A 129,024-nucleotide genomic window follows, 5' to 3' on the forward strand; every position below is an offset into this window, starting at 1 on the left:
GCTTGCTCATGGTGGTACTGTTGGGTCTCTGTAAATAATGTTATAAGGAGTTTGGTCAAGACCTGCTCTATTTGAAAAGTGTCCTGAAATAACTTCTGTTATGAATTGGCGCTATACAAATAAAATTTAATTGAATTGAATTATGCTCAGTCTATATGAAATGGCAAAGGAATCAGCAATGATCTTATCACAATAATTAATTGTATTTTGATGCAGCATGTTTGAAGGTGTTGTTTTTTCAAACAGTCCAACAGGTTGCACAGAGTAAACAGGTATGAGTTCTCTACATGGGACTTATTCCTGCAGAACTGTCTACAAATTTCCACTTTGGCATTGCAGCCATTTAAAACCCAATATCTATTTACTATCTAATTAAACACACATTAAATGGGAGCTTTACTCATTAAAATGAAAATCCAATATTGTTATTTGCTTGTTTATACATGCTGAAATGCCAACTTGTTGTGGAAAAGATGCACTTAACATTATGGAGGAGAAAAAGAAAAAAAAACTGTCACGAATGCCAGAATCTGAAAGTTTGCTTTCCAAAATGTGTTTTGCCATTAAGAGTGAACTAAGTGTGCAGGCGGAACTGGCAACAACAGTTTTGAGACTATTGCCGTTTTTGTTAGAGTACTAATTAGAATGCAAATCAGAGAATGTACTGCCAGCAAAATGTTCTGTCACCACATCCCGCGGACAAAGAATACACTTTTCTGTCATTACGGCTCCAATCAGTCGTACAGCTGACAAGGAATAAAAAATGATTATAATGCATAATAGAAGTAAGTGTTTCTTTATCACACAATGTGGGCTAAACGATGAAATGAAGAGTTAGACTTTAGCTCCAAGGTATGAGTGTGTACCAATGTACTCTACTAATGTTTAATTTAATTATCAGTCTAATTTAATAACATGACACATGAACATCACATACACCTGTCTTTATGTTCTTATAAGTTATTCTTTGGTGTATGTTGTCTTAAGTTTGATTAGCTTATTACTCTATAATAATGAGTATGTATTCTGTATACGTACATGTTAGTAATATAAAGTCCTCAAATAAGTATATAACAGAAAGAAAATGCCCCATAGTTTCTGAATAGCTGTGCAGACATATCTAAGGCTCTGCAGGTCTTCAAAGAGCATCAGACTGGATTCAGTCTATTGATTTGACTGATCTGAAAGAATTACGGTGATTCTGCCAAGTATTGATTGTTAAACCCCTCTCCTTAGTTGTTTTTCAGATTTTTTAAAAATCAATTTAAACTTCAAAATTTGCATTTTTGCCTTTATTGGGGGATGTGTAATTTGACAATTTGTCACTGGCTGTAATTAAAACCCAATCAGCTGATTTGAAATTAAATTAAAAAAGAAAAATTCCAAGGCTGAAGATACAGTAGCACTTTCTCCCTACTGTAAGCCGGCATGGCCTCTCCACAGGCCTCTGTTGTAAATATAAATGTGTTCTTAGTCAATGTTCCTTAAAAGCTAAACAAGCAAAGGCTGAGGGCAAAGGGAAGCACAGCTTTCAATCATCATGTCTCAAGAGTTTTTGTGCTATTTACTGAGGACTGAAGGTTAAAGGGATATTGATGTTGGACAATCAAGACTTGGAAGTATTTATAAAAGAAGGCGGAGGTAGCAAGGAAAGACGTTTTGGGATTGAAAATGCACTCAGGACTGAGGATAGATTCATGAGATGAGAATGACGTGAATGTTTATAAATAATCTTCTTAATTTTTTAATTGTAAGGTTTGCATTCTTGGAGGAATTTGCATCTGTCAAATATAACTTCAACTCATTAAAACAAAATAAATTGGCAATACTGAAATGTAATCTAATGTACAGTAATGTAATGAAATGTAATCTAATTGTTCATTTGGATTACATGAGTCTTCCTGTTATTGCCATAACGACAGGGCTGTAATCGCTGTGAAGCATTTAATCTCATCTCATTTTGTCTTATTATAGGATCACATGACGTCAAACTTTGTGCCATAGATAGATTCTTTATTGTCTTTTCCAGAGAAATGTGTATTCATGTGAGACTCACATGAATACATAGGCACTTACATACATTACACCACAACAACTACATAAAAAAAAAATACATCAAATACCTCAACATTTGTACACATGTCATACACATGACAGTTACCGGTGTGTGCTGTTGAAGCTCTGGCAGAGGGAACAAACCTCCTGCCGTGGCGTGCCCGTTTTCAGGCCAGGGATCTGTATCTAGGACCAGATGGAAGCAGTGTGAAGAATGGTTTGAGGGGGTGTCTGGGGGTCATGTGCTATGGTGTGTGCTCGGCGTGTAATGGCTTTGCTGCTGAGGTCTGAGAGGTTGGTTGACATGATAACAGAGCTGTGCTCGAGTTGGATGCTGTAACTTGAATGTGAAGGTTGAAATTAATTATCTAGCAATTATTATGTTTAGGTTAAGCTATAACTGATTTTAGGATTTAAACATGTTTTAAAAAGTACTTTAAAAACACGTCACTCATCGTTTGTGGCTCTAAATAAATGTGCCAAATATCAAGCAGGCTTACCAGGAATACAAGAGATGGGACCCAAATGCAGACTCGAATTTAATGGCAAGCGTCAATATCCAAAAAAAGGCTTAAAGGGAAAGTCCAAAAGGCAGTCGAATCTAAAGGGGGCAGGCAGGGAATTCAGTGAGTCCAATGATTAAGGCAGAAAGTCCACAGCATTGGGAGAAAGAGAGGGCGGGACAGACAATTAAAACTGGCGGGAAACACACTAAAAAGGGAGGAAGTGAAGTTAAAGACACAAGAAGAGAGGTATTACAAAATACAACAGGAAACACTGACTGAATAAGATGAAACAAAGAAAAACATGAACTAGGGAGCAGAGCAGGATGTGACAGCAAAAGGTTTTATTTTCTCTATAGGCAATAATTTCAGATTTTTACCTTTGATGGTGTGTTTATGTGTTCAGTCATCAGAATCTGACAGGCTTGTATTTTAATCTCTAATTATAGTAATTCATTTAATTTACTGATTTTACACTGTTGCACTGTAATTTTAACCTTTTCACAATTTGGTAGAATCATTCCATCACATATTTCCACCTGTCTGTATAATTTGTCTTAAGCGAAAAAGTAGTTTAGATTGACCTTTTTAAGGTGAAAAGAACACTCTAGAGGAAGTTGTAGTGGGATGTGATTCCAGCTCAGCATGGCAAAGAGAGACAAAAGACAAGTTATCCACCCGATATCTCCCTAACTGAAGTGAAACAAAGCAGTTATTTTATTTTCTGTCTTAAAAGTCTTGATGTCAAGATCTACTGTGATCGTGAGCCTCTGGAACAACCTCTCATCTGACCTCAGAAAAACTGCTAACTGAATTTCCCACACAGTTTTCCTTTAACTCTGAGGTCCCAGATTTATTCCCCACAAGCAGCCAGTGTGTGTGTTTACATGAATGGATAGTAGCTGAGCTCGGGTTTAGCTTGAACCTTTGATACCTTGCAGTTGACTCTTCTTGTTGCTGTGAATAAACCATTTAGCAGAATGTTCCTGTTCACAGCAAAAACATCTGCCAGCAAAAAGGTTGTGTTTCCAGCCCCCAGTACAGGCAACAGATTACATGTAACTGAGTTACGTAATCATGATTAAAAAATCTGTAATCTATTACAGTTACACAGAACAAGACAATCAGATTACAGTTAAAATAAGTAAAAATGGGAATTATTAGCAGAATTAAATACTAACATAATATAATACACAACACATATTATATTTTAAAATACATCAGTTTTTATTTAAAAATACACTGAGCAGAGGACACATGTGTGATGCTTCTTTTCAACGGTCACATTGTTGTCTTATAGAAACCACTTACATCAAAGCTTCTTATTTACATTTCTTTTCTCTATTGTTTATTTGCATATTTGGTGTTGAGGTAATCCAAATGTAATGGAAAGTAATTAAGATATGTTACATTCATTTTTTGATACTTGGATTAGGATACTGACTACATTTTAAGGGGAGGGGGATTTTCCAGGGAATTAGAAACTGTATCGGATTACATTTTTAAATTAACCATCCCAACCCTGGTTAGCAGTATCTTTGGTACACTTGCTCATTCTAACACAATCCAACAAGACCCAGAAGAGAGTTTTATTCAACTTACTATAACCTTCCACCATCAAATTGACCCAAGAGTGGACACAATATTTAAATCACTTTTTAAATGTGGTGTAATTCAAACCCATGTGGCCTTGAAAAGTACAATAGTATTGGTTAAACACCTCTGTGACAGAGTATAAAGAAAGTGACGCATTAAAGGACCAGTGTGTAGTATTTAGTGGCATCTAGCAGTGAAGTTGCAGATTGCAACTTACTCATTCAACTCCCTCTTTCAATGCGCAAGGAAGAAACTACGGCAGCAGAGAAATGCGTGAAAAACACAAAAGACCCTATCTAGAGTTAGTGTTTGGTTTGTCCCTTCTGGGCTACTGTAGAAACATGATAGCTGAACATGGTGGCCTCCACAGAAGGTGACCTGCAGTGCCTGTAGATAAAAACAGCTTATTTTAGATAAATTGTTTGTATGTACACGCTACCCTTGAGTATATATTTAAATTCTAATTTTAATATATTTTGTTTTTCTTGTAGTGATTTATTATGGAATTTATACATTAAGGAAAGCTATGTACACTAACTGCTATATCTCGCAATATATAAATAAATCTGCAATACTGTTTAGTATATTTGAAGAATATGAGTTTGAATTAGTACTGTATGGTCGATATTAGAAAATGTATTAAAATATATTATAATATCCCCAAATAAAGTAACCAGTTCAATATGGGTGTAAGACTGGTATCTTAACCATGTTAAACCAGGTTTAATTGGATTATGAGCCTACCTGTGTTGCTTTGCTGTTGTTGATATGCTTTAAAACATGAGGTTATTTTTCTGTGTGTGTACGAAAACAGGCCATTTTTCTATTATCATTAAACAAGAATTGTCCATTAGCAAAGCGCATAATAACGACCGCTGACTCAATTAGCGCTCTGCAGGTGATTTTTAATATTCTAACTGTGCTTTAGCTCCCACGGAGCCCAGGGTTGTTTAAGCTATTTACAACCCAGTTTTAGTAAATACATTTCAATGTTAAATTGCTCAGTGGGGCTGCTTTATCTGTGCCCTGAAGGACCCACATATAAATGGAAATAAATAAAGCTACAGATTGGAATAGCCGTTATAAACCGAAATTTGGGAATTCTGTTGTTTCAGTTTCGACAAAAGAACAAACGTTTTTCTAAATGCAGTGTGACTTTTGTATGCAATCAAGCAGATAATGGTAGTAGGGTTTGAATCGGAAAAACGAAGAAGCATCATGCCTGGAATAAAAAAAGTCAACAGGTTAAAGTGAAATTTACTTAAGTGATAGAGAGAATGAAGCCTTCCAGGTCTTCACATAGTGCAGTTTGACATCCCTTTCACTTCAGTGATTGAATGTCATCAACGACTCTCAAAGCCAAGCGAGAGATCGGGGTGTGTGAGGAGTGTTGGACTTGCCTGTGGCACTGAGAGTTCAGGGTGCCTCCTCCGACACTCCACTCAAAGACACTCTGAATCCTTGAACTGACAGCACACAGCAAGTGACTTGAGTTTGCTGCCTGCCGACATTACGGGAATACTCGTTTCCAACATGCAACAGACTGGATGTTGGAATAAACCAGCTAATGAGAAAAAGACTACAACGATGTATTAATACCAGTAACAACTAATATTTTTTAACTATTTAACAATAGCAACATCCATTTTAGGGTGAACTATGGCCATTTTAAGTGTCTCACATCCAGATAAAATCCACAAGCAGTTTAAAATATTTTACATCACAGATATAATCTCTGTTTGCCAAATAATAAATCTGATTGCAATCCATCTTGGTTTTCCCAGTCTACATGCAAATCAGGCCCATGCACAACACCAGAAACTATCTGGTAACTGTCAAAAAGGAGATGAATAAATTAACACTTACAATATAACAACTATTATACATTCATACAAACACATGGATCTATTGAATTGATAGACAACAAGCTATAGACAAACACATAACAGGGGACAGACCTCATATACTGATGTAGTTCCACTGAAGAGTTGTCTACAAATGTGTGTTACGGTCGGATGCATTTGTGCATTTGTAACATGGCTAGAATGCATCTAACAACCGAATCCGATTGCATCAGATTTCGAATCAATCTCAGATTCTCATTGGTCGCATCTCGTGTAAACTTTACATTTCAGTTAAAAATCCCTTCAACATCTGCATAGGGAAGCAAATAGGCGGCTAAAACCACTCGTTTCAGGTTAATGAAAGAGATTATGGTGTCTGCTGGTTACAGTATGAGACTGGATTGTAAACCAAGATGACAGTGTTGAAGGCAAACGTGTTACAGGTCTATCCACCCCATCTTCTCACCTTGAATTTTCTCTGCAGTATACAATCACAAATCTAGATCAGGAAAGACACTTAAGACCGTGTCTCAGTGTCATGCATTTATTTAACATTCATACAGTGCTGAAGAACGAGGCAGCCTAAATACAGTTTGGTGTTGGCTCTGCTGCCTACTTCTGCTATCAGCCAGAAGGGCTCTGGAGGAACACCCCCTGGACCAGAGCTGGGGCTAGTAAATGGGGCCAGGTAAAGCATTAAATATGCAAGGCAGAGATGGGTAGGAAATCCCACAATAACACAGAGGAATGACTAATATTAGAACAGTAGCAAATAGTGGGCAGGTGTGCTGGATAGGGTAGGTAAGACACTGTTTTTCCTCTTGAACTTGTTCTCTAAGAGCTTTTGTGAAATTGCAGATTGCAACCAACTGAACACAGCTCACATTCCAAGCTCGTGGGAAACTACAGTGGCAATGACATAGAGCCAGTGTTTGGTGTGTCCGTTCTGGGCTACTGTAGAAAGAGACATAGACCAATCCCCATGTAGATAAAAACATATAATTCTAATGTAAAGGAAACTCAAGGATTCTTAGTTTCAGGTGGTTAAACAATAAAAACATACCTATGAATATTATATTCCATTTCTGACAATAGATCCTCCTCAATGTTACACACAAACCTTTGAGTTTGTGAAGACCTTACCTAATGAATGTCAGAAAGATCCCTATCTATACCTACTAACTAAGCATTTCATAGCTCAGCCCTGTATGCTGGAAATAGAATTCTGCACTTCAAGATTTAAATTTAATGCCAAAGTACAGTGCCAGTACAGGAAGTAGTATAAAACAGGTGACTTGCCACCAGTCACAGCAAAAGAAGAAAGAGTGAAACCTCTTTTCTTTTTTGGTTTCTTTTAAAGCATTACATGGCGAGATTGGTGAACATGAATGTGCTGTGTGGAGCTTTCTGTTTATCTGACAGGGTGCATGGGCATTGAAGAACATTCAAAGAGTTTCTTTGCCATTTGGAATAACCAGGTTTTAACATTGCCAAAGCAGCTTATTAAAACCTAAATGAAATGGGCAAACAGACTTTCATGTTCTCTGCGCCTGTGAACTGGAACCACTTTTTTTCACAGTTTTGCAGCTAGATTGGCTCATCCCAATTAAAGCATTTAAAATGTAGTTAAGGGTTTGGAGGCTAATTCAGATGGAGTTTGTAAGTTCCTTAGCTAGACCCCTTTCCTCCTGTCTGTTTTCCAAGGCATATGATTCTGTTATCTGATACTGTGCGTTTTCTTTCATGTGTTAACGTTTATGTTGTTGTACTGTACTTGTACTGTATTGGTGCTGTCTTGGCCAGGGCTCCCCTGGAAAAGATATTTAGTAATTTCAGTTGGATTTACCTGGTTAAATAAAGCTATAATAGTAATAAAATGAAAAAAATAATAATAGATTTTGTCAAGGACTTCAGCAATTATTCAAACACACAAAATAACATTTTTCAAACATTTTGGAGTGAATTTTTGAATTCTTATTGAAATTCATAACGGATTGCTGCACAGTCCAGGAGCGACTTCCAAACTGCTGTAAGATAGCAGGGTAATGACACTTTTTATTGTGGGGATTTATTGTACTGGTGTAATATTCCTCAAAACGATTTGTTCTGAAATGAACAAGCTCGCTCATCGCAAAAACCAGAGGCCACTGAGAAAGAAATGCCCATCAATACACACATAGCTACTGGCTTTTTGTCTCATTCGCTATGCAAACCACACAGCCTGCAAAGAAAAATAACTGCATTAGGGAGAGAAATAGAACGAGAGGGAGAGCCACTACTGCTTTTTTCCCTCTCTTTGCAGCCTCTGTCATTTCCCATGACATGAGCTTTTTAATGGATTTTCTCATCTTTGTGTGTGAGGTAATATGATATGTATTCATCTGACTGTGACTGGCACCACATGGGGCAGGGGACTGATGGAGAGGTTGCTCGTGTGCAAACATAACATGATTTCACCCGCAACAATCACAATACTCCAATCCTTCCTGCTCCTTGTTTCATTCATGTCACAGTGTCAGACCTCAGGTAGCATCTTCTGTCCCAGCTACTGTATATCCTGCTGTTATGGTTCTTCTTTGCCACAATAAGCATTTTTATATATTATTATATGTTTTGTCCTAGAATTTATATGAGAGGGTCTCTTCCAGAATGTCATGATTGTCCCCACCTGAAATACTAGCAAAATCTTGAAAGGATTGAGGAAATTAAAAGATACAGATACCAAATGGTTAATAGTTGACTTTGTAGGTTTAACGGTTTTTACTTCAACAAATGAGATTTTGAACCAATGTTAATGCTAAACATGTACATATAACCTGGTAAAAGTATAAAAAAGGGTTTTACCCAGTGGAAGACTCTGGATGTTTCAGGGGCAAGGGCGAAAAAAAACAAAACAAGTGCTAAACTTTGAGTTTCAAGTCCTAAACAAGTCATATGGAACTCTTCACCAATAGCTGTAATCTTCTAAAAATCTTTGGTATAATTTTTTGTCCAACTGGTGCTCAATAACTTGACATTAGTTCTTCATGGTCCTCATGAATGCTTGCTGTCGGATTGGTTTAAACAAAGTGGATCTGGGGAATGAAGTGTGAATGAAACACTTTGTATTTATTTATTGATCCCCCAAGTCCAGTGGGGGGAGGTATCAAGTATTTTCAAGTCAAAAGTGAAGTCACAGGTCATTGGTGTTAAAGTCTAAGGTTGAGTTGCCAGTCTATTTGATCTTGTCAAGTCTGAAGTCATGACATTTGTGACACCTCTGCTGTGGCCTAGGTTGCAGTCTCGCTGGTGTGTGTGATCAATTATGTACCAGTTTACAATGACCACCTGACGCCTGGTAAATACAGTACATACATGTGATAATATTTAGACTGTGTGGACCCACATACCAGATCTTGAAATGTGAGTTCAAAAGAATTCATGAAAGTTCAAATGCAAGTTCAGAAGACTTCAAAAGAAACTGCAAACTGCTTTCTGTTTCTTTAGATTAAAGTCAAGTTCTTCTCGTAAAGGGAATATGGCAATGCTGATGAGAGTAGCACTCCACAAACCCAGACACAGAAACCCCGTCAGTAGGTAGGAAGAGAGTGAGAATTTAAATATTCTTCTTCATCACCTGGTCTCTTTTTTGTTTGTTTTTTATCTTTGCTGAAGTAATTGATTTAGAGGCAAGACTGAAAGATGTATATTTACGTGGAGAAAATGTCTTATTTGCTGTCCATTGTAGAGGATGAATGCTCACAGCACACATGTAATATTTAGTGATCTTTGCAGATTTCTTTCTCTGCTGAGAACTAAGAGCCTATTCAAATGAGCAGTTGCTGACACTTACTAGCTGAATATATATATATATATATATATATATATATATATATATATATATAAAACATTTAATATGAAGCTAAACATATCTTCAAACCATCAGATTTGTATGAAGCAAGAGCCAGCCACCATTAACTTTTCTTGTTCCATCATTTGGCTGGAGGCTGGTATTAATTTCCAAACTCTGGCCATACTACTGCAACTGGCCTGTATGGATCTAATTCTTTTTGGGAGCTGCGTTTGGAGACTTTCATGTGTGTTTCTTGGGGGGAGAATGAAGCTCGGGGGAAAGGGAGATAAGGGAAATACATTCTGATTCACTCATTCTGATGAGAGCATAATTGAGTCCATTCCAGGCTTTTAGAGGGCTCAGATATAACCACGATGCCCGCAGACGTCTGTGTAATATTACATTAGCCTGAGTGCTGGGAGTGCAGCCACTGCTGCTCGTGCCTCAGCTGGGTGAATTAGTATTTGCATAATAATAACGCTTAGCTTTTGTTGACCTGCGCTGAGGACTAAATATGTGGGGTTTAGCACATCAACACAACTCAGTGTTGTGCAAATTGTCAATTGCGTTCCTAAGTGTTTCCTGTGGTTATTTAAAAGAATCGAATAGAGAACATTTTAATCCAATCAGTGCTGGATATGAGTCTTTGGTATCATCCCACCAGACCAGCATCATGAAAATCATCAAGATACAAGAATGCAAACAACAACATAACAAACAACACATGTAGAAATACATACAAACACACGTATGGCACAGATGCTCTGCATACAGAAATAACTGCACAAACTTAATTGGCTGAGATCATTTACCTATATCATAAAACTGAATCTTTTTTGGGTAAATAACTTTACAGGGAAACACAGGTTAAAAAGGAAGGGGGGTGGGCACAAACTGAATTTAAAATCCCAAAATCAGGTTTAACTTTAGGCTGACAAGCAGATTTACTGTTTGCAACTAAATTTCAATCCAAAACATAGGCCTAGAAACAAATCCAAGAGGGCTAGGCAGAGGCAAAAGACTAAGAACAAGCCACAGTCGTGGGAAAAATGCTGGAGCCCTCAGCATAGGGCAACAAAGTGTACTTGGCAAGGGAATTTACATGCATTCTGTGGGGCTTATGGGTAATGAGAGGCTTGTGTACTGACTATGCCAGATGGTTTGTTGCACTGAACCATCTGGGAAGTCACCGTTGAAGACTGTTTGGAAAAGGGCAGGCACGTTCCAGAAATACTTGGCAGGTGATTGGATGAACCATCTGTCTATTTCCAGCTATCACAGGCGAACTTCAACCAATCAGGTCAATGAACCATATAACATAGTCAGTCGAGAGAAGAGTGAGATAAGCCTTCAGTGCAGTTCTTTGCTTTTCTTTCAATGAAATAATACTCTACTATTCTGATAGAACTGACCACCCCTGTAACTGCTAGTGCTTCCTCAAAGGATGCTGGGCTGGATTGGGCCGGTACCACTGTACCAGCCACAAAGAGGGATTATTCCATGATCTTTTGATTTCCTGATTGCAGGAACAGCTGCCTCACAGGGTTAAGGCATGTGTGCAGACTAGGGCTGTCACTCAAAAAGTGAACTAACATGTAATTTGTTTGAATTAATTAGAACACAATCTACATAGCGCAATATCATTATTATGTACAATGTATAAGGTGGGTTCCAAATCAGTTCTTAAACATTTCACTCTTATGTAAAACATTTTTGTGTGTGTTTTAAACCACCCTTACTTTGTTCAGAAACATGTAATATTAATACAAATAATTTGGATCATAATCATAATAATAAATCACATTAAAAAAATTCAAAGGGGAAATGAAGGGGGCATGCTAAACACTTTATTGAAATGCACTGTAAGGATAAATATATTTTAAAAAAGTAAGAAGATCTTGGCAAGTATTTAACATTATTAAAAATGTTAATGAGTTGACCAACAACACCCTTAGGTATCTCTTTCCTTTGTTACATCTATAGTATATTACTATAAATAGTACATATTTATGTTAAGTTAGATATTGCTTACACGTAATTTGACGATTCTAAATCTCAAACAGTGCATGGTAGGAAAGAGACTGACACATCTGCAAAACCTCTAAAAGAATAAAGGAAGTAACATACAGGCTATAAATATTCATCATATTTAGAAGATATAATGGAATTCATCTCCATGGGAACCTCCTCATATAGTACCACTTTCTAGTAGAGGCAATGGGGAAAACATTGAAAATCCTTCCTACAAATATGTGTCACTCCCCTTGTGATGAAATTGGATGCTTGCCTTTGCTTGCTTAAAGCAGCCCTCTATAAAGTGTTACTATGAGTGCATGAAAAAGCTTTTCAATGCATGCACGGACTTAATGAAAGATGGCGTCTATATCAGCACAAGTGATTTTACTCAGGAGCAATTGGATATGTGTGCACAAAATCTCACTGTTTTAAATCTGTATTATTATTTTAGACGAAGAAAGAGCTGCCATGTATGAAGACGAAAGTGGTGAAATCAGTATCGGTAACACAGCTGAATTTCTGCCCTGTTAGGACCTCCATCGCATTTATCTCACACAGATCACTTTATTACACTGACAGAGTCGTAGGGACCATGATTATACATTCTCAGACTGTAACCCACACAGCAAAATTACCTCCCTCCAGTCACAGCAATAAATTATGGTCCACATGTGGTCCAGATCTGGTAGCCACATACGGCCCTTGACATAGCCATATCTCAGCAACTGTATGACCACAGCAGACCCTGTTCTGGCCCTATATTGGACCAGACAAGTTTCAGCACTGGTTTCAGATGTCAGCTTCGACTAATCCTTAATCAAGCCACTACACTGATGTACACACTTTCTATATTTAGCCCACATGTAAAGTGCCTCAACATCAACGGTATTATGAATACATTTTTTATTTCTCTCTCCTCTCCTTCTTCCAGTCCCCTCTTCTCCTCCCCTGTCAGCACTGCACTAGGCTTGAATACTGAACAAAAAAAAGTCCAGAAATGTTTGTACAGTCTCAGTTGGCTGAGATATGGTTAGGTCCCAGGTCATTCATATGGTGATTGCTGTTTTTGGGTCGAGTGTATGGACCAGACCAATTTTGCTGTGTGAGAAGAAGTATAACGCACATTTTATCTTCTAAATATCTAATTCAGAAGCTACAAGATGACACCCAAAGACCTTGCACTGTAGATGACATAGAATAACAAGCCTGCAGTGCAGTCTCAAATATCAAACAGGCTCAACCAGGCAGGAACAACAGATTGATGCAGCTCATTAGTGTACCTGTCCTACGGTATACAGGAACCACATAAGGGTTAAAGGTTTACAAAGTGAGACTGCTGGATACAGATGTTTGGATATGGCTGACAGAAGGTAATATACTAACCAACAAGGGTAAGCTAAAATCTGTAGCTTTTTTCCTTTAAAATATTATTTCACGGAATATATCGGCTTTTCAAAATACATTCACAAAAGCACAATACAATACAGACATGCATATAAGATGATTTTAGACAGACAAAGGTGAAGTTGTTATAAGCAGTTGTCTATAAACTAATATAATTCACTGATTGTTTCATTGTATTGTAATATGGTGTATAGACATAAATTAGACATTCTTCTGATATATAATTTAAACCTTATTTTAACCAAATTTGCAAAGTAACCAAATTTGAAGGACAATATCTCTTTGGTTGGTCTTAATTTTAGATTGCTGATTTACATAATGAATTACTTGTATTAAATAACAAATCCACTGTGTGTTCAGTCCTAAAAGCTGCAGCATTTTAAGCCTCCTCTCCTTTTTTGTGGGTTCATCTGTTTTCAGTTGTAATGTATTATCTGATCTCGTCTCCCCCTCTTAGTTTCAGCACTAATGGCATACATTAGCCACCTTGACAAAGACAGCTATTCAGTCCTTTCATATTGTAAAAGAACATTAAAATGCTACTCAGAGTGCCCAGTCACCACTCATAATAGTAGTATACCCTTTTGTCTGTTAAAAAACAAGATATGGAAAACACTTCAAGGTTGCAAGCAAACCACTACAGAGTAAATAATTGAAAGAATTAGGATAAACTCCCAAAGCTGGTGTGATACAGCTCCCTCTACATATACTGTATTAGTCCTGGTGTACTAATTGTTGAAAACAGGTTATTAAATTCTCGCCTCTGTCTTTTGGAAATGGAATTTCTTTCCGTGTGACAATGAATCATTTTTATTTGCCTTAACACCACATTCCTCTCACTTATTTCAGTGTATGCTGTGGTAACGACAGCGACCTTTGCAACGAGCTGAGAGTCACGGTGAGTGAGCTTCGACCTCATTAGCAGCCTGCACTCGCTGTCTCCCGGTCGTCTCACTGGGGAAAAGCAAGCTGAGCAGGACACATCCTCCGAGGTGGCTCGGGTGAGACTGTCCCTGCACGCATCCTCTGTCCCCAAGCTTGTCCTTGTCCCTTCCTCTGAAGCCTGAGCAGGGACAAAAATGTCAGCAGCACAAGGTGCCAGACAGGCCCTCGCCAACTCTCTGGGTCCTGGTACTATTTTCTGCTCATTAGGAGGTATAACAAGATTTCACCCTTCTGCCCAAATCAAATAAAGGCTGCATGATGATATCCTCAGTGACCTTAAGGCTCCTAATGAATCTGTCAGGATGGCATTCATGCCTCCCCTCTCTCTGTGGGTGTCTGACAGTATTTGTCTGGTCTTGGTGGACATCCTGCTGGAGTTTCATGGAATATATGTGCAGTGACCAGCTGATGTGAATACGTAGCAATGTAAATGGAGACGTAGAGCTGAAAAAGTATGATCGATAATCTCTATAGGTTCTCATTAAACCAAATGCCAACCAAATTTGTATAGCTTCAAGAAAAAAAAAAATTAAAGCTGCCATTACTACAGTACTGGCCACTAGAGGCCTCTAGAAATCCACATAAAACTGCTGGACTCACACTCCTGACCTGGGAAACTCGTGCCACGTTTTCTAAGCTGAGTATATTGCTAACATGCTAATCTGCTAGCATGAATAGCCACCGGAAGAATAATTTTATTATAAAAATGTTTCAATAAGAGTTGATTATTGAAAATGACATTTGTATTTTGTATTACACTGGCAGGGATCGGGCTACTACCCCTCTTGTAGTAAATGTAGACAAGCTAGCAAAGCTAGCAAAAAGTCACATTGTTGCAAGTTACTGAAAAAAATAAATATAGTTAATAAAATATTTACTTTACTGTATATAAAAGTAATTAGATGATAGAGAACTATTTCAAAAATAAAGGTGATATGCTGCATTTGTCTGCCGTGTTATGAAGTTGTTCACTTTTAAATAAGTAATGAGTAATGAGCCTATTTAAATTTCAGTAATTGTAATTCAATTATTTAATTAGCTACATTACTAGCTGCCAATAATAGTTCAATTACAGTAACATGCTACCTTACTGTATAATGCCCTCCCAACACTGGTCACGTGACCCTCGCTTTGCAGCTTGTAGCGGTAATTGTGACTTTTTCCATCAGATGAATGTCCAATTCTCCAATTCAATATGTGTTTATGATATTTTCTGGTTGGAAAGTATTAAGTATAAGTAAGACATATAAGATTTCTGAGCATTTATACCTCCGACAGCCACTGTGGTCATACATACACCGCAGTTGCCATTGACAGTATTGTCCACGCACACAGTGGCGCAGCAGTGTAACTTCAGAGCACACAGCAGTAGAGGGAATATAACAGACTTTATGATATATTTTACTCCAGTCAAGAACGACAGTTTCTATATTAACTATGGATAATAATTATCAAAAACCAGAGGCTATAGTCAACTGGCTGAATGAGGACTGTATAGTGCGACTACTCACCTAACCACCCAGGTGTGTGTTCAGTGTTAGGCTACATACATACCAAAATGCTTAGCAATAGTAATTTAACTAAATAATCTCATATTTATATATAGCTTTAATCTGCATCTCACTGTCTTTATCACTTTCCTTCCACTGTCTTCTCCATCGTGTTCTTTTTCATATTCTGTCTATTCTTTTTTCTAGTTCTCATTTCCTTTTCCTCTGAAGCACACTGTATTCATTCTTTTTTAAAAGAGCTATTAAGTTTTTCTCGCTAGCGTCTATTACATGTAATTAAAAAGATGACGCATCCATTCATTCATTCATTCATTAGTATGACAGAGGCCATGCAATGTAACCTGTATACTCCTTGGAAACAGTGGCTTGTTTAGCCTTTGTTGGTAAGATAATCATTATTAGGATAACAGGCTTGTTTTCTGTTATTTAGGCATCTTTTAAAATGTAATTCAACACTTCTTCTTTAAAATATACTTAGGCAAATTAAATTATCAGCAATGTCTTACTGTAGTTCACATTTGTTCTGTGTTTTTCATCCCAGCCCTGCTTACTTTTCAGGCTAGACATAATTTGATTAGAATGATGTGCCCATTTACTGTCTGCACACTGCGTTTCTGGTACAGTCCTCCATTTTGTCGGGCAGATGTTTCTCCCTGGATATTTTGCATTGTGAGATGGGTCTGACAAATGCAGCGAGGAAGAAAGGAGAGCCAGAGTGTAGGAAATTATCAGCGTCTGCAAGGTGATGCTGTGAGTGCTGCCCTCTTCATCAGATGTCTGCACTCCAAAATGTCAAGCTTGCAGGTGTTAATGTATTCACACACCTTTGGAACATAATGCACTGTCTACTTCTATTATGCTGCTGTGATGTTCCTCATATTTTGGATCCAGGGACCATAATGTATATTTTAGTCTTGGAAAAGTCATTGTTACTGCCTCTCAGCATTTAATTGCTGATCTATTTGAGGGTTGCAATAAGTGTACTGACCTTTTTTTCACTCAAATGTTGGGTTTATATATATATACACTCCTGAACAAATTCCCTTGCCATCCATCCCCAAACGTTCTCAATGGGATTTAGATCAGGGGAACACGCAGGATGGTCCAAAAGAGCAACGTTATTCTCCTGGAAGAAGTCCTTCGTCAGGCGGGCGTTGTGAACTGCAGCGTTGTCCTGTTGAAAGACCCAGTCATCACCACACAGACGAGGGCCCTCAGTCAAGAGGGATGCCTGCTGCAACATCTCCACATAGCCAGCCCAGATCATGATGGAGCCTCCTCCACTGTGCCGCCTAGAAAACATCTCCAGTGGGATCTCCTTGTCATGCCAGTAACATTGGAAGCCATCAGGACCGTCAAGGTTACATTTTTTGTCATCAGAGAATAAAACTTTCTTCCACCTTTCAATGTCCCATGTTTGGTGCTCCCTTGCAAAGTGCCAACGGGCAAGTTTGTTGTGTGGGAGGAGATGTGGCCTTTGAAGACTGTTCTTTAAGCCCTTCTGTCGTCGATGCCGTCTGATGGTTATTGCGCTACAGTCAGCATCAGTAAGGGCCTTAATTTGGGCCGATGATCGGCCTGTGTCTTCACAGGCAGCCCGTTGGATCCTCCGGCTCAGCGCAGGTGAAATTTTTTTGGGTCTACCACTTGACATTTTTGTCCCATAAACCTTAGGATCTTTTAAGAAATTTAAAATGACTGTCTTACTGCGTCCAACCTCAGCAGCGATGGCGCGTTGCGAGAGGCCTTGCTTGTGCAGCTCAACAATCCTACCACTTTCAAAGACAGAAAGCCTTTTTGCCTTTGCCATCAGGTGGTCATGACAGTGTGAATGCCTGAAAGAAAATGACATGAAAGCCAGATTTTTGCACAGATTTTGACTTTTTAAGGCTATGGTCTTAAACTTTTGATCAGCTGATGAACAGCCTGTTTGAGTTTAAATGCAATTTTCAATAAATTGCCTCCTCTATTGTTTTGTCTCTTGCTCCTGTTTCTTCTTTTGGCATTTTGAAGCTCTACTTACAACCTTGTTATGTTCCACCAACGCGAAATGCAAATACCTGTAATTTTTCTCCCGGTCTTAAGATTTTTTTCAGAAGTGTATTAACAGCAACTGACATCCATGGTTTACAAACAACAACTTGACATTTGAGAAAGTTTGTGATGAGTTCAGAAATTTCTCTCCAACTTGAGGTATTGAGTTTAGAAATGCAACATTAAGACTTTCTCTCGCACACCTGTGGCCCACACAAGTTCCCAGAGAGCCCACACAAGCTGCCGTTAAATATTAATCTTTTCTATTAATGCAATATGAAGGCATAGCATGCAAACAAAGGCAAACCTCCGCTGTGCTCCAGATTGATCATTTTAATTAAACTGGCTTGGGGACAAAGGCGCCTCAATGCATCATGCGGTAACTGGTTATTTGTTATTCAAGGGGAAAGCTTTCTCGAGGCCTGTGGTGTGTAAAATCTTGTGTAGATCACAAGCTTTTTAACATGCAGCCCTTTTTATAATGTTCATGAAGTCTGGAAGTCTTTCAGAGTAGATGTTCACATAATTAGAATATAGTCTGTGTTGTGTTCTTCTATTCCTCTGAAAGCACATTTTTAATTTCCAAAAGGGTTTCTGTAATTTTTGCTAGTTTGGCCTTTTTATCCCCAGACGGACTATTTCTCTGTTCTTCTGGGAATCAGCCAAAATGAGTCAGCCCTGATCAAACATTTTATTTTTACCATCAGTGGCCCCATATCCTACTGAGATTGACTGCGGTGCAGCGACAGCCTCTTTGGTTTCACGCTGGCATTCATGAGGAGCGGAGGAAGGTTTCCTACAATCAGGAAGTTAAAAAAACAGAACCTGACACCTCCTCAGAGCACTGATCCCAGGTCTGATTGCCTTTTATCGTTTTGATTTGGCTGCTTAAATCTGCAGCCTGCTTTTGGGAGCGCCACCAGGTGAGAACCCATTTCCTTCTGCTTCTAAGGCATGCTAGAGAACCAGTATATAATGAAATCTACATCTGTTGATTGCACAATTGTGAAACAACACAACCCTCTGCTCTATCCAACTTAAGTAGATTTCACTGGTTTAAGATTCTCTGGAAATGAGAGAGTAACAGATATGATGTAAAATATAGGAATAAATAATAGATTACTTATGAATACTTTTTATAGAAAATTGTTTGGGATGGCAACTTGATTCTTTCCCTGTATTTTATTGTGCCAAGGCTGTGTATCTTTGTGAAATGTTTGGTACTAGAAGCTTGGTAATGTAGTGACAGGGCTAGTTGGCTGCTGTAGCTGGTGCGCTAACTGCTAACTCGCTATCTAGCTGGGCAGTAGCTCATGGAGATACTCTCTTTTTTACTACTGCTTTGTTCTGTCCCTTCACATTTCATTCACCATCCGTTCAATAAAAAGTTATTGGCTAATGGTCAGTCAACAAACCATTTCATCTGTTTGAGGTGGAAAACAATTTGTCTTGCAGGCAGTACATAGATATACCAGTATGTATCAGATTTAGTCATATCAACTTTTCAGCTTCAGATTTTACATTTCAACCTTCCCGCCGAGGGCAGACCCTGAATATTTTCCTGCCAGGCCAAAAGAAGTGAACTCACAACCATGGAGAAAGTAGATTGGTAGATTAAATTTACCATTGTGGAGAAAGCACATATAGGTTAATCACCAGTGCCTGAAATGGACCAGTATTCACACCCCTGCACACCCATGTAACACTTTACTTTTTTCCCGACCAGCAGTCCACAAAGACCCGCCCTGTCTTGCCTCTGATTGGGAAGTGTTTGTTGTGTAGTGTTGCTGTTGGTTTGGTTGGTTAGGTTTAGGCATGAGGAGGAAAAAAGTCAGGGTCAGAGCCAATCAAAGGCAGAGAAGGAGCAGATTACAGGTGGGGGGAAATGTAACGCCATCGCTAGTTTAACGTTGAGAAAATAGCACTTTTTGGTCCAATTTAGGCACTGTAAATCACTATAAAATACATCATGCCAATAATAAATATAATTATATAGTTTTTACATTGTTAGAATATGTGAATCTTCTGCAGAACTTTTGCTGTGACTTTCATGTCATTCCTGCAAACAAAGTCTGGGAAAAATCTCTGCTGCACTGCTTCATCCTGTACAGCTATTTATTTTTGTTCATTTTGTTCTCTTGTCTATGTCTGAGTTTGACTCAGTCCCTGAAGTGTTTCCCCTCAGAAGATGAGATTTCTAAACCACTATGACACAGCAACAGTGTCTTGGTGAACTTAGACTGAACCTACTGCCTGCGAATATCTTCAGCAGCATCTGAGATATGAAACTCTCTGAGCTCTACAAAATAATATAGTGGCACTTTAACAGCATGGGATATTTTGGTAATGGGAAAGACAGATTAACATTGTCAATTAAATTTCTTACAGTGAGTGCAACAGTAAAATCAGGCAAGTTTGATCATAGAGATCAGAGAATTCAACTGAAATGAGTAAAACTGATATACTTTCTTACAGCAATTTGGACAATAACTACAGTAGAATCTCCTGATTTTCAGAGAACTGAAGTCTTTCAGCACCACAAATTTTCTTTAGCACCTAATTTCCCCCATGACCCTATTATGAGTAAGAGGGGTACAAAAGGTAGGAAGTGAAGTGTCTCATTTACAGACAGAGAGTTCTGGTCTTAGATTGGCTGACAGGTGAGAAATCGTATAAAAGGATACCTGGAATATAGTTCTTGTCTGACCGCCATTTGAAATCAGTGTAAAAGGTATCTGAAATTAGGGGTAACTATAGTAACAGTACTCACACCTGAAAAGGAGTGAAAAAAACTGAATTTACTGTAACAGTAAACAAACAATATGTACTGTATTCACAGTATTGTTTTTCTGTGACAGGTAATCGTACACCAATAGATTAGTTTAGGGGACCCAAGGGCTGCCAGCCAAATGTGAACATTAAACTACTGGCACTGGCTGTTGGTAAAGAAACAAGTTTAACTAAATCTGTCGACCGACACAGCTCCTCCGTTGGGCACAGCATTTCATCCTGGTCAGGACTTAGTTAACATTCTGTTTTTAGACATATAGAAACCAAAAAAAAACTTCTCCACCTGTTCACCAACCTTTCTTTTCAGTTTTGCGACTTTCATGTACTTGAGTAAGCCTACCCACCAAATCCAACAGCCGTCAGCTTTTTCTGATGCCGTACCAATCAGTGCAACATTGTTTTGGTCAAATCTTTTCCAAATACATATGGCCATTACAAAAACAATTAATATGACTATTTTCATGACTATATCACTATAGGTTTGGCTATGTTTAAGCAAATAAAACTAGCTACGTAACTTGGTTAAAATTAAGGAATGATGATGAAAGAACCACATCATTTTTACTGCAATGTGTTTTTCTTGTGTTTTGCCCTATCCATTCAGTACCAAGTGACATATCCATCCTACCTAGGGTTGGGTATCGGTTGGATTTTAATACCGGTGCCTACTCTGTATTTTTTAAACGGTTCCGGTGCTTAAATGGTTCTCGAACCGGTACTTAAAAAAAATGAAACCGCACACACTTTGTCAAAAAACAATACCCTTTTATTTCCAGGGCCAAATTGAACACAATATTAAGTGAACGACATAGCACACGTTGTCACTCACGCTGTTGAATGGCAACGGTGTTTGCTAGCCTACTTGACATGCATGATTTCCGGTTGGCATTAAATTACTAGATTTACCCGAAGAGGAATAGGCTGATGTCATCATCAACATCTGTGAGGTCCACCACCACACTGGCAGGGCTGGGAGTCTCTTTAATTTGTCCGGCGAGGCCGACACTGGCTGCGGCTGCTGAAGTGCTTGGCCTTGCGTCACGTAGGTTATCAAACACGGTGCATTGTTCGGCTTTTAAATAAACTCTATGTGTTGCCAGATGTTTCATCAAATTCGACGTGTTACCTCCCTTGCATGCAATTGTTTTATGGCATCTGTTGCATGTCGCAGAGTCTGCATCCTTAGACGTGAAATGCAGCCAAACTTTGGAGCGTTTTGCCTTCGGCATCTTCATTGATCCTCTCACTATCAGTTCTGATCAACAAGTGTGCTGAGTAGCAGCACTGACGTCACGCAAGTTGACACCGGAACACCGGGGGGCCGGTAAAAAAAAAAAAAGTCAGGCACCGAAATGTTCCTTCTTATTCGGTCTGGTTACTATTGTTTACGTCGGAACCGGTGCCCTATTGGTACCGCGTTTCAGTACCCAACCCTAATCCTACCTATTGTTAATCAATCCCTGATGTCACTGAGAGGTCACATGCTTTAACTGTTCACCCTAACCTCCACTGTAAGACGTTATGCAGCAGTACAATGTTACACTGCTTTTAGTTTTTTGCTTTTGAGAAAGAATGGTCAGTATTCGCCACAAGAGGTCACTTTAAAACATGAAAATAATCCTTAGTAACTGTTCAGTTTTTAACAAAGCACCATTTTTCTGGACGGTCTCTCAAAAGAACAGCGTTACATGGTCAAGAGAGTTAGAATCAAGGAGAGGTGTAGAAGGCAGGTCTGTTACTTTAGGTAAAGCCAGTTTTCTTGCCACTATATCCTCCGTAATGCACTGAAACCTAAAAGAGAGTAAAACCACAGTATAGGTTAGAGCCAGTCATTATAACACCCGCCTATAAAACTAAATGTTCTCTCTGTTCATGGTTCTGCGACCTGCATCAACACTATTCTAGTCTGCTTTGCATGGTTAGTCACTGACTCCATGTTTACCGTGCTCTGTGTATCTAGATAAACCCTATAAAATATAAGTAAACAGTCACCTACCTTTGCCTTCTTGCGTGTGTTTTTTTTAACATTAAAACTCGTCCACATAAAACCCCAACCACAGCTGTTTGGGTTGTTATTTGTGTTCATTTCTTTATATGAACTGAGAACCATTGCCATGAAGTGGCACAAAAGAAACTTTTATTGAGTCTTCTGGCAGAAAATGTGCCATTTGGCTAACACTGGCTATTTACATAAATTTTGATTAATGTGTGTTGTCACTGTGAATAAATAAATAAATTCATAAATCATAGGAGACGGCAACAGTGAGTGACAAGGGACAGTTTTCCATTATTGGCTGCAGGTCAAAGACATTAGGCACATAATTTAGCAACACAAATTCACTCTATTGGAGTTATATGCCTATATCTATACCTATTAACTGTGTTTTTGAAGTTTTATAATGGAATTTTAATTGAAATAGCTTTACAGGTTTTTAGTCTCTTTAGGCTCATATACATGAACTATTCTGCTTTTTCTTTGCTTCTTATTAGTCCGACTTGTCTTCCTCTTGTAATGAACTTCCTCAGCAGTGAAACCTATTGTAAACATGTTTGGGAATGACCATTATGTCATCATTCCCTTTAGCAAAGTCTAAAGACATAAAGTGATCTGAAATTCTAAGAGACTGCTCAGGAATACAGGATTAAAAGTAGAGCTGTGTTTTGGCAAGAATCCTGCAAAACCAAAGGTACCACGATACAGGGGTTGTGATTCATTACGATACTGTAAACTAGGCGATATATTGCGATAATTATTTATTTTTTTTTAAGAAATCTGTCATCGTATAAAGTACACACCATCATATGAATAAAACTGTGAGTGACTACATTTGTATGTACCACAGTTGCTGTAACATCCAACATCATAGCCCTCAGTTTAGTTGGGGGTTTAAACGATACAATATCACTAAATAAATATAGCAATACAATATTTTTCAATATGTTCTTACACCCCTTACTCCCCTGTCCATAAGTGCAGACATTATTAATTAACTATAAATTAATTAAGGATTTTTATTCATTACTTCCTGTCACACCCCCAACAACAAGAGGAGCTTGGAATCTGACTGCCAACCCTGTGTGAATCCACTCTACCTCATGAGTACCTTGAACTTGCTTAGCCTGCATGCACAGACAGATTGATAATTAACTGCACTGATATCAACAAGTTTCTGTTCCTCCTGTGTCCCAAGCCTGTGAGTGTACATGCTGTGGGAGCTCCCTGCAGAAATGATGATTCCTATGCAGCCCACAATAACTGATGACTCGTCATCGCTCCAACAAAAGGACCTATTCAGTGACTCCCACAAGAGCATTAGATTTTACCAAACCCTCTCTTTCAGTTCGAGACAAGGAGCCAATTACGCACCCCTCAAACACTTCTAATAAACATCGCCCCCGCGCCACACCCCACGCTCAACACACAAGGGCGAAAAATTGGTTGTTTATCAAATGGCTCTCAAGTCTGCGGATGTTTGCGGGTGGAGGAGAGGAGAGGAAAGGAGAGGAGAGAGGGTTTCTCCCAGTGGCCCGGAGAGATATCAATATAATCATGTACTTGTTCTCTTGTTGTTGTCCTGTACTTCTTGAGCTGGTCTCAAGAAAGTTTGAGAAACGGAGTGCAATGGCTTAAAATAACAGGCTCTCTGTAGCAGAAGTGAGAGAAGTACTTTACCACTAATAATGAAGGTGGAGAAGGAGATTTAAAACGCTCTTAACAGCACAGTGGAAAGCACATTTCTCTATAATGGTAGAGGAATGTGATCACATTAGTGTGCACAGGGGTTGGGTGGGATCGACAACCTGTGTCAAAGTGCCCTTTTTAACCTCTTAAACTCCACAGACCTGCCAGTGCAGTTCAGTCATTACAAACTCGTGCTGTGCAGCCAAAATTGTTAAAAGTCTAGAGATCCAAAAGTTTCCAATGATACCAAATGTGTCAGGCTAAATTGTATAAAATTGTGCACAAAATATTTCCATTTAATAGGATGGTGCAGCCATATACAGTATAAACCATAAAATTGAGTACTGGTTTGGAATATTTTGTTCAATGTAAATATCATACATCTTCAAATGAAGTATTGGAACGAGCTGAATATGGAAAATATTATACTGTCAGATAGTGTGAACCAAGATTTTTCCAACAAAAAAACCTACTGAAGGGGAACTTGGATGTTAATAGATAGAAAACCAGAGTATATATATCCACACTGATACGAGTTCCCTTCACTTTTCTCAATTCACATTCTAATATGACTTTAAGACTAAATGTACCAAATATATAGTCCTAATCCTTAGCCCCTTGAGAGTCTTCAACATCCTTTCTACCATGAAATATGGTGAAAAGCTCCAGAAAAACTTGTAAGTGGACCTAGAGTTAATTTTATTCTGTAAAACTATTAATTCCAAATTTAGTAATATACTTTAACATCTCTTGTTTGCTTGTTTGTGTTTTTTTTCCCATGCAGCCTCATGGACCATTGTATTTCTCCTATTTTGGGACTGAAGATGTTTTTGAGCACTTACGTAATTAACTTCTGCTCCCCATCTACTTACAAAAAAACATTAGATAGTGTAGTTTGACTAAAGTTTGAAAATTGATGATACATCTTTTAAAGGTCCAGTGTGTAGGATTTGGTGGCATCTAGCGGTGTAGATGCAGATTGCAACTCGCTCTCGTCACTCTCCCTTTCCAAGCACGATGGAGAAACTACTGTAGAAACATGGCAGTTAAACATTGTGAACTTCATGGCGTCTGTAGATAAAAACAACTCATTCTAAGGTAACAAAAACAGAACTATTCTTATTGTCAGGTGATTATACACTAATGAAAACATATCTAAGCATATTATATTTCATTTTTGCCAATAGATCCTCGGAAATGTTACACACTGGACCTTTAAGATGTGATTCATCAGGGTCATTAGTGATCCATTAGGACTTCTGTACACTGTTCAAAATACAGCACGCAAACAGATTCCGCTGTGATATTCCCTGTAAATCTTCTTCAGTAAAAAGAGATTCTATCATCTGTTTTGAAAAACATTTTCAAAGAACCTTGCTGGAAACACGCTTTGATCACTGTTGAAGTTGTATCCTCTGATTTCAGTCAACACTTTTCCTCTATGTCATGATGCATCACCACATCTGTCGTCCATTCACATGTGAATTATACAGAGACCCTCCCAAAGCTGAACCCATTCAACATGATAACCACAATTCATTTCAGCAGCCCATTTCCTTCCATGGAACATTATTGCCCATGATTCATTGCCTCACCATTAGGAACTGTGGCCAAATATAGAAAATTAGATGATAATGGTAAAAAATGGAGCAAAAAACATTACTGAGATCATCCCATACAGCGCATATCTGTCTACAGATGACTGTCTAATAATGGCTCCTGCAGAGGAGGGATTACAATGTCAGAGTAAAGAAATTTGATTGTAAAATTAGTAATAATATCACCAATGTGCAATACTGCGCTCTCTAGTTTGACCCAGAAATAATAAAGGCCGGCATCAGGGAGAGGAAATAGATTTGTGAACATCGAACATGATAGATGGAGTGCAGTTAACGGACACAGGTGATTTCTGTGTCACTGGGCTTCTTTGCTCAAGCTGACAGAAGAGGTTCAGATCAGGATAGATTTGTTTAGCAAGTAGAAAATGCAGGATGAGTTTATAATTAAAGACCACTTGAGAAGCAGACTCACAAGTCTCTAAAGGCTTCACTTAATAGAGACTGAGGACTTTCTCCTAGCTTTCACAGAGTGTTTAAAACAAATCTGTATTGCAGAACCAATCCAATCTTGGCCTTGACATGGGGGTGACATGCCAATGTTGTGTGTTTTTTAACACTGGCGTACCATACACAATGCTCAGGACATTCTTTTTCAATGTTTTAAAAAGCTCTTTCTGTGTTACAAAGTGATTGGCTATGTCTCAAGTTTGTTTGGCTATGGAGGAGAATGACATGAGAGCACTGTTTCAGGTAAAGCATGACCTTAAAGTAAGGGGCGTATGTATGTTAGTGGCAGTTCTTGCCGCTGTTTAAGTAACTACTTTGCATTTATAAATCCTTGAACAATTGGTATAAGACTACTTAAGAAGTACAGTGCAAGAATAAGAAGTAAAATATCTTCCCTGCCCTTACAAAAGCATTATAGGTTGCTGTAGAACTCTGACTTAAGAGAGTTTTTTTCTCATTGGTGAGTTAGGGTTAACTCTCAAAAAACATCAGACACCAGAAGGGTGCAAAATGCTCAGAGTTTGATTTAGATTGCTGCTGCTCCAATCAGAAAGAAAATTACCCCAATTCTACCTACCTATCTACCTTAGAACTGCTGTCTCCAGTGCTGAGGCAAATGTAAGAGAGTCATACCTTACGGACCAATATTAAACATGGTGAGAGACCTCATTGAGTAACCCCACTGCCATAATAATGCGAAAAATGACCCTGCAGTGGAAAAAATGATCCAATCCCATTGAAATGAAGGGGCATGGGTCGACTCACTGCAGAGGAGCTGTGAGCACATTTGTCTCTGTTTCTGTAGCTTTCTCTTTGGCTATAGTGAGCTGTCAGGCTTAAGAGGTGATGAAGTACAACTGCTACTTCCGTGGAGTTGATTCCAGCTGATTCCAATTGGAAGAGTTGCTGAGACTGAGGAATTGACTCCTGTGTACGCAGCAACCAAGAGGTTAAACTGCTATAGGGGTCCCCTTTGAGAGGGTAACCGAAAAACTAACTTGTGTGAATTCAAGAACTCTGATAGTGCTGTAAAAGCAACAATACATTAGATGTTTTCAGGCTTCTTCTCCTCCATTCCGTTAAATCCATACTCGATCCAGACTCAACTGTAAAGCCACCACCAGCCACAAGAATTTATGTTCTGTTTTGATCTGCCGGCCTTTGCTCTTCATCCTCCACAATAAGTATAAGAGCTCAGATAGGCTTTTGATTCTGCTGAGGTGGAGGATAGCACCTCACCATGGATTGGATTGCTTTCTGGAAACTGGGATGTCTGTATCTTAACGAGGCCTTTGGGTGGCATACGACGGCCCAGTTGGACAATTTGGTGTTATTATGAAAAATCATCCAAAACAACTGGGCAGCACTTTGCGGCAAGCAATTTAATAATGCAAGCTCAGTTGCTGTGAATGCATATTAATAAAGCTTCAATTCCTCCAGGCCTACACACCATAAAAAGCAACAACACCAAAGGGACTGACAACGCAGGTGTTAGGTTCTGTATATTGAATATTGGCAGATTATGTAACTTGCTGATCCATGTAATTGATTAGTTAGATTTTGTATTGACTTTCCATCTGCTGAGGATTGTATATATGTGTGAAGTTGAAATTATCATATTGTGGGGTCAAACCCAGTTTCCAGTCACATTATGGAGACTGCACCTTTCTGGTGACTGACATTAGGTTATTCATCTATATTAGGGCTAAGACTTGTTTTAGGATTAGGTTGTAGCAGAGAATGAATTCTTTCAGGATTTCTGGCTAAAGAATCTTCTTTGTCGCCCTGCATATGAATCATATGTCGACACCTGCATATGGCCGTACTTATATACTCCCAACATCTAACCCCAATCACCACAAACCTACAACCTACTTCTTTTCTATTGAATCATTCAACAATAGTCCCATTTCCTGAGTTGGGAAGTCGTTCTTCTGCCTTAGGTGTGTTCATGAGCTTTAAGTTATGATGTGGAAACAACATGGTATTGTTGGTATGGTATACAAACGTATTGTATTTTATTGCTTACTTTTCTAACTAATCTAGGTCACTCTATTCTGCAAATTATGACATCAAGTCATCATGTCGTGTATCAAAATTTCTGCAGACCTTTCCATTTGTTGTTCCGGGTGCGTTCACCAGTCAACAACTAATTTTTGCAATTATTCAAAGACCCAATGAATGCATGGTTCTCGACTGTCATGCTTTTTGATTTTTAGTCCATGGGGCAATGAGAAAGGACCATAATGGAAATTAGTTATGTAATGAAACAGGCACGAAACAGTACAATCCTGGGTAAAATTCAATAGAAACAACTTGGAGATGTGAGCATGGAAGGTCATTCTTTACCTTGGAATCAGTACTGTTCTGCCTTGACCATGAGGATGTGCTTGATCGGCCAATAGAAACACTGATGTACTTTTTTTTGTTTAGAAGATTACACTACCAGACTACAAACTGCATCGCCTCCCTTTTAGTCTGTTCACAGTTTGCAATCGCTCTCCTCAATATTTATTTATTACACAAGTCAAAACCATGAAATCTGTTTTGGGGGTACCGGTAATGTGACCATACGTTTACTGAGGATGAGACTATATCCTAACTTTCTAGGCATGCTTCTTTCTATACTTGGGATGAAATTTGGCAAAGAGCTATGTATAACAGTAACCAGAATTTGCCCTCGTCCTCCAATCTTCAGGTCAAACAATTTTATCCTCTGGGGAAATGTGTTTGCTGAGCTCAGAACAGCAACCGCACAGGGAAATAAATGCAATACGTCAATGGAGTCTTGTAGGCTTCCCATGCTGATTTACAGGCCACCTTACCACTTAAACACACAGATCAGCTTTGGCAGGTCACTGGGGATCCTCAGAAGACAGTGAGTCAGTGCAGGCATAACTGTTCTTCCTGCGCAGAGTGTGTGTGTGTGTGTAAAGTCCAGACACAGTGTGAGGGAGAGAAAGGAGAATAGTACATTAGAGTGGGCCTGAGTTGCATTAACAAGACATCAGGGGAGTACTGACAGGGGGAGTGTATGATTGTGTGTGTGTTGTAACTGTATGAATTGTGAAATATACCTTTAAGACATACTGTGTTGCCTAGATACAAGAAAAGCAACATCATCAGACAGCGCCTCGTGTTTCTTGAGTAACCTGGGCAGTGCACCCTGCAACGGATGGATGTATAGAGTGATGCAGGGATGAAATAATTTTGTTGGCGAACATGGAAGTTAGCATCATGCTGGTTGCCTCTACAGAAAGCCAATAATGCGGCAACAGTAAATTGCATCCACAGCGGTATTTAATACCGGATGTTACGAACATGAACAATCTGGACATCGAGGGGCTAATAATTAATAAATGACATTAAATAATATTCACAAAATAATTGTATTTACATTACCATAGCAACACATCATAATGCGTGTTTTGATGTGCCATTCCGTCTAATAGTTTGTTTGTTTTTTCCGTGCTGTGAGGAAGGTGCTATCTGCTGTCTGGATGAATCAATTTGAATGCAGCATAAGTTAAATAAAAGTTCATGATACTCACATGTTTTGTTTAAGATAATCTTAACAAATAAACACCACCTTTATACATTTTGAAGCATAAATGCAATCGGCAGAAGTAAAAATGCTAACATTTGGCTGTAAATCAATTATGCTGCGGTCGGATGACATCAGTGTCACCACCAGTGTTTGTCGGGATGACATAATATTCTTTTTGAGAGTTATTTTTTATATAGTCCAATACTCAGATATTTCATCAGTTTATTCGTTTACCAGGTCTTTCAACAGCTTCCTCCTTTGAAGTGAGTAATTGTACCGTAATTTGTAATGTAATTCTGTTTTCTTAGAATTAAAACGAAATAAGTATCGTTCAGGAACCAGTATCGAAGCCAAGGTATTGGTGCTGGTATCAGAAGATTTTAAACTATACCCGTCTCATTTAGCCAAGTTGTTAGCAACCACCGACACGTAAAAGCTTCAAAATTCAAGGTGGGGTATTTACTGACATATTTTATGTCGCAGAACAAAATGTGAAAATCTCTTAAGGTATCATGAATTCCTGCCATTTAACCACTTCAGGTCTAATTTTTGTAGATTTGAGTTTTAAGGACCTCCCCCTCAACAGCTCCACCCTGTATGCATGTCAGTCATAGAACATCACATAAGAAATAAATAACTACAACAAGATAAATAAGAAACAAAATATTTGCTTTATGACTGGCAGATTGTTCATGTAATTTAAAAAAACTAGCTTTTTTAACTGTAAAATGTTCTTCTTGAATCATTTACAAGTTATGTCAATGATCATAAATGTTCACAGCAGAGAAAGATTATCAAAATAAAATACTTTTTGATATTTCTTCTCAAACTGCATCCAACCATGGTAAATCAGATCCAAACAATCAGTTTGCTAAAAGTGCCAACTTGAGGGTTGACCACCAACGCCAAAAAGGCTGCTCCGCCTCCATCTGAAGTCAGCAGAGTCACACACCTCCAGTGCCACGCTGCCACATGTTCAACATGTTTACAGCACTGGAATTGATCATTGACATTGATCAGGACACATAATAAATTCAAAGTCCCATTGGCAGTGCAATACTGCAATGACAGTAATAGCTTTAAAACAAAAATCACTTAATGTGAGTGACTATTGATCAGGAGCTGGGATCAATAGTCATCTCAGACGGACGCAGATGACCTCTGTATTGGCCAATGGCCATCCTGGGAGGCAACCAGTGGCAACAGCAATACCGTAGTTTGACAGTTGCAGCTAATAGAAATGAATGGAGAGCAGCTACGGGATACATTTCTACTGAGAACTGTTCTCAAAAGACAGTTTTTATGTGCTCTATATAAGCATTTTACACATCAGGTCGAGAAAAACTCTATCAACAAATAACTGTGTGAGGCAGCTGGACTCACAAGGTCTACAATGGCAGCTGTTAAAGAGATTAGCATAGATTCTGCTAGCATCAGTTCTATCAGAACTGAATTTCAGTATTTCTTTATTGAAAGAAGAGCAGAGAACAACGCTGAAGGCTTTTCTCAATGGTAGATATGTTTTTGCTCTGACTGGCTGCTTTATCTAGTTGAATGTCAGCTGTGATAGACAGAGATAGACAGATTGCCTGCACTTTTCCAATATTTACGTTTTACATTTAAAAATTGCACCAGACAAGAGAACCAGACAAAAAGGCAGTTCTCTGAACAGCTGTACTCTGCAAGTTTGTGCAAATTGAAAATGAGAGGTCACTTTGAAGTTTAAGGACTTGCATAAACCCTGTAAGGTGACATCGACAAGACACTCACAATGTGTTAATCTGCCCAGCTGGTCTTTGATGCTTTATGTCAAAAGAAACAAAAAGGACGAGAAGGAGGACGGAAAAGATTAAGCATAGGTTAATCCAGCTCTTCTTTGGACAGGGACATTTTTTTGCAATTTTATAATTTGCTCTTAAGTTCCACTTCACGTCTGTACAATTGATGTGAAGAATGAAATAAATGACTTCAATGTCCACCAATGACCAACCACGCACCGGGACCTATGTCATCCCACCCAGGTATTACCATTTGCTTTTATAGCATCATTTTATACTGGCAGGGATTTCTATGAACTCGGCTTCATGTATGTGCACATAAAACTGTTTAATTTACTCAACTTTATCTTCCTCTGAGCCACAGTATTTGGGGAAAATACCTTGGTGGGGAAACTGAGTGGGCCTAATTAACTGAGTTCGGCAAGCTGCTCAACCTTTTGTTACCGAGATTCCTCATATGAAGTGAACAGGTGAGATAAAACGAGAGCCGGGATTCAAATTCTCTACATGCAGCCTAATTCCAGGAAACATGTCAAGTTCCTGCTACACAGCTGAATAGTGAAGGGCCTCAAGTTGGCACGATTTTACATACAAATCATGCAAACCAAAGAACGCCCGTGAATGCTGAATGGGATGCTAAATGACTACAGCTCAAAGGGTGTAAGATGTGAAATTTTAGTGTCACAGCTTTGCATAAATTTGCCGAACACATCAACTACCAGGATAAAGTTTAATACTGTATTATGCTTGGTGTCACTGAAAAGATAAGCCTTACAGGTTAAAAAAATTCCCTGCAAGCAAGATCCAGATAAGAAAAAATGTTATGAACTGGGAACAAAAAGGGCTCTAACGGCATTATGGACTAAAAGAAGCTCATAAAATCACATCACGTCTGCGAGGGTTCAAACTCACCGCGTAGAGCAACAGTATTCTTTATGTTACCTTTTTGAGGGAGCACTGTTCAAACTCATACGAGATTTGATTTAATGTTTTATGCATGTTCCCAAACATACCAAATATGTGATTATACATAAGATTTTTTCCATTTGAGGTAATGCAGCAGCCATAAAAATGGTGTGCTGGGTTTGTAGTGTGATTTAAATTCTCAATGTTAGTGGTGAAACAAGGAGATACAGAATATATGTGTGGGATATGTGACAGTGTCATATAGTATGTATGGATCTGTCTCTGCAAGCTCTCAAATCTGGAGCAGGATTTAAGAGCGGAGAATGACATTTGAGGGTGCCGGGGCCCATTTCAGTGTAGAGCCGGTGGAGCTCAAGGAAGCCACTTTAAGTCATCATGTTAAATCAGCTGCACAGAGTACAGCTTGCACCAATTTCATGGACGGCTGTTTGTGTTTGAGCTAAGCATGACTTGGTGGTATAATAACTGCAAACCAAAAAATGAATGCATTTGAAATGGACTAAGGAAAGGAAAAAATAAAATATGCATCTGACCTTGGTGTCGCCAGTGATTCAGGCATTCAAAAGCTCAATTTGAATAAATAAATTCAAGTCGTAAACGGTTCACACGTCAGTGGAGGCTCATTATTTCCCTATCAAGCTGTGGAACTAAACTGAATTCTACTAAACAGAACTCAAATGAAAGACCCCCACCCAACCCCTAGTAGAAAGAGAAGCAGTATCAGCCATGTTGTTTGCACAGTGAATGAAGGCTACACATTCAAAGCAAGCATAACACACCAGTGCAACAATAACAATTTACTAAACTGCTCAGACAGAGCAGGAACATTGCTGAGTTCCCCTTAAATCATGTGATTTTCAATTCATACCTGTCAAATGTTGTAAGAAGGGAACCCTCGATATTCTTTTAAACTTGTATTTTCTATCGCTTCCAATCTTTAAATCATTGATCCATCCTGCACATTCACCATTAAAACTGAAAACATGACGCCACACGGTTGTTAGACGGTAGAAAAAGACAGAGGTTCCCAAACTTTTTAATGTCAAGGAGCCCACAATAGATGCACATTAGACCACAGACCCCCAATTTGAGAGGGTTTTGTCTTAAGGAATCTTAAGGACTATTTTTTCTTTATCTTTAAGGTTTTAAGATAAAGTTTTCAATGTCAATCACTGATCAAACTCAAAATGGCCAACCCTGTGTCTTCCCTTTGTTCCAACATCCAACAAATGTGATAAAAGTTATATTCCTCCTTTTGCTGGGGACCTATTGTATGGTGACGATCAACAACACTTTTGTCATTTTTATTTGTTTATAAAATAATAAATCACCGCCATTGCTTCTTCAGCAATTTAGTAAAAGAATGGTCAAAATTGATGCAACTCAGACTTTAGATTTTAGCCTCCAGTATGGGTCAAGCTCCAAAAACTGCTGAATATTTCCTATATTGCAACTCAATAGCATGTTTTTGTAACACTTCCCCAGACTGGTAAATGCCCACATCTTTTAAACTCCTTGCGGCGGTTTGTGCTGCAGGCTTTCGGTTAGGAAATTGCAGTCTCCAAGCCCAAGATGAGTCAGCTTCTCAGACACTCTAAAGACCCACAGAAGATATTACACTGTTTCACAGGCTGTGTAGTTCTCCCTGTGAAAAGTAAACTGGTCTTCATGTGTCAAATCAGTGGAGAACCCCTTAAAACTCTAAGCTATAGAATATGCTTAGATTATGCTTTTAAGAGTTTGACTTTATATAATGAGTAAACCTCCCTGTTTGAATATTTTGCATGTGTAAATACAACTTTCCCATGAAATCAGGCTCATTTGCTAAGTCCTTAAAGGACTGTTAGACTGTAGTAATATATAGTGATATACTGCCACTGTTGAGCAGTGTAAGACCAATGGGACACATTGTAGGAATGTTACAGCAATCCAGCAACAGATGTGCAATTAAACATACAATATGTAATTCCTGCTTCTAGGGGGTCTCTCACATCCACAAAATAACAAGACAAAGTTTGGTGATGTCGTAAAGTAGCGTGGGATCATGGGGGTTGTTGTCTTCACCACTATTTCTGTCAATGCAGTCAGCTTCTCCCAGTTAGGATTCTTTCAGTTCATTGTTCAGGAGGTTTGTAACAGGATCCAAATTATCCGCAGAGGTCTCTTCCTCTCCAAAACAAATGGACCCGCTGATTAAAAATAAAATGCTGTTTGGCAGACATTCTGGAGCTGACGCTAACGTCAGCTCGGCTTGTTTTCCTGATTACTTAAAATCCAGATGTTCTGGAGGTTTTGACCAGGAGCCGAAATATCTGCAGAGGTCTCTTTCTATCCGAAACAAATGGACATGGTTATTAAAACCAGTAAAAACACTGAATAAAGAAGTTTCACCTTAAAAATCAGTGTTTTTCCGACACTGTTCGGCAGACAAAGGACGTCCCTGAGGGCCTTCCTGCAGAGATGCTGCTAACGTTAGCTCAGCTTGTTTCTCTGATAACTTCAGATCCAAATGCCCGATGACTAAAATCTTTAATTTCTCTGGGTTTTAACATTGTTGGAAACATTTGAGATAATGTTAGTACCCAACTTATATTTAAATATTTCACATTGGTCTAGTAGATATTTTAATGCAGGAATTTTACACATCAAATCTACACGTAGCCTACTGAAAGATCATAATTTGGTATTAGCCTATATGCAGACAGTTGGGTCTAAATTGCACCGCAAGCCAAGTCAAAGCATCACCTGTAATTGAACTGCATTTAAAAAACACACACAAAAACAACAGCCCACCCTGAAACAAAACAAGGAGGTAAGGCACGGTGCTAGGGGGCGCTATAGCTGTGTCACAAATCTGTGTAACCCCAGGTACTCCAAACAGGAGAGGTCATAATGGAATTCTCCTACAATATGAAAAGGTAAATAACTAGCCATTATGTCCCCAATCCCATAAATGAACTTGTTGTTGTTGCAGTTTATGTATTGTGTTGTTAATAATTGTGGGTGCATGGGTGCTGTCCGGTGCTAAAGTCTTTCACCTTTTTACGTGAAACACATTTTTGTCATTGCTTTATTGTCACATGTATAAGGGTTGTGGCTATCTTGTTAAATATTATTTGGGCTGATAGAATTAACCCTCAGTGGCATGCTCAGATGCCATCTTGGCCATGTTTCACTGTCAGGTCACATCAGAAGGGTACCAGAGCATCCAGCGGCCTCTCTAATGTGGGCAAAAATGAACCCAAGCAGGGGGAGGTGCCTCTTTTTTCAATTTGCCCCTGCCCCTCTCAGTCTGTGCACACCACTGGCATGTCCTGATGTGTAGAAGAATATTATCATCATTATTTAAATCAAATATAACAAAGAGCAATACGGTGTAGGGAGGAGTAGACCCTCCCTGTAGCAACATGAGAAGAACCCCACAGGAACATTTTGTGATTTTCCACATCGCACCTCCTGAATGCAAACCAAATGTGTGGCACATTAAAGAAGACAGCACAGGCAAACAAAGACACATCCAGCCACTACATATTTCCCCATCATATCCCCGTTACATTCTGAACTACCGTTTTAAGTGAACGCCAAATCCCTCTCTCCAGTTGCAGATGAAGGGGGGGAGGCGGGCTGTAGGACGGAGCAGCCAGACAGCGTCAAGGCTGAATAATTGATCTCTCTCTATCGGTCAGGAGGACGTTAGCGGGACGTTTCTCCCTCCATCCCTCCATGTGTTTCAGTCGCTCCATCCCCATCACTGTGTGAACGGCAAACCCTCCAACCCACCACCACTACCCCTCCTCTACTCCTCCTCTTTCTCTCTACGTGTGTGTGTGTGTGAGAGAGAGAGAGAGAGAGAGAGAGAGAGAGAGAGAGAGAGAGAGAGAGAGAGAGAGAGAGAGAGAGAGAGAGAGAGTGTGTGTGTGTGTGTGTGTGTGTGTGTGTGTGTGTGTGTGTGTGTGTGTGTGTGTGCGTGTGTGTGTGCAGGAAGACGAAGCGACAGGCAGGAGGAGGCACCACCAAGGACGTCCTTTTTCCAGCCCCGGGAGCCGGAGATGCAAGGGACGAGCAGTTAGATTAGCCTGTGCTGCTGTTGCGTGCTGCAGGATAACTTGGAGGGTGCTGCAGCTGAAGCTCTGATCCCTGTTTCGGTGTGTGAGTGTGTGAGGAGGATTTCAGCCAGTCGCCGGACGGAGGTAAATCGAAGCTTGGCGCGGCCGCCTCAGCGCACTCCCGCGGTCTGGGGAGCTATCCACTCGCGGTGGTGCTGAAGCAGGGCGCCGCTCAAACAAGGAAGTGCATGTGCAGTACCCGCTTCTACACCACCCCTGCCTCTCTGTCTGCACGCGAATGCACAGCCAGGTCGATTTTGCACATATTTACCGCGCGCTCACCGCGTTTCTATCTGTAAATACGCACGCGTGAGCCCGCGTTGTTGCTTAGTTCACGCACAGCTTTTTTTTTTTTTTTTTGGAGTGGGATGGCTGTGTCCAATGTCCCCTCCAATGGAGGATGGAAAGTTTTACCACATGATCAGGAACAATACACAGCAGCGGTGGTTTAGTCCGGCGTCCACATGCACGACAGCAGCCCGTCCTAACCAGGCAGAGCACTTGCACCGTGCACTTTCTCAAAAGTCACTCATCTGCGGGCGGAGCTCGGACACGTAGAGGTTATTACTGACTGTCGTGACACCGGCTCCCATCTGACACTACACACTCGCGGATTCTTGGGTAAAAAGCGGCACATTATAAGGAGGGAGGGATGAGCCGTAGCTGCTGATTTGGTCCGTAGGTGTGAGGTGTTCGGCGCTGCTCTGTTGTTCTCCGCTGTGTTCGGATTGGGTTTGAACCATTGACCTTGGTGTCCTTCAGTTGGCGCATTGGATGAACGTGCCTAACACAAAAACACAGATTTTATAAGCTTATGTGTGAGTCCGTGCAAACTGTAACTGGAGCTCAATGTCATTCACAGCACTGATGGTTTAATGTTTGTCTAGTAAACGTTGAATAGGGAGCGTGTCTGTAGTAAAGTGAGTTTATAGTGACCTCCTCATCCTACACAGAGACATTTACATTCAGGATCAGTCTCCCTGTATTGTGTGTTTCTTTCTTTTGCTGTCTTATTGATGCATTTTAGGATTATTCAATTTAGGATTATTGATATTCTTCTAGACACATGCCGTTTTCTGTCATTTTCTTTTCCAGATCTGGCCACAAAGGACTTCTACTTTTCCGGCTCAAGTGAATGTAACATCGCTCGGATAAGGAAGGCAGGGAATTAAAAGCCATCATCATGAATTTCGTTATGAAACAAGCGTTGGGAGGTAAGATCGAGCTTTTTTCCCTCACTGCCAGAGAGAGTGAATCCATGTGCGTGTGTGTGAGTCCGATGCTGTTTCTGCTTTTTATTGTCCTCCAAACTTCTGTCTCACTTTTTTGATATTTACTGCTTTCCGAGTTGCGCTTCTTGATGCGCAAATTCACACATCATTATTCTCCTCAATGTCAGACAGCTGCAGCGGAGGCAGTCAATTCATTTATTTATTTTTTGGTCTGCCTTTCCTGTGCGCGCTTTGCTGGTGTTTTTGCATTTTTTCCTGCACATCTGCTGCTGGCCCGCTGCACACATGGCGCAGCTGGCCCCTGGGGCACACTGAGTAAAGCTTACTGTAACAGGCTGCTGATTTTTAACGTAGACTTGAACAGTTGTGGCCAAAAGGGGATTTCATGTTTCAGCGAGTGCCACCTGCTTAAAACAGGTCTTTGCTCAGGCTGTGGCGCCTCTTGACTGGACGCTGCAGTGACTCTTATCTCGACATGCTGAGCACACATTTTCCACCTGAAGGGGAAAAAAGATAATCAAGGCAGAATCTAATCTTCAATAATTTCGCCCATGCATGCAGGCATGAATGATTTTCTAATTGCTTCTGCTGCAACAACTCCCCGGACATGAGATTATCATAGCAGAGTAATGAATTTTGAAGGAATATGAACTTGTTATCATGTATGAATATGCAGATGGTGCGGTGGAAGGTGAAAGGTCCTAAATGGTTTTCACGCAAAAGAGACGCTGCTTGGTGGTTTGTCCGGAGTGGGCTCATAGAGTGGAAATCAAACCCTAGTCTGCTGCTGATCGTGTCCTCAGGAGATGATCAGACTCTATCTGTACTGAAATAATCTCTATGGTCCTCAACCATCTAAGATTTATAGTGAATCTCCTGAAAACTGTGTTTCAAAGTAAGAGTATTTCTCCATAAGAAAAAGTATACATAATACTAAATAAACAGCAATTAAAGTTAAACATTATTACAGCTGATAACTAATCTGATAAATTACTAATTACCTGTACTAAATTGAGTCTGTAACCTAATCCAAGTATCACAATATTAAAGTAATGTAACTTTATTACTTTATGTTACTTTTGGATTACATCAACAACAAATGTGAAAATAAAGACAAGAGAAAATACATATCAGTAAGATGATTTTTAGAATAATGTAACCTGTAAAGCAAATGGAGATTTTTAGCATCAACAATGTTCAACAACACAAACAATGCAAGCTATAATTATAGTCCTAATATAACAGGCTATGTTTAAACAAGTAAAAGCTGACATTTCCATTCAGCACTGTAGCGTCAAACATCTGATAATGGAGTATTAAAAATGGTTATGGAAAGAGATTGGAGGAGTTTCATCTCATCGCATGTTACCAATCTACCCATACACACGTACTGTTTGACTGTCTGTTCTCCATTACGTGGCTTAATGTAGCATGCACATGCAGTCGTCACTGTTTCCTCCGGGCTGGTCCGTCTCTGGAGGTGATGGTGGGTCTGAGGTTACGTCACAGCAAATCAGTACAGTGCAGCAGGTAGAGATTGAAAAGATGAGGCGGAAACGGCTCCACTCCATTAACCAGCTGCTGAATGCGAAGCTCCATCTTCTTTGTGTGGTTTTGTTGTAGTCAAATGCAGACACAAAACCCCTCTGGCATTAAAACTCTCCTCCTGATTGCGGATGCTTGATGTAAAATGTGGTCACTGGTGTCATGCTGGTGGTATTCTATGAAAAGTGTTGTTTAAGGTGGGACTTCTGGTGTAAACCTACCCAACTTGTAAACGTATTATATGGTAATATTTTTTGGATGAGGCTGACAGAGCGTGTCATGTTGTCAGGTGGGCAGGTGTTTCTCATTATCTCAGTGATACCACAATGATGCTGCTGCAGTGTTTGCCTTCTTACATTTCCCAATGTTTACATTCACAGGACAAGATAGGCCTGATCGCTCCTCTTCTCCCTTTGTGTTTTTTCAAGTCCTGTTCATTCAAGTCTGTAATGTTAAACTCCGTAATGTGCCTTTGACAAACTCTTTTGCAGACTCAATATACGCTGTCATTGATTACATAACAATAGCAAGTTTCCAGAGTCTGCTAATAGATTTTGATCTCATACAGAAATGAATGGAAACAAATAATTACCAGAAACTATAAAATGATATAGCCTTTAATCAAAAATGGTCAAAACATGTATACATGATTTGTAGTTAAGGAGTTAAAACTTACAAACACACAGCCATGTTGCTTTCAGGCTGCTGGTCTCTGTTGCTGTGTTCTGTTTGTTTGTATCGGGTACAGTAGCTGTGTGTTTGTGTGTGTGGTTCACTGTTGGTGGGTGTGTTAGTGGGTGTCCTGGGGAGCTGCGGGTCCCCACCGCCGGGCTCGTACAAAGCGCCTCGTCAACAAAGACGACGACTCAAATCCACTGAACTGTGCATAAAAGGAATTTCACACATGAGGAAAAGCAGGCAGTTTGTGCCAAGGTCTTCACCTTAAGCAGAGTATTTCTTTCCGTCTTGGGGAGCAAGGTTTTTTTTTACGTTTTCTTCTGGAGGAGTAATGAGTTTTCAGTGTGCAGTGGATTAGCTGTGGGCTATTATCTCACGTCTCTCTCTCTCTGTGCGCACTGAGGAGAAACTCACATGCCATCTGCTCCCATCTAGGCTGTGATTTGTATTCTGTCTGTTTTGTACGGTGAAGAGCAAGGTCATCTCACTTGGCACCAAGGAAGCGCTCGTCTCTGTCAACCACGACCCTTTCAGCCTTTGAGATGCAAGTCAGAGATCACAAGTTCCCAAAGTTTTTCATATCAGTCACCCCCAGAAGATGAAGGCTCATTTTAGGAAAGTGTTAACAGTCTGTTCCAGGGTATAAGAAAACACCATGCTGGTTGTTTTTTTGTGTTTTAGCTGGTTTACCACTAATCATGTGGATTTAAGGCAATAATATTGCTTGTGCTTGCTTCGAGTGATAACTACATGTTTTCTCTATAATCTTTGCAGCACAGCTGGTTATGGCTACAAGTACAACAGAACACATATGACCTCAATCAGCTGTTCAAGAAATGTGATTAAATCAGAATTTTAAACAAAATGTTTCTGCGAAATGAATATATTTCAGTGGAATCGCTTCTAGCAACACTAATTTGACAATAAACTTTCTTATTCTTTCTACTTATTTGGCCACTTTCCGTGATCAGGACATTGTACCTCTCAATCGAGACTGATTTAGGATATAAAAACCAACTGGCAGACATTTTCTTGAGACAGGTAATCCAGTTTAGTTAACACCTAAACGCCCTTGGTCCGCCCCCACGTGTTTTAATATATGAATTTTGGTGACTTCACGTAATTCCCAGCATTGCGTCCCCCAACTTCAACCTGAGCAGAGGTCAGATCAATTACAATGACAAGGCCAGTTTTCAAAATGGTGCCTGTATACAAATGAACTTCCATGCTGTGGCTGTGACTTGCTTAGAGTTATTACTTTATACCACAGATTTCAGTCGAATTTGTGACATGGAAAATGATGAGCAGAAATAGCATGCAAAAATGCCTGGTCCTTTAACTTGTGAATAAAATCAGAGTAAATGGAGCCTTTCCTCTTTTTGATCTGGACCTCAATAGAACCATTTCAAGGACTGCTGGAGTCCCTGAACCACAGTTTTAGAACCACTGGCCATAGCTTATCAGTGCCATGGAGGAAGGACAAATAAAGATAAATAAATAATAAAAAGTGATAAGGTCTGCCAGGCAGTTAGAGCAGTGTGTGTGTGTGTGTGTGTGTGTGTGTGCGCGTGTGTGTGTGTGTGTGTGTGTGTGTGTGTGTGTGTGCAAGAACGGGAGAACACGCAGGGGGAGAGGGGAGGATTTATTGCGTATGACATCATCAAAAGTGCTCGTAAATAAAAGTCAGCTTTCTCTCGATGAAGCTGCAACTCCTGCTCCTCCCTCCTCCCTCCTCCTCCTCCTGCCCTCGGCCTCAGTGGAAGAGGAGGAGGAGGATGAGGTGTAGGAGGAGATGAAAAGTGACAAATTGATCTTATATCATCAGCGGCTGACAGCAGAGGTTATAAAGTCGCGCTGCACTCTGGACCGGCAGACACTGTAATCTCTGTTTAATGGGAGATATTCTCTGTCCTCTGCGGGCCTCCGAGTTTCTCTCCTCCACCTCTTTCCTCCCCTCCATTCAACAGTCTTTCCTCAACTCCTTTCTCCCTCTAACACTCCTTCCTCATTCTAACCTTCCTCATCTTCTCAGTCACGTTTCCTCCTATCTTTAGCCCGCCCTCCTTCCTTGCTCCTCATTACTCCCCCTCCCTCCCTGCACAGCTCCCTAACATTCTCTACTTTTACCCCATCACTCCCTCTATCCCTTCTTTGCTCTTCCATCCTTAAATTTTACATTTCTTTCCTCCCTCCCTCCATCCTCCATTGTCGATTACAGTAAATCTAAAGGGGTGAGGGAGTGGAACCTCAATCAGGCAGCCACAGGGGAAACAGGGTTGTGTGTCTGTGTGTGTGTGTGTGTGTGTGTGTGTGTGTGTGTGTGTGTGTGTGTGTGTGTGTGTGATTTAGTGTTTGCTTGAGTATGGCAAGAGAGAGAGAGAGAGAGAGAGAGAGAGAGAGAGAGGAGAGCGAAAGACGGGGAGGGTGGCAAAGTGACAAGAGAGACTGGGGTGGACCTTAGTTGTCGGCTTTAGCTGCCATTAGATGATAAAGTGTAAGTGTGTGTGGGTGTGTGTGTTGGTGGGTGCCCAAGTAAGACGGAGAGAGGAATGATGCTGACACAAACACACAGAAAAACACCAAATTGGCAAGCCGCACACAAACACTGACACACACCACCAGGACAAAACCATCAAATTCAAGCCCAGTGACACACTGATAAACAAAGCTACACACACATGCACACGCACACGCACACACGCACACACACAGAACGAGTGGTAATCAGTGGGATGCGACAGACCTCTAGCTCGGTTTAAAACCACAGCAGGGGAAACGTTCTCTGGTGGAACCGCACAGGCAGAGCAGCCCGCAGTTGAGCCCTTTGCACACAACTACTGGACAAACATGTAAACATTCTCCTTCTGCGTGTCAACAGAAAATAAGCAGAAAATAACATAATAATAGTGGGTATGCTGCAGAGCATTTGGGCAGGATGCACACACAGATACACATACTGAGTCAAAAGAAAAGTCGCACTGCTGTCAGTCAACTTTGGATTTGAATTCCTCTTCGTGACTTGCTTCTTATAGCTGCAATGTCTGTGCAAACCAGCAGTGTTAAAGCTGCACCGTCTTATTAAAACCAGCAGTGTTAAAGCTGCACCGTCTTATTAAAACCAGCAGTGTTAAAGCTGCACCGTCTTATTAAAATGAAACAGTTTGAGCTATGTTGGGTATTTCTGCCTCTGTAGGTGCCTATTTTAAACAAAATTGCTGTGCAGGTAAATCTGACAAGGATGTGTGGTTTTAACATTTATTTATTCATAATAGTTTTTCTGAGGACAAATACTTCTCTCAATGATCTGTTGGCACTGAGCAGCTTCTTAAGTTGAAGTTTGAGGGTTTTGCTCAAGGGAACCTCAACTGCGAAGGTTAAGGCCAGAGAACTGGAACGGGGATCTATCATTTATGAGCCATTCCTCTAACCTTGAGGCCACAGCTGCTCTTTGAATGGATTTCCACAGAATTTTGAGAACAGGCAGAATAGACTGATTGGGTTTTTGAATTGAAGTGGACTTGGGACAATATCACCAATAACTGTGGGATAAACACAGACGGAGCTTGCATTTCAAATGCTCAGGGTGCTGGTAAGGTCAGAAAATCAATTTTTTGTTTCCCCACTGCTTTCCATCTTCAGTAGGGCGTTTACTGTTTTCTCTGAGACCTTTGATACCTAACTCTGCAGTTATGTGGGCATACATGGAGAAGTAGCTCAGATAATTTGGAGAAATCATGACTTTTTCAGAAATGATATATATTCCATGTTTGTGTTTGGAAGGAAAATAAAGACACTCTATAAGGTTACAAATTAAGGGATGAACTTTAATATATTTGTAAACCAATAAACCACAAGCTACATTTTTCACCAGCATTCTACCATCCTGAGTCTGTTGTAATATATGAGACTGTGTAAAACATAGTTAGCAAGAAAGCGCTGAAGTGAGAAGTAATAGACGTCAAGCTTTTGGCTTTCCAAGAGATAGAAGCCTGACTGCAACTTGACCAGACCTGCTGAACAAAAGAAAAAGCACGACCAAACTTAAAAGCCTAAAAGTGGCCAATTATTGGCTTATTATGCCGTGTGGTGTAGGTAAAGGACTAGTGTGTAGGATTTAGTGGCATCTATTTGCAGATTGTAACTAACTGAACACCGCTCGCATCTTTACTTGACCTCGCAATGGTGGTTGAGCACGGAGGCCTCCATGGAAGAGGACCTACCCCCTTAGTAGATAAAAATGGCTCATTCTAAGGTAGAGATAATACAACAATTCTTATGTTCAGGTGATTACACTGATGAAAACATACCTATGAATATTATATCACATTTCTGCCAATAGATCCTCCTAAATGTTACACACTGGACCTTTAAGGGGTACTCAAGCTTACCTCTGACATACAGTATGTCAGACAAAAACAAACTGGTGAACCACTTCCCTTTATTGATCTATAAGCATACACTGTAAATAACCAAAAAGAGAACAAATGACTGTACTACTAATTGCATTATCAACATAATCGCCATGACAACAGACGTAGCCCATACACATTCCTGTTGCTCTTCCTTGTAGCAAGAAAGAAAACACTGAATATCACAACTCTTTGTTGTAACGTATTGTCAACTCATTAAACTCAAATCTCATGTTATGTTAAAAAACTGAAAACACCACAGTTTATTAGCTCCTACAAAAGTGGACATGCTGTAAATACATTGTTTTCACTACAAAGCAGCGGTAGTATGCACACTGACTCTCACAGATATGTAGTTCATGTGAGTCCTGTGTGTGTGCACATGGAAACATTAATTGTGTGTTAAGTGTCAGGACTAATATTGATAGTGTAACTGTGTAATATGTATTGTGCTCTACAAGGCAATTCCCCGTGCTCTGGTTGTGTGGTCACATAGGAGATAAAACATAATTATCCTAAAGGATTAATTAGGATTAGCTGAAGAACCCTGGAGGATATATGGCTATAGGAAGATATATAACTCCTGCATGACCTTACATACTTACTGGTCTCTTCTGCATGTCCTCTCTATCTCTGTTTCCTTTTCCTCTTCCCTTATTTTTCTCTCCTCTCTCCTCCCTCCACCTATCTCGCTCTATGTCCACTCTCTGCTAATGAGGCTGATATGGACTGTGTCTTTATGAGTTTTGGGCATGGCCTCTGTCTTCCTGCTGTCTTTAAAAGAGCTGAGGGACATATTTATACACACAGCCTTTGTACAGCTAGTGGAGAGTTGTGAAAACGTAATCGTTTTCCCTTTTTATGTTAAGCTTTGATTTAAAGAACGGGAACACGGCCATCCTTGAAGCTGAAATAGGATTTTAATGCAGTAGCAGTCGTGTCAGCGTGACTGTAATATTACAACATGTTATTAATGCCCTTCAGCCCTGCGCATAGACATCAGAATCACTGCTGTTTGCAAATATTGTTTGGGAGATAACTGTGTTAGGGAGGGTAGTAGATATATGGACCTGAGTTAAGGGGTTGTGTTTTATGGCATGGAATGTCCTAATTAGTAGGTGGGGTCAACAGTAGGTCAAAGTAGACAAGGCCATGGAGAGACCTGGACTTGACATTAGTAAAATAAACAGGACACACCGGGGTGTTCACTGTTTTACGATGTACTGAGATGGATATAAGGGAGAGCATTCTGGAGGACTAGAGAGAATACTTGTGATGTCTTCTCTCCATGCTGCATGTAATAAAGTGTCTTGATTATCACACCGGCTTGAAAGTTCTTCAGAGACTTAGCACCTCTCAGTTTTGGGAAGAATTTCCACGACAATTGCTTAATTTTTTTCTACAATGCAGCTTGTGTGCCACCGACATACGTGCACACTTTGCAAGAGTTTAACCACAAGCTCAGATAACATGATGTCATTTCTATATAGCGCCCGCTTCCTGCTGGATTTCCTATAAAACCTTTGCGCATGGGTGGGCTGTCTCTGTGAGCAATTCAAATGAGTTTCTTCACACTTAACTGGCTTTCGGCTGACTTGGCACGTAAGAATAATGTTTCATGGCGGATATCAACCTATTTTAACCCGATTCGCAGAAATGAGCCAAGAAGGGAGGCAATGTAATCCTGATAAATTGATGTTCAGTAATGATATCTGCCCTCTTCAGACACCTCCACTGCACAGCATGGTGGTGTTTCATCATTTACGGTACAGAGCCTTACCTTGGGAAAAAAAAGGATAAAACATAGATGTTAAAGTCTTTTGTGAACTAAAACTTGGCTCCAACTGCATTTAAATGTTTGACTCTGAGTTGAAGACTTTTCATGACTGATATGTTTCATTTTGTTAAATCTTTACTATTAACATTTTAACAAGAAATCAGTGAGACATTTTCAGTACGACTGGCAACATATAAAAAGTTGAATCATCTATCAGCAGAGTCAGCCAATATGTAAAAGCACACATATCTAATTTTATAATAGGCCAGTCAATGGAAATGTGCTTAGTTTATAATAAGTTCATAATGTGGTAATATAATTAGGTGTAAATATATTATCAGGAGACAATGCTCATTATCGTCTGGTATAAAGGGATAACAGCTCTTATATCTGCCAGGACATTAAACTTCCAATGCTCCTCAGAAGTCTTTAAAACTTTACCAAGTGTGAGTTGAAAAGACAACCTCATTCTTAATGAAACTTTGAGTTTACTATTGAAGTAGATACAACTGGCAAATTTTAAAACTTTCCTATAAGTTATTTTTTATGAAAGTGAGCTATAGAGAGTAATGGTGAATCATTAGGAAAAAATTATGTATTTCTGTTGGAAAACAAATACAACTTACTTACTAAACAATTATTCAGCAAATTCAAATGAATATACTCAAATAAGCATTCAATTTCCTCTCAAGATTCTTGTTTATGATCCAAACTAGCATCCATGGAAGTCTTAAGCTGCTGAGGTGAGTGACCCAGCTGAGTCAACGCACTGAGATAGAGATAGAGAACTGCATTTACTGTGCTTATTCTTATCACAAGAGCACTATACAGTTTAACAGAATTGGTATTATTTCCTTTGTATTGTTTGTAACCATCTATGTAAGTTAAATGGACCAACGTCTCAAGCGTAGCTTCAGTACGGCTGCTGATAATATTCTACATTTGTTTGCCATTTGACAATTTCTGCTGTTTTTTTTCCACCACAAATATGGGTTCAAATTTCAGGTATTGCCTCCAAAAATGTTTGCTTAATCGATGAGGTTATTTAGTTTGACAGGTTACAGGAAACACAAGGTTACTGCAAACATTGTACAGTAAACTTCACTGGAAAAGAAAGAAAGGAAATAATAAATATATTCCAAACTTGTATTATGTACATTATCAAGAACGTAACACTATAAAACTTGAATGTACTGCCATTTCTGTTTGCAAGTCATTATGCTGAAATATGTGATATTGTATCACTGTGTATTGTATATTAAGGGAAGATAAAGCAGGCCTGCCAGTATATCCATTAACGACTGTATGCATGCTGGCTTTTTTCATCTACATTTCTAGTTCTCGCAGATGTTAGACCAAAAATCACACAGAAGTATGTATTTATACTGAATGCCCATTTTGTCTATAATCAGCCCACTCCTCCTCAGAGCTAACTGCATGTTTATGAAGTCTGGCCCTAAAATTATGCTTTCATAACACTTTCATAAACAACATCAAATAGGAAAACAGAACCAAACCTGCAGACTCCTTTTTCTTCTCAGGCACAAGTCCTCCACAGTGTCAGTCTGAAGATGATTGATGTATTGATATTTTATTTGTCATCACGGTCCAGAAACTCACCCTGAAGGTCTCAGTGTCACACTGTGTGTGTCATTTGTGTTATAATCATGGTGAAGTGACAGTGACCAACCTGCAGGGATTTTCTGAAACTCAAGTTACAGACCACTGTCTTCAGAGGCAGCTATGTCCAAAAGATGTAACTTATGAATCCCCCTGAAGCTTTGACAGTCAGGACTTTTGTCAGCAATTAAAAGGGGAATGTAATATCTTTTAATCTGGGTTGGTTCTGGGACTGTTTGGGGTACACATGCACTTTTGCAGCAGCATTGTTGGCAGCTTACTCTTGATAGAGATTAAACAAATTCAAGACAAAGGTTAATGAATGACTGAAGAATTTAAGTATACAGGTGTTATCCTTCAATTGTTTGTTTTGCTGAAAAGAAAAACTAAAGACAGACAAGTCTGAGAAAATCTATATTGAAAAATGTTAAAATAGAAAATCCAAAGCTGAGTCAACATCCACATCAAAACAAGTCTGTAACACATCTGACACACAGACTTCTACACCCAAGCAGACGGTCTCTGTGCAGTGCTGAACTATATTTCTCTTTTATATAATAATGGCAATTGATTGACATTCTCCAATCTGTGTGGGTTTTCTGCCCTGCAACAGCCTGACGGGGGCGGGCAGTCCAACTACTGCAGAGGGAATCCCTATGTGGCTGACGTGGCTGTCAATCAAATTCTTTTCATTTGAAAAGTCACGCATTCTCCATGCTGAAACAGTTGCAAGGAAAGGAGAGGACTGGACTGAAAATACCACTCTATAATGCAACGCTTTAATGTTTAATGGTTTCACAATGTATAAGCAAAGGCGGTATTTTCTCCAACTCACTCACTCATAACTACTATTCCTTAGTGTGAACTAATGGTGGGATTAGACTATGAAACATTTAAAGTCTGTCCTCAGATAAAGTTACTATGGCTACGTTCACGCTGCAGCCACAAGTGCCCAAGGACCCAAATCAGATTTTTTTGCAGTGTGAACAGCACAAACCAGATGGTATCTGATCATTTCTTATTCGGATTTGGGCCACTTTCATACGTGGTCCAAATCAGAGCCAAGCATTCATTTGGAGTTGTGTTTTTTGGCCACTTTGATGAAAATAGGTCTAATATTCACTCTCCCCTTAGCTTTTATTGGTCTCCACCAACTCCTGAGGGAAATATTGGACTCTTGAGCAGCTAAATGCGCCACTACTAGAGTACTAGCTAGCTGCTATCTCTGTTTGTCGTTTGGTGCTTGGCAGGTAGCGTGCAGTGGATTTCTCACTGAACACATGCTTGCTGCTGTTGGAAATGTGGCTAAGAACACTGGGATTGAACTGCAGTAAAGCTACGGGTTGTAAAACCAAAACAATAAGCTGAAAGATGCTAAACACTTTGTAAAATTCTATGTGGGTTCGTCACTACGAACAACTCCTTTTCTTTTGTAGCTGATACTGGTGTCATAGTTATATTTCTAAATATAAATGTAAAAATTTACTTTTCCAGCCTTAACTGCATATTGTTTTAAGATTCAGCAACTGATTTAGATTTAAACTTTGGCTAACTAGTGGGAATGAGAACCACAACTAAAAAGATCATGCATTCATTATAATCACAATTATATCGACCAGTGTTGTGGTCATAATTCAATTTTTTGCTCATCATGGCCAGAACTAATACCTTGATAGCAGAGCTTCTGTTTAATTTTGTTTTATTCTATTAAAGAGATAAGGCCCTTTACCTTGTGTGAACCTATGAGTGATCACATGTCGCTGGCAAGATCTCGCTACCAGACTGACATCGGTGTGAAAAATAAACACATGTACACACAGCAAACACACAAACACATCAGTTCTTTCGCTTTTCTGTGCTAATTACATCTCCAAATTGTTTTTGTTTTTTTTTTTCCTCCTGATCTTGGTGGGGAGTTCAGAGAATCAAAACACTCTACCTGCACTGCCGGTGAGCTGAGAGACACCGAGCTGCATGAGAGCCGCTGATGCTTATTACTGATTCACGCTTTGACCTAGAAAGCAGCTAATAGTGTACGCTGAGGCGGCATGACACTTAACTATACGCTATGGTGAGAGGGATGACTGGATAGCACACATTAGCGTTATGGAGCACCCTCTCGATTGTGTTGTGTGTGTGGTTGTGCATGCATGCAGTCTCCTGTAAATCATCATTATTCTGCAGGAATGTTGCTGCTCCCATTTGGCTTTTTTTTTTACTGAAATTTCCGGTTGACTCAGTGCTCTCCCAGGTGTTAGCCTATTATTTTTTTTCCAAGTTTTTATGGCTCTCAACTGACCATTTTCAAATGTAATATAAAATGTTACAGCTATAAATGACACCATCTGTGCACACGTCTGCAAGTATAGTTGACTTGTGACCTTTGACATTCTCCTCACTTGTGTTTATAATGGGTTCTGCTGTTCTTCATGTTAAAAGAAAAGAAAGAAGCCTTTTATCTTGGACAGTAAATGGTGTTGCATCCTACAGGTACACACTGGCATGCTTCCAGTCGTATCTAGCCAGCTGTCTGGGTGGGATTAAGTGGGGAAGTCAATGCACTTGAAAATGTTAGGGTTCATCCTTTTTTTTTAACAAATTTGGTCTTATTTTCATAATTTGCCATTCCTGTCCTTTATGAAAACTATAATTTACAAATTTAATTCCTGGGATCTGAGTCCAACAGGCCACGGAAGGGAAGTGAGTATGCCTGAAATGTCAGTTATACTGTCAACTGGTTAAGCCCAGTTTTTTTTTGTGCATTGAAAATAACTATGCATACATATATGTAATCATCAAACTCATGCAATGGAGAGAGAGATTTTTTTTTTTTTAACTGATGTCTGACTGCTTATCCTTATCTTTATGTTCTAATAATCAATAAGGTCGATGGTCAATGGGACAATGGCAAATAAGGCCCAGACAAGAGGTTTTTCATCATACATTTATTGCTTCTTTACAAATGAATTCCTGAATAACTTTTAGAAGTTCCCTATTTCATTTAATGAAAAGAAAAACAAGTTCTACCATTAGTATTGTGACTTGTAGAGCAATGTACAGTAGCAGCTAATGTATAGGACAAGCTAATGGACCTCCAGCCTGTGCTGCCAAGGTTTCATGCAGGTATGACGATGTCACTTTCTCAGACAAATAATGGATGAGGCCCTATTTAATGCTGCATCCTCTTTGGGAAAACAAGGCATTGATGGCCATCAGGTAAATTATATTCTTCAATACAACAATTTCCCTTTTTTTCATTTTTGTCATTTTTTATTTTTTATTTTTTTTTGTGCAGGAAATTGGAACAATAATGTATGTCTGATGTGTTTTTTCCACAAAGAAAGGATACCTTTCACATTTAATCCTTAAAAAGTAATCTCCTCCTTCTACCTCATTAAAACTTCCAGAATCTCTGAATATGGAAATGTTGTTTATTTCTAAAGTTTTCCTGCTGGACACAAGATGTCTCCTCCTTCACTGTAAAGTCCATTCTCAGTGGATGTGCACTGGTGGCTTCAAGTTTCTACATCACACTGTACAAGTTGCATACTGCTGGTTGACTTTGCACAAGTACACAGATGGAGCGCAGACAGAAGAACTGGCCAGGACAGCAGGTCAGATAACCCAGCAGCATCCAGAACTTTCTGCAGGGGTCAGCAGCTGTACACTTGACACACACACACACACACACACACACACACACACACACACACACACACACACACACACACACACACATACATACACATTGGCAGTGGCAGGGCTGTCTGAGCTAAGGGCAGGAAGAATCAGTGATGTGTTGTGGCCTGCTGAGGCACCAGGAGGATCCTGATGCAAAGAGACGCTGCCTGCTGCTGCGAGACACACACAAAGGGGCGTGAAGTTATCAATGGCCACCACAGGAGCGGTAGAAACTGCAGAGTTTGTTTTCTCCCACACAAGTTGGGTCGTGTAGTGCGATTTTAAGCACACGGCAAAGAAATCACTGAGTCACTGTTGATGCTCAGCAACCCTTAACAACCCCTGCAGATGTACTGCGGGCAGTTTGTGCAATCAGGCTGCAAAAATCAACTTATTGCTCTGTTCCTGATGATGAAACATGCACTCATGAACATATGCCTGTCCATCAAAAATGACATAAACATAGATAAAGATGTGTATATGCTAGTTCATTCATTAAACAAGACTCAGAGACATATTCCCTGCACACACACATGACGTGGGCAAATATTAGAACTCATAAAAACACATGCAATAAAAAGGACAGATGTACAGGTACATGTTATCATACAGAAACACACTCATTCAAAAACACAAGCATGATCAGAGACACACACAGCAGCACATTAGTCGCACACATGCACGCCCCAGATGGGCTCCCTCTCTACCTCTGCAGTGACTGTGCTGTGAGGAAATGAGTCATCTGTTTGGCCTGAATGTGTGCACCTACATTATGCAACATCACTGTGCCAACCTCCACTGTCCGTTTATGACGATTTAACACCAAACAACCCCGTTTAGTCTGGGTCAGGAAAGTTGAACAGACAGTATATATATATATAGTAGTATTTTTATAATAACCTCAGGGACAAATGAAAATATAAATATAAGAAAATTATACACACAAAATTATAATCAGCTCAGCCAATCCTATTCTCAGCGTGACCTTATAGAGCTACAGGTAATTAAAAAGTTGACTGCAAAAATATTTTTTAAGACTTCCTTTTAAAGCTGCTCTGATGGCAGAAATAATCTGACTGGTTGAGTTGAGCATTAGTGGGTGGAGCCAGGGAACTACATGGGGCAGGTTAGCTTCTTAGCAATCTGTAATAAAGTTGTGAGGTGGGAGGAACTGCTAGTAAGTTTTCCGCATTGTAAATTTTAAGTTGAAAGATTTATTTTTTAGATGTCCAACATAGAAACACTGGAACCTGTTAACATACAGTTTATCTTATGGGATGTATATGACAAATAGCTTTCAACACTACAATACCCATAAGCTTTAGCCACTACTGCTATGGAGAAGAAGGCAGTCAGAAACTGTAGCAAACACTAAAAAAATAAATAACTCCTCCTACACTATGACAAAGGCAGATCTCAAGTCAAAATACCCAGAAAATTTATTTATAAAGTAAAAATGTTTTTCATTTTGGATCATAGCATTCATAATCTTCAAAGCACTGGCATACCTGGGTAGCTAAAGCATAGCTAGGTGAACTTGAAACAGCCTGGTTAAACAGGCTTGTGATGTCTTTAATGGTTGGACAACATTGTTTGCACTATTTATATGAAATAATATTATTTTACCCTTACTAAAATGTATATATGAAATTATGCAAAAATTGCAGTTGCAGCTGATTAAAGGAACCACTGTTGCCTAAAATAACCCTTGTGACGTCTTCCCTCCTTAGATAACCACTAATTTTCCCCTTGGCTCTCTGATACAACATGCTGGGCGGCTCTGCCCAGTGAGAACAATGTGTAATTCTCTGGCGAGGGCAAAAAGCAACAGCTGACCTTCACTGCACCTTCTTGACCAGCATCCAAAATGGCCGCCCTCTTCAATATGTCACCTTGGCATAAAATGACCGTCCAACCCCTTGGCTTGGGTTACGCTGTCATTAACGAACACTTTGGAGGATTAAGAGTGATTCCCTTTAAGTTGCACCGTGCACCCACTCACACACACACACACACACACACACACACACACACACACGTACTCTCCATTAAAAACAAGCAAAAAGGCTCATCAATTATGTCTACTGCAGGCAGAGCTGCTGTAGGTCCATTAAACTGTGTTGCTCCATTTGGTCTGCTGGATCATTAATCAGAGCACTTCTACTGTCTGCTGCACACTGTCTCTGCAGGTGTGTGTATCTTTACCCCGCACACTTGTTTTCCACCAGAGGTGTAGGCGGTGCTGTTGTAGGTTAGAGGCGTGGGGAGGGTTTGAAGGCACTGAGATTTCACTCAAGGTTACACCAAGGTCCGTGTGTTTATCTTCGCTGTTACTAAAAGCTCTGGAGGATTCATAACCTGAAACCAGAGCTTTTACAACATCATCGACTCTAGTGATGAAACAAATCGTCTATTTCTAATTTCTATTGAAAACCATGTATCCGTATTTGTTTTGTGTGGGATATACAAGAGGAATCTAAACCTTCAAACTGGATTGAGGGTTTAGCAAATACAGAAGGACAGACATCTATGGGAAATATCTTCTTTTTGCCAAATGACATGCAAACACACTCCTACTGTGATAATACTCTGCGAGCTACAACAACACACACCCTCCTGGTCAAGTACAGTTTTATATAATGGATGAGGTTAGCTTGTCACCCAAATTGCATTTGATTGGATAAGTGTAGGTACAGTATATGTCCCGAGTTCAAGATGAGTCCAATATATTGTAACATTTTACAGGAAGAAAGAGAGAGCAATTATGATATAAAAATAAGTAGATATAAGTATAAAAAATATCTATCTTTTCACCAATTCCAGATATAGATATCTGAACAATTAATGAAAGGACACAATATTACTTAAGCCAGCTTGATAATGCGGGGGTCCTTGAATGCATCAGTCGCACAGCCATCACTAGAAGAATGGGCAACTGCTGCTCATGTGACCGCACCTTTAGAGCTAACAACTAATAACTAATAACAACATCATAATATTTATCTCTGCTTTTAATGATGAATCTCCTCTTCTATATTCTACAGATAAAACTACTGCTGGTGCTCCATCTTACCAGTTAATTGGTGTTAACAGCATTCACCTGGCCTCCCAGGTGTAAATCAGTCCCTGATTAGTTGGCAAGAACAAAAGCCAGCAAGACTCTTGATCCTATAGACTAAGTCTTCAGTCTACATTGAAAGCCAATTAAATTTTGCACTGAATTTACAAATCAATCAGTGCATTAAATATTCAGCGCTGCATTAGTGCCTTTAATGCTCTTCCCAGTCATGTTCCTATATTACAGGTCTTTAGTTTATATATGTTTCTCCACGTGGTGCACTATAATCATTCCCTTTTGCAGTCCGAAAAGTTCAAGCTTCATGTCCTGCTGTTTGTCATATGCCGAGTGTCCTGAACAGCCCTTTGTCCCAAACACTGCCAAGGTTTCTGTGGTTTGATTCCCACTGGGCCAAGCCATGCGGAAAATGTTAGGCACTCACAATATCGTATGATTCTGTGGATTAATAGCTTGTGGTATTTGGCCCGGTAGCAGTGAACTGCCAGGAGAGAGGGACATGTGGCCAAAGGGATGGTGGTTAAGGTTCGGGGTAGAACGCACACAACAATGGCCTGACTCTGCTGATAAGATCGGGGCTACGTCATCCACCATCTGTCTCAGGGAAATTCCTCCTTCACTGCTCTGGACAGAGCAACAGGAGCAGAACATAAAATGACCACTGAGGTGCACACAAGGAGGCGAAAATTATACAACAAGGTAAACACACAGGTAAACACATAGCGAGGATTTAAAATGTGGTTAAAAGTGCCTCATTTTTGATTTTCCTATTTCCTGTGTGCCTTCCTGATGTGTTTTTAATTAGAGTAGAGGGCAAAGTGGTGAAGGTAATTGCACTTTTGATATTTTGATCTGGCTTAGTTTGATCTTAAAACCCCAAATTGGAATTTGTCAATAAAACCCAACTGCAATAGCTCTATTTATTGTCTTAACTGCAAGCCATTGTACTGAAATACAAAATCAATCACTGTCTCCACACCTGGTGTACCAACATGACCAACCTAAATTACTGAATAGGTCGATTACCAGTGACTTCCAAAATGACATATATGACCGCTGGAGAGTACCAGTGACAGACCTTTGTTGTACCGAATCTTTTTCATCACATGGTTAATGTTGCAAAACAGTTTCTGTTTAAGCACCAAAACTACTTGGTTAGGTTTAGGAAAAGATCATGATTGGGTTAAATATATAAGTTAGTTTCCCGTGTGAAACCAACTTATTTTAAACTTGCGTAGATAACTTACCTAGTGTCACGTAACATTGACATTAGGTTTCACTTGGGACATGAACAACACTATATAGCCCTTTTTCTGGTGAGGACAGATGCATAGGAGAATAAGAGTAATGCCAAGTAAGGTAGAAAACTCCCACACACTGTCAGCACTTACTGAGAAAAGCAACGCCTTTTGTTCAGTCACACAGTACACCTACATCACGGTTGAAATGCCAAAACGGACAGCCAAAGTGATTAAACATTGGCCAAAAAATGTGCGGTCAAGAAGCATACGATTCACACAGACAGGAGAATAAAACACACACAGAGGGTGAGGTATAATGGCTACCTCAGTTTGACAAATTTAATACAGCAGTACTACATAATGAGGTGTCCTGTAACCATTTTTTTGGGTTTGTTTGCAGTCATTTTAACCTGTATTTAGGTCTGTTTCTTCACAAGTGAGACTTAATTGGCAATGTAGCATGAGCGAGAATTACAGTTGCTATGGTTACCAACAGTTTAATATACTTTGTGCATTTATTTATCACAGTGGTTAAGCTGTTCATCTCATCTTTGTTTGAGACAGACACCAGCCTGCAAATAAGAGAGATCAGTACTGTATTTTGTCATGGTATACAATTCTAAATCCCACATTGTGCTTGCTATAACGTAATGTTACATTGTACAAATGGAATAGTACCATTGATTATCTCTGTACTGCAGATAATGAGTGTGCACGCACTTTTTGTAACTTTATTCTGACACCAGACCAGACTGCTGTTCTCAGAGCTGTTGGACTTCTTTTTTTATCCTACAGCTTTGAGTGCTTTCAGTGGGAGTTTAAATGCAGTTTAGGGGGAAAACCCCCAGGCATTTTTTATTTTGTTTTGAGATTACTGTAGCTGGAGATTTTCGTGCATATCCCTTCAGCGCTGAGTCATGGCACGATTCATCTGTCTCCCAGCAAACTCCTGAGCTCAGGTGATGACTCTGGGGAATCAACTCACCAATCCCGACACTGACTCTAAGCTTTCAAAGGCTGAATGTGCTGTCCACAGCGGGCTCCAGTCTGGGTTTTTATACATCGCTAGTGTGTGGTGAAGCACACATGCACTTTGTGGACACCCACACACCCAAACACACAGTTGCCTGCAGCATTTACCTTTGTAAAGTTACTTGTTCAGAGTGAGTGGGATTGCAATGCAAGACAATACTGTGACATTAAAAATGGCAAGAAAGTACTTTAAATTACAATTACATGTATGTTATTTCAGTCTTGAATGCTGAATACAAACCCCTCTACTTATGCTGCATTTATATTATACATACTTTTAACGTGTGGTGCAATATCACTATGAAAACATCATTCAGATTATTTTAGGTAGCCATGAAAGCAGAGAAAAGAAACAAGTATATTGGACAGGTAAATCAACTGTGTACTGTGAAAGTGTTCCAATTTATCGCAGAGGTGCAGCAGATCAATACTTTAAAGGCTGAATTGTGTGACAGCAGAAAGGTTTTTTGCACAACAAGCAGTTTAGAAAAAAAACTTTGTAATAGATCATAGCTATTTGGCCTTTCTCTGTAGGTCTTTGAAACATGGGCTGCCTTTCTTCCCCCATCAGACGTGAATAGAGGAGCTCGGCGCTAAAGCTGAAGGTCTTGAAGCCACATCGGTTACTCTGCTCACTGTGAACCTTTGTGAAGGTACACAGGCTCGGGAGATGTGGGTGTTGAGAAAAGGCTGCCAGGCTGCCGTGTGTGTGGGAGTGTGAACTTCTGTTGACTGCTAAAAAGCTTTATGAAGTTTCCTGGAGCATTCTACCGAAAGAGCAGCAGTGGGCATCGGAGAAACCAGGTCGAACCATTGTGACTGGCTCAGGGGTCACAGGTTAGATACTCCCTTTAACTGACTCTGACTCCATATCTCTTCATAGTCCTTCAGGGGGGCTTTCTCCTGTGCTATTCTTATCTGCACGAAAATAATCCGACAAATTGCTTTTTGCAAATTGCAGCAGAAAATGGCCTTACTTGTATTTTTTGATATATGAGCTAACTTGCATGCTTCCACAGTCTGAGGAACTGGGCCTTTGCTAATACCATTTTCTCAGTTAAACATTATGGGCATGGACATATAAACAAAAGGGTAAACTCAATCACTGAAGGCCAGCTTATAGAACTGAGCAAATACATATCGTCTGTAAGACACCAAGCCACTGAAAACAGAGCAACACTGGAAAAAAAAACAAAGCAGACATAGAAAAGAAGCCAACTGACACAATGGAGCTCTAATTAGTTTGCAGATGTGAATTGGATGGCAAATGTCTCGATTTTAGGGACGGTTAAATGTGTCACTGGCAGCGAAGGAGAGAGGCATGAAATTAGTCTTCTCACATAGCTCTTCTAATGAATCACTGAGGACCATCCAAAATAACATTAAGGTGCAAATTTAACATAACCCCCACATTTCTAAACACCTCAACAAGACTGGAAAATCAAAGCACTTCATCAAAAAGACTTAAGAATTAGGGGTAGTGTTGACATGTGTGTTTCTGAGATGCAAGGAGTTGTTAGAATGAGAAATTTAGTAAATTTAAGGGGACAATATAAGGTTGAAGAGAACTCTGAGGCTTTGCTTAGTATTCATCTCCCAGTTCTATACTACCTACTAGGACTTCACTAGTTCACCACAACAAAATTGGACGTTATCAGTTGAGTTTGCCCTTTACTGAGGCAGTGGAGGTACCCCATTCACTATACAACATATTTTAGGATTAGGCTGCAAAAAGCTAAATATGCATACTTTTAGGACCAGTGTGTAGGGTTTAGTTGCAGATTACATTGACCTTAGGCTAGCTTGGCTTAGCCTGTCCAAAGATAAGAAAATCTGCCTACCAGCACCCCTAAAGCTCACTAATTAGCACATTAAATTGTTTTATGGGCGGTTTACGTATCAGACGTAACTTCCTAGAGTCTGCGCTGGTTGCCTGGAAACTGGAAAAGTGAGAAAGTATAATCAGAAGTCAGTATGGGTACTAAAATCGTATCCAATTGATGAACACTTGTGTGCAATATAAAAAATAAAATGGAGGACCTGCTCACAGTTGCCAATAAATAAATAATGTTGGCATATGGTTGTGCATACAGCTCAGTCAGTGGCATTCTGAAGTTTGATGTCTTTCAAAAATGGAGAAAGTAGAACTTTAAAAACGGTATGTACATACTGTATATTGTTAGCATAAGGTATCGAATTAAATGCTCTCTCTGCTCCTTAATTGTTGCGTGTTATTAGTGCAACATGTTAGTCCTTGGAAATGGTTTGTCGTGCTGAACAGTAGGACGTGTCTCGCTGCAGATGGTGTAGGGTGGGGCTGCCTTTCACCAATTCTAGGGTGCAGTTTGGTAATTTATTCGCTCATGGTGAACGTGTCACGACTGAAGGCGAGGATGACGACCTCCTGTCAGGCATTTGATACCACCTTGCTGCCCTGAAGGCTGCCAGGACACACAGACAGGAATAGATGTTGTATGATTGTAAAAGAACAGTGGAGACAAACCTTTGCAGTGAAGGTCAGCCCGTCCATAGGCTTCCAGACTATCACCGACTCAGTGCTAACACTTCACATACAGTTAGTGTGACATAGCTGAAGGCACCTTGCTGACTCCCTGGAGGTAAAAATGATAGAATCAATAGCAGCCTTAGGGTCATGCTGAGGAGGAGAATTGCTCTTTCTATTACCAGAGTGATTATGAGAGTGAATTGGCAGCTTTGTTATCAGGGCAGCGCACAGTTCAGACATCAATGCCAGTTTTTGTTCTCCAAGACAAAGAGAGGAGATATCTGCTCAATCCATATCTACAGTGCTACAAAGAAACATGTCCTACAGGCCAAAAGAGCAGAATAAAAGACGAGCAGATGGAATGCTATTGAGATGACAGCAGCAGTGTTCTGTAAAAGCATTGTCATTTAAAATCATATACTGTAGGTTGGCATATACAATGTTTTTACCAGAAACCTTGACTCAAAGATGGCCTAATTTTCTGGATTAAACCCATTTTCACTCAAATGTTATGTTTCCATGCACCCAAAATATTTTGTTTGTCCGCTTGCAAGAAAATTCTGATCAATGAAAACGGTGAAAGAAGCCTTTATTGTGACATTGATGGCCCAGTAATAGAGGGTGAGGAGGAAAAGAAGGGTAGAAAATGCAAATGTGGTGCTGATTAAGCACAGTTAATCAACAAATTGGTTGTGTTGCAAATTATATTTTTAAAACGTTATTACTTTTGACTGATAACTGACAATTTTTCTTGTTTAAAAAAACTTTTTAGATTTAGATCTCAAATTAAGTAAATGTCCTTAAAATAATGCACGAATGCTACATTAAATAGTATTTTTACAGCTTATTATATTTTGTTTCAGTTAACATAGGGCCTCTGGTTTGTATATTCAGCATGACTCTGTGTTCCAATACATTCATTGCCTTTACAGCTATGTTCACACTGTGAACAGTGGTTGATGAAATTCCCTTATGATTTCCTGTCTATTTTCTATATCTGACTATTGGACCACTGTTCAATCTGCCATTCAATGCATAAAGCCACAGGTGAAAACACATGAATTTAAAACAGCATAAAATTGAAATATTGATTTACAACTATTTTGTATTAAATAAGTGCTATTACTTGGAGGTGGTTATCTTCAGAGTCAAGTCATGACTGAACACACAGAAAACCTGCCAGGTTTCATGAAGGCAATTCATTATTTAGCTAATACAGCCAGAACACAGACATCATAATTAGGCTAAAAATGTCTCTTGTGGAAATATAGCATTGAGTGAGCATTTGGCGTAAAGTAAGTCAATAAGTATCCATCAAATGTGTCAATATCCATACTAAATATACCAACTTTCATACAAAAAACTGTAAGTAGTTCTTTGATCATTGCTCTGAAGCTCAGTTCTGAGGCTATTCTGTAAATAGTTTTCTATAGCAACCTCCAATTGCTTTATATCAATTTAAAGCTTAGTCCCACCCACTTCAGGCTTAGGCACCACCCACACACTGTTTAAGCCCTGTGCAAGTATGGATACGAATGCAAATAATTCAGTTGTGTTTGGCTATATTTTAATGTATTAAAAGTTGTTTTTAACTGCTTATGAAATAGTATCAATTTACTAAGGGTATGCAATAAAGACACAGAAGACCCACCAGGTTTCACATGGACTGATGGTCTTCAAAGAAGTTTGGCTATTCCTATATAATTATTCTTAATACCTGCCACCGGGTCGGATTCAGTCAGATTCCAATTGAAATAAATGACACTACTGCTTTTGTCCACAGGGGCCGCCAGAATCAACGCAAAATTAGTTTCCTGTTGCTGCTTTAAGTATTACTGCCTAGGTAACCTTTGATTCTCACAAACCAACAGCAGTTTGCTCAGAGACATTTAGAAAATGTCTGGTGTGCAAACATTAAATAAATTGCAGGTACATTATATTAAAGCTGAATACAACACATCAACAGTCCAATTTCATCCTAAAACTGTAATTATTGCAGTTGCATTTCTCACTTGAATCGTTCAAGCATTCACAGAGACATCAGAGACCCTCTTTATCTTAGACTCTGACATAAGGCTACATTTACAAAAAAGAAATATTTACAGAAGGCTGTCGTGTATTTCTGGCTTTGTGTTCTTTTCAAAGCAAGTTCTGAGCTGTGAGTCAGTTAAATAAACCTAATGAGAGTAAGACGACGTGATGAGGAGATTGCAAATGAGAAAGAGGCTAATTTAAAATGTAGCGGTGATGGTATGCTAATGGTAAAGCTGCTAATTACTGATAATTCCAGCTGGGGTGAAAAAAAGAGATGATTTTGAGTCACGTGACATGAGAAGTTGATTAATTAGATTCTTCTTTCTTTCACCCTCGAGGGGAGACTCTTGAGCAGCAGCAGCTGCAGTGTGGCATCGTATCAAAGAGACTGAACTTTTAGTCAACAGGTTCAGAGAATCTCTGCTTTGTTCAGAACAAGTGAAGTCACACTGAATGTCAAAGTACAGTGTGCTTAAACTGCTGTGCACTGTTGCCTCTCAGACAACACTGAGAGCTTCACGCCTCTCATGAATACTGTATTTTGGAGCAGTGTCTGCTTGGCTTTTGGTTTCAGCTCAGTGAAAGTAATGAGTGTAGCCGTATATCTGTCAGCACAGTAAGAATATTTAGATTTTCTTAAAAATCTTATTTTAAAAAATGAAAGAAAAATCAAAGTTGGTTTTAGAAAATACTTAAAAAAGGAGCTCAGTTTGATTTGGAAACAGATTCAAACATTCTTTCAGATTTTCTTTCAAATATAGCTCCAAGGACTTTAAAACTGTCAAACACAGAGGTGTTTCTTTACTTATCATTTGTTTGTGGAAGACTTTTTCCTCAGATTTTCTCTAGAATTCTCTCTTAATGGAGCGCTTGCAGTTATCAAACTTAATATAAATATATATTTATATAATACAATAGAAAAATGTACTGTGTCCAGGAAGGGGCTGCCATGGATTCACCAAAGTCAATTGATGATGATGATGATGATAATCTTTATTTATAAAACACCTTTTATACAAGGGGTGTAGATCTAAGTGCTTTACAATAAAGTAAAGAAACAAGAGAATAATAAAATACTATAAAAATCAAGCAAAGAAATAAATAACAAACCGCTGCAAATAGTAAGAATAGGTATGCAAAGAATGATTGGATGTGTAAAAGATAGAAATAAAACAAAAGAAGGTATAAGAACGGTGTCTTTTGAAAAGGTTCACAGAGCTTGCAGCTATTTGATCAATGAAACTGATGGCAAAAATGGCAAACTTACTCTAGTTTTCAACTTCTCAGTTATGCGGATTTGATGTTTTATATCACTGTAAATGGAATATATTTGAGTTTCAGACAAAATATCAAAATTTAAGGCTCTGGGAAAGCATGTTGGGAGTTTTCTCTTTTTAAATCTTACAGACCAAACATTATGGCAATTGATCAAAATGTTAGTCAGCCCTAAAATGCTGTGTCTATTCCATTGAATAGATTGAGACGTAAATGTGTTCCAGTGCAGTCAGTTACGGTTTGCACAGTGACACATTTTCAGTTGGCTCTATTGGCTTCTCTGGCTCTGTACTCAGCACAGTGGATTTGAAATGAAACAATGACGGACAGTTTTAAGTGGTGACATTCAGCTTTAATTTGAGGGTGTTTTTACCCACATAATGTGAACAGTTAGGACTTCTTTTTACAGACTGCTCCAATTTGTGAACAATGCAGAGAAGAGACAGGGCTAAAATTCTTACACGGTTCATCTGATGTGGATGTAAACATCCTCAAATAATAGCTGAAAGTCAGCATTTTAACTCATAGACACTGTTAAAAATCCAATGTGCTGGAATAGAAAGCCACATTTTCATTTGCAGTATTAAATATCACTTAAGAGCACCATGAGCAGCATTTAATACTAAAAACTATGCTAAAAAAGTGCTAAAGGTCCTTGCCAGGCTTTTATCATCAGCCAGCTGAGCGATCTAAGCTATTCTGACATCAGTTTACTCCCCATCTGACACCTTCCACGTCCACTTAGCCTCCTAAAACCTGGCACACACACACAAGCTTCTCCTCCCAGGGTTAACGTAGTCTGCCGCAGACCAGCATTCCCCCATTCAGCCCAGAGGAATAAAGGTTAATTTTCCGAGTGGGCTGCTCCTGTCACATGCATTAATGTACTGATTCATACACAGTGTAGTGGCTGTGTGTTGGTATGTACGCAAAAGCAGGCGACAAAAGCATTTTGCTGACTGTGAGTCACTCACGGCCGCTGGCTCTGAGACATCGTGCCTGTCAGAAGGTCTGAGCAAGCGCTGGCTTCACCGGTGACCAGCTCCGACCCGGGGAGCAGAGAGAAATCAACCGCGAGTAACCAGGCAGCGGCAAGTGTGATTATCAGTTGTCAGTGTGTGTGTGTGTGTGTAACAACATGTGTATGTGCATGTTCTTTTTAATGTGTGTGTGTGTGTGTGTGTGTGTGTGTGTGTGTGTGTGTGTGTGTGTGTGATAACGTGTGATAACTCAATGAATCTGCTTCTTGGAAAAATCTCCAGGTTTGAGTTTGAAATTTTATAGAATATAACTCATTTTCTTTTAGGTCTGTTGGTTCCCCCCCAAAAAAAAGGTTGGGAAAATCCTCCTTATTCACTGTATACATATATATATTCTCAGCTTATTCCTCATTGGTTTAAAGCAGCAATAATCCAGATGGGTTTGTTTTTTTCCCAATTGTTGGCAGTGTAATAAATGAAACATTGAGATATTAAGGACCAGGCATGTAGGAGAAACTATGATGGCTGTGAAACGCAAACAGCCCTAATTAGAGCCAGTGTTTGGTCTGTTCAAGGATACTGTAGAAATGTGACGGTTCAACATGGCAGCTTCCATGGAAGGCAACCTGTCTCTAGATGAAACGGCTCATTGTAAGAAAAAAACACAACAATTCTTATTTTCGATTCATATTTATAGTCCATTTCTGCCAATAGATTCTTCTAAATGTTACAGGCTGGACTTTTAACACCTTAGTTGTTAAGCATATTTTAGTAAATGGCTGCTTATTTACACATCCAGCAGACACAGAGCATCATTAGCATTCATTTGTGTGAACGCAAGTCCAGTATTCACTCTTCTTCTCTATTTTAGTTTCCACATACTCCTATCAGCTCCACCATTTGTTGCTAACTTTGTCAATTGAGAGTGGTTAGACATTACACAGGCAAATATTCTCTTCTTGCATGGAGGATTAAGTGGCAAATTCAGTCTTTTCTATCATGAGCACTTAGCAAGACAAAGGTTCTTGGAAAACAGTCAAAGATATAAAAGTTACTGTTTCAGAACGGATCATATCTGTTGTTTCTTTGTAAACAAACAAATCCTTGAGCAGCAGTCTGCCACACTGATAATCCTCTGTGCTAGTTAAAGGATCGACTGTCAGTGCAAATGAAAACAGTTACTGTAAAGGAATTATTCTCTCTATGACTCCTGTTCTTTGTACTTCCACTAGTTTTGGTCCCATCTGTATTATAAAGTAAAGCCCTAAAAGCCCCCATAGGTAGTTTGTAACTTCTCCTGTAACCTTACATTGCAGCTGAAGTCTCAACAAAATACTTGTAGCAGCTGATAGGGTCGATTTTTATAATTTTCTGTTTCGGTCCTGTTTTTTTCATGTTCCGTCCTTGCCCTATTGTTTAGGAAAAAAAGGAAAGTACAGTTAATATGTGAGAAGTTGTACACTGGCAGAGAAAACCTCCATATGAATCTCCCACTGGGATGATGCAGTTTACTGAAATACACTGACATATAATCTACCGCTTTATGTGGAAAAAACCCCCCTTTTACCAGATCATTTTATCAAGGTTCATAATGAAGACATGATAAACTAGCATTAATGATCCTCCCTTAGAGGAACAGAGTTCCAGTAACATCCATCTTTGTTCTCTGTCTAATAATACCTCACAGCGTCCTCACTGACCTTACCTTGACAACCTCCCCTGATACATCAGCAATCCATTTATACTTGAATTGTGTTTTTAGTTCGTTTTGCAGTTGTTTTTTAGAGGTCAGAGCACTGGAAATAGATTCACTGACTTCATCGAATTAAATCATTAAATCAACAAGCAACACAAACACTTTTTTTTTTCCTTTTCTGCCCTTCTACCATTCTGAGGTCAGACATCAGAAAAACTGACAAGCCCACAGGTGGAGGTGATTCAGTGTCTCGCTGAAGGGCGCTTTTAGCAGGACGGACGCTCACAAACACAACTACTTTCACACATATAATGTACCTGAAGTGTAGTCTCTTTAAAAGCTGAATCCACCCACAGTAAAAATAGCTGAACCAAATAGGCCAAATTCAAGCTGGGGAGATATGAACATTAGCACCATCCACCAAACAGAGTTTGTGTAATGAACTTCCCTAAATAGAAGCCATATTGGAGGTATTCGGCTCTGGAAAACAACAGCTGTGAACAGGTGACTGTGTTTCTAAACATTGTGACTTGGCTGTCTTCAAATAATGGAACAAACTAGGTTAATGTCTGTGCTGCTTTAGAGGAGAGAAATCTGTAGTTTCCCTGCAGAGGCTATTTTACATGTAAATAAAGTTATGTAATATAACTACAAATGATGAATACAGTAAAAGATAGACATTGACAACCACTATTAAGTTAATTCAATTCAATACATCACGTTTTTGACTGGCTTGTAAGTGATATATCTGACTGATCTGGCCTTTTAGAGAATGTCAGCTTGTTAGCTCATTAACCAGTATCAGTCAGTTGAAGCTGAAATATGTAATGATCTTTATTAGTGCATTATTATAGCATGTTCATGAAGCTCTGAATGTCTCCAATAATCAGTATGAATATTTGGTCTAAAAAAAATATAGGAAATCTTACGTATTGGTCCATTCTACACGGAGCTTAATGCCCCACCAGAAGCATTTCAGAAGCTAAGGTAACAAAAACATAACGATTTCTATATTCAAGCGATTAATAGCTTAATGTTACACACTGGACCTTTAATGTCCCAGTAGATATATGATGAAGCCAGCTGTGGATGTGTAACCACAAAGCTTTGTTACAAAAACCCAGAGACTCTTTATAAAGCTTCTTGTAACCAGATTTGTCAGATTTTGTCAAACACGGTTAAGAACATGTAAAGTGTGGCCCATCTCTCCCATCTCTGCTGTAGAGAAGAAAACATTGATATGCTGTACGACTCCTCTTCCTCCTGCCAGCCAAGGTCACTATAGCATGGATGAGTCAGCAACGCAAACCCCGCCGTCACACTCCACTTCCTATTTCTCCTCTGCGACAATCAACTCTCACCACCTCTCTCTACTATTTTCCAATTTCTTTTCCCCCCTTCTTCTGTCATATGGGGATTATATTTCTTGAAATTCAGAAGGACAAGACGGCAGGGAGAGATCAGGGAGTGCCTCGCTGCCACGGAGAACTCGCAGAGAATCCAACGCTGACCTCAATTCTCAGCTCCCTTCTTACACTTTCTTTTGCTGCTTTTTTGACTGAGAAGAACTTCAAAGAGCTGTGGGAGAGGCAGGGGTCTGGTCGCCTGGTGGATATCAGAAAACGTGTAGAAATACTAGAACATCAACCCAGTCTGAAACGCGTGGCACCCAGAGCGCGTGGCATGACTGGAATCAGTCAAGGGAAAGGCATGATGGGATTTTTCTGCTGCAGTCAGTCACACTTTTCACACCTAACTGGCTGGATGTGCCACACCTATGGTTCTAAAATCAGAGGTCAAGACAAGTTTCAGGGCAAAATGAGGACAATTCTTACAAAAAAACCCATAAAAGGTATCAGATTTACCTTTTTTTTTTTTTTTTTTTTTTTTACATATCTGCAGCTTCCAGCCTTCCTCCAAGGATTTCTCATGCAGCACAGCCTGTAAAGTGTAATCAAAAACTGTGTGGTGTGGAAAGTTCACCTCTCTGCTTGTTTGCGGTTGGATTCCTCTCAACTACACCTACTTGCCACTCACACGGGGTGACAAGTAGGAGTTGTGTCTTTTTGGAAGAAAGTGTGAGCCAAAAGGGTTGAGCATTTATTTTGGTCTGAAATTCAAAATGCTAAATTCTCTCTAGAAATAGGCACATAATATAACTGACTGATTACTAATTGTCTCACTTTAAACTCCATGTAAACTTCACTTTGTTCTAGTTGCACTGTCATTACTCCATAATTACACTCTTATATGGTATGTGTAGTATTCATTTTTACAAATACAGTAGAATAAATCAGCAAATGTTAACTGGAAATAATACACGACATATTGTTCTTTTCTAACTAGTGCTGACCAAGAATGTTTATCGCTGAACCCATAGATTCTGGTAGTTTCACAGTATATCACTGTATTTATTTAAATGTTTTGTTTTGCATGACTGTACCTTATACAGGTTTATAGTGGTTTATTCTACTGTCCGAGTAAAAAAGATTGTAATGTCAATGTATGTAATGTATATACTGAAGACTTTGATTACTACAGGGTTTCTTTGCTTCACAAAATGATACAAAGAATTTTGATTGTGCAAAATAAAAAATAGTAGTAAAAACAGAACTTAAAAAGATAAGATATTCTGACGATTTTAACGTGGCTTCATTTTCAAAATAACAAAATAAATAGTTGTATAAACACTATAAACTGACATAAAATAATAAAAGTATTTAAATATTCAAAGATATTTCTCAAATGTTCCATTGCACAAGTAAGAAACAAATTGTCGACTGTCAGTTTGTTTGTTGCCATGGTGTGCAATGCATATGGTTCCCCTTTCAACACATGCCACACAGCTGGCCCGACTGTAGTGCTCTTCACGGCATAAACCATATTGTTACCTATTGAAGAGTCAGCTATCATATGGGAAATTAAACCAGTATACCGGTTTCATCGGGTGCATCGCCCAGCACTATTTCTTACCATCATTAACAACTTTTTTTAATTCTTTGCAGCTTTAAATAGTTCCTATTTTCTTTGCACAGAGCATTACATGACTGTTTGGTCCATCAGCAGTACATTCAAAAAGCAAATTCAGATTGGCAGCACACTACCTACTAACACAGCTTAACCAAAGCTGGTTAAACGTTTGCCTCAATGCAATGCAACAAAACTGCGGTGGTGAGATATGTGAATAGTCACTGTGCATAACATGAGCAGTGAAACTCTATGATTTACCATCCAGATGGAGGATAAAATAATTGTCACTGTGATGAATTTCCAGGGTTGTATAATCTTGTCTCATTGTATTATTAACTGCTGTGCAGTAGTTAGACATCTGGTAAGCCTTCACACTCATTGATCTATTGCTAAAACTTAGTTTCCAGGAGCATATTTCATCTTCTCACTAGTACCTGAAACACACCCACACCGAAACCGCCCCCTGTGTGTTTTATTATGTGCTATTTTCAGTCTTAATCCCCAGTTAAAATGCATACTGACAACTTTGTGTTACTTGAGCACATCACGTTTCCCATGTGAATGTACTAGAGGCACAATTCTACTTAGAAATTGTAACTGTTATGGACCTGCGACATAGATATGGTGGAATCTATAGATGTAGAAAACCCTATCTTATAATATAATCACATCTGGGCTTTCAGTCTTTCATTTAAGTCTACTTTTCATTGGTATTTTGCACAGTAATCAAGCCAAAATCACAAAGACTGAACAAAGACAAATTGCCTAATTTTCTCTTCTGTGGGTGAGATGGAAAAACACAGCGAGGAACTCTCTGAATCGTCACGAAAGGTCACAGAGCACAGTGAGAGCTGAGGTTCATAATGCAGCCATACATGCTTTTGATTAAGCTAACAAAAGTAATAACACCAAGGAGCTGTATCACTAACTGCATACTGCAAGTTCATGAGACTGAGAAATAATGTGGCCACCCTTCATGAAAGGATGGGATATGTTTTATTACATACTATCTCATCATTTCAATGGAGGGTTTTATAGAGCTGAAGACAGAGAAAGAGACAGAGAGAGAGGCTGCAATTATTCAGCAGGCTCTGATTCACTGTATGAATCAACTCGGCTGTATTTTATTACCAACTGTCATTGTGCTTCCAGACTGGATGATGGCGAATAAGTCAGAAGTGGAACTTCACATCAGAGTTTGTATCCCACTCTGTGACAAGACTTAAAAAATATTTGTGATGCTCACACCTCCTCTGCCACTCAGCGCTGTGTATCAGGGCCAGTACAGCTTTGAAGTGGAGCTTTTTTAACTTTCTTTAGTATTCACCAAGTCTCACTGAATGTATAAAATATGAGGAGCACCTGGTCCCTTTTATAGAATACAGGAGTTATATCTCCTGTATTCTATAAAAGTGAATTCAAGGGAAAGTTATGATCCTGTTTTGATTTTAAAATTTAAAATTCCCTCTGTCCACTTCTGCTAACTAGTCAGGAAGACTTTTAAGCTTTGAGACAGAAGGTTGTAACTGGTTTATGAGGACACAGATTTATCAGGACACTAGGAATTATGTGAAAATTACTTCTTTACAATATTTTGAGGTACTTTCTGTAAATTTCCATTTTATGCTGTGTGTGAACTATAGAGATATTTCACTTGAATAAAAGCAGCAATACCACATTGTTAGTATGCTATGTCCATTTTACTTAATCCATTAATAACCAGCAGCATGGATACAGGCTTGGAGCGGGGTTTGGTTATCTTATTCCAGATTGCATTTTGTTGAAATCACAAACTACATTGTTACAAAGCACAGTGTTATAATCCTCTCCACTATAATCTGTTATTTTTTAAGATCTCAGTATATCTTTGACAACAGTTGCTTGTAATAGGAATGTACATAAAATAGAACCGTAAAACTAATTAAAAAAAACCTTTTAAATTATCTTGTTAATGGTGTGTAACATTTAGGAGGCTCTATTGTCAGAAGTTAAATATATTATGCATAACTGTGTTTACATTAGTGTATAATCAACCAAATATAAGAATAAGAATTGCTATGAGTATAGTTTACCTTAGAATGAGTTGTTATTATCTACAGATGCCACGGGCTGCCTTCCATGGAGTCCACCATGTTGAACCGTCATGTTTCTACAGTAGCCCAGAAGGGACAAACCACCAGGAGCAGGCTGTAATTAAAAAGGTTCAAGAGCAGTAACCATTTTATTTTGTCATTTTTGAGCTTGAGCAGAAAGAAAGAAAAGTGTTATAAGTGTCAAAAGTAAGTCAATTACACATTAGGCAGAATACTGCCCCCTGTCAGATTATTATATTATATTATATTATTGGGTCATTATTAAGGTGTAAGCCACATATGGTTGGTGTAGTTGGTTTGGATGCTAGTTTTATCTACATGTTATACTGCTGGTTTAGGTGGAGCTATTTTTAAGTTTGTAATTTTACATTACATACTTCTGACTTAAAAGCTACTTGTCAAGATTTCAAAGGAAATTATTGCACCTTTTATTCTACTACATTTAGCGTATCTTTACCAGTTATTTAGCAGGTTTGTCTTTAGTTTTAGTTTTGTGTTAAAATTGACAATATAAACTGCAGATGAAGATAATTTAACAGATGTGGATTGTAGAAAACAGAATGCCAAGTGTTGGTGTTTTTCCACACTTGAATATGTACATTTAGAAATTGCTACCTAATCTGAGCCATGCAGAGCTCCACGGTCCTACTCTGTCTTTGCTCCTGCATGACCACTCATGCTGTGAGAGGGATTGGCATGAATTGCATTTTCATATTTCACATGCTCAAAAAGCTTGAAAACCACACAAATCCAAGCCACGGGTGACGGCGTTGAGGTCGTCACAATCTCATGTTTGAGTAATGGTGTTAGTTATCATTGAAATCAGATTTCCCCCAAGTGATCGATGACTATACTCATACTGTGGCAGGGGAGGATGCGCCAAGGGTAATTATGCGCAACGGGAAGCCACGGATCTCCAAAGCCATCAGGGGATTGAATCATAATTCCTGATATTAGTGTAGAGGCAGGAGGTGAAAATTGGAGCTAAAAGCCTAACTGGGGAGTGAGAGGGAAGAAGAGTCTTGGGTCTTAGGGATCAATGTGCATGCATAATACTGAGAATACATACCCAGGAGGATCTCAGCCAGCTTAGGATCCATGGGGTTTTCATGGTAATACTTATTTCAGAAGGTGACAGCAGCATCATAGTGCTCTCAAAGGAGCTCGGAGCTTTGAAAAGATGACTTTCCGCAAAGGTTGTAGCGCAATTTGGGATTCAATTTAGACTCTCTGTTTACCTTGGCTAATGAATTTCCAATTTAATTTTATATTATACATTTATATCTCATCTCAAGTCAGCAACAGAATTGGCTTGGTGTCCCAATTCCATATTAATAAACTAAACAAATTATGCTTAAAAAAAAAAGTTGTAGACCCACTTGAAGAACTCCCAAGTATGCAAAACTGAAACACAATTTTGGCCTGTAAAGCTCTGTAGCTTAAGGTTTTCTTTCCTCTTTCGACAGCTTAGTGAGACAGAAATGCAGGGGGCTTACATTCTTACCCTCTCATGCTTAGTTTACGACTTCCTGTGGGGATTTACGCATATTTCAAATGAACACCAAGACATATTTTGCTTCCATTTTAGCCTTCAGATGAAATCCCCATCAAACAGATAGGGATCCCATCATGGCAAAGATCGGATCATTGATTTTTAGATGATAGATCCGGAAATTGTGTAAAATGAAAGCCATGTCAGAAGCTGCTATTGTCCTTAATGTGAGAGTCTTATAGCTGCACAGATGATGGGGAATTTTATTGCAGAGCTGAAGAGGGAGCTGCATTAGCATCCGTAGTCATGTGGGAAATGCTACTGCTTAAAATGCAAATCTAGGATTGATGGATTCTCCCAAACATATCTCTTGGTTGATAGATTAAGCAAACCCCCTTTTCCATTCATGCATGTGGAAGAGTTCAGTTTTTAACTTTAGGGCTCTCATCTGACGATTTGTAATGGCCAGCTCTATGTACAATAACACACTTTTGATTCTGATGGAAATTTGCTACATACATACATAGAATCAGCAGTGTCAGAAACAGTCCTAATCTTCCCAGCTGAATTGATCACCTATACTAAAAAAGGAGACAAGCAATTACTGTTCAATGCTGCTTTTGGTGAGCTATCAACAAGAGCAGTATAAGTTAATTTTCAGACATCTTTGATTCTTAATTTCATTTACATAAAGAACAGAAACAGAAGATGAAGGAATCTGTTAATTAGTTAACCTGTTAATTGGCTCTGGTTCAAAGGTGTCAGAAGTCACATCTCAGGTATGTAGGAAGTCTATAAATAGGACAAATGAAAAATAAGGTGAAGATTCTCAAGTAAATGTGTGATAAAGTTCAAAAACTGCACTAAAGAAACTGATGAAAAGCAAAATAGTCCTTTTAACATGCCTATATTTGAGAGATCCTTTGAACAGCTCTGCATTGAACATCATTCACACTCACTATCACTATCTTTAGAGAAACTTGTGAAAGGATGTTATCATAATTGCTGCTCTAACAAAGAAATTCCTATTGAAATATTTAAGCGTCTTAAAAATCCCTAAATTTTTAAGCCATGAAAAGAAAAAAGGCAGCATTTTAATATCAAATTAATCAATAGCATTCCATGTAATTGTTGTCTAATTAGTTGACGGATCCAATTATTAATTTTTATTTGTCATTTGTGCTTTGATCCTCTCAAAGGCAATTAGCAGAAGCAATTAGTCAGCTCCACAAAGAGTTTAACAGATCTTTGTCACATGTGACTCGGACATAATTACTTTCAGGTCTCCTACCTGGCAGAACAAAGCAAACGGCGGCAGCACACAACAAGCCAGTTATAATTAGGCCTTGAATAATTTGTGAGAATGAACCAACAAGACCTCAATGATTAGATTGATTGACACACTGTGTGGTTATAGCAAAGCTTCAGAGAAACAACCTTATTTTAACAAGTTTAAAAAGCAGTTTTCTCGGATATTTGAGATTTTACAGGTCCATCATTCATTCATAGCAAAACACTCACAAATAATCATCACTTTAATGACAGTGTACTTAAATGTGATTCTACGTCTTTGGCTCTAAAGCTGATTACCTGCTTTCTTCTCTCACATAACAGCACGTCCACAATGCTAATTGGCTTGCTAGTTAGCAACTGTAATTGAGAGCTAAAGTGAAACCTAACTTCCAGGTGGAAAGACTACAGCTAAAGAGTTGAAAGGATGACAGTATACAAGAGAGTGTGGGTGGAGGTCGTTGCAGGAGAAACCAAGAGTTACTGTGACATACATTTTCCATAGATTTCACCCGAAAGTCGAATATCCCTAACTTTTTGTGAGTAGTGTATTAAACACGCTGCGCTGGTAAACCTTTATGGGAGCTGTAGTGTTTTGTATGCTAATTGTATAAAGGTCCCCACCAGACATAAACACATAAACCCTTAAAAAGGCATCTACTCCATGAATATGCAATTTTTGTCAATTTCTATTTTTCCTGCTGGACACAAGATGTCTCCTCCTTCAATGTAAAGTCCATTCTCAGTGGATGAGCACTGGTGGCTTCAAGTTTCTACATCACACTGTACAAGTTGCATACTGGACCAGGACTGACTTCCAGACTATTTGTGCCTATACGCCCCGCGGTCTAGGGTGGCTTTAAACATGGTTAAGAAGTATATAGAGAGTATGTATTATCTTATGATTTGGATTTAGTAATAGGTCTGAGGAATAAACAGCACGCCCTACTGCTTCCTGGATATTGTCCTCCATGGCGACAGCTGCTGTTTTCCATATTGAGCAGATGAAACAGGTTCTACTTTTTCCATACCAATTATTGACTGAAAATGCAGAGTGAATGATCAAACAGACAAAGTATTGAAGGATCAGTATGTAACAAGAGTAACAAAGAAACAGGCAATGAACAAACACAGTGTCACACAAAAATGTGAAGATTAAAAAGTAACTGTTTTACTTTTAACAGTAGATGAAAAACGTATTAAACACAAGCTGAATAGGTTGTATTAGACCAAGAATGGATGCCCGGAAGACACCATTTGTGCTCTTTTTCTTCGGGGCGTTTCTTCAGACTGTCATGTGAATTACTTCCAAGGTTATACACCATCAGGGGTCACTTGATTGATGCAGCTCATTGAACTGCCAAGACCGATGCACATGATTTGAACTCTGAAGGGACATGACAGGTGAAAGTAAGGAGTTCCCTTCACTTGAAAGTATTCTGTTCACTTTTCCAAAATGTAAATTCAGACTAGGAAATCGCCTGTTGTATGCATAATTTGATTATATCAGAATGTGATGATTGAGGTTATATTTAAATAATAACCAATAAAACAACAAAATCTCTTTCATTAGTAAGTATTAAACCCAAATGGTTGTGCTTGAATGTACAAAGACTTTACTCAGCTCTTCATTATGTTAAGAAAGTCTGCATTAATACTTTAGTCTCTCACAGATACATTTTATGAGCCGTCTGGGAGGATATTTTTAGATATTTCCTTTAATGTAAGCACACAGAGATCAGCAAAACCCGACATAGTATTGGGGAAAAAAAGCCTTGGTGTGAGAGTACCATCTGAAAACCTTATTGATCCCTGTAGGAAAAAAACAATCTTTATTCCTTGTCAACACGATGGTTGGGGTCAGCCACAACACATCTGTGTTTTATAGAGCACTGCCCTTGAAGCAGTCAGATGGACAGTAATCTGCTCAAGTGTTTTTCTAATACTTAAACAGCAAGTATAATCTTGCATAAACCCTTTATATATAGCTAAAAGTGTAATTGGGTAACTGGAAAACAGTGATCAATTAAACATTAATGTTCTTGAAGCTCAGATTGTTATGGGTCTAAAATGCCTGATTTTATGACAGTTTTTCTAAAAAAAAGTTGTATCTTTTTGCAACAGAATTGTGGGAAAAAGCAAAAATTGCAAAAATAGTTGCGATGTATTTTTGTATAATTCATTACAAATAAAAGTAGTTTGGTGACGTATAGTCATTGTTTTGTGCAGGAACTGGGTGATTGGTGAAACTCAAAGGTTTGCTGGGTGCTAATATCTAGTTGGTTTACCCATATGATCAGCTTCTTAAGATTGTGTGTGATATAATTCAGTGCATTGTTAATTATATACAAGTAAAACAGTTAGTATACAATACACAAGCAGTTGTGCTAGGCTTACTTGTGTCCATTAGATCACTAAGATGTAGACTTGAGCTGAAGCTTGTTACATTAAATCTTGCAATATGTTAAGGTTCTTTACAAAACAGAGTCTACAGCATCAAAAACCTTTTCTAGTCTATTCACAAAGGCAGCATGTGACAACAGGAAACTTACCTTCCTATTATCCAAACTTACTTATTAGGGCAAAAATTAGGTTACAGAGTCTAAAAGCGTAGCAGCCATTATATTAGATCAGTAACTGTGAATAGTGAAACTGGAACACGAGTGGCTAATGCTAAAAAAAAAAGAAAGGATTTGATCAACATCTTACTTGGTGTTTCTTTCCCCAACACTGATTAATAATAAAAATAAAGTGGTTGTTAATGTATTATTTAAAATTGTGTTATTTATAGTGCATATTAATAACATGAATTATTTGCAGTCTAGATAATATGAAGACTAGTTGAAGAGTTGATAACTTGTAACAAGTTTGTTTTTCTCATTTTGCAAGCAGAGCTTTCTGACCTCCATATATCCAACTTAAATTGATCTGTTTTCAGGAAGTGCCCATCTAGAATTGAAATATTGTAAACTTTGCCCTCTGTTTCCATGTGATTTACCTCCCCCGTGGCTCTGTGGTGTGTAGATTCCTGCTGCAGCTTCACCTCCATGACTCATTACTGAAGACTCAAGAGTAATTGCTTATGAAGTTCTGCGATTGCTCTCCGTGATCTCTGGCACGCGACCAAACTTGTCACCCCGAGCTGTCGTGGGTTGTTAGAGCATGCTCCAACACAGATAATACTTATCTTAAGGGCCAGAAGAAGCTATCAGACCTAAATCCCATAGAAAGCCAGTTATCATATAACCAGCCTGTGATCATCGTGATGAAAGTGACAGCTAATATTATGTTTTTGATTTGATGTATTGTAGTATTTCATGGGTATGGCTAAATATAATTTTATACAAAGCTTTCTGGATTTGTATCTCTCTTGATCAAACATAGTTAGAAAATATATTGGTCTGTAATGTTGAGTGCTATGATCATTTCCAATATAATGTGCATTTTGATTTATTTGTGCATCTTCGTGATTGATGGTGTTATATTTTAGTTGAATGTGCTTCATCTGCATATTACTAGATAAACACAAGTAAATGTGTGTTGTAGTGACCTGCACTCTGTGTGTGTGTGTGTGTGTGTGTGTGTGAGTGAGTGGATAGATGGGTGGTTTGCCTCGTCCTTGATGCCAACCTCTGAGGTGATAAATGTGGCCTGTCCCTACTTGCGCATTGACAAGGCCAGGCTCTGTGAGGCTGTCTTCCAATGATAATGGTTGCGAACGGATGATAAAGCACAGGACTGATGTACCTCAAGCCTCCATTTCCCATGTACCCCAGAGATTTACTGAGGTGTGCTGTGGAAAGGGGGGACTTACCCCACATCTCCTTGCTCTTTCCCTTTTGCTTCCAGCACATGAAAAATCATTCTGCACTGTTCTGATCTGCCAAATACTTCCACCGCTGACATGCCTCATGTATTTCCACTAGCTCTTCTACTGCGGCTCTCAGTTTTGCACCTCCACGTCCATTGGACTGTTGTTGCTTTTAAAGGCCTACTATGCAGGATTTGTCCGTTGCTGTTTGTAAATGCAATATTCAAACTAGGCCCCTTCTCCCTGGCTCAAGCAGGCCAGAGAGCAATAAATGAGAGGGAGCAACATTAGCGAGAACAAAGCAGTGAATCAGAGGAGTAAAACATTTTTTCCTGATTTCTTTTTAACATTGTTACATTCTAAAGCACAAATAAACACAGCCACACCTCCGCTCAACCCTGTAGGAAGGTACCCTATTCCTGGATTTTGTTTGAATACAGCTGGAGCGTAGTCTGCCGTGCTTGTAATGCATCCATGACATGACCTGGTTGTTACATTTCATAAAGTCCCAATGTCACCTGTAATCTGCCCAAAGGTTGACTCCCTTAAACATCCCACACACAACAAAATAAGTAAATACAGGGCAGGGACACTGCCACACACTTCCAGTGGGTCATTAGTTCAATGTTGTTGTTTTTTTGGTTTTTTGGTGTACTTCTTTAATTCATCCTTATTAGTTTGTAGACTGAATCTAAATAAAATTCCAACAATAAATTAACATTTTTCCCAAATATTTCTGGATTCAGTATAGTTTACAAAGTGACTGATCTAGACAACATTCTTCATCACATCAACATCCAGTGTAAGGATTGTAATCATTAAGACGGACACAGTCCTGTAGTCCTTTTCAGATAACGTGTCTTTTCACCGTGCAAAAGAAGGAAGACGAACAGATGTTCCCTATCTTCCGACACATATTGTCACCTCAGAGAAATTCCGTTACTGAAAAATGCTTCGGCAGAAGAAAGGTTATTACTATTTGCCCCCAGTTAAACATGAAACTTCATCTAGCCGTTGGGTTTTATTTTCATCCAACCAGGATGTTGCTCATTTTTCAGAGGGATATAATGTAATTTCTAAAATAAACAAATACTCTGTGACAAAATGAAGCAACACATAAGGGGAAAAAATTGGAAACCCCTCAACTAACAGTAAAATATTGCTGCATAAAATCCATACCAGCCTTCTACTGTTCTCTTGTGCAACCTTGGTTAGGCAGTTCTTTAGTTCTTTTTTCTGCTCCCCAGTTAAGCCACTGCAAGCACCCTCTTAACAACATGAATGTAGGAAGGAGAGGAATGAAAAAGGAAGAGGCTCCGTGTCTTGCTTAAGGACACTTTACAGGAGATTGAACCTGGCACCATTCAGCTATAAAATAATGTTCCTCTGGTCAGCCTGGCACTCTCGGCGATATAGAAGCAATTTTCTGTACTGAACAGGGCTTTCTCCTTTTCTTTTACCCAAAGTGTTTTTAGAGTTCTCCAAGGACAACTGTGCTCCAAAAATCAAACCAGTCTGCCTGATAAAGTCAATAGTTGTCAAGGACCGGCACAGACAGCTCAGTGTGAAAAGTGACTCAGTGCTGCTTTAACAAAAGAGGGTTTTTTAAATCTTCTCAAGGTCTGACATTGATAAAAGTTTGTGTGGGAGCTGAAACACAGCCACAGATCTTTTAAAGCATCATGATGCAAACATGACTTCTGCATATCTTTTAAGAAGTTTTTGTCACTTTTCTCACAACTCCCACACTCCTGATTGGTTCCTTCTACTTCAGTGACACTGTTAACACTGCACATGAGGTGATCATCAAATCTAAGAAAACCAAGTTGACTATGCGTGTATGTTTGTGTGTCTGTGTGTGATTGTAATGGCTCTCTAGTCGTTGTCTTTGGCTAAGTTGCCAATAATTTCCAGTTGCCAAGAAAACTTTTAGTGCTTGCCTGTTGTTCATGGTGGACATTGATTGACCAAAATTGAGGCCCTTTTTGTGGGTATAAATGCTGCCAAGCACAATCATTACAAAGAAGAAGGATGTACTCTCATGATGCTCCCAGGGTGCTTTTAGCAAGTATTGAAACAGACTCACAATAAAAAATGTCATCAGATATTTCTGATAAAATTTGAAAAAGCAAAAACAGCCATATCAATAAAATATTTGAATGCAACGTTAGCCAAAAACATTAATCCAATATTCACTATCCTTTCTGCTCTGTTTTGGTCTCCACAAGATTTTGACAAAAACATTTAGCATTTAGCTACAGTTGTTACATTTTAGTTGCAAGCTAGTTGCTAACTTGGTGTTTCTGCCATTTGGTGCCTGGCATGTAATGTACAGTGGATGTAGGAAATCATAGGTTTCTGAAGAGCCGTTGTGAAGCACAGTTTGGTTTACTCTGGCCATCGCCATCTTAGCAGTCCTGACTGCGCTGGCTCCCAGCTAATCCAAAAATGGGCTGATATGTGGAAAGCCTGGTTAATGAAAACAGCCACTCACTCAAAGCTAATTCTGCATAACTTTAAGCCTTGATATAATTTAAACTGGTGAGTTATATTAAAATTAGCTACATAGACCAAAACCGTTTTTTTGTACCGTGCTGTAAATTCAGGCATTTTAATATGGAGCCGTATGGAGATTGAATCAAATCTGTAAGCCTGCCTCAAGTGGCCATTCAAGGAACTGCCATTTTTGGTATTTCCATGTTGGTGTCATTGCCAGCCACAGAGCATGAAACAGGGTTGACGAGAAAAATGAATAATAAGAAAATGACAGTAAATATTCTGTAAAACTAAAAACAATGTGCTTAAAGAAGTCAAGAAGCTCTTTTTGTTTGCACATTGGTCCAACTCAAAGATATGAGAAGCAACTTGTGGACGGCACTGAATGACAGAACAACAGCTAATATCTTTCAGCCTTGTTTTCTGCTTTACGGTAATGTTCCTTCAGTGGCCTTTCCACTGGGTTTGGGACTACCTTCCCGTTCAGGCCGGCGCAGGAGGCTGATGATGATGGTCTGGGCCGGCTGGTGTGGGCCTTGGGGGTTGAGGCAGGGACCTGCCAGTCGACAGCCGTGGGACTGCTGAGGACTGGTGACAGATGGGAGAGCAGGAACACAGAGTCCTTGAGCTGGTCCCGCTGTTTTCGCTCTCTTGCTCTATCACTTTTTTTCCTGCAGTATCTCCCATTTTTTCACAATACGCTTGCCCTTTCACTTCATATTTCTCCCTTACTTTTTCTCTAAATCTGTTTTTCTTTTTCTCGCCCTCCCGTCTCACCTTTCTTTATCTCTCAATTTCCTCCTTCCTCTTAACCTTTCTCTGATATGGCTTTCTCGATCATCATTCTCACAGTCTTTCAGTCTTTCCTTTGTTGTCCTTTACTGTCCTTATTTTTCTGGCCATTATTCCTCTTTTCATTTAAATACCCGTTATTGTCTCTCAAGTGCTCTTCATTGTCATTGTACATTTTGTGTATCACTCCCAGATAAAATGTAAAACATCTGCAACAAGGACAGATGAAAGAGCTGTCACTCTCCGTTTTTCTTACTTATGCACGCTCATTCTCTCCATCAGTCGCTCTAATTTGCTGTGTTGTAGTGGAAATAATCTTACTCTCATTCTAGTTAACCTTATTCCTCTGTCTTTGTTCTCTCTCTTCAGTCTCAGTCCTTTCTCTTTCCTTCTTCTCTCTCCGTCCTTCTTCGTGTGCCTTTGGGCTCCACAGGGGACTCTTCTCATGTGGTCTTGCCCGTCCTTCAGCGCAAAATATTCCCCACACACACACACACACACACACACACACACACACACAGATACAAGCAGAAACACTCTCGGAGCCCGAATGCACCTGGAGGGGACACACTTGATTTTACGCTCTGCTCTGACGGCCCACAGATGCATGGAGGGAATTGAGAGCTGTACATTTTGTTCACATTCTTTTAACACCCAGCAGAGCCTCATCCACACACATACACACAAAACACATCAGACACTCTTTCCTCATGTTTTCACACACCCTCCAAGTCTAAAGCTAGCCTTTATGTAACTCTGCACGGTCTAATCCACCACATGACCCGACCATCCATAACTTCTAAACTTCTCCCTGATCCCTTTTCAATTTCTACTCTCCTTCCCGCTAAGCAGAGGAAGCCTCCCCCTACTTTAAAATTAGCCCTCATGCCTCAGCTGACCTAAAAAAATCCCTTTTAAAGCAGTAATGAATTAGCACAGTTAACTAGCTCTCCGTGCTCAGGGCAGTATCACTAAACAGGTTAGGTTTGTACTGTGTAGTAATGTAATGACTTAAAACTGTTTTTATGTTGCGGGAATGGCAGGTGTTGGTCATTCAGTCTGCCAGTGTGGTCCATACTAAAATATCTCATTATTATTGGATAGATTTTTATGATTTCTAGTACATATGTACACGGTGCACAGTGGATGAATCCTATTGACTTTGGGGATCCTCTGATGTTTTCCTCTTACATCACTAGCAGGTTGACAGGTAGGCGGAAGAAAAGCAGTGTCACCAGTTTGGAGATCTAATTTATTACAGTCAGAAAGTGAGGAACATCTGATGAAAATAAAACATGTTTTTAAAGTCAGTGTTGCAACAGTAATGGTATTATTAAGTACTCATATTGGCACCCCTGTAAGTACCAAAATGTAAGTACTCGTTCTTTTATTTGGTTTGAACTGTCGACACAACTGTCGGATGGATTATCATGTAATTTGATATACACCGATCAGCCATAACCCCTCCATATTATAAGCACTGACTGGTGAAATGAATAACACTGATTATCTGGTTATCATGGCTCCTGTCAGTGGGTTGGATATATCAGGCAGCAAGTGAACATTTTGTCCTCAGAGTTGATGTGTTAGAAGCAGGAAAATGGGCAGCGTGAGGATTTGAGCGACTTTGACAAGGGCCAAATTGTGATGGCTAGACGACTGGGTCAGAGCATCTCCAAACCTGCAGCTCTTGTGGTGTTCCCAGTCCACAGTGGTTAGTCAGGGTGCTCAGGTGGTCATAGTGTTATGGCTGATGGGTGTACATGGTCCACATGAACTGTGGTGATGCCCTGGGACTTTTTATCCAGCACCTTCATCAGGTCAAATGTTTAATTTGTCCAATACATTGGTTTACAGTTTCTATTTAAAAGATTGGTTTTCTTTACGATGAGCAGTACAGCCTCACAGAGCCGGCAGCATGGCTATAGACTATTTTTCTACCTTCGCATCAAATACACCCCCTATTTAGTTAAATGCTATCTTTTACATTTGTAGAGCTGTAATATTTTTATTACAGTTTATTATTAACTTATTGAACTGTGGCCAGAATGTGAGAGTTTGTGGTGCATCAGATCTTTGCAGAAAGAATCACAACTTAATCAATAATTTTTAATTAAGTTTGGATTAAACTGAAACTGAAACCAAAGTACACTTAAGGTTTCTTCATAGTGCAGAAAATGTGAGCTCAATGGTCCACATACTAGTTTTTGGGCATTTGAATTGCGATAAACATAACTCCAGTTAAAAGCTTTACTTGCAGTTGTCTTTTAAGCAACCAACAAGTTGCCTTGTATAGTTCTAGCATTGTATTGAGGGACAAGTTATTCATTGTGCTTTCTAATGAAGTACTTTGACTGTGTTTCAGTGTTTTTCTAACCATAACCGAGATTCTCAGCTCTTCCTCTGGAGCTTTCTCGCTTAGCTTACCATTTCCCAGCCTCCACAGCTGGCAGCGTATGATGACACCAAGGCTTTTGGGAACGACAACTGTCTCACGTCGCTACACAGCAGCTTTGTCACAATCAGACGAGCTAATTAGCCCTGAGCATCGAGATTAGTCATGTGGAGGTTTGGGAGAGGCGATGCAAATGCAAGAGATAAAGTGGCATCAGTTGCAAAGACATACAAATTATCAGCAGTAGACTCTAGATAAAAGGTGTATGCGGCTGATATTTTAGCTGATTTATATCAAAAATATCCAATTAGCCAAACTTTGGAAACTAGACTGTTTCAGACAGATTAAGGTAAACAGGTTTGATCTCTGTTTTTGCTCTTGTCTGCAGAAGAACACTAATCAAAAGGTTTACCCTTCTTTAGGTAGTCTAAAGTTTATAATTTTGATGTGAAACTCTTTTTCATAGTTTCTCTTTTAATAAGAGTATACATGTGAATGTAGTGTAATTATACAACTATTGACAACATTAATTGACACATTTTTATTGACAGACTCCCAAATTGAGTTACATTATATCCATATTGTAACCGAATTTGAAAGACTTTGTTAGCACAAATGACCATTATAGTATCAGTGCTAATACGGAGATGAGAATAGGTCAAGATGTAGTAAGATACAGCTGATAAAGTCAAAGCTAAAATAAGATATAAAGCATGCTGTGCTATATTTTTTTAATTTGAATCTGCAGACTCTAAGGTCTAACAAGTTAATTCTAACTTAAGTTAATTTTGGAAGTTTCTCTGTTCTGCTGGGCCAAATAAAAATGCAATATCCCTGAAGTGATGGGGGATATTCTATAAAGATTGCTCTGCATACAAGATTTGGGAAATCTCCTCAAGCTACCAACAACAAAGTCAAAGAAAAAGTTTACAGCCACTTTTAACAGTTCAGACTGGCCCCTGGGGAGACATAATTTTATTAGTGTTACTACAAGAAAGTAACTAATTAGTTTGCTTACCCTCAGAACAGGGAGGTAAGGGTTTAGCTGCATCTCTCTGACCATCTTTATCTGCGTCAAATGTATGACAAAAACTGACCGCTTCTCTGTTTTATTCACTATAGCTGTTATGCACCCTTTAAGTGTACAGAGATGATGTAGATGTCACCACCTTAAAGTCAACATGAATATATGTATGTATATATTATACTATCTATGTGAAAACTGTTTATATTTAGACTTACTTCATTATTAACAGTCGGTATAATAAGGAGTAAAAGAAAAGAGTGCAGCATTTAGAAATAATGAATGTAACGCATTCTTAACAAGCCAACATGTCACGTGTTTGGTACACTAAGCAGTTGATGAAAAAAAAGAAACATCAACATGTCTGTTTATTAATTAGCAGTCACCCTGCTCCATATGACTAAAGGACTGGGGCTTGTCCTGGTCCGTCAACAAGGCAAGTTCAGACTGCAGCCAAGAACCCCAAGGTCACCGCTGTCTCATCAATTTTATGGTTGAAGCAGATGGCTGTGTCTTTGAGTCTTTCCTCCGGAGAGCCTGTGAGGCACAGCGTAGCAGCCGAGCCACTAATACAGGGGCACTAATAGTGAAGGGAAATGTGCTGGACTCGGGGCAGTGAGAGAACTGTGTTTCGAATTTGCCCCAAGTGGTCCAGGAGGTCCAGTTCTCGTTAAAATCAATTTCTTTCCTGTGAATTGGAAGTGAGTGGAGAGAGGTGGGTTCAGGGTTCGTGGGGCCACTGTTAGAGCTGGAAAGAATGCCTCTGGAGTTAGCACCCACAGCCAGAGCCCTGTGTATGGGTAATACTCAAAAACACTGCAGGAGCTACTCAACACTCCGGATGACGCTTAAGATTAGTCTGTGCAACTTCGTGACTTGAACTATGGCCTTTCAAGTTGTTATAGCTAAAAGGATAATGTCAGCATTTGTTTTTTTAATGGTTGTACTGAGGCAGCAAAACTGACAATGTTCTTGCTGCTCACACTATAATGAGAATATGTTCTGGTTAGAGTAAAGCCATGTAACAGACTGTTGAGGTCTATTGTAGAACAAGCAGGGTTATATAGTGTTTGCCTTTGTCTGGTTAACATTTGTCTTTATCATTTACAAAGGAGTGCTGTGTTATTTTTCACCAATTTAAACAAAGCCTCAGCATCTTGTGAAGGTAGTCAGAGAGTCTGTTTTCTGAAGAGACTGGGTTCTGTTCCTGTGTGTAACTGACATGGATGCATCACACTTTACTCAATCACAACAAAATGGCAACAAAACAGGAACTGACAAAACCAAATGTTTGCTGTGAAGGGCGATCTAGCTCTCTCTGCGGAAGTTGTTTTCATGTTATACAAGAGTGAACGGCAGCATCAGAGTCCCGACAGCTCCGACAGTGTTGATGCAGTGCATGCACCAGCAGACCTTTTTCATGGCAGTGGGAACGTTTTGAAATTCTTCCTCTCTACAACATCTGGTTGCCACAGTGGGGTTAATGTTTGATTGGAAGGGAGTGATTGTGGTTTTGACATGGTGTATGGTTAGGTTAGAGAAAGATTACAGTTACAATTTACATAAACAGTTGGTCTGTGACAGAATGAGAACTCCGGTCACCCAGATTAACATCAGATGGGCTACATCCAGCACATCCTCTCCACGGCCATGCATAAAGGGCATGATTGTTCTCGGGTTGGCACTGGACATAAATTGCACAATTGTTCAATATGAGTGTAATTCCTAGGGATGCCGGGCAAGGGCAAAACACACCAGCCGTGTAGCGGCATATGGAACGTGTCATTTGATGCCCATAGCACACACCAGATGCTCCACACAGGCCGACACAGTCTAGTCAAGACACAGTAGGATGTCAGTGCCTGAGACAGCTTTGCCAGTGCCAGCGGCCATTTTAATAAGCCAGGCCTCATCAAGAAGAGAATTTCAAAATGGCTTTTTGGTATCTTTCTAGACTCTGTTTTATCATCAAATAACACCATAAAATACAATTAAAATATGAAGTGATGCTCCAATCCAGAAGAATTAACAGTCCGCGGTAGGAAATGCCTATCATTAGAATTGAATAGAATAGAAGTAACACACAAGTCAAAGCAACAACACCCAGACCAAAGCTGCAATGATATAATATAATATAATAATTTAATAAATATCTTTTTTACCATGTGCTTGATCTCTTGTTTAGCATATCTAACTAGCACAGCCAGGAAATGGGATCAGTAGCTAAATGAGTCCCAGTGTCTGTTTATTATGGTCCTTTCAATAGCACTCTAAGCCTTTTGTTCTCAGGTCTTGACCCATGTTCCAAGTGGCCGCTTTGCATGAGGATGTTGGAGATAGCAAAGGGCAAAGTGAGCAGAACAAAGGCAATCAAGAGAATTGCTAATCATTTATTGCCGTGCCTTTTATCCCGGGCTCTTGTTCATGGGGCTCACCTCTCGTCCCCTCTATTGTCAGACACTTTTGTCTTTGGTTCAGTCGAGGGCAGATTGAGCTGCTCTTTCACTGACCTGAAAGAGGGTTGAAATACAAAGCAATGTCTATTGAATTATCCAAATCTTAGATGTGTCACTGTTCACATCAAATGCTTTGCGACAGCCAATAACTGAGATCTATTATGCTGCAATTACTGTGAATTGCCATAATTGTCACTCTTTATTAAAAGATTTCTGCTTGACATTTGTTTTATTTATCATTTTTCTGTCTCTCTCTCTCTCTCTCTCTCTCTCTCTCTCTCTGCCACCACCAACAACAGGGGCCACCAAAGACATGGGCAAGATGCTTGGTGGGGAGGAGGAGAAAGATCCCGATGCTCAGAAAAAAGAAGAAGAACGGCAAGAGGCACTGAGGCAACAGGAAGAGGAGAGGAAGGCTAAATATGCAAAAATGGAGGCGGAGAGAGAAAACCTCCGACAGGGCATCAGAGATAAGGTAAAATAATCATCAATACAGCTGACAAAGTAGAAGAAGAAGCACACTGGACCTTATTATTTAACCTTCTCAACACCCCTTTTTCATTTTTCACACAACTACAACTGTCCCTTTTCTTGTAAAAAAATGTAAAAGTGTGCACTATTTGCATGAATGATCGCACCCTCATAATAGTAGGCTTTTTGCTCCACCTTGAGCCTGACCATTTAGAACATCTTTGCACTTAAATACAGTGGGATGACATTCAGTAAAAACAGATCAAGGTTTGAACCATAATGAACCCTTAATGTTGCTTGGATTACATTGTTTTATCCATCTAATGACGATCTGTTTATCTGTTTAACTTTTTTCCCTACAATATCCATTCTTGCAACTAAAGCATTATTGAAGGGTGAGTTCACCCAAATCACAAGAAGACATATCTTTGCACCGTCTTTAGTTGCATACACACCATGTAGGTTGAGTTTTTGTGCCGGCCTCTTAGATTTCTGCCAGCATGCCCACACAGTGACCATGACTTTCATTTTAAAGACTCAACAGTAACATGACGATGTCGCAGATAACCTCACTGTATTGCGAGTTCTCTATTAACTTTTAACTAGCAGACTGGCTTTTGCTGTATGCTTAATGAAGAAAAAAAAACAGATTGCACACTGCTCAGGTTTGTACACCCAGTAATGCTGTTTGCAGTTCAGTTAACAAATGCAGGACTCCTTACCGTTAAAATTCAGTTTTTAAAGCTTCAAACCCCTTTTTGGTCTCACCAAAACTATCTTGTCTTTGATAAATCCATCCTATTTAATTCATATGTAATAAAATGTTAATTCATGGTATCAAAGTGTCTGCAGCAGTCAAATATTCCTCTTGACATTGCTAATATTTCATTGAATATTTGACTTGAACACTGTTTGAGGGCTCTCGAGCTGAGTTTAAAACTTTTGTGTAGCCTTTGTAAAGCTATATTTGGAGTTCAAGGATCAGCTCCGCACTCCACTGAGTCCAAGCGATTCTTTGGTTTTGCAACAAAACGTGAAAGAAGAGAGAAGAGGGAGAAAGAGCGATATGACAGCATATCTTTGGAAAGTGTTTGATTATAGCGAGCGGAGAGGGGCTGACTAAGCGTGACTGTCTTCAAGTCTGAAGAGTGAGAGAGAGACCGAGGAAGACAGATTGCAAGGGAACGAGACCGAGCAGCATGGAGGGAAAGCGGAGAACAAACAAGGGAGCAGAAGGAGATACAGAAGAGATATCCATCAACCAATCGCAGCAATGTTTTTTTTTTCTGTCAAACTTAAGAAGAAACATTTTAGAACTAAGGCGCATGAATTTACTTCTCAAATCTTGTGCAAAAGGGCCTCCAACCATTCAGCTGAGCAGGCTGCCTTGTTTTTCTATACTGCCCACATTTTGCAGAAACATGTTTGACTTAAAGCCAAAAGATTCTTTTTTGGGGAAACGGAAAGCTTCCTGGTAGACATTTTCTATGGAGGCTACTGTCTAAACTTCCACTGTAAATATTTTTCAATTAGTTATTTCTGCATCTGGCAAATATGGCAGCTTGCGTATGGTCAGTGTACAGTTAACCCATTAATGTCCACTAATTTCCTACACACACATTCTCGATTGTAACAATATAGATTCAGAAACATTTTATGTATTACTATGGGATAAAATGAGTAACCCCTAGTTATGCTTTGATCTAGTGTAAATCTGATATTTAATATGTCAAATGAATGAATGAAGGTTTTTTTGCGTTTTTAAAAGAAAATCAATTCTGTCTGCCAATTAAGGCATTATAAATATGTGAAATCAAACATTTTGATTTTGTCATGTGTAGCCACATGTCTTGACAGTTTCCACAGCAGATTTTGTGTTTTCCCCCTCCAACAGAAAAAAAAGGTGAATCTTTTCCTTAACACACTAAATATAGTTGTTAGTCATTAATGGGTTCATTTTAAACAAAAGATGGTTAAAGTAAAGAAGAACAAATGATCATGTTTAAATTATATGAAGAGTAAGAGTCAGCCATGCTAGAAGCTCAGTGAGGCTGTAAGAGCACTCAGCACAGTATTATTGGAGGATTACCAGAGCTATTACAACTTGTCCTGAGGGGAACATGAATATCTATACCAAATTTAATGGTCAAGTAGTATTCATAAAGTAGTTGTTGAGAAATTTTACTGTGAATCAAAAATGTCGACCTCCTCCTCTGGGGGAGCATGAATATCTGCACAACATTTATTGGTAATCCATCATATGCTTTTTAAGATATTTCAGTCTGGACCGACATGGTAGACTACTGGACTACATGGCAATAAATGTCTGCACTAGCTGGGATTTGGGCCACTGGTTTTAATGGAAAACAAGTACATGTTCTTCTAAAATGAACACCAAATTAATTCAATATACATAAAATGTCATTCATATGTTTCCCTCAAAACATAATTTGTATAATGCCAAGTTAGAGTAGTTGCAAATGATGAATTACTGGGTAGGTTTTGTCATCTTCTTTATGTTGGAATATGTTGGTTCTCATCCTCACTACCAGTAATGTACAGACAGGAACAGTCCATCTATCAATATTTCATACAAAAATAGATAAAAGCCTTCATGTCATTGGAATAACTGGTCTGCAGTTATTGTAGTCATAAACATTCTGAGGATGAAGATGAGTCCAAGTATTAGATATAATCTCTGCTCTGTCTTTCACTGATGGTTTTATCTGCTGCATCTTCCTGCTGATCGATTGTTGCCCCACACTGACTTAAGTGTTATAGCAGCAACCATTTTTTTCTTCAGTCCAATTTGTCACTTATTGCAGATGCACTATTCTTCAGGAAGAAAATGATTTGCATTATAAGACAAAGGATCACAAAGTATCTTCTTATTAGCTGACAGAGGATGAAGAACTTAGAAGAGAAGAAGCACAAAGGGTTTTAGAGGCTGCAGGATGAATCCTTTAAAATCCAGTGTTGAGTGAAATATTAGACCAGAATAATAGCAACTGGCATAACAAAAACCAGCTGCTATTATTTGTCAGTGTGCCTCAGCCTTGAAAGTCTTCCATTATAAACATTAATCTATTTATTGTGGATTTATTTACGAATCCTTTTCAAATCTCTAACCCCGTACAGAATGTCTTCTACTGTCCCTGGAGGCATTTCTACATATCATAGCTGTACAAAAGGATGGTTTAGTCGTGACAGAAGATATTATTGAGCTGGATCCAGAGTTAAATGAACAGCAAACTAATTTTAATAATGGCAAGAAAAGGTTGAAAAGCATTTGTGTTTGCATGTTTTTTGACTTTTTGTTGTTCCTTAAACAATCCTCCATTCAAAAACTTCTCTACTGTAAAAACTACTGCGCATCTTCACAGCGGTAATGGACACTAGTTTTCCTTCAAATATTTATTGCTCTAGAATTACATTAACGTCCGCTTGGGAGAGCAGCAGCGAGGTCAGGGAGGAGTCCAGCTCATTTTCCGCACCTCTGCCTCAAGATCAACATCGCTCAGCCTGTTGACCTTCCTGTGCTCTGCAACCTTTTCCTTGCAGTTCAACTGTATTGATTTTGCTTAAACTAGGGCCACACCAAATGCACTCAAGGTAACACAGACCCAGAACCTTTACATCAAAACAAAAGCTGACAAGATGCTGGTTTCAAATTATGTCAAAGTTAACTAATATCATCCACCCTCCATCTGTTTAGATTAATAAATATAAGCCTCAAGTTCAATTAAGGAATCAGTTATTACACTGACATGGAGCATTAGTGATAAATTGTCTGTCCGGACTTGTTTGTTTGAAGTTGTTGTCATTGTGCAGGAACCTTGCATCTCCAAAATATCAGCTTTTCATATAACCAGCTTCATATTGGGAAGCTGTAGTTGACATAACAATCTCAGCACAAGCTCTATTTAGTAACTTTTCCTAACCTTTCAATCAAATGATATGATCTCCCTCAGCAGATGGAGTTTGGCCAGTTGTGATGATATAGTTTTTATCTACGGGGAGAGTCCTCTTTTACGGAGGCCGCCATGTTGAACAGTTTCTACAGTAGTCCAGAACGGACAAACCAAACACTGATTCTAGATTGGGCCCTTTGCAGTTTTTGCGAGTTTGACGGCCACTGTAGTTTTTCCTTCATGATTGTAAACCTATGCTGTATTCAGTTGGTTTATTGCTAGTTGCCACTAAATCCTACTTACTAGCCCTTTTCTATGGTGAAACAGATTTCCCACCTGTTGTTGTTCTTTCTAATGTTTTAAATGGCAATTTTGTGCTCTTTCTCCTCTAAATACACTCCTGATTTAATAGAAGTCTGCTGGGGCCCAGGGTTTTATAAGCTTAATCGTCAGCATTGTCCATTACACCTACTGAGATCCTCTGCCTGTAATTGGCACATAAAATATCCAGGAAGGCCTAATTAGACCAAGCAGCAGTTAAAACTCCCAAACACACAAGCACAGAACCCAAACTCCTGTTCATCCAATTGCAGAAATCGATTTTAACTGCTGTTCATGCAGGACCCAAAAAGCCACAGTGTGCTGTGCTTAAACTTCACGAGGAAGCAGCCTGAAGCTAATTCATGCAAATGAAGAAATATGAATTACTTTGCAAGAGCAGTAATCATTTTCAGCCAATTTACCTCAAATGCATGAAATGATCATGTCACGCCTCACACGTCTCTATCTTTAGAGTAAAGATTGCCATATTTTGAAGTCAGTCACAGAATTACTTTTAGTCTTTGAGTCTTAGCTCAAAGATTAAAAGTAGGGGAAACAGCTGGCCTGGTCCTCGACCCAAACAATTGGGTTTTCACAAAATGTCTCTAAAGGTTTGTTTAAAATGCTAACCCTGGATCATATTTCATAACTGAGATGAATCATTTTTAAAAGATTATCAAAAGATCAAACTAACCACTAAGGAAATGTAACTACCTATTCGGACGAGGCTTAATATCATTGTCTGTTTGTTTTTTTCTCTTTTCTGAGCAGTATGGCATCAAGAAGAAGGAGGAGAAGGAAGCCGAGGCAGCGGCTGCTATGGAGCAGGCCTCCGAGGGCAGTCTCACCCGTCCAAAGAAGGCGGTTCCCACCGGCTGCGGTGATGAGGAGGAAGAGGAGAGCATCGTGGACACGGTCATGAAATTCATCCCGACTCCGCTCATGGATATGTTCAATAAAAAGTAACAGTGTTTTGGGGTGAAATGTGATTAACTTCTTACAGCGTTCATCTAACCAAGACTAATGCCATACCTTTCTTCACCTCCCCCATCACCCTCCCACCCTTTCAGCCCAACTTCTAAGTGTCCAGAAATTGAGCAACATGCCATGACTTTGCCCTTGATTTAAAATATCTGGTCTCTGGCGGTGATATGTACTTTTTAATCTCTCACACAGAACATGGTTCTCTGTAAACTGTGATTATATTAAAAGTATGTAACACCTACACAGAACTAGTGTCTTCAAGGCAAATCTTATGCCATGTTTTCAAAATGTCAAGCACTTAGAATAAGACCAGATATCACCCATCATCCACCCTTTTTGTTTGTAAATAGCCTCGGGTTATAAAAAAAGAGAACTATATCAGAGTGAAATGTGACATATAACAAGATGACTAAGAGAATAAGCCATATTTTTAACGTTTAGGAAATTATCCAAATCATATCAGAAATTTAATTAAATTTTCCTGTTATGTTCTTGCTGATATTTGATACATACAATGTATATAAATACTTGCATTTTTATCAGTTCTCCGTTGTGAGGATTCACCCCATAATCTGTCCCTCGTGTTCTCATTGGTTTATTGTAAAAGTGAAATATGAGCACTGATGGACTCAAAACAGCACCTGTAAAAGCGGAAAGCGAACGAAGTCATTTGAGATGAGATGAGTTTATGTTTCGTTAACTTTTTTTTAAGCATGCAGTAAACTTTTGTGACGTGAAGTACGCATATGGATACCATTTCATTTGTTATGATGAAGCGAAATACATTGATATTTGAGGCAATAACTGGTTTTCCTTTTTTATTTAATTGACATCTCCACCATGTACAATAGGCGATAACTGTCTGAAATGTTCTTCCATGGGGGAAACTATAGAATGTTCTCCATACATGAAGTCTGTCTCAAAGCAGTTAGGTGAAATTCTTACTATAAATTCACTTGCTATACATGTTCGTGGTTTGAACATTGGGTTTTTATGTCCTGTGGCAGGTGTCGCTCGCTCTGCTTTTGCAGTAGGACATGTACATTTTAAACCAGGCTTATTTTAATTTCTGTTGACATTTCCATCAATTTTTTGTAAAAAAAAAAAAAAAAGAAAATTCAAAAACACAACTATGTTGTGAACACACTTTATGTGAACAGACAGTGACAATAGTGCAATATATTGTTCGAAATGAAGTTGTCCTGTGTCCGTTGGTTTAACTGATGGGAGTGAAGTCCCAAATCAGCAATAACAGACAATCTTCATTGTTGTGTGTTTAGACTTACTCCTTAATGTGTTAGTCAATGTTAAAGGCACAGACGTGTCTGCATAGTGACAGTGAAGCCTTTGTGGGTCAGAAATATTTGATTAAAAAAGAGAAAGGGGGTTGGAGATGGGACGATTTGTTTAGTGTCGTAAACAATGTTCAGTCATATGTTGCAGAATGATGAACGCAACCAGAATTTTGTGTTTGAAACCAAAAGGCAAATCAAATTGCAGGTTTCCAAAGGCAGACATCAACAATACATGCAGAGGAGTTATTTAAAAAGCCCTGAGCCCTGCATGAAAGCTCCATGATCGTATACCACAAAGAACTTAAACCTGCTCTGTAGAGTCCAGTCTATGCTGCTGGTTAATATAATGGCACAAATTTAAAGGGATAAAATCAAATGTATCTCCATATGCCTTGTTTTGATTTGTTTTTATTTCTCCTTCATTCCACCGTGTCTTGTTAAAACATTCCAGATATTTCAGACATTCCACCAGACTTGTGCTGGTAACACTCAATCTTGGATATATTTTCAGTAGTAGACCTCAGTCGATGCCTTCGTTAGCCTACAAGTACATCACAATCAATAACTTAAATTTGATGTTGTTGTAACCCAAAAATAGACACTAGAATGAATCACATATACATATAAAGATTCAAGACTTGACAAAGTAAGGAGTTACTGTAGCTGCCATGTACAGAAAAAAAATCCCACATGAAGTTTAAGGGAAAGCATAAATGTGCTTTTAGCAGAGATCAGTTCAATCTTGTGATACAATTTTGTTAGAAAATGTTTTTGTGATTCACATACGCACAGTAGCCGTAGGCATAAGTAAGGTTTTCTAAATGCGCTTTTTTGTCACATTGCCGCTGTTTTTATTAAGCGAGCTAAACATGAAATAATTCTGAACTTGTGTGTTCCTGTGGCATAGACGAAGGAAATTTATCTTTTTATCAGCGCTTTGTGAGCTCTGTAATCATGTTGGATATATTAAAAAAACATCCAAGGGCGCAGTGTGGTAAGGTCACTGTCCTGTAGAGCATATTTATTGAACCCTGTGATTTTACTGTACTTGAACACTGCCTTTGCCAGCCTCCATTTAAACGGTGTGTTAGCACATAGTTAGCAACAGATGTTTACAGTTACGGAACCATGCATCCATGCAACACTCAAATCCATCATTCAGTTATTCAGTCAAACCAAAGAATAGTGCTGGTAGTAGTAGACGTAGACAAGAGGTTTCATTTTATTAATTTACTGCATATCTTATTTATTTTGAAATTCTCAGGTATTCTTCCTTTCAGTTTTAATAGAAGTTTAAACCATAACTAGCCTTCTCTTAGCATAATTAGCCTTTTTTGCTAAAAATTTGAACAACTTCATTGCCAGGGGCCTAGCAAGCCCAACTTTTCTTTATGAATGACAAATCTCTTGTTTGGCCCAAGAATATTCCAATAAGCTACTATTACTGCCCTGCAACCCATGCAGAAGGAGCAACAAAAGAGCACCTTAGAAAACATCATCAGTGTGTGCAGTTCTTCAGGCTACCAGTGAGTCTTTTCCAAACTGGTATGCTCTGGAATCACCCTTTTCATCTCAACCATCAATCTACCCATTCATCATCATCTTGTAAATGCCAATTGATTGCGCTCTAAACGGCTTATAGATCACTGCCCAAACAAACTGCCCAAGTCATGCGTAATCAATATCTAGTCGTCCAGTAGACTCCAATTCAGTGTTTAGTTGGAAGTTGCTCATTTGTGCCGCTCACACAGCCATTAATATGATTAAGAAACTGCCTGAAAAATGTTCCACTTAAAAAGTAAAAATACTCTTTTGATGTGACTTGAATGTAACCGTCTGATGTTTCTCTCTCCTTGCATCTGTCTTTCTCTGTTCTGTACGTGTTGAGAAGACGCTTACTCTCGTGCAGTATTTTTCTTTTTCGTCTGTAGCCGGTCCTGTTTCTGTCCTCTGGTGGTTGGTATTTTGAGAAAAAAGACAAAAAAACATGTTCATTTGGTGCATTCTTTTGTACTGCGAAATCTTCTCACCCTTCTCCCTCCTTCTCTCTCTCTTTCTCCCTATTTGTTGACAAAAATGTATGCATGCTTATGGTGTGCAATGTAGGCAAGGTTGTTGATAAAAAAAATCGTTTTGTGTCTTCTCTGTGTTTCAAAGCTCCACCTGTTAGCCTCACTGCATGCCATTTTAGACAGAGATTTCAGTCTGTAACTTTCCTGCAAAAATGGAATCACCGCACACTCTGAGAATAAAGTGATTTCATATAATTTTCATCGTCTTGTGTTTCTGCATTCAAACAGTACTGGAGCAGGCCTTTGGCTACTGCTCCTTCTGTGTAAAGTAAAAAACAGCATATAGAAGCAGTGACGTACAGTGTGTTTCTGGTTTGGGAGGCAACATCATCCCTGACTTGTGAGACTGAGACGTGACCTGCAGTCATGGATCATATCCCATTGCATGGCATTCGTTATTAAGGAAGTATATGTGCAAAGACCTTCAATGTATATCACATGTTACTGTTTCTGTCAGTCAATCCTGTTTTTCATCTCAACATGGCTGTTACGTTTTATTTTTTTCTCCGAAGAAATTTCAACATCTATTCAATAAAAGCGAAAAGGGCTGTAAACAGAATGCACTGTGTTGTTCAAATCGTGATTGGAGGGCTTTTCAAAAACCCCCGCAGGGACATCAAAGCGATGCAAATAGCATCTCACTCATAGCAGTTTGTTTGTCATAAGTGGGTCTGTGATATCAGTTATCGGCAAAACCTTTTACATCAAACGAATCCACTGTAAAGATAATGGAGGAATGCCAAGCAAAGGATTAAGGATAGCAATGACTTCAGAGTTGGGTTTAATTACAACACAAAAAGGAGGCCGACATTAAGACTAAATTAATTGATTACGATACTCTGACATTTTCAGTTTATTGCTCGATCGTTTTGGTTTGGATTTTAAATGAGGTTCTTTCAAAAGGTTGCTGTCACTGCCTTTCAGCATACACAGTGCAAAGCTTGTCATTTTATTTACCTTCCACTAATACATCAGTAAAATTCACTCTTAAAGGTTAGCTGCCATGTCAATCTTATTTACAGTGCAGATGTGTTTTTATAAAGGGGTACAACTTGGTTTTTGGGGGTTTTTTTATGAATAATTGCACACATTCACTTATTTAGTGGTTCAGTCTGTACAAAAAAATATATATTTTCATTTGCCTGATACATCAGCAGTGTGCTATCGTGCTTCGATAAGCACATGTGGTTTGCAGAGCAGGGGGGAAACAAAATGTTTCTCACTGTCTGTTGCAACAGATGTTTAGTGATTTATGCTCCGCCAGTTTCTCAACAGAGATACCCCCATCCCGAGACAGGCTCTTATTATTAGCATTGTACCATATATGAGGCAATAGCAGTATTAAGTTTAACTATTGAATATAATCCCCTGGCTTTCCCTGAATGAAACGCCATCAATCTCTTGTTGTTAATTCCAGGGTTCTTCTGGTTATTGCACACATGGGTGTTCCACAACAGCAAATGAAGCTAGAAACAAGATCTTACTGCCATTTTGGGTTGCTAAGAAACATGCTTCAGTGTATTTTGTTATTCCCACGGTTATTCCCCACCTATCATAACAGACTTAACTTTCCATTTGTCAGTTTTTAGAACATTCAGTGCCAATACAATTCATGATTCCTTCAGTATATGTGCTTAGAAGCTTTAGCAAAATTAAGATGTGGTTATGGGCAGGGAAGTAAAACAGTTGTTAAATGTAAATGTTAAATTAACTATTATAAAATGGCAGTTGCTGGTCTGATACAGGAGGCATTTTCATTCTTATATTCTGCTGTGCTACTTAAAAGGGGTACGCCAGCAATTGAGTATGGCACAAAGTTGGTCGATTTATAAGAGACAGATTTTTTTCTTTTAGAAAAGAAGAAAATAGGTACAGCAGAGGTGGAAATATTCAGATTGTTAATAATGCAAATCAATATCATCTTTTGTTAGACCATGCCTGACTGGTAAATACAACATCTTTCAAACTCTACTTGTTAATGCCGGCTAAAAAGAAAGCTAAAAGCAACCCTGGTGACATCACTACGACATCATCAGGGTTTATTTTATCAACATTTTTGAAAACTTCCTCCAGTGTCACAAACAACATTATACAGCTGTTCACACATGCTGAGTTTTACAAACATTCCTGAGTAAACTGAATTTCATGTGTAAAATTGTCCCTTTAAACAATACTACCTGCCATGGCATTGGAGGCTAATTCTAATCTTCACAGTTGTCCAAAATATAGTTCAAAGAGAGACTGGATTCATGTAATGTCACCTTTTTAACTTTGTTCACTAACCATCTGTCTTCCTACATCAATTTTATTTGCACAGAAAGCATATATATGTAGTGGATACTAGCCTTGTTAATAACTGCTAAATGACCACTAATTAGCCAGCCAGCTACGACAAAGGTAAACAAAAAATAACTGAAGTGACATGTTTCTCAACAGATAACATTTAGTAATACACTGTAGGACTTAAACTACAAACAACAAAAGTTTTCTTTGCCATAGAAAAATAAATTTGCATACAGATCTACCTTACCAGCCCATTCACTAAAATTGGAGGAGGTGACACTGACCCACACAACCAATGAGATTAGGCTTGTGTTCTTTCAGTCTTCTTGTCTGCCATTATATTCACACAGCCATTTCTCCAGTGGAGCCCTATAATAGCACCAAACCTAGTTGCTCAGTTTGTGACAGAACTGCAGAGCCTCTGCGGGTCGCACTGGGCTGCTGCCTTTCCACCACTTCAGGCTGTTGAGCACACACAAGGGTCTTGGCTCCTCCTTGGCAATAAAAGTCCACAAGTCTCCCTGCAGGAAATAGAGGTATAAATCAATTCCATTAGTATTCATCCTCTGAGGTAGCCTTTTCAGACCCAGCTGCCTTTGTGCTTCCTGAGCAGTACTCAGGCTGCAGGGGAGCCGTGGCTCTATTGGCGTCCTGTAGACATGCAACAGTCAATGTCAATTAACTGCTCTCCACTGTGCATTAGACCCATAATGCAGCCAGTGGGCACAGACTGGAACTGGAATCCGGACAAAATATTTTTTTTTTCTTCAGGGTGGATGTAGATATGGGAACATGAACTGTTATCAGTGGCCCTCTGGTTGTTTTGACTGCTGATTTATTATATGATAATTTTCTAAAGGCCTGGTTTGTCTCTAAGACTCAGAATTATTGACAGAGACAATAAAAGCATAGAAAAGATAACTGATGACATATTGCTCTGGAGGCAGAATAAATCTCATTGGTTGACTAAAAGTTAGTGGATGTGCCCACATAGTTAAATGAGTAACTCTACTTTAAAACATCATGTTGCATGAACCATTGACTGTATAATAAATAGTGGACACAGCTTCCCTGTCTGAAAAGTGAAGGCAATCTCAATTTCTATTTTTTAGTCTGCATGTCTGCTAAATCATGCTAGTGTCTTAATCCTGTGTTCTTTCTAATAGTCAGCATTGAGCAACTCCATTGGATGCAAGAAAATATCTGGTAGTATTGAGTCTTATAAGAAAATTACCCTTCTTCTCACTTTATTTATTAGGTCAGTAAACAGTTTCCTAATAAGTGTATGGTCTCAATCTTCAGTTTTAAGTCTTCTTCCTTACAGCAGGATGTTCATTTAGTAAATGATGTTCCCGTTAACTTCTCTTTCTAGCACAGCGCACCATGCTTACAAAACTCACACCAAACTATCAAACTAGGCAGTGCTGATCAAATATGGATCAAAATTCTGTTACTGCATTGGTTATTTATCACCTCAAATGTTTACAAAAACATAGTATACTGTTTATCTGTAATATGAGAACTTTTGGGACCAGGCAGTCATCAACTTGCCAAACACAACGTTGACACTGGGTGATTTTGCAAACCTCTGGTGTACATTCAATGGCATTAGCAATTTGAAATGGGATTATAATCAATTCCTGCATAGCAACTATAGTATGACTCAGCAATCCCTGTGGCCACAGTGACAATTGCAGGATCATGATAAACATGCAGAGAGGAGTCATCAAGTCTGCAAACTAATGTCAGTTATATGGCCATATCTACTTAAAGTTTTCCAACATTAGCTTACATTAGCCACTGCAAGCTATTAGTCATACCAGACCAAATAAGGCAGTAGCATCAAAATGACTAGAGGACTGTTTAATTGCTTAGGAACTCTTCTTCTGCATTCTTGCTTTAAGGTTAACAAAATAGACTCTTGAAGTTTTTGAGCTGGGGACGTGAATCTGTGACCCACAACTGCCACAAATAAATGACAAACTACCTGCACTATCCCAATTGGACCTAACACTGGCATTGTCCAAAAAAATTGTTGAGCCAAGATAATTGATGATTTAATGCAGAAATGGTTTGTATTGTTATATGTGACTGCATATGCATAGATTGAATTTGTGTTTTTATTTTGTTCTTTATTATTATTATTATTATTATTATTATTATTATTAACTTGCGCTCTGAAAAGCTGCTCCACTCACTGACATCTACCTTTATCAATGACATCATTTATATTTTCTGGGAAGCTCTGACTTTTAGAAAGACTCCAGACTTAAACTTAAGTCTGCAAAACAGACTGCACAAAAACAGCATCCTATCTACAGTGTGTTTACATATGACATAGCTTTGTGTGTGAGAGCAGTGTGATACACAATATGGTCTCAGCTGTAAATGGGAATGTACAGTGTGACCAACAGTCCATGACCAGCAGTGCTGAATTTCCATATTGCAAGACTAATATTTAGAGACGGGGAAGCACCTTGGAAACGCTTTGTTTATTTTCTCATCAAACTACATCCAATGGGCACACCGTATGCTCCAAACAGATATGAACTGTTTTGCATATTTTGATTATATGCAAATGAACTTTTGGGAGGTAAATGTGATTCATTTTAAATCCATCAGACTGCTATTTGACTGTCATCACACTGAAAAAGTCTCTCCGCAGTCCAGCGAACCTCGATAGGTATCCCAGCATTCTGGGGAGACTCTGATTGACAAGTCCATTGACATGAGATCGCAGCAGCCACTGCAGCTCAGATTAAGCTATAATGGGTCAGTTAAATGAATAAAGTAGCCTAGAGACCTTCCCCACCCGTATCAGCGACAGACATGGGAGCTGCTTTACCATCCACCTCAGTGACAAGAGGTCCGCATATTATAAGACATTTAATTTCAGCCGAGGACTCCAAGGGGACATTCCTCCATTTCACCGTGTTAAAAGGAGAGGACAAATGGGCTGAAAAGGATTAAAAAAGGTTCGGTTAAAGAGCGCTTCTGACCTCAATTAGTGAGAATTTCTCCTCTGAGTCTGAAGTGCTAGCTGGCATAAGATGATAACTCTTTGCCACACATCCTCCAAACCATCTAATCTTGTGTGTAGGCCTGCATTTTATACAAAACTTCCTCCACAAATAGAAGATGTTGTGTGAATACTGCATGTTCCTACGTGAGGATTTCAAGGGGGTAAACAGGATGTTTTGCTCTGTCTATAAATACTGCTGTGCTTCAAAACGTTTCCTTCAGGGAAGCTGTCAGTGCTGTACTGTTCTGATGTGCTGCTTCTACTGTCTGCAAAAAAATACACCATCTAACATTTCATCAACCAGCATTCTCACTGTGAAGGCAGGTGTAGTGCAGCTTCAGCTAATGTGGCTCAGAATATTAGTTGTGTTTTTTGTGATGCAGATTGTTAATGCAATATTGTTTGACTTTTATTATCTTTTCTGGTGGTTTCTGTCGTCATGTACAGGTACGATTATTGAATGGTATCTCCTTTTCTTTTTGAGCTGGGCTAGCATTAGACACTGAAATGAAAGCCAATAGCCATGTTTCCATTAACGTACTGTATCTTTATGCATATTTTGAAGTATCACATTAGAAAAGGTTGATGCAAATGGCAAAATTTGAAAAAAAAAATCAATATGGGGAACATTTAACTGACATTACTGATCAGCTGTTTCCGCTTCATCATCTTATGGCGCCCTCTTCTTTTGGTTTTCTGACTGGTGAATTGGCGCCACCTGCTGCTTACATTGATGAACCAACTCCTAATAAACGCATAACGCTAGTGGATGGAAACAAGCATTTATTCACATTTTCTTTTGCTGAACTACTTGAAATTCGGTTCAAATTTGCGACACATTTTAAATTGATACACAGAGAAGAGTACACTTTTTAGAGTTGACAGCAATGGGATTGGCTCACAAACATTGTGGTAACTGGTTGAAGTGAAAAGTGTGAGTGGGCTTAGCATTTGGATAGTGTTTGTGAACTTATGGTAAGCATCATTAAAAAAGAAGAGGATGCATTATAGTTATTAATTAATTGTAGGCATCATTAGCTGCCTTCCTCTGTGTCTCTTTTACTACAACTAGGAGGCACCAAAGTTGAAAAGTTTAAGATTTTACGCATGGTGCCAATGCAATGTTTAAAACAAGTTTGTAACACTGACAGTATGATTAGTGGACAGAGCTTCTGGGCCTGTGAAGTGTCTTAAAACTGTATTTTCTCTAATGGCCAGCAGGGGGGCAGCTCCATTGGCTGCAACAAAACGTCTGGTAGTATTAAGTCTTATACTGTAAGAAAAATGACCCTACTTCTCACTTGATGTATTAGCTCAGCAAACAGTTTACTAATGAGTTTATGGTCTCAATCTCTAGTTTCAAGTCTTATTTCATACAGCAAGATGTTCATTTAGTAAAATATGGCCCCATTTTGATTAATAGAGACAGTAAAGGAGGGTATCCAGCCATAATACCAAACTTGAAGTTTCAAAATGCTCCTCCACAAACCAAAGGGTTACGTCATGATAGGTTCACACCTGGTGTGTTAGCAAAAATGGGCCGAGTTTCAAACCTCCACAGGGGACAGGAGTGTTCCCCTCCTATATTTTCCTAGCTCGTTCAGTGCACATCTCTCTCTCAGCTCTGGGTCGTTGTCCTAAAACTGTACTTTACATGATATGTTCAAACAGGCCTAGTTGTAGCATGGCATCACAGGCTTGGTTTGGGTGTTTTTCCTCAGCATGGTTTTATTACTTTCAAACACGACACACTAAATATTACAGCACATTTGGCTGGACTAAATCTGCAGCCTCACTTCCCAGAAAGTGCTCCATTTGGATTAAGCTCTGCTGAGCTGAAAAATTGAACTGCCAGTCGTCTATAGAAATTTGATAACAGAGGGTAATGCTCTGAGCCTGACATCTGAATTTTGACTCTGAAGCAGCTGTGGGAGAGAGTAAGTAAATCACGCTCTGTATGGCTCTTGAAGACCCTGGCCATGTAGTGATAGGGTAAAAGAGAAAAGAAGGAGATGCAAGTTTGCCATACTGTACTGGTTCCCAGTGGGAACAGTGTGATATTTTATTACCAAACTGTTTGATGAAACATCTGGGAATCCTCTGCTCAAGTTCTCTTGTTGCATCTCCTAATCCGCCCACATTTCCTCTCATCCCAGCCTGAGCTGTGACCGTTTGATCCATCCAGAAAAGCAATTACATATAGCAGCCAGCCTAATTGTCTCAAATTTAATTTAAGACACTCATTTGTTCCACAGTCAAGAGATGGGCCAAGATTTATGCAGAGGGTCCCTGTTCTGCTTCAAGCAAATGGGCAGCTTTGAAATTGAAATGCTGGCTTTTGTGTAGGAAGCACTTGGCAACTCATGATATTTATTTGAAGTCATTGGCTTAAAGAGAAGGTCATTTAATCTGAGATCCTTGTCAATGCACGGTAGAGATCTGTGTGCTTAAAATGCAGATTCCCAATTACTTTTAGCATTGTAATTGACTAAATTTCAACATTCAAATATAGTATTTCATTTGTATGCAATGGGGAATCTCAGCATTAATGAGCATTTTCAAAGCCCACAGATGAGAAAGAAATACCTCTTTTCAATGCACAGCTCCAAAAACTCTACATCTGTTGAAAAAATCCTTACCTGAATCATTAAAAAAGTTATAACATACAGAAGTTCTGTTATAACCCAAATCTAAAGTTATCTGATTCTACTAATGTCCTTCTTTTTGAAACATGATATCTCATTATAAATTAGGGCAGTCCGCTCACAATTTGCGAATGATCTTAACTTTTCCAGTTGGGAATGAAAATGGGACAAGATGGTTTTTTTTTTTTGGCACAGTCCTTATCTGTGACACCATATGGATGTTTAGCGCTGGGAAGAATCAAATGACAAAGGTGAAAGAGATAGCTGCGCTGCTCAGGTGGATTTTCTGGGAATAGGGGTGGATTTTCAGACCCAGAAATGATAAAGCAGATGAAATAGAGATGATATAGGCATCAAACAGTCACTGTTCACACAGCTACAACATGCTAGTAGTAGTTAGCTGTAGTAGTGAGCCTAACATCACTCCTCAGGTTTGTGCGTTATTAGGACCCAATAATGCAGACAAAAAGTGTACCTTTCCTCCATTAAAAACAGATTTAAAACTGTGGCATGGCCACGACATGCCCTTTCATAGTCAATATGAGGTGCAGATAAGCCTGCTCATTTAGCCAGCAAGTCAGAAACTGCATGAGATTAGTTGGATGCATTAAATTAATTAATTAGACCAGGTGAGCACTGTACCAAATTATTAAGTGAACTGCCAGGAAACACGTGAGCTGAGCACAAGTGGGGTAAAAGGGGGGATGGTTGGGTGTAGGAACGAGCTATGCTCCACTTGCTAAACAGTCAACAAAGTGGTGGAAAGGAGTGGTGAGAGGGGTTATAATTGGGATGTGAAAAAAGACATGGCACATAAATCCACAGGGAGTATTGAAGAGCATGCAGACATCATGACTCATGACACAAATTCAATCAATCCCCTCAATACTGTCAACAGTCCCAATGCCATTTTATTCAAGAAGAAAACCGTGGACCAACCAACTAACACACAGAAACGTTGCCACTGTCTGCTGCTACCTGCCCAAATAGGAACAGCATACTGCCTGGTAGCCATGTTGAGGGTTCCACAGCTGCTGCACAACAGCATTTCTAAATCTTCAATTTGTCCATTACAACAGAAATGGGACAACGTGGTTTATTTATTTCATTTATTGAATGTGTTTGACTGGATGAATTGTGTGTAATTCACAATTCATGCTAGCAGTTGGTTTTTCAGTAAATGTTCCTACACAGCCATGGTCCACCCACACAGGTGTTGTCCCTCATTTGTCCTGATTAGGCCTCTTGTCAGGACTGTGTGGGTTGTACAGACTCTGCTTGATTGACACCTCCTTCATTGTCCTCTTAAGTTTTGTTCCACCGTTAATAAAATTTGCTCCCCATTCATTTCATTGAGAAGGGGGGCAGGACACATTCACTTCCAGCCATGAGTTAATTCCCACCTCGTTTACCCCATGCAGTGTTCAGTCTGGTGGGACTGGCCACTTATTTCAAAGGTATTGTTCATATCATTGTTTATATAGACTGCATATGAAATCATGCAAGCAGCAGAGAAGTAAGGAGGTGGAGGCTGCAGAAAGTACAATGATAGAGGCTAATGACTTTGATAATCAGGAGAGACTTCATCTTGAATTAACAAATATATTTTACTGACATGTGCACAAAAAAGATGAGAAATGTGAAAAATCTTTGGTGATGTATTTAATTGGTGAAACTGTGATTAGTAGTAGGAAACCCCCTGATGAAGTCTAGACACTGATGTGATGAAGAATGAAGACTGATGAGCTCAACCTGGGCACAAGAGGTCAGTGTGGTAGAGGAGGGTCGCAACAATTCTGCACTGAAATGACAGCTGGCAGCGGCAGATATGAGAACAGGTTTAAAGTTTGACAGCAACGACATGATTGGCTGATGGATATGATGAAATAATGAGACATAAAGATAGTATTCCTGAATGAGCATTATTATAGGTCCAGTGTGTAGGATTCAGAAGGTAATTGCAGATTGCCACTCCCTCGGTTCAACATCCTATTCAAAGCACGAAGGAGAAACTATGGTGGCCAAGAAAAAAACCCTATCACCCCCTTCTAGAACCAGTGTTTGGTTTGTCCTTTCTGGGCTACTGTAGAAACATGGCAGATTACATAGAAGGCGACCTGTGACATCTGCAGATATAAAGGGCATATTACGTTTAATTTCTGCCATAGAGCCTCCTAAATGTTACACGCTGGACTTTTAAGAAGCTTCGTCTGTTATTAGCCTGCTAACCATGGTTGCTCTTACTGTTTACGTAACTAACTATGCATAACCATCGCCTAACTGCCCACATAATTTCCTCTCCTGCCTGCAGACAACATTACACCTTTATCATTCGCTATTAGTTCTTTGCACATTGCTCTGCCCAGTCTCAGCTGAGGTCTAATCAGTCTTGATAACTGAAAACCTGTGTGGGTGTGCAGAGCCTTTAAGTAATTGGTACATTAAGTATAATGTGTAAGTACATTAACGCTTGATTTGCTAAATTCGCCTGGTAGCATGTCACGTGCTTCTAAAGCTACATACACTCCAAAATAGATATGTGAAAAAGGCCATAAGCCGAATGTCTTTATTTTATATATGCTTCATAAAGTTTGAAAAGAACAGAGAGATCATTAACACATCTGTGTCACAGTCTGTAATGCATCTGAAACACAGCACAGGTGATAATAAATCCACACACCTTGGGAGCACATTTGAGCAACTGGTGTGCTATTTTTGGCAAACATGGATGTCTCATTTGGGCTTCTTCATACATACTCTTCAATAAGCAGATGATGGCACAGAGTTCTTCATACATACTCTTCAATAAGCAGATGATGGCACAGAGTTCTTCATACATACTCTTCAATAAGCAGATGATGGCTGTAAAGTGTTTTGGTTCATGAAAGAAAGCATTATGGAGGTTTATGTAAACCTCTTTTCACAGCAGGAAGCAGTAACAAGAGGTTTGGTATCCCGGTTCCAATTGTGTTACAGTTTAATTGTGGATACTGCTGCGGTCTTATCTTTTCTGTTCTGTCGCCTCAAGAGAAAGATGGCAATGTGACCCCAGGAAAATAAACTGAACAGATAAACAAAGAGTCTTTGTGTCAGTGCAGACTCCACATTTCCACTGCACAAAAAGAAACGCTCACTTTTATAATAGCCACAGTGGCCAGGCCCTATTTCCCCAGGTGTCATGGGGAGAAAATACCTTATTTTTTCTTGTACAGAAGCAGTGTATGGCCCGCAAGTGTTTGTCTCTTTAGTGCCGACGTTTTAATTGGATTTCTTTGAAAGTTCAGATTAACCTCGAGGGGGCTTCTGTCTCTGGTTGTGGCCTGACACCCAGCTTCACCCGCCTCTCTGTGAGGCTGATTAAATCGCTCCGTGTTTCTTGGGGCTGCTATTCATCATGTCTAGACTTGCTTTTGATTGATTTTTGTTTCGCAAACAGGAAGTGTTGCAGGGTCACCGGGGATCCTTCCCGGGATCTGCATACTCATGCCTTTCCTCGCACACTAGAAATATTCATGCAGAACTGCAAATTCACAAGCCAAGAACACTGTTGTGAAGCATGAGTGAAGAGCTGCTCAACAGATTAACAATATTTATTTGTCCCCAGTAAGCTCAAATTTTGGTTCACTTTAAGAACTTGAAGTCAGCATGTGCAAAGAACTATCCAAACTCATTTTGTTTTATTTTAATATCAGTACATAACACCTCAGAGCGCAAGGCACAAACATATACATTTTAATTAGAAATAAAATGCGACAAGTGTGGCAGTTTTTAAGCACTCTGTCCTCTCATGAAGACGGTTTTCATTTAATTAGACCGCTCATTCAAATCTCATTTGGTACTTGCTTTACACCAGTATCTTTCCATGGTGGCCTATTTTTAGGCCTTATAAATATTCAGTTCATCCATGATTATCTTGATTATAATCAAGTGTTTAACAATCATGTGTAATTAAATGCTGCAGGGTTCATGAAATCCATCCTTCTTTATAATGTACTTACAGTATCCTATCAGACTTCTCATAAGTTAGAGTCAGTCAATGACTGATTAAATGTTAAATGTATTTTTGACAAAACAATTTCACCACAAGATTTATTTAGTAGCTGTTCTAGAGCTTTCAGTTGTATCAGATGTTCTTCCTTAGCAGATGGCGTATACCCAGTTAATGTGGATGTGTGGATGTTCATTTGTATGTTCATATTTAGGCTACGTTCAGGGGCGTGTCCAAAGTGGTGGCTGGCTGACTGACTGGCCACCCCAATAACCATACCTCTTCCTTTCAAATTGTCTTTCAAGCGGGTGTAGAGGGTTCCAAATAAAAGCTAGAATAGTAAATATTTAGTGAATATACGGGTATCATATAAAACTAGATGACCTAAGGGTCTATGTTGGGAAGGGGGCTAAATAATGACCCAAAGTTAGGATCAAGTGGTCCCTGGGCCTCTGACCTCAGGATAGCTGAATGAAAATGGGTTCTATGGGTTCCCATGGGCCCCATGGGTTCTACAGTGGGTACGGAAAGTATTCAGACCCCTTTACATTTTTCACTCTTTGTTTCATTGCAGCCATTTGCTAAAATCAAAAAAGTTCATTTTATTTCTCATTAATGTACACTCAGCACCCCATCTTGACAGAAAAAAAACAGAAATGTAGAAATTTTTGCAAATTTATTAAAAAAGAAAAACTGAAATATCACATGGTCATAAGTATTCAGACCCTTTGCTGTGACACTCATATTTAACTCACATGCTGTCCATTTCTTCTGATCCTCCTTGAGGTGGTTCTGCTCCTTCATTGGAGTCCAACTGTGTTTAATTAAACTGATTGGACTTGATTAGGAAAGGCACACACCTGTCTATATAAGACCTTACAGCTCACAGTGCATGTCAGAGCAAATGAGAATCATGAGGTCGAAGGAACTGCCCAAGGAGCTCAGAGACAGAATTGTGGCAAGGCACAGATCTGGCCAAGGTTACAAAAGAATTTCTGCAGCACTCAAGGTTCCTAAGAGCACAGTGGCCTCAATAATCCTTAAATGGAAGAAGTTTGGGACGACCAGAACTCTTCCTAGACCTGGCCGTCCAGCCAAACTGAGCAATCGTGGGAGAAGAGCCTTGGTGAGCGAGGTAAAGAAGAACCCAAAGATCACTGTGGTTGAGCTCCAGAGATGCAGTAGAGAGATGGGAGAAAGTTCCACAAGGTCAACTATCACTGCAGCCCTCCACCAGTCGGGGCTTTATGGCAGAGTGGCCCGACGGAAGCCTCTCCTCAGTGCAAGACATGAAAGCCCGCATAGAGTTTGCCAAAAAACACATGAAAGACTCCCAGACTATGAGAAATAAGATTCTCTGGTCTGATGAGACCAAGATTGAACTTTTTGGCGTTAATTCTAAGAGGTATGTGTGGAGAAAACCAGGCACTGCTCATCACCTGCCCAATAAAATCCCAACAGTGAAACATGGTGGTGGCAGCATCAGGCTATGGGGATGTTTTTCAGCTGCAGGGACAGGACAACTGGTTGCAATTGAAGGAAAGATGAATACGGCCAAGTACAGAGATATCCTGGAAGAAAACCTCTTCCAGAGTGCTCAGGACCTCAGACTGGGCCGAAGGTTCACCTTCCAACAAGACAATGACCCTAAGCACACAGCTAAAATGACAAAGGAGTGGCTTCGGAACAACTCTGTGACCATTGTTGACTGGCCCAGCCAGAGCCCTGACCTAAACCCAATTGAGCATCTCTGGAGAGACCTGAAAATGGCTGTCCACCAACGTTCACCATCCAACCTGACAGAACTGGAGAGGATCTGCAAGGAAGAACGGCAGAGGATCCCCGAATCCAGGTGTGAAAAACTTGTTGCAACATTCCCAAGAAGACTCATGGCTGTACTAGCTCAAAAGGGTGCTTCTACTCAATACTGAGCAAAGGGTCTGAATACTTATGACCATGTGATATTTCAGTTTTTCTTTTTTAATAAATTTGCAAAAATTTCTACATTTCTGTTTTTTTTTCTGTCAAGATGGGGTGCTGAGTGTACATTAATGAGAAATAAAAGGAACTTTTTTGATTTTAGCAAATGGCTGCAATGAAACAAAGAGTGAAAAATGTAAAGGGGTCTGAATACTTTCCGTACCCACTGTATATGTTCTATTTATGCTAATCCCATGCGGTTTGGAGCAAAAACCATGCAGTTTTTTGCATGTGGCATAAATGTGGTGTTTTTGTATTGAAATATTTCTGCATACTGGGGTACCTAAACAGTATTGGAATTGTATTAATTGGGAATGACTGGAAAGCTGAGACAGATTCCACCCCTGCGTAAGTCAGTGCCCCTTTTTGTGCCACCCCAGTCAAAAATGTTTGGACGTGTCCACATTGGCTTAAAGTTGGGATAAGCGATTCCGGAGAAATCCAATAGAATCAGAATTATGTTTATTGCCAAGTAAGTTTTTACACCTACGAGGAATGTGTCCACAACCATCTCCACTGTTTTAGAGCGTTTAACTCCAGGTTGTTCTGGCTGCACCAGGTCACAAGATGGTCAACTCCCATCTGTAGGCGAACTCATCTCCGTCAGAGATGAGCCCAATGAGGGAGGTGTCATCCGCAAACTTCAGGAGCCTGACGGACTGGTGACTGGAGGTGCAGCTGTTGGTGTACAGGGAGAAGAGCAGAGGAGAAAGAATGCAGCCTTGGGGGGATCCGGTGCTGATGGTCTGGGAGTCAGAGACATTTTTCCCCAGCTTCACATGTTGTTTCCTGTCAGACAGGAAGTCTGTGATCTGAACGTTTGTGGCAACCTAATACACAAATTCGGCAAGTTTGTGTTAAATCATTGAAGTCACTATTTGCAATTTTCTGTGTGCAGAATGTGCAGTAGTGGTCTCTGCTTTGCACCAGCTTTGGATATATAGTACTACAGTGTGTCTGCAGCAAAAAGGCAGCAGAGAACCCCAACCTCTGTTGGAGCCAGTGGAGTGAACAGATCCTGAAACACTGATGTGGAAGGCACACATGTACTTGTCCCCTGGTACAGCGCGGTCACCTCCAGCGAACACTAGTTCAGTAGTATCTGCCAGAGTGAGACACAGTCATGCTGAATAAGTGATGACTCTGTATTTACTATGTATCCTGTTACAATAAGAAGGGTAGGTGGATGTTCTTGAGTAAAATTAGAGTAGCAGCTCCTCTTGCAGAACAGTTTCACTGGGATTCTGTTTGAATTCCCTTCAGCTAACCGAAGCGTACGGCTAACTGGTCATGTGGTTAGCCATAAATGCACAAATAACAAGATTTATAGTGAAAGATCCCCAGCGAGGGTCCAGCTGTGACAGCGTACAGAGAAGATCTCATTAATTTTCTATCATGGACCCTTAAGATGTCTGGTTCCCCTTCCCTGATGATGTGTGACAGCTGCCAAGTATTTTTTTTCATCTTGTCACACGCTGATTGAAGAATTATCGCTGTGCAAAAGGAGAGCACTTTTTGAAGGAAGTGGCACACTGATCCAGTGGAAAAGTGGCAGTTTGGTTCCAAATAGGAAACGTCAAGTGACCTTTGACTCGACCTGCCTTAGTACAGATCTATTTTATACACATGTAAATATATACAAATAAAAAAATCTACTGACATATTTGTTTGCTTGGACTGGTCTTTTATTAAACTATGTTTTGCCATGGACCACAACTACCAATGAAAAAATACAAAATGTTATTTTTAGCTGATCGGCACCTGCTTTGACTTGATGTTTTTTTTCCCAAAACTAAAGAATATGCTTTTGTATGTGTGTAGGTTTCACTAGCCTGGGTTCCACAGTGTGGCTTTAAGTGTTTTAATGTCAGATTTGTCTGCTTTCTAAAAATGAATGCCCTCTGAGACTGTGAAATCAAATGCAATGTCTCTTACCAAGTCATTTTTGGTTGTAATTGAGTCCTTAAAATGTTAATTTCCAGTGCAAATGAGCCTGTTTCGTTTCATTTCATTTCTAAAGTCCAGTTTCATTTTTCTTGATTCTAGTGTAGCAACATGTATTATTTTCTTCAATATACAAGACTAATTTCTTAAAAGTTCATAAAACAAGAAATGATGAAATATTATTTCTACTAGCCTTTTTTTTTTACTTTACTACTAAAATATAGTGGTGATCTCTCCAGTAACACAAAGGTTGACACCTTATGTTCATTTGAGGTTGAAAGTTTCAGGTTAGGTTTGGTCGATTCTACAATAAGATCCGTGGAACCTTCTTTGTGGAAGCCGAGAAGATATCTATAGTTCTGCAGATAAAGTCTGTGAATGCCATGTCGGAGACACCCTTATGTTCAATAGTTGCTCTGTACATTTGCTACACATTTGCTGGATAATTCTCTACTAAAATCACAGGGGCAGATAAACTATAATGGCATTAGTGGATGTTGAATGCTTTTAACGCCATTAGGATAATCCCCATTTACCATAATGCTCTTCTTGAATGAAACTCACTTATATGAAAAAGTAGTCTATAAATTATATTTAGTCCTCAAGGGGAAAGCCATTTTTGTAGTCATGCAAGTTTTGAAAATAAATAGGACAGTTTTCAGAGGTCCCATCACCAAAATACAATTATACACATAATAGGGAATGAGATCAGACTGTGAAGGTCTCACCTGTTAGTTTCTTGTTGATTGTAATATAATTAAACAACACTAGCTATTATCCCTTATGGCAGGGGCCTGCCAGCCCTCAGTCCCCCTCCCTCAGCCTCCGCAACATGATATTAAAAATATAATGTAATTCAGCCCACATTTTTTTTTTGTTGTTGTTTCATATGAATTTAAACAACCCATTCATATACAATTAAAATAGAAACACAATTCTATTTTAAAGAATGTAATTAGTTTGGTGTAAAATAATGGCAAAGATCAAAGGCGCTCGCAAATGCATGCAGAGTTGAAACGTAGAGAGATTTAAGGCCTTACTTAGTTTTTGTGAATAACAACATAGATGATATAAAATGCTGATATAAAAATGTATAGAATCTGCTGTTCGGTGTAGTATGATGTTAGTGATGGAAATTATTTTCAGAATATTGCGCTTTCTTGTAGTACTTGAACGTTGAGGTGGCCCTTCTATGAGATGATAATGCCAGCAGTGGCCCCAAGCCAATTTCAGTTTGAGATTCCTGCCTTAAGGAAAATACTAAAAAACACTTTTAGTACAGACAACTGTAAAGTTAAATGATATTTCTGTCCTCAGATCTCCTACACAACAACAAGCCGACAGACTGAGGGGAGTTTCCCCCGACTGGGAGCGTCAGACTACCTTCCAGCTTGTGATCAGTGTTAGTTTTTCTGGGTCTTCACATCGGGGATGATTTTCTTCCCCTGATCCACCATCTGAACTAAAAAGTACTGCCAAACCATGTGACTGTTTTTGCAGGCATCTCTGCCCTGAGATCAAAACGCTGAGCAGACCTGGCATCAAAGCCACGACTGTGGAGTTGAAAGAGAGCTAGTTAGTATCTAACACTAGGAAGCCGTAATGCACGGAAAAGGAGGTCTTTCCCTACGCTGTCAGACACGTTGGCCTACTTATACTTGAGCTCCCACAAGATTGTAAATAAATAATTTACCAGACCACTGGAGTGGTTGAAAGGGCACGTGCGCTGCTGTCTATGAAGAAAAAATTCCATATGCTTTGCACTGAAATCAAACATCCTGAGAACCCTGTGACCATGTATCACCCAGTATGTCAATATGCAGTGGGTGTGGGAAAGATTTGGAAACCCAAAATGATGGATTAGTGCAGTGAAGTGTGTGACTCCCTCGTTGACCAACACCCACTCCTCTGCAGCATCGATCGGCCATCTTCAGCAGCCCTTGTGTAGCCTGTGATACCTTTTTAGTATCACAGGAGTGGATCCTGTGATACTGTGTAATACTGCCCTCACATGTGGGTTTGATCCATATGTAGTTTTTAAGTGTGACAACAGTATTTTTGTGTTAATGTGGGCAGAAAACTGTGGGATTATTACCTAAATTAATCAGATTGATTAAAATTGGGGTCATTATAAAAAACTGTCTTGGTGAAGGGAGAGCTGTACCTGAGTTGATCTGTGTTCCAACCCACAGTCATGAGCTTTTGGTAATGACCAAAGGATTGAGATTATGGATACACGTAGCTGAAACTAGCCCCTGTGGCAGGGTGGCTCATCCTTAGACGCAGGATGAGGAGCTACTTTGTGTCAAAAAGAGCATGTTGACATAGTTCAGGCATCATTAGGATTTTTCCTGGATGCATCCGTTCACAGGTTTTCAGGGCGTATAAAACTGGGAAAAGACTCTGTGGTACACCCAAAACACGCATGAAGAATTACATATCCCATCTGGTTATGGGAATTCCGGCTTTGTTTATTTATTTATTATATTTGTTTGAGCCAGATCATTTGGCTCAACTCTGCTATAAGAACCGGCTCTTTCAGTTCCTGAAAAAGCTCTTCATTTTGTATCACTTCTACAATTTCCAGAATACCCTAATTTTATATTTATACATAATGTAAAAACATCAAACACTAGGTGTATTGAACATTTTATTTATATTGAACTATGTTTTTAATGTTGGAAACTAGCACAACATACAAAGTCTCACCTTGCTTTATTAATGGTATTACCACAATGAAATCTTTCTGGGTTGTATTTAACAAAGCTGTTATGAATCATGCAATCTGTCTTGTATAAAAAAAGACATTGTCTGTCAGACGGAGCCGGATCCTTGTAGGAGGAGTGTGACGTCGCTATGTCACAAACAAACTAGGTGCTAAAGTAGCAAAGGAAACAAAGGTGGGGGAAAAAGCTATTCAGGATCCTCCAGGAGGTGCTACAGTGGCCAATAATGGATGGATGGAGATAATATAGACAATAACACACACCATCAAAGTGTATGTTTGTGTATTGTTTCTTTACTCTTTTTTATATGTGAAACTGTGACAGTAGAAATATTAGTTACTTACTTTTTATTCTTTAAACTATTGGTAATGCTGAGCTCTGTTCATAGTTTTTAAGTGAAGTATAAGTGAAACTGGTTTAATATACATTTGTGATTCAACTACTGTTATAGCATGCTGAAGCAGCATACTTGAGTTTAGATTACTTATACAATATACTGTGCATCCCTAGTATCTTTGTGTTCATGTATGTGTACCTGATATATGCTTGTCCCTTAAAGAAGCTGTCAGCCTGTATATTGTTGACTTAAATTACTGCTATGCCACTGTGCATCTAATTCTTCATATACCAGTGAATTATCAATTATCCGATTGTAGGCACTTGTTCAGCCATGTTTCAAACTGAGCATGAGCGTCACCATATGCAGATGAAGTCAGGATGGCCAAAATGTTTTGTGGTTTGTCCTACTTTTCTGTTGATTCCCCCAAATCAGGGAACAGTCACAGCACTGTGGTATCACATATTGGTTGGCAATGCTTAGAATTATTTTCATTGAATATTTTAACATCCACACCAACCACCAAAACATAAAGATATATTATTTTATTCACAGCTCTTAAACAAAGCAGTTAGTTACGAGCAATTATTTATTTCATCACTGTAGTGATTTCCCAATCTGGTAAGGCTGAGCAGAGAAATCTTATTTTGGAACATGTAAGTCAGTTTTTATGCAGAAAAAAAACAAGATATCCCTTTACTGCCACTAAAAGGTGTCAGAGTGAAACCAATGTATTTCCCTATAGTTTCTACAGTGTATTCTCAACAACCTGAATTTACATTATGTAGTTCAACAAATGGATGAATATTTTAAGTAAAGTGACATGAAATAACATAAAAGCACAGAATGAACGTACATTTTTATGAGGCTGGCAAAAACCCTCTCAAGGCAAACATGCAGAAAATGGCCTTGAAAACATCAGTGGGATTTCTTTTAATCAAGATTCTATCATTTGATCAGCGACTGCAGTACACTGGTGACGGCAGTGGCAATTAAAAAACACGATTTGAAGGAATTAGTAATGAGACAGAAAAAAGCAGAGCTGTTCTTTTCATTGTTCCATGACATCCCATAACGCTAAAAATAAGAGGCTGACATTGCGCCCAAAGACATTTTGGGTGACAGTGACGGTATTGAATTTTCAATTATTCATTTGAATCATAACAGGATAATGAAGAGAAGAGAAATTAATGATAAGGACCACCTTTAGCTCAGAGTATCAATTTGTCCCCATGCATAATTTAATCGATTCCCTATGGAGCATGCTCACTTCAAACCCAGGCAGGGAGATATGATTGAGAGGAAAATGGGAAATTAATGTACCAAGGCCCTTAAAATATATGTTGTCACATTGTAGAAGGATCCCTGAGGCAGCTGTAGAGTAAAAGTGGCTTAAAGTGGCTATAGCTGTATTTTTTTTTTACATTAACAATGTGTCAAATGACAGTGTGAAAGGGTCACTCATAGTGATTAACCTATAGAGAATTTACTATTTGCTAAGCCCCACCCTCCTTGGTTACTGTTGCTACGTCTGTCAAGCTTTCCATTCTCACATATGGTACTTACAGAGGTAACAGTGGACGTTGACATTTGATGTCATTTTGAGACACTCGCTCTCCAATTCCTCACTAAACAAAAGCAGGGTTCTCTTTTCTATCTGGCGACCATGACTTTTGTCTGCTAAAATTATGATTCTTCCCAGAAGACTCTGAAGTGTAGTTAGCTAGTGTAAGTAGAGCAACACAGTAAAGCATTTACCAGCTAGCAACAAGAGCCAGAACTGTCCCTCAGGAACTGGTAGTGCCCCAAAACAGAGCTAAAAGAGAGTGGGCTTTGCTAGGTGGCCAAATACACTAAATAACTGATAATTTTGCTCTGTAACTGCTGAATGTAAAAAAAGCTATCAATTTAAAGGACCATGTTTTGGATTTAGTGGCATCTAGCGGTGGAAAAAAACACGGAAGGTCCTATCCACAGCCAGTGTTTGTTTGTTTGTTCTGGGTTACAGTTATCTATGAACGGACTTCATAGATAAAACGGCTCATTCTAAGGTACACAACGATTCTTATATTCAGGTGATTACAGACTAATGAAAACATTACTGTGAATATTATATTCCATTCCTGTAATAAGGTCTTCCCAAATGTTACACACTGGACCTTTAAACTGTGATGATATGCCAGTGTTGTGTGCACAACTTGGTGAGATTTAAGGAGTAACCTAGGTTAGGGTGGATGGTTGAGTATGCAAGGTTGACTTTCTATCATAGTCTTAACCAAGACGTTTTCATTGTCTAACGTAACCAGGACAATAGAGGTGGTAGATCAGAAATCAGAATGATGTTTTTGGGCACGTTTTGATGTATGAGGGCATGTGTATTTGGGTTTATGCTTCACTCATCTCCAATCATTTTGCATGAAAAATGTCCAATTGTAAAATACCTTTTGGTTGCCAAAAAGCGAGCGAGACACCTCCAGCAGCAACGCCAGGAAGTGAAAACTCAAATAATGCTTTCAAGAAAATTAAATAACTGAAGTTAATGAACCTAACAATATTAGCAAAATTGACAAAAATCTTTGTGTCCGGTTATTTACCTGTTTGTATAGTTTGACTGCTAAAACCTAAAGCAAATCAAATAGATGAAAAAATGTTACCACCCTGTGTTTCAGTTCAGTGTGTCTGCTAATGCAGCCATCACAGACGCAGTACGTTTTTTATGACTGTTTAATATAGTAGCGATTAATCCCTTGTAACCTTTATACATAAAAAAAGTAATGCAATTTAATTGGATACAGCAGCCTTGTATTAATGATTAAATGCTTTGTTCAGTGGCACCCTGACAGTACCTTTTGAGAGAGAAATTCAGATTTTATTTTACCAAAAAGTCATGAGCATGTTTCCATAATCTCAAGGGTGCCTCCCACCTCTCTTGCCTCTCTGAAGATTTGCTGTAATAAAGTATAGCAGAAATATTTTGAGCTTGTAACACATCTAACTCAATGCCATTTGAACTAGCACACGTCTGCCCTAAAATCAGTCATGCCCAGCTATTAGTACAACAGCAGAACCCCACTTCACTGAAGTATGTCTGACTTGTTTCATCAGACTGACAGAGAAGTTGTTCAGCCATTAAAGACTCAGCAAGGAAGAGCTCTCATTTAAAAACCGGGTGCAGCTGCTCTGTTGTCCAGCTCCGCTTTTGATGGGCAGGATTATCATTCAGGCATGCGAGGCAGTGATACATGAAGGACAGCCGTGCATCAATCTTCCCCCGTCTTTTATTCGCACAGAGAGGAGGCAACAGTGGCTCATCAATTTGAACTGCGTACCAAAAAGCTGCTGCAATGTGCGAAAAGATATTTGACGTGCCATTATCCGCACCTGACACCCAGGCGCCTGAGAACTTTCAAACTTTCTGACATTCAACTTGTGACCTTCTGACTGCCGTTCTCAAAGCTGTTGCTGAACTCTATTGCCCCCGACTTCCTCCTGCATAGTTAACAGATAACACTGAAAGGTCATCTGAGAAGTGTTCATCATCTGTTGATGTGATAAAGGTTAATAAATATACCAGGAAGGCACTCAGGTGGAGATGGCTCTCCTGGGGCTGCTGTTTTGCATTCCAATTATACACTTTCACTTTCTGAGAGACAGCATTCAACTTACATTGTCTTTTCATTGCCTTTCAAGTGCCCAATTAGTTGTGTGATGTTTGATGTGGGGGGCGCAAAGGTACCTTGAGGACTAATTTATTTGTGGCAGACCTGCACTGTTGACTGACACTACTGGCCATGGATGACGACCCCAGTTAATTGCATATTTGGATGAGGAAGTGAGAGAAGAGCGAGCACAGAAAGAGGCAACACTGTATTTCCAGACAGGGATCTTGGACAACTGAGCTTTGTGAGGTCTGGCCCTTGGCAACTTTTCCTTGTTAGCTAGTGTACCAACTTTGTGGCAACTTTTTTGTTGTTATCCCAGTGGATATCAAGTCTTCGACAGTTGCAGTGGAACAGCCAACAAATGTGAGAGAATCAGCTGAAGCTCTGTGTCAGAATGTAATGTAGATTTATCCACCAGTAAAGATGCATACCTGCCTGGGCTGCTGTAAGTGAGACAGGAAGGTCAAAGGTGATAATAGGAGCAATGTGTGTCGAGTGATGTCGGGTGTTTAAAGAACACTTCTGCCTGATTTTGGTCAGCTTATCCCTGGCTGGACATGGATGTCTTAAAAAATACAGAATGCCCTGTATGAGGGGAAAATAAGAGTAAAAAGGGTGCTGGGGTTGAGGTTGTGGATGAGTGTGTCCGAGTGTCAATCTGCATCCTGTCTAGGAACAGAAATTAAGTTGTTACACAGAAACCCCTGAAAAGTCGTTGTTGGAAACTGTTTGGAAAAGGGCAGGCATTTTTAAAAAATACATCTGTCTATCACCATCAATCACGTGCAAACTTCAACCAAAACGATGAACCATATAACCTAGTCAAACTACCAAACCAAAGTCACTCAGGAGAAAAGCCTTCAGTGCCGTTCTTTGCTCTCTTTCTTTCTTTCGCCATTGTTGTTTAACGAGCAGTGTCTTCTTGCTGTGTCACACCTACTGTACTGACTGTTCCGGTACCACTGTACCGACCACAAAAACATTGATTGAAGCCTGGCAATAAATAAAATAGTTAGTATGATGAAACTAAGTCAGATTTTGCAGAATCATCTGATATTGCAAAAAAAAAAAATGAAGCAGTTTGAGAAAAAACAAATGAGAAACGCTCTTGCCGCATTGCACATCAACAGGTTTCTTTGGTTCCCAGCTGATGCACTGATGTTGCAAAACTGTGTTGGCGCACTGGTCAGGTCATTGGTAAGTCTATGATTTTAAAGCAGGGTGGCCTGCAAAAGGGCATTCACTGCAAAACCTTACCTAACATAAATGAAAACTTTGATTTAAAAAGTATTCTTTATCTCTCATCCCAGTTTTAACAATAAAAGACCCCATTGATTTACCTGGGCCACCATTTAGTTCACCCCTTTTTCAATTTAATGATACAGAAGTTTTCTGAGCATGTGATTATACAAAGATTCAATGACAGCCATGTGATATTAGAAGTTTAGTTTGATATCCTGAATCTTTATTACTGTAAGTCTTCTACTTCCAAACTGAGGCCAATATCCCCTACATTGTTGTAAAAAGTCATGTGAGACATAACAATGCCATCAAACATTTTAAGTTAATTTGTCCACTATTTTTTAGGAAGTTTAAAAAAAATATTGAGTAGTGACTTTTAAATTCTAATAAAGGGTTAATCAGACCAATATATACATACACACACATATATATAATTGTGGTTTACAAACTGTTTCATTTAACAGCCCTAATTTAATGAAATGGTTCTAAAACAGGACCTTCATATTCTAGGTTAATTTCGCATGGCAAGATATATGTTACTGTTAACTTGAACTCCAAACTTCATGGGTAAAGTGAGCTCATTCTTCCAGGAGACTTTTGGGTTAGGAAGCTGCTGAGGTAGATGATCCTCACCCCCCAAGATGTCTTAGAACTCTTCTTTTTGCCTCCATAGTTTCCTGAATTCCTAATTGGCATAGCCTCCAGGGTGAGATGGACTCTTTTTGCCTCTGCTTTGTCTTTCCATCAAAATATTATAGAGAGGAAAGGAGAAGAGTGTTTCTCCCTCAGAGCATAGAAGTATAAAAAAGTAATGAGGTGTGAAAACAGATAAATCAGAATTAGCTCTCATGGGGTCCTGCTAAGGATGCTGGGATTTGATTGAGCAGCCTGCCACAAACTTTCACAAAGTACTGCATGGACTTGTGGGCTTTCAGAGGGCAGCAGTAATATCCTAAGTTGTTCTGGAAGGCTAGTCAAAACCCCACTCCCCTCTATATGACACGAGGCAGCCAGTTACACCACATGAGTGGTCACGGCGCCTGTCGACTGTCACCACGAGGCCTTAAGGCAGAAAACCCTGGTGACGGCAATAACTGAGGAGTAACAAGAATGAGGAGTGGGAGAGGGAATGGAACCTGAAGTCTCCAATGTTGAGGTTTGGACTTATTTTTAACCCAAATTTATAGATGCGAAATATGGTAGGTAATTTGCGGTGGAATTTTTACTTTACAAATTACGGACATGGCAGCTTCGCACAGGATTAAGATCACAGACGATCTCCACAATTATTACAAATTACTAGAGGTCCCCAGGTAATACTAGTCCCGTGCGACTAGGGCTTAAGACACCGAGACACAGAGCTTTATTTGTAATTCTAGGTAAGAGGCCAAAGTTTTAACCAGATTGAGAGAGCTAGAATATTTCTACATTATGTAAGTGCAGCCATAAAAATGTCATCAGGTTTTAAGAGTTCACTCAATACAGGCAAAAAAAAACGGCGATATCTTACTTGAACATGCAGATGCAGATTTTCTATGTGAGGGCTTGTGTGCATTTAGCATCTCTGTTCCTTTCTGACATATTCAATTCAATTAAATTTTATTTGTATAGCGCCAATTCATAACAGAAGTTATCTCAGGACACTTTTCAAATAGAGCAGGTCTAGACCGCACTCTTTATAACATTATTTACAGAGACCCAACAGTACCACCATGAGCAAGACCTTGGCAACAAGGGCAAGGAAAAACTGCCTGTTAAAAGGCAGAATCCTCTGACAGATCCTTCAGCTCTAGGTGGGTGGTCGTCTGTCTCGACCAGTTGGGGTGAGAGAGAGAGAGACACAGAGAGAGAGACAGACAGACAGACAGACAGGTGCAGAGCAACAACAGTATAAAAATATAAAGCTCAGCATGAACTGACATGGCCAGAACATGCCTCTTCTCCATTTTCTTGGTTACCAGGGTGACGAGCCACCAATTAATATATGACTGGTTGCCTGAAAAGGAGCCACAGTGACGACACCAGCGCCTTTCTGAAAAATTCAGACATTTTCAACTAGAAGCACTAGAAGGAGCATGCTGCTACACTGTTGGAAAAAGATGCTGGTGCAACGAAAAAATGCTACAATGGACACAAGCCCTGATATTGTACAGTGTGCATAAATGTTTCTCATTTTAAGGCAACTCTATGGAATTTTAAGGGTAATATTTGGGTTCAATGTGCTATTGTTTTCCCCAGTTTCCCCATTAGGTTAATTTACCAGGTCAGGCTCTGCTAAACTCCTATATGAAATACTCTAACATATATCCAACACAACCATTGCAAAGAGGTGGTGTATTTAAGGTTTGAGACCACTTTTTTGTTCTTCTGTGCTACTGCTGCCAATACTCTGCAGGAACAAGCATTTCACCTCAACATGGTAAGTTGCTTAAGTTGACAGGCATATAGTCGCCGCATGTACCATATTTATGGTAGTGGTTGATGTCTTGATGATAATTTATTATTATTATTTTTATTATTATTATTATTGTCACCCACTCCCCAATCACCGCTGTGTATACTCACAAACTGAAATTATTCTTTGGTGTTTGATATGTAAACTTATCTTCAACCCCCTGACTTCCTGCCAGTGCAATCTGCTCTGTGCTGCTTGACACAAGTTGGTCGTGGCTTCAATCAAAAATAGACCACGGCGGAACTGGAATAAGTTGCAGTCATGCACGGTGGAATTTGGGGGTCAACAGGAGGTGACAAATGAATCACCAATTATGTTTGTGAGTCCAGAGAAGATAGGACTCAAAGTCAGTTTTTTTCCTCCTGTCTCACTTTTGATTTCCTTGTGTGTAGCAAGGCTGGTAAACATGAGTGTATTGTGTAACATATGACAGGATTTGTTAGTTATGAAGGTTAATTAGGTACCTGCCAAAAGAAGATGACTTGCTCACATTTACACAATCATACCTTAAGCTTAACATTACTACCACATAGCACAGCTGCCTACGAAGCAGCTGCACTCAATGTGATTACAGTCCACCAGCTCAATTTTTACTTGCTGCTCCAGCACTTTAGAACAGCAGCTACACTAACCTCCGGGCTTCCATCATCCTTCTGGATGGGCCCCTTAGGCAAAGGCTCTTTAACCTTTCCAGCTTGGGACTCAAATGGTAACTGTAGTATTTTGCCCTTGGGCTCAGATACAAAGACAAGGAAAGTACAACTTTTTCTTGCCCAGAAACACATTTGTCACTGTAATGTGAAAAAAAATTGTTGACGGATTACATTACAAATTTTTTAAGTACCACAAAAAGAAGCTGAGTTTGGACAAACAATTGATGCCATAGCTGAGGGTGATTAAGCACCTACCAAGCAAGTAAACATAGCCACCAAGATGCCCCTTAAGGAGATACATATTTTGAGACCTGAACTCTGCTTTTCCAATTGACCTTTGATCAATTTGGAGCCAGCATTTAATGTCTATCTTGGTCATTATCACTTGGTCCTAATAGAAAGCATCTCTTATGTACAATAGCACATTTAATTCAGCAGAGAAAGAAATACAATACATGATCAACAAATACTGAAGTCCTAATTACAACAAAATGTCTCCAATCATACTTCCATACTCAGCTTTTGGACCAGTTTTTGCCATGGTGAATGATGATGAAAAAGAAAAATGTTATTTTCAAGTAGTAGCAGCAGACCATCAGAGCTGTGGGTCTTAAATGGCTTCATCTGAAGGTGAATGACTGTTATCTTGCACATTGTGCGTCAGTGGGTACTGTGACTTGAAAATCTTGGATATTGACTTACATTCACTCCAAGGGACTTTGCTCTGCTCAGCTAGTGTCGTTGATATTCTCTACTCCAGGCTACATGAAAAGTATTGAATCTTTCTTGTGCGTCTGTCCTTATCCAGCCAATTTAGCACTGTAACTGCAGTGTGCCATGAAAGCATTGTCTTGAGGCACACCCCCAGGTGGACTGATTTATGGGCCTCTAAATTCTCATCCAGCTGTCAAGATGAGTGAAACAGAAATCACAGTCAACAGTGAAAATTAGCTTTTCTCACGTAGTATCTCCCAGTAGTTATTTTCAGCCTGCAGGGGCCAAACAGGTCATATGAGGGTCGATTTAATAACACAAGACAGGAAACAGTGTTTTGTTTTACAAAAAATGTCAAATTGCAGCCAGAAAGAAGGGCCAGGGGTCATAAGTACTATTTTCCCATCCCATGGCACAAAATGGCCATCAATACTAATGACTCAATAATTACTGTACATCATCCCAAAGGATGTCAAAATGTACTCTCTATACAGAACTAAAATAAATAAATATATAAACTGTCTACGATAACTTCACTGTGGTGAAAACAGTACACCTACAGCATGATGGACCATAGTTTGAAACTAACTTCCACTAAACTAATTTTCCGGATGGCTGATGTGCATAAGCCTGGTGACTTAATCACATTATTTTAATTTCTGTCATCAATAAACCAGCACAGTACTTGGCAAGTAAAACAAACAGTGTCAGCACAACGCTTTATTTTTCATCAGAAATATTTACTAATAAAGTAAATTGGATTGTTGAAATGGAGTGATTAAATGCTTTAATATTTATGTTATTATTCCCGCCCCCCCAACCACCACCTAACTTCAGAAGTTGTTTTTTTATTTATTGCAATTGTGTGTAATATGTTCATAAAGGAAATTCTGTTCCTTCAATGGTGAAATGAAAACTAATTTACTGCAGTAATGTCTTCATTTTAACCACACCATATTTTCATTTCATGTTTGACTGCTACCAAAATTGCAACTCTCAGTGATTAGGCCTAAAATAAAGCAATGTGTTTTCTGTGTTCTTCTAAATGTTTATTGTTATTGTATTGAGCCCCAGCCTAACTGTACAACATTATTATATATATAATGTAGCAGTATATTGCTGCAGTTTATTTCCACATTTAAGCTTTAGCATCTGCTTACTTTTTGAATATTTTTGACCAGTGACTAGTTTGTCAAATTCAAAAAACTATGACATATGTCACTGCTGTACCATATGACTGAACATACTGTCAACTAGCTTCATCCAGCACTCCCGGGGCTGATCTGGCTTTCTTGCTCTTTGCAGGTTACTTTGTCAGCTGGTATTGTGGGGCAGCCAGTGCCAGATAATGTTATTCAGTGTCAGGGCCGTAGCCAGGGTTACATTTGGTGGTTGCCATATCCATTAAAAAAGGCATGCTCAAAGAAAAAAGGCACGAAGAAAGAAGTGCTAGTAAATTGTAAAATGTAAAATACTACCATGTTCCACTGATTTAAGGAAGTTATACACTTGATGAAAAGATACATACATACATCTGTCAAGTAAAATATATATCAATATATAATGTGCCCTTTGAAATAATAATAAAATAAAAATAAGAGGTATTTCTTATTACTGAATCAATTAAGTATAGACATAAATTAAGTAGGCCACTATCACTGGACACACAATTATATCTGCCTCATTTCCTGCAAAGATTATGATATGAAGGTGCAGCATTAAAGAGCAAAAGGAATTAGGAAATCTTGTAATTCAAAAAATCTTTAGCAGCAATGACCCAGAATAGACAGACTTCTCTCTCATCAGGCGAACATATTTATTTTGAATGACCTGATGCAATCTGTCATCAACATGAACCTCATACGTCTATCACTTTTGGAGAAGGTGATAACAGACAGCACGAGTGCAGTAAGGTAGGCAATTTTATCCAAAGCTGCTGCCTGCAGTTTGACTTTATTACAATCAATCAGAATATTTACCACTGTGAATATTTTTGTGACTGAAAATATCAGAGCAGAAACTCTTGACTGATTCTGTGTGCAAAGGTTTGGACATGTTTTGAAAGCATATGGGTTAATAGTTTGTGAGCTCAGATCTTGAGCAAACAGTGCTGACTGATCTTGTAGTAAGTGTTGTATGTAGGTTACATCCCTTTCCTGGTCAAAAACAGTTTTCATGAAAAAACTCATAAATGACACTTTAGGAATTCCGCCTAAGCCTGAAATCACTTAAACTGTGACCATAAAATGTGCACAGTTACAAAAAAACAAACTCAATTGCTTTGTAGCCGCAGTGTGTGTTTATCCAGAGGGTGGTGTTGAAACAGGAGAGCAAGTTCCTTCATGCACTGCCTAACATGAGAAGCTTGTTGTCCTGGGTACTGATTTTTTTTTTTTTTTTTCAAGAAATAGCAGACAAATGTGTTCACATTTGAGCTTTCTAATACATTCAGCAAGTTGAAATCAAACATTTACAGTGAGATAGAAACTAGTTCTCACTCACCTGATGAATTCACATCAAAATAGAGTCCCTGACATTTTACTAACAGTTCCCATGATGTTGCCTCTTTCTGGTGTCTATGTCATCCTTGTTGGTGTTTTTATTTCATTTGAAATTCCATCCTGAGGTGATCCACAAAGTATACATTTTACCATTTCTATACTGAAGATCGAAATTAATGAGAAGTCTGTGGTTGTCTGCAGCAGTTTTTGTAATAAATTTCAAAGATGAAAAACAAATTCCGAAGCCTAAGATTTGGGTGTCACAATGAGTGAGAGGGGTTCCGTATTCAAATTTATGCAGTGAACAAGTGACTGGGGAGGGCCATCCTTCATCAGTGTCTCATATCTACTTCCCAGGGCAATATGCAGAGCACTGATGGGTTGTAGAAACATAATTACAGCTCTGATGCATACACTTAAACTCTCCTCCTTCGACTTAATAAGTCCAGTCTTTCAAGCCACCAAGTGCTTCTGAAGGGACAATTTACATACTGCAACTTGTATGTGCAGATCGTGAAATGTGTTTTTGTGTTGTGAATCTTTGATCTGAGCTTTTAGTTTCCTGCCCCTTGTCGTTTTTTCTTTTATGCATTTTTGCCCCCTTTCTACCTGAATACAAATGTCCTATTCTCTTATGCATTTGATTATTGTAATTGCTGTTTGGTGATGTAGATCATCAGCAAGGGGCTTCACTGGGAGGGTGAAGAATTTTGTGCATAAAGTTGTGATGCATTTATGGTTTAACAGTTTAGTTAGAGTTAGGATTGGCGCCCTAGCACATCACCACATTTTCTCCAATGGAAGGGCACTTTATCATTAATAGGGACCGAGCCAGCGACAGCTGGAGGTCTCTTTTGTATTTTCTAGAATTCTTACCTATTATTTTTTGTGCCTTTGGCAAAGTGGTCAGGCCTGGTGAAAAATGTGATATTCTATGCGTCGCTTTCGGGTCTGCCTCTAGGTGGTGCTACTATTGAGAAAAGTATTTTGAATTGTATTTTTGGTTACTTATTAAGTCCCACATCGTTTGTCACACATTCAAAAACCTTATATCCACGCGTTCGGTGAATGGAGCTGAATCTTTCCATATAGGCCACGCCCACTCTCAAATGTTCATAAACTACTTCTTCGTGTTCCTCCTATGCGCTTTGACCGACGGAATTTTTCACGTAGCATCTGGGGAATACCCTGGCAAAAAAAGTAATTTGAAATTTTTTGAAATTTCTAAAAAATAAGCACACTATAAAATTAAGACTTCCTGTAGATTTTTCGTCCAAAAAGGAAGTGGACCATTTCTCCACTTTGGTATGTTCGATTGACACCAAGCTTGGGTCCATAGTTCCCCATGTCTTCTTTAGGCACCGTGCACAATTTCAGCCCATCGCCACAAGATGGCGCTCTTTAAAGTTTATATCTCCGCATCGGCACATGTGATTGAAATGAAACTTGGTACGATGCTTGCCCATGGCTCCCTGAGGCTCACTAATAAATGTGTCAACAATCCGCCACTAGGTGGCGCTCTGGTGGCAGGGTACATCACTGTGCGGAGACTGTAATAGTTATGAATATGAAATTCACAGGGCACGTGTAGACTGGTGCCTGTAGCTCACATACCAAAAATCGTGTTTGTAGCGCCCCCTACAGGATTTCTAAAAAGCAGCCCTGGCGCAACGTTTCACCGATATGTATGAAACTCGGTAGGCACGTGTAACATGCCAAGACGTAAAAAAAAGCCTCTTGGACCTATACCCCAAACCCCACGGGAAGTTGGCTATTTTGATTTTCATTTTCACTTTCGGCGAACTTTTCACATTGTATTTGAACAAACTCCTCCTAGGGAATTCATTGCATCTGCTTAAAAATTTGTCAGTACGGTCAAAAATTGTGTGTTCAATGGAAAGAAGCACCACTGCCAATGATTTAACCCTTGGCTGTTTTTTCTTGGTTTCTTCTCCCATTATTCACAGGCTTATGGCATAGCTGCTACATGTCTTAGCTGGCCACGTCATGTATTATTTTTAGGGTAATTAGGCTACTCAGTGCCATCATTTAGTATTTGACACTTTTTATTAACATAAAGTTTGGTAGTTATGGTATACAACTTTAAGCCTTGGGCTACAAGACACCACTTATTTTTTTCTTCTATTGGCCAGGTTGTGCTTCTCTAACTCTATTTTCTCCGTTCTTGATGGCTGCTGTCTCTGAGGAAAGCTCTTTAGGGATCTCTACAGGAATAGTCACTCTGCTCCTGATTGACTCAAAGGTCAGCTGTACCCTGAAGGTAACAGAAAATTATGTGTTACTGGAACAACACCAGTTTCAATCTCTGGACTAGCTGGTAAGATATGGTCCGATGCACTGGGTGAATTGTTTTTAACCAAATCTTTTTAGTGTAAGAACGTGTCACTTAGATGTTTGAGAGAATTTGTAATCTTGTGATCTATGACTTCCTTTGAGGCTGTTGCAAATGTTGCATCATGCAATCACCACTTCATAAGGATCTCATTCTCCCTCTGCAGAACTGACATTCTTATACATGCATTATGTAAATGATACAATACAGAAGCCAGTAGCCATGTAAAATATGGTGGTCATCATCTATAATATATCTCCTGTGATATTTAAGGTACACATGTACTGTATAGATCTAAACCACTGCATAATCTTAATGTAAAAAAGACAAATACACCATACACATTTTCATCAGCATTCAAATAATAAATTATTCACTGCCTGCATGTTCAACCCTCCTGCTTACTGAGAACTACTACCAGTCCAATGAAATGCAAAACATGCTCCTCTATATGAATCAAATGCCATATGAATACATAGAAACCTATGCAAATAGGTTTGTCCAAGTAAAGAACATACTATATATGCATACTTTTGAAGTACAGTGGGGCTTTAAATCAATGTCCTGAAGACATACCTCCAGCTAAAGAGACCATACATATTCAATATGTGAACTCAGCTAAGTAAGGGAAAACTGGGAGCCAAAGGCTACAGATGGAGAACAGGAGGGAGGCTGTAAGTGTTGACCCTGATGGTTCTGCCAATGTCACAGGATCTGCTGGTATATGGTTGTATTTGCATGCAGAGATGCCTTTTGTTTCAGCCCAAACAGCTGAATATGGTAAATTTCAGCCTTGTTTTGCCACAGCTGAGGAGGAATAAGTGTTGAAGAGGATGTTTGGGTGAGGGCTTAAGAGGGCACACACATGAGAAAGAGACTGTTTACTATGTCTGGGCCTTTCAGAGGTAGTACACCTGGTAGGGAATTCTCTCTGATGACGACACAGAGCTTTGAAGTCTGCTGATGGTTTGATGTTGCAGTAGTCCAAAGCTCACCGAGCCGGGACAAAGATGAGTCTGTGCTTACCCTGAGAGCTACATCAGGGTGCACTCCCTCCCATCTGTCTAAAAAAAGACACAGGCAGCAACAGCGCAGTAATTGGAGCAAAAATAGGCTTCCCTCTATGTGCTATACAGCTCCCTAAGCCATATCTCCCTCATCATTTCACCCTGCCAAAAAAAACGCAGCCCAGATATGACCAAAATAATCCAATCAGGTCTCTTCCATG

The 129,024-nt window shown here is 39.3% G+C and overlaps 1 protein-coding gene across 4 annotated transcripts; it reads left to right on the top strand.

The window, feature by feature from the left end:
- Nucleotides 1-36,441: 36,441 nt before the first annotated feature.
- On the top strand, nt 36,442-95,486 carry LOC127374001 (complexin-2-like). Of its 4 annotated transcripts, none has more exons than XM_051418899.1 (4): nt 36,442-36,720; nt 37,732-37,850; nt 86,537-86,712; nt 91,712-95,486. In XM_051418899.1, the coding sequence occupies exons 2-4, from the start codon at nt 37,820-37,822 to the stop codon at nt 91,904-91,906; spliced, it is 402 nt and encodes a 133-aa protein (XP_051274859.1). In that variant the 5' UTR covers nt 36,442-36,720; nt 37,732-37,819; the 3' UTR covers nt 91,907-95,486. The 4 variants fall into 4 exon arrangements, with proteins under 4 accessions (XP_051274859.1, XP_051274860.1, XP_051274861.1 ...); XM_051418900.1 differs by lacking the exon at nt 36,442-36,720 and adding an exon at nt 37,067-37,257; XM_051418901.1 differs by lacking the exon at nt 36,442-36,720 and adding an exon at nt 37,325-37,454.
- The last annotated feature ends 33,538 nt before the right edge of the window (nt 95,487-129,024 follow it).

Source organism: Dicentrarchus labrax, unplaced genomic scaffold (assembly GCF_905237075.1).
Source record: "Dicentrarchus labrax unplaced genomic scaffold, dlabrax2021, whole genome shotgun sequence".
NCBI lineage: Eukaryota > Metazoa > Chordata > Actinopteri > Moronidae > Dicentrarchus > Dicentrarchus labrax.

Excerpts from the sequence above, each read along its gene's own strand:
- LOC127374001 (XM_051418899.1), top strand. The coding sequence starts at position 37,820 with ATGAATTTCGTTATGAAACAAGCGTTGGGAG. Across the intron at positions 37,851-86,536 it reads TATGAAACAAGCGTTGGGAG|GGGCCACCAAAGACATGGGC; the intron begins GTAAGATCGAGC and ends CACCAACAACAG. Across the intron at positions 86,713-91,711 it reads GACAGGGCATCAGAGATAAG|TATGGCATCAAGAAGAAGGA; the intron begins GTAAAATAATCA and ends TTTTCTGAGCAG.